This window comes from Ceratotherium simum, chromosome 9 (genome assembly GCF_057802395.1).
Source record: "Ceratotherium simum simum isolate JZ-2026a chromosome 9, ASM5780239v1, whole genome shotgun sequence".
Taxonomy (NCBI): Eukaryota; Metazoa; Chordata; class Mammalia; order Perissodactyla; family Rhinocerotidae; genus Ceratotherium; species Ceratotherium simum.
The window spans coordinates 77,723,108-77,848,547 of NC_141908.1; the positions used below are offsets into that span (position 1 = coordinate 77,723,108).

A 125,440-nucleotide genomic window follows, 5' to 3' on the forward strand; every position below is an offset into this window, starting at 1 on the left:
AATTACTTAGAGCTAGAGATAGTTAGTCTGTGGTGGTTAATCTCCAAGTATAGCCCCCAATGAACAACACCTTCCAAGATTCATGCCCTTATGTAGTCCCCTCCAATACTGAATCAGCACTGAGCCTGACTTGCTTTAACTAACAGAATGCAGTGCAAGTGACCCTGTGCTAGTTTGAAGTGTATGTCTCAAGTGTACCTGAAGCTTCTGTTTTTATATATATTGGAAGCCCCAAGCTGCCACATAAGTTCAGCTACCCTCCTAGAAAGGGCACATAGAGAGACCACATGAAGAGGCCACATGGGAAGGGAGAGGGACATGGGGAAGGAGAGAGAGAGAAAGAAACAGACACATCAAACGGATGTCCATGCACCCAAGTGAGCTAGCCTTACAGCTGCCCATCAAGGTGTAAGAAATATAACTGAGCCATCATGAGTGTTCCAGCCCAATCGAGCTCCAAGACGACTATAGGACCAGTCAACATCAAGTGGAGCAAAACCACTGCCCAGCCAAGCACAGTCACCCACAGAATCTTGAGAGATAATAAAATGCTTATTTTAAGCCACTAAGTTTTGGAGTGGTTTGCTGTGCGACAATAAATAACTCACCTATCAAATGAAAACTGAATATTTTGGCAGTTAGACTCAATAAAGAAATTAAAAGGCAAACTAAAAACTATGAAAATGTATGTGCCATAAATATTCAAGTGATTAATACCCTTATAATAAAAACAGCTCATGACAAAACCTAAACAGCATCACCAAGTACTCAAACAAAACAATGGACAAAGGACATGATCTGTCTACTTGTAGGGAAAATCAAAATGGCTGATAAGCACGAAAAAGCTTTAATCATTATTTAAAAAACCATAACTGCTCAAATACCATTGGTGAGAAGGTAAAGCAGTACAGTCTTTCTAGAGAGCAATTTGTCAACATCCCATTTCTAAGAATATATGATATAATCACAAATCCAAATAAATAGTTAAGTAAAAGGACATTAATTTTAAAATTAATGTCCAACAATATAGAAACTATTTAAAGAATTACTGATTATCCATACTTGAGGGTATTCTGCAACTTGCAATTTTTAAGAAAATTCAGTTAACATGCTTATAATACAATGTCAAGTTTTAAAAAGCATAATATAAAATTATATATATACATATATATAGTTTGATCCACGTTTTTAAAAATAAATAAAAGATGTATGTATATATGCATAACAAAGACTGAAAGGAAATAAAATTGTTAAATGTGGCAGTAGAATTATAACTACTTTTATTTTCTCTTTTATGCTTCTATTTTCTAAATTTTCTATGACTGTATTACTTTCACATTCAGAAAAACCAAGAATATTATTCTTTTCAAGTTACATTGGTCAGGCTATTGATCTAGGTAACTAAGAATAATTCCCCAACCAGAAATATTTAATAAAACTATATCTTTTGGAATTTGGAAAGGAATTTGGAAATGACCAAGTATCATCTACTATTCAATAAATGAGGAAATAGGTCTAGAGATTTAGGTGCCCAAGCCTGTTGAAGTATTTAGAGGCAGAGCCTTACTTAGAACTCAGATTGTTTACCCACTGCCCAGTATACATTTTTACACTGCTTCATGAGCTACCTATAAGAGTGATTCAAATAAGACATAAAGATCGAAGTAGAATAACTGTCATTTTGAGAAAGGCTTTACCTGGTGTACCTTTAAATCTACATTCAGATCGTTCTCATTTTAAACTATAAAATTATTTGTAACAGGAAGAATATATGCTATTTCCTGTAATATAAAAGTTTTATTAAAAATTTCCACTGAAATAACTGCCCATGCTTTTAAATTCCCTTTGAATTTACATCTTGTTATTGTTATTACACTTTCAGCTGAATTTTACACCAACCTATGACTTTTCCTTCAAAGGTTCTTCCCTCCTTACTTGATGAATATAAGTAGGGTAGGAATGTTTAATATACTTAGACGCACTCTCACTTGGAGACATCTGAATGCATTTTCAATTTATTTGTTTTTAATCTGTTTTTTAAATGAATTATTTTGTTTTTCCTAGTCTTATACTTCTAATATGAGGGCCGATACCTTTAGTTCTAGGTCTTCCTTTGGATCTTGGCTTTGAAAACTATCTTTTGATCTTGAGTCTGGGGAGACCAAACTTATGTTCTTCCTTCTAGCTAAGCTTAGATTGTTGCTTTGCCACCTAATTTCTGTTGGAGATGAATCTAAGTTCCTCCTCTTTATTCTACCTGGATTTATACAGATACTTTTCAACTTTACCTCTGATGGAGATGAGTCTGTTCTTAAAAGACTTGGATATCTATCTTTCAATTTTACTTCCGGTGGAAAGAATCCATTTTTCATTGTTCCATCTGGCACAGCTTCCGACTGGTGTTCCTCTAAAGGTGATGTTTTGCCATCTTCTGTTATTGTCAGGTTAGGAATTATGAGCAATGGAGCATCTGTTTGCTTTGTTGATTCATCACTTTCAGGAGCAACGGCATTTGAATTATCTTGATCTGGTTGGTTCAAAGTTGGTAGCATCAGGCCTTTCTCATCATCATTATCCAGTAACTGGAAAATATATCAATAAAACAAGCTACCAATTAATCACTACTCACTGGAAAATATTTGAAATGAGTAAAATTGGACTTAAAATCATTTGTACCCTTATCGTTTATCATAACAAGTTACCATCAATATTTGTAATTATTTTCCTTATTAAAAGAGTTGAGAAATTCTCTACTTGCCTGAAACCATGGACTACAGAATATTATCCATAAAAATGATCATACTACTTTATAAAGCAGTGGTTCTCATATATTAATATTTTATTTATATATTAATATTAATAATATCAAAAAAGACAATTGAGGGCTCTGATATTTTACTGTTATTATACTATCACCAATATATCATAAAATAAAGGAAATTTCACTAGAAAAATAGCTCAAAGAATGGTATCATAAAATAAAGGAAAGCCTGTGAAACTAAATAAATTTAGTTGTATGAAAAATTCTCTATACTGTCTTTTTTCTCTCTCTCCTTGGACTGGGGAAAACAGTATATACTGACTCTGTAAGTGGTATTTGGGAGCCACTGACCCCAGGATGGAAATCATTAAATCCTATATGTCAAGTAGTATAGAAAAATCTTTTATTCTTTATTGGTTTACATAGGAATCCATTGCTTTACAGAAGGAATATCTTCTGTAAAATTAGCTAAAAAGCAAATAATAAATGAACTCTATTTTTTATTTATTTCTATTATAAAATTTAGATTATTATTCCACAGAGAAAGAGTAAAGAATGTGGTTAGGTCTGTGGCATCCATTTCTAAGATCACTGTGCAGAACTTTATGCTTTTTTCTTACTTGTTTCCCCCTGCTCTTTGTCAACACCTTTTGTCTCCTATCTTCGTATGTATTTTTAAATGTTACTATTTTATGCTGAAACTTCTCTTTTAAGAGTGTAATTTAACTTAAATAAATCATGCAACTGTACAGATATTGCCATAACAGAAATAAACATGAAAATCTGAATAACTTCTTCAGTGCTTTTTTTCTTCCATCTATAAATACTTCTCCATTTACAAATACTGCATCCCTTTATAAAATGATGACTATTAGAAGTTCTCTTCCAAGTTCCCTTACCTCACTTGGAATAGTTTCAGCTTCCGCCTTTACAAGAGGGACATCTGTTAAGAAATTAATAGAAGTATTTTATTATACATAAGACAATCAACATTATTTATATGTATATACACTAATAAAATACTATTATAGTTTTTTCTCACCAGAAACAATGAGCAATTTAAATCAAAGCGGCTATTCAAATATAAACATTATTTAGTAAAAACAGGCTGATGAAACAGGCTGATGAATCTCTGGGAAGATGGCGGAGTGGTAAACAAACAAGTGTGGAGACAAAATGAAAATATGTATAAAGTGATAAGATTTCAGATCCATCAACATAAGACACAAAAACAGGTATAGAGTATACTTTGCTAAAAGTCAAGAGAAATAAAATAAATCCTAGATGGTCAGTGATAGAGTTGGGATTAGAAAAAGAGACTAAAATTAAGTTGTTTGTAACCAGAGAATATAGGGCCATTCAAGAGAGGCTGATTGAAGCATTTTTTCAGTTTTCCTAGGAATATAAAGAATATATATTTAGCAAGTAGAAAAGGAAAACCTAAAAGGGAGAGAGAAGGAATAAAGGATTGAGATACAAAAAAATGCATAAGTCTAGTAAAAACCAAAATTTTTTACGGTCACTATTAGCTGCATGGCTGTAGTTAGCTCATTTTTCTGAGCCTTGGTTTTCTCATATGTAAAGTAGGATAACGATAGCTTATCTTATAGGTATGATACAAGTCTATATTAGACATAGGCGGCAATGGGTTAAATGCTTGAGCTCTTCAGTCAAACAGACCCCTATCCTTAATGACCTCTGACTGGTCACCTAATCTGTTTGATCCTCAGTTTTCTCATCTGTAAAAACATGGATAAATAATAATAGCGCCCTCAACTGATTGCTGTGAGGATTGATTTGTATTATCCAAGTAAAGTGCCTAGAACACAGTGGTCAACAAACGTTAGCTGTAACTACAGGAAGCTACAGGAATACAAAAAAGAGAAAGAAGTCATTTGACTTGAAATAACTGTTTGGATAAGTGAAAAAAAGTAAAGAAAAAAAAAGAAACACAGTAACCACCAGTCAGTGAGAGAGGTTAACCTCCAATCTTCAACAGTGATATTGAAAAGGGCACTTGTGATTCTCCTACACTTAAAACTTGAATGTTTCAGCCTAGCTCTGCTAGGCTGGCTGAGCCTCAGAGGTTAGGAAATGAATACATCAAAGCCTGATGCAGCCAGGGAAGCAGAAGCAGAGAAGGAGAGAGGTAACCTTTGGCAAAGTCTTATAACAATAAATCATTATCCCACACTGCAGAATCCAATATTTTAAAGATATAGTATTATGCACGTATTTTAACTTACTTTCTAAATGAATCTTTTCACAGAGAGTTTTTTTAAGACTGCATGAACAGTACTTTTCAATTAAATATCTTACTGATAATTTGTGGTAAGTTCTCAAATTTAATGCTAATTTAATTTCCTGTCGTCCTCTCTCTCTCTCCTCCTCCCTCTTTTTCTCTCTCTCTCTCTCTCTCACACACACACACACCCACACACACACAGACCCCACTCTACATAAAAGAGATGAATAGCTCTACAGTTAACAATGTTTAACAAAAATACCTTTTCACAGATCATGGTTAAGATTTAACTTTTTTCTTGTCCTTAAAGGAGTAAAGGAGCATTAAAAAAATAAAAATAACTCTTAATCGGGTCTAAGTCTCTTCTTTGGAGTGTTATAAAGTAAATACCATATACCAAAACTATAGTGAAATGCACGTTTATTCCCCAACAAAACAATAAAATCCACTTAAAGCAAATTACTAATTTTCTTTTTGTGATACAACCACTCCTGTTTTTAATCATCTTAATAATAAACACAAAAAGTAAATTAGTTTCTTAACCTGATGTTACAGCATCTTCAGGCTTCTCTTCAAGTTGGCTTTCAAGTACCTCACTGGTATTACTTCCCTAGAACCAAAAAAAAAAAAAAAACAAAGAAAATATATCGGAGAAATGTTTAAAGAGCTAAAGCATTTTTCTCTGCCTTCATAACTTCTTTTAACACATTTTTAAAAATTTACAGAAGACAAGAAGGATACAGGTTTGTGAGAAAAGCAATCCAAGCAGTACTATTTTAAAGAGAGGTACACCTCAGCCCAGAGTTTGTGTGCCGGGGAGAGGATAGTTGCGAATTGACAGGGTATTTGAATGACAAACGTGAGAGAAAAAGATTACAAGATAAATGATGCAATACTGTAACTTCAAGGGATATAAAATGATACCCCCAGGAAATAGATTACTTTTTCACTGGAATACATCGCGGTCTATGAGTTGCAAAGTGATGTGGGTCTTTACAAAATTCCAAGAAGAATTATAAGATGGAGTATCACTGGCTCTTATAAAATACCAATCTTTCAATAAGAACCCAAAGTCCATAGTCCCTTTAATGAAGAGCACCCAAAATTTTCCCTAAAATACTAATTCTGTGTAGTAAATGCTAATCAACTTATCCTACAGCAGCACAACTCTGCCCAATTATCACAAAGTCATTGAAAAACATGAATATATCAGTATGTTATGACTACCATTTCAAGGCTCTGACATTAGCTTTATCTATCCACAGAAATCCCTAATTGCCAGGTCAAACTGTAAAGGTTAGATTGTATTTCTAAATATTAAACCTTATTTATATATCTGATAAAGGCCTACTATTCAAAATATATAAAGAACTCTTATAACTCAACAATAAAAATACAAATAACCCAATTAAAAAATTGGCCAAGAACTTGAATAAACATATATCCAAAGAAGATATACAAATGGTCAGTAAACACATGAAAAGATGCTCACATCACTGGTCATTAGAGAAATGCAAATCAAAACCGCAATGACATACCACTTCAAATCCCCTAGGATGGCTATAATTAAAACAAAAAAAAGGAAAATAAGTGTTGGAGAAGACATGGAATGCCTTATACACTGCCCGTTGAATGTAAAGTTGTGCAGCTGTTGTGGAAACAGTTTGGCAGTTCCGAAAAAGTCAAAGAAGGAATTACGGAAGGAATTAGGAAGAAGGAATTATATGATCCAGCAATTTCACTCCTAGGTATACACTCAAGACAATTAAAAACATATGTTCACACAAAAACCTGCATATGAATGTTCACAGCAGCATTCCTCATAATAGCTAAAAAGTGGAAACAACCCAAATGTCCATCAACTGACAAACAGATAAACAAAATGTGGTATATCCATACAATAGAATATTATTTGGCAATAAAAAGAAATGAAGTATTGATACATGCTACAACGGGGAGAACCCTGAAAACACTATGCTAAGTAAAAGAAGCAAGTCACAAAGGACCATATATTATCCAATTCCATTAATATGAAATGTCTAGAACGAGCAAATCTATAGAGACAGAAAGTATATTAGTTATTGCCTAGGCTGGGGGGGTATGCGAGGTTTGCAGGGTATGGGGTGTGGGGTTTCTTTTAGGGGTAATGAGAATGTTCTAAAGTTGACTGTAGTAATGGATGCACAACTCTGTCAATATACTAAAGGCCACTAAAGAATTATACACTTTAAATGGGTGAATTGTATGGTATGTGAATTATATCTCAACAAAGCTGTTAAAAAAACTAAATCTTGGGGCCGGCCCAGTGACTCAAGCAGTTAAGTCCGCGCACTCCACTGTGGCGGCCCAAGGTTCACTGGTTCGGATCCCGGGCGCGCACCGACGCACCGCTTGTTAAGCCATGCTATGGCGGCATCTCATATAAAGTAGAGGAATATGGGCACGGATGTTAGCCCAGGGCTAGTCTTCCTCAGCAAAAAAGAGGAGGATTGGCATTGGATGTTAGCTCAGGGCTGGTCCTCGTCACAAAAAACAAAAACAAAAACAAAAAAAACTAAATCTTATAAATTATCAATATTTATTATCATTATATTATTACTATCAAAATATGAAAGTGCATGAACAATGAATAGTATTTTATACATCGAGAACAAACAAGCAATAACTGATCATAACTTTTAATTTTCATAATATTTTTTAATAAAAAGTATTAAAAGATATATATGGGAGAATGTATTATGTTAATTACCTTGGATTTTTTCCTTTCCAATTTTGGGGTAAGAACTCTTTCTAAGTAGCTGGCTTTTTCTATCCATGTACTCAGATTTCTATATTCTTTTTTCATTTTTTCCAGCCTAAAGAAAGAAATCAGTTATAGATTAAAAAAGCAAGTGACAGAAGAACATATATGGCACGATTCACAGAAGAATACATACAGTATGATCCATTTATAGATAGTTCTAAGAGAGGTAAACCAACAATACATTGTTTAAGGATACAGTCAAAGGAAAAAGAATGATTACAACAAAAATCAGGGTAGCCGTTACCTGGTGAGGGTAGGGGAAAGGGATGAAATCTCATAAGGGCATACAGAACACATTTCTGATATGGTGATGTTGTATTCTTAACCTGAATTGTAAATATTTGGCAATGGTCTTAGTACCTTTATTTAAGCTATACATACATGTTTTAGAAATTATTCAATATATATTGGTCTCGTTATTTAAACTATATATACATATTTTATAAATTATTCAATACATACATGATATCTTCTGCAATAAAACAAATTAAAAAATAAGAATTTAGCTTCTAATCCAAGAAACTTCAAAAGGCTTTAATAATCTAAAGATGTAATTGACAAGAATTAAATGGAAAAAAGGGAATGTTTCCTAATTCATTTCATGAGGACACTATGATCTTGATAATAAACCCTAACAAGGACATTATGAAAAAGGAAAATAGGTCTCATCTCATTCAAGAACATAGACACAAATGTTACAAATAAAATATAATTTTAGTACAAAAAAAATCTAATAGGAGGCATCACAATCCCTGACTTCAAAATATACTACAAAGCTATAGTAATCAACACAGCATGGTACTGGTACAAAAATAGACACACAGATCAGTGGAACAGAACTGAAAGCCCAGAAATAAAACCACACATCTATGGACAGCTCATCTTTGACAAAGGAGCCAAGAACATACAACGGAGAAAGGAAAGTCTCTTCAATAAATGGTATTGGGAAAACCGGACAGCCACATGTAAAAGAATGAAAGTAGACCCTTACCTTACACCATACACAAAAATTAACTCAAAATAGATTAAAGACTTGAGGGTAAGACGTGAAACCATAAAACTCCTAGAAGAAAATATAGGCAGTACATTCTTTGACGTCAGTCTTAGCAGCATCTTTCCGAATACCATATCTACTCAGGCAAAGGAAACAAACAAAAAAATAAACAAATGGGACTACATCAGACTAAAGAGCTTCTGCAAAGCAAAGGAAACCAGGAACAAAACAAAAAGACAACCCACCAACTGGAGAAAATATTTGCAAATTGTATATCTGACAAGGGGTTAATCTCCAAAATATACAAAGAACTCATACAACTCAACAACAAAAAAACAACTAGATCAAAAGATGGGCAGAGGATACAAACAGACATTTTTCCAAAGAAGATATACAGATGGCCAACAGGCACGTGAAAAGATATTCAACATCACTAATCATTAGGGAAATGCAAATCAAAACGACCATGAGATATCACCTTACACCTGTTAGAATGGCTACAATTACCAAGAGAAAAAATAACAAATGTTGGAGAGAATATGGAGAAAAAGGAACCCTCATACACTGCTGGTGGGGATGCAAACTGGTTCAGTCACTATGGAAAACAGTATGGAGATTTCTCAAAAAATTAAAAATAGAAATATGACCCAGCTATCCCGCTACTGGGTATTTATCCAAAGAACCTGAAATCAACAATTCAAAGAGACTTATGCACCCCTATGTTCGTTGCAGCATTATTCACAATAATCAAGATGTGGAAGCAACTCAAGTGCCCATCAACTGATGAATGGATAAAGAAGATGTGGTGTTTATATATATATATATATAAATAATGTGTGTGTGTGTATATACATATATACACACACACACACACACACACACACACACACAATGGAATACTACTCAGGCACAAAAAAAGGCAAAATGGTCCCATTTGCAACAACATGGGCGGACCTTGAGGGTATGATGTTAGGCGAAATAAGCCAGACAGAGAAAGACAAACACCACATGATTTCACTCATACGTGGAAGGTAAACAAACACGTGGACAAAGAGAACAGATTAGTGGTTACCATAGGAGAAGAGGGTTGGGGGGTGGGCATAAGAGGTAAAGGGGCACATATATATGGTGACTGACAAATACTAATGTACACCTAGAATTTTACAATGTTATACACCATTATGACCTCCATAAAATAATAATTAAAAAATCCAATAGTATAGATAAAAGATAATATACTATTAATGAGTTGCATTTATCCCACGAATACAAGGATATTTTGATATTAACTTTAGAAAATATAATTTAAATACTATTTAACTGATTAAAAGAGAAAAAGCACTTAGCAAAATCCAACATCCACTCATGATTAAAAAAAAAAACTCTCTTAGAAAACTAGGAACAGAACAGAATAATTTACTTAACCTGGTATAGGATATCTAGACAAAGAAACCTATATAAATAATGCTCTTAACTACTAAATGCTAGAAGCATTGCCATTAGAGATCCTGAACAAAACAAAGATGTTCACCCTTGTCATCTATATCAGATGTTGACTGGAGCTTCTAGGTAACATAGTAAGACAAGAAAACAAAATTGAAGAGTAAGCATTGGGAATAAAGAAACAAAATTTTTGTTATTTCTAGATGATACAATTGTTCAAATAAATTCTCCCAAATGATACTACAGATAAATTATTATAAATATGAAAATTTAGCAAAAGAGGGAAATTCTGAGAAGATAAGGGCCACAAGGGTAGCATAGTTTTAGAATCTTCTCAAATCTCTACATAAAAATATTCAGAGTATCTAGGTAGCAAACCCAAAAACGTATGCACAACATTTACTACAAAATCATGTGACGAGGTATCCCTAGGAACCCCAAAACATATACATAAAACCTTCATGGTATCTGTGTGCATACGGGAGAAAGCAACAGGTATAAAAGGGGCATCTGATAGACCTGAGAAAAAGAGAACCCCCAAATGGCCAACAGGCGGTTACAGGAGAATACGGTGGGCCAATCTGAGAACAGCAGTTGACACCGGAGGGTTTTGCTCATTCCAACAGTGGGTGAGTACCAAGGATTCATGGTAACAACTAAAGGATTGGAGCAGTCTAACCACTGTGGATGCTCAAAACTGACCAGCCTGGACAAGGCCCAGAAATCTTAGAAAGCAAGTCCTATTTTTTAACCCCAAATAAAAACATAAGTGGAAGCTCTGTGAAGCTGGGAAAGTTTTCTAAACCAAGTCTCCTACAAAAATTCAGGAGAATTAATTCCATATAAAATTGAGCAAAAGAGAACTATCTGGGTGTCTTGACATGAGTACAGCCATGTTTGGCCGCTCCATTGACCTACAGCCACCAGCACAAACAGAAATACCAAGCTGCCTTCTGTGTGGTGGGAACTGGCCCTTCCCCCACAGAGAGAGTTGCAAGTTGTAACATTTCAAGGCTTTTGGAGCCCTCGTAGCACGGGATGGACTGGCCATCTGTGCCGGGCTGGGACGATAACCAAAGAGAACAATGCACGTACACAACTACTGGGCTGGGACGTTAGCCAGGGGGCTCAGTGCACATACGCCACTGATAACCATTTTGTGCATGGAAACACTAAATGCTTGCTCTGCAAACTCTGTAATTGCTTACTCTGAAAATTACTGATGGTATAAAAACTGCTGGAAACTGAGACCCGGTGAGAGTTCCACCTGTGGAAGGGACACCTTGCCCAGGACGTGTGATCCTTGCCCAGCCGCGTCGATTGACAGGACTCTCCCGGCAGTGGGGCGTGGATATTGAGTTTTTGATTTGATGTGAAGTAATTGATTTGATATGAAGTAATTGATCTGATGTGTTCTCTTTTCGGTCAACCTGGTGTTTCTCTTTCCGGTTGATTTGTGTCATTTCTCTTCAGCCGATGTGGGTGTTTTCCCTTTCCAGTCGGGCTGATGTTTTTTCCCTCTTAATATTTGACCTATTTGGATCTGTTTGCAGACTATCGCCTTTACTATCCTCTATATAATAACATATACCTTCAGTCCATTTGTTTGGAGTGCAAAGTGTCTTTTACATCTCCGATCGAATCCCCAAACCTCTCATAACACTGGGTCAATTCCAAGTACTTATAAAAAGAAAGAGAATAAAGAACAGAATAACATCCCTAAATTATGAACACATGTAAGAAAGACACACGTGAGTCAGTGAGCAGAGAGGGAGGTGACTTGCTGGGACTCATTCTGTTAGGAAGAAGGGGGTCAGGTGGTGGTGCTACTCAAGAGGAAGAAGTCACTGTGAGCTGGACAAGTTGAGGTTCTGCAGGTGGAGCTGGAGGAGCCACTTTGTTTGAATGCAGAAGTAGTTATGAGGATCCAGTTGTGTTCTATTAAGCCAAGGCATTCAAGAAATTTTTGGTTTCCAATCCAAGATGGTGGGGAGGCTCCTGAACTCATTTCCTCCCATTGACACACTGAATCTACAGTACATGCACAGCAATTCCCTCTGAAAGAAATCCAGAAACTAGTAACTCCTAGACATCAGGCAAATGAAAAAATACTCACATCAAAACAGGTGGGAAAGGCTGAGACACACTCGCACCATAAACCCCAACCCTGGCACAGCACCATACAATCAGGAGGGAACTCCCAATTCCTAGCATCTCCCTGAGGAAAGGTTTGGACCCCACATCTAGCGCCCCAACTTTCAAGACTCCCACCTGAGGAACAGACAGGTCCCCAAAACACCTAGCTCTGAAAGCTAACACAGCTTGCGGCCATGAGACCCACTAGGCTATAGCAAAAAGAAAGTTCTTAACAGTTTGCTAGGTCTTCTCATGGCTATCTGCCCAGGGCTCAGCACAGAGGGAGCAGGCAAAAAAAGCCCATCTCCCAGTCTTTCCCTGAAAGAGGCTTATTTGCATTCTTTAAAAGCTGCTGTCTGAGGGTCAGGCTCCTCCTTCTCTCTCTAGCCCAATCCAAATCACCAGTATCGCTGTGGAAGAAGCTTGTATACAGGTCTGGTGCTCCAGATTTTGTGGCTGCTGCCCCAGGGACGGGCTCCTGGGTTACCTGGCTGTCAGAGTGAATATGGCTTGCATTCACCAGTCCCACAGGACTCTAACACACAAAGAAGCACTTCTTAATGGGAACAGGAGCACCCCTACTCCTGTAGCTATACACCTAGACCCAGCACAGAGGGAGAAAGCACAAAGCCCATCTCCCAGTTTCTCCCTAGAAGGGCTCTAACTATATACTTTCCTAGCAGCTGACTGAGGGTCCAGCTTCCAATTAGCCTGAATTTAGGTGCTGACTGAGATCCCTCCCTTTGGGACACTGACAAGTCTTTACACACCCTCAACTACTAGGAGCCACTAAGAACAAAGAAGGTGGCTTGGATAATCACAAAGGTTGAGAGACAACAAAGAGGTCAGGCTAGGCTGATTGATAAGGTTCATTTCCTACATGAGACCACTCCATCAAGACTAGGAGAGGTGGCTGTTTTATCTAATGCTCATAAACCAACATAGAGTCAAGGAAAATGAAGAAAAAGAGGAATAAGTTCTAAACAAAAGAACAAGATAAAACTCCAGAAACAGACCTTAATGAAACAAAGATAAGTGATTTACCTGATAAAGAGTTCAAAATAATGGTCATAAAAATGCTCACTGAGGTCAGGAGAAAAATTCATGAATATAGTGAGAATTTCCATAAAGAGACAGAAAATATAAGAATGCACCAAACAGAAATCACAGAGCTGAAGAATATAATAACTGAACTGAAAAATTCAATGGAGCAAGAGCAGACTAGATGAAGTGGAAGAAAGGATCAGCAAACTTGAAGACAGGGTAGTGGAATTCATCCCATCAGAGGAGCAAAAAGAAAAAAGAATGAAAAGGGTGAAAATAGCTTAAGGGACTTATGGGACACCATCAAGTGGACCAATATTTGCATTACAGGGGAACTAGAAGGAGAAAAGAGAGGGAAAGGGGCAGAAAGCTTATTCAAATAATGGCTGAAAACTTCCCTAACCTGGGGGAAAAAACATACACTGAGATCCAGGAAGTCTAGGGAGTTCCAAATAAGATTAATCCAAAATCCAAAAGACCTACACTGAGTCACATTATAACCAAATTGTCAAAAATTAAAGACAAGGAGAGAATCTTAAAAGCAGCAAGAGAAAAACAACTTGTTATATACAAGCGAGCCACCATAAGACTATCAGCAGAAACTTTGCAGGCCAGAAGAAAGTGATATGATATATTCAAAGTGCTGAAAGAAAAAAACTGAACCAACAATACCCTACTGGCAAATTTTTCCTTCACAATTGAAGGAGAGATAAAGAGTTTTTTAGAGAAGCAAAAGCTGCAAAGAGTTCACCACCACTAGACTGGTCTTACAAGAAATGTTAAAAGGACTTCTTCAAGCTGAAAGGAAAGGATACTAATTAGTAACATAAAAACATGAAAGTATAAATCTCACTGATGAAGGTAAATATAGAGTTAAATTCATGTTGTAATGGTGGTGACCGAATCACTTAAGACTCTAGTATGAAGATTAAAAGACAAAAATATTAAAAATAACTATAACTACAATAATATGTTAATGGATACACAAGGTAAAAAGATGTAAATTGTGACATCACAAACATAAAAATTGAGAGGAAGAGTAAAAATGTAGAGCCTTAGTATGCATTCAAAATTAAGTTATCAGCTTAAAAAAGACTGTTATAAATACGTTTTTTGTAAGTCTCATGGTAACCACAAAGAAAAACCTATAGAAAATACACAAAAGAAAAAGAGAAAGGAAACTAAGCATATCATTACAGAAAATCATCAAATAACAAAGGAAGAGAGCCAGAGAAGCAAGAAACAAAGGAATTACAAAACAGCAAGAAAACAATTAACAAAGTAGCAATAGTAAGTCCATACTTTTTAATAATTACTTTAAATGTAAATGGACTCAATTCTCCAATCAAAAGGCAGAGAGGTGCTGAATGGATTAAAAAATACCAAGACCCAACTACATGCTGCCTACAAGAGACACATTTGGCTTTAAGGACACACAGACTGAAAGTGAAGCTATGCAGAAAGACATTCCATGCAAATGGAAAACAAAAGAAAGCAAGGGTAGCTATACTTATACCAGAGAAAACAGACTTTAAGCCAAAGACTGTAACAAGAGACAAAGGTCATTATATAATGATAAAGGGGTCAATCCAACAGGATGTAATATTTGTAAATATTTATGCACCCAACATATGAGCACCTAAATATATAAACCAAATACTAGCAAATCTGAAGGAAGAAACAGACAGCAATACAATATTAGTAATGGACTTTAGTACCCACTTTCAACAACAGATACATCACCCAAATAGAAAATCAGAAAGGAAACATTGGACCTAAACTATATATTAGATCAGATGAACTTAACAAACATTTACAGAACATTCCATCCAATAGCAGCAGAACACACATTCTTCTCAAGCACACGACAAACATTCTCTAGGACAGATCATATGTTGGGACCCAAAACAAGTCTTAATAAATTTAGGAAGACTGAAATCATATCAAGCATCTTTTCCAACCACAATGTATAAAACTAGAAATCAATTCCAAGCGGAAACTGGAAATTTCACAAATATGTGGAGACTAAACAACATGCTACTGAATAACCAATGGGTCAAAGAAGAAGTCAAAAGAAAAAGAAAAAGAAAAACATATCTTGTGACAAATGAAAATACAACATACCTACCTTACACCATACACAAAAATTAACTCAAAATGGATTAAAGACTTGAATGTAAGACCTGAAACCATGAAACTTCGAGAAGAAAACACAGGCAGTACGCTCTTCAACATCAGTCTTAGCAACATATTTCCAAGCACCATGTCTGACTGGGCAAGAAAAACAATAGAAAAATTAAACAAATGGGACTACATCAAACTAAAAAGCTTCTGCACAGCAAAGGAAACCATCAACAAAACGAAAAGATAACCTAACAATTGGGAGAAGATATTTGCAAACCATACATCTGATAAGGGGTTAACAAACTGGACTGCATCAAACTAAAAAGCTTCTGCACAGCAAAGGAAACCATCAAGAAAACGAAAAGACAACCTAACAATCGGGAGAAGATATTTGAAAACCATACATCTGATAAGGGGTTAGTCTCCAAAATATATAAAGAACCCATGCATCTCAACAACAAAAAAACTAACAATCCAATTAAAAACTGGGCAAAAGACCTGAACAGACATTTCTCCAAAGAAGATATACAGATGGCCAACACGCACATGAAAAGACGTTCAACATCATTAACTATCAGGGAAATGCAAATCAAAACCACAATGAGATATCACTTCACGCCCGTCAGAATGCCTATAATTAACAAGACAGGAAACAACAAGTGTTGGAGAGGATGTGGAGAGAAGGGAACTCTCATACACTGCTGGTGGGACTGCAAACTGGTGCAGCCACTGTGGTAAACAGTATGGAGATTCCTCAAAAAATTAAGGATAGAACTACCATATGATCCAGCTATTCCACTGCTGGGTACTTATCCAAAGAACGTGAAAACACCAGTGCGTAAAGATACATGCACCCCTGTGTGCATTGCAGTGTTATTCACAATAGCCAAGACTTGGAAGCAACCTAAGCGCCCATCAAGGGACGAATGGATAAAGAAGATGTGGTATATAGACACAATGGAATACTACTCAGCCATAAGAAATGATGAAATCCAGCCATTTGTGACAACATGGATGGACATTGAGGGTATTATGCAAAATGAAATAAGTCAGAGGGAGAAGGTCAAATACCATATGATCTCACTCATTAAGTAGTAAGTAATAACAACAACAAACAAACATGTAGAGACAGAGATTGGATTGGTGGTTACCAGAGGGGAAGGGGGGAGGGAGGAGGGCGAAAGGGATAATTAGGCACATGTGTGTGGTGATGGATTGTAATTAGTATTTGGGTGGTGAACATGAGAACGTGATGTAATCCATGCAGAAATAGAAGTATAATGATGTACACCTGAAATTTATACAATGTTATAAACCAATGTTACCACAATAAACAACAACAAAAAAAGAAAATACAACATACCAAAACTTATGGGATGCAGCAAAAGCACTTCTAAGTGGGAAGTTTATAGCAATAAACACTTACAATAAGAAAAAGAAAGATCCCAAATAAAAACAACCTAACTTAACAGCTCAAGGAAGTAGGAAAAAAAAAAGAACAAACTAAGTCCAACGTTCATAAAAGCAAAGAAATAACAAAGATCACAGCAGAAATAAATGAAATAGACACTAAAAAGACAACAGAAAACATCAACGAAACTAAGAGCTGGTTTTATTTAAAAAAACAAAATTAATAAATCGTTAGCTAGACTTACCAAGAAAAAGAGGACTCAAATAAATACTTTGTTAAATCACCATTGTATATTTGGTACCCTAGAGTAGGTATTCAATAAATGTTACTGAATGAATAAAACATCATCAGACTAGAGGAAAAAGGCATTCCTTGGTCATTCAACTCAATGTTTATGAATTAATTTATAAATCTGAGTAAAAAATGTATACACATACACACAGTTATTTTTTAAATGTTCAAGAGTTTGGCTTCTGGCAATGATGGACTAGGTTATTTCAGACAAACCATATCACTGCACAACTTAAAAAGCTGAACAAAATATTTTTTAAAATTTTGTTTGAAAGCATCAATCAGTTTAATAAAGGCAGCAATAATTTGCAGATCCAAGATGCCAGGCAGAAAGAAGGTCCAAAGACGTTGAGCTCATCGTTTGGTGCCATTTTTGCTTCAAGACATTTGTAGTTCAGAGTTAAGAAGCTGATCAGAGCTTTGAGATAGATATACATGGATGGGGGAACAAAAAACAGAGTTCAGGCTCTGCTAAGGATGAGAAGCCACGGAAAACATCTAGATTTTCAGTTGGGACCCTAGAGGGCATACCACAAGAGTAAGTGCCTCCTTAAATATTGTGTCCTAGTTGTCTCATACTAGTCCCAGTCCTGATACTAGGAATAAGAGTAAACCAGAAAAAGACTAATCCTCACAGGAACTAAAGTCCAAATCATTTCAATTTCAATCTCAATTAAGGTGATCTGGGATTGCTAGTGTCCCTAGTCTAGCTGGCTGCCAGATGCAAATGTATATTTTCTCTGTAAGAATATACAATTAAGAGCCTCAAATTAATTCTATAGATTTTCAAATATAACGTTTGGCACTTAATAAAAACAACTAGGTATATGAGAATATAAGATGTGACTGAAAACTACAAGAGAAAAAAACAACAGAAACAGACTTACACGAGATCCAGATAATGGAGTTAAGATGAACTTTAAAATAGCAATTATTCATATATTTGAAGACTAATATACTCTTCGACTGTATTAATACAGTCAAAGAGACAGGACTGGGGATTTTTGTAGAGAAGTGGAAACTATAAAACTATAAAACTATAAAATAAAGGAAAATACAGAAATACAGAAAATATAGGAAATACAGAAAAGAGCATGAGACATCTACAGAATACATCATTGAGTAAAGAGAGAGAGCAAGCATTTTACTTTCTCCCTTATAAATGAGTTCTCACCTCTTTTCTTGCTATAGCATTGACTTTTTTAAACAAACACCTATGTACAATAAACGAAACTCAGGAAGAACCTTTGCACCCATGAAATATCAACACAATGAAGGGGGACCAATAGCAAGATCACGTCTCAAAGAAAAAAACTAATAAACAAACAACACATAAATAAGATGAAAAATTTTTTGTTTTGTTTGTTTTTGTTTTTTTACCTTTCCCGAGGTTGTTGTTGAAGTTTTTCAAGTCGCACTACAGATGGCTGGTTGGATTGAGGCACTGCAGCTGGCTTCCCAACAGTAACATTCAGGTCTGGGGATAAGAATGCTGGATATTCTATTGGCTGTGGTATAATAACATTTCTGCAAAAATGGTAATAAAGTTAAATAATGAAATTATACAAAATTTCACTTCTAAAATCAGCGGTAGCTATCACTTGTGAATCATTCTTTTTTGTACTGTAAGCTCACCTACCCACCTTGGACCACAGGAGGACAGTGTTAGAAAAGAAGACAAAAGTCAGAAATCCTGAGAGAAGCGCTCTCTTGAGTACTTTTACTACTAAGATCATGGGCAGCAGGGTTGGTAAAGGAGAGAAGGACCTGAAGTTCTGATGAGAAGTAGAAAGTGAGCCCAGACCTCTCCCCCAATCTCTAGATCCAAATTTCCATTTCATGGCCCAGTAAAGTTGACATACAAAATTAACCATCACAAGTCCACCCCTTGTCAACTTGGCACCCGTAAGCATCTCCTTAAAACACACTTAATCTCCAAATGAAAACAATAATAAGTTCATAATTCCACCTAACAACTATCCTGCATACAACCAAAAACTCAAATTTACTAACCCCTTCCCCAGAAGAAAAGGTGAAGTCCATGAGTGACGTTTACTCATCTCCTTGATATCCCGAAACTTAAATACTATGATGTAAGGTTAAAAATACTTAAATATTATGATATAAAGTCAATATATCTTATGTTACATGGTAAGGAGATAAGAAAGGGAAGACAATAGAGATATTATATACATATATACATTATTATATTTTTTATATATATATATATATAATTTTTTTCCAAGTCACTGGTACTGGGCCAGAGTAGCACAGCCAAGTGAAGAATATGTTGCCTCCAAAATCCAAAGAAACCCACTAGGTGTTTTGCCTCTTTTTTGATTGTAGGAGGGGCCAGATACAACACTTTACCCTTCAACTTAGCAGGAATATCTTGACAAGCCCCACATGACTGGATCACCAAAATTCACTGAGGTAGAAGGCCCCTGAATTTTTGTCAGACTTATTTCCCACCCTCTGACATGCAAATATCTTACTAGTAAGATAAGTAACATCTTACCACTAAGTATAGAGTAGTTGCTACTTCTTGATCACTAGGTCCAATCAGCATAATGTCATCAGTGCAATGGACCAGTGTGATATCTTGTGTAAGGGAAAGGTGATTAAGATTTTCAGAAACTAAATTATGACATGGGGCTGGAGAGCTGATATACCCCTGAGGAAGGACAGTGAAGGTGTACTGTTGGCCTTGCCAGCTGAAAGCAATCTGCTTCTGATGGTCTTTATAAACAAGTACAGAGAAAAAAGCATTTGCCAGACCAATAGTTGCATACCAGGTACCAGTGGATGTGTTAATTTGCTCAAGCAATGAAATCACATCTGTTATAGCAGCTGCAATTGGAGTCACTGCCTGGTTAAGCTTATGATAATCTACTGTCGTTCTCCAAGATCCATCTGTTGGATGGTGAGTTGAATGGGGATGTGATGGTGAGTTGAATGGGGATGTGATGCATCTTGCAAGTTCTCGATGATGGCACTAACCTCTGTAATCCCTCCAGGAATGTGGTACTGCTTTTGGTTTACTATTTCCCTGGGTAGAGGTAGCTCTAATGGTTTCCATTTGGTCTTTCTCATCATAATAACCCTCAGTCCACAGGTCAGAAAACCAATGTAAGGATTCACTAACTGCTGAATATGTCTATTCAAATTATGCATTCTGGAACTGGGGAAATAACCACAGGATGGGTTTGGGGACCCACTGGGCCCACTGTGAAACGGATCAGAGTTAAAACTCATTGATCACCTGACCTCCATAAGCCCCCTACTCCGAATGGTGAACAACAGTGATACTTTGGATCTTCAGGAATTAGTGTCAGTTCAGACTCGGTATTCAGTAGTCTCTGAAAGGTCTGATTATTTCCTTTTCTCTAATGCAGTTACCCTGGTAAAAGGCTGTAGTTCCCTTTGGGGAAAGCTGAGAGAAAGATTAACATTATAAAAATTTTGGCAGTGTACCAGGGTCTCTCCTCAAGGGGACCAGGCTTCCTTTTCATTACGGGGTTCTGGGTCTGTAAACTGGCTCAAATCTGGGAATTGATTGTGGAGCTGTGACTCTCTGTTTTTATGATTCAAGTTAGACTTTTGTTCACTTGACCTAGAACTTTTCTGCTTACACAGATCAAGTAAGGATTTAATAGGCTTCCTATATATTTTATTTCTGGGAACATCATGATTGACTAGCCAATGCCATAGGTCTCTGTGAGTCAGCCTATTCTGATTGCTGCTTTGACTCTACTGTCCATTACAGTAACTGCACCCACCTTGCCTGTGGCAGTTGAGTGCTGCTACTTGGTCCCTGTCACTTCGGGATCAAATTACTCCGAATTCATTTGGGTTTCCCTAAATTTAGTTCAGTGCCTGCAGTTCCCACTGTAAAGTCTGGCCTACAGAGAAGAGCAGTCACAGAGCTCTTGAAGGATGGGGCTCCCCTCACAAATTTATTTCTCATAGTCATGGTGAAAGGTGTGTCTTCTTGACCCTCTCAGGGTGGGTGAGTAGGTCTTAAATGACAAATCCACTCCAACTTTCCAATCTCTCTAAGCCTTTGAATCCCTTCCTCTTCATTAAATCAAAGCAGGTCTGACATTTTCAATTCACTCACAGCGAGCCATCTTTTGGCCCATGTTTCAGCAACCAACCAACCAAACAGCTGGAGTCCTTTGCAACTCCCCAAGCTGCAACATTAAATTAAACAGAATCTCTGCCTCATGAGCTCCTATCAATAAATTTGGTGTGATCCAACTTTATCTTCCTTCCACCATTTTCCACATCCTTAATATCCATTCCCACCCATGTTCCCTGGATTTTTGTCCATACAAATTAGAAAACTCAAGTAGTTCTTTTTGGAGTGTACTGCACCTCCTTGTGAGTCACACTTTGTACCTCACCTTTAGGGGCTTGCTGGGACTTGAGTCTAGTTACAGGCCCAGAAGCAAAGAGGGGTGCTAGCGGTGGGTCCTGAGGAGAATAAACATTGTCTTACATGGCAACGGCCTCAGAGGAAGCCACTACTGTTTCGTCAAGCAATGCAGGGTTAATCCCCTCAGGAGGTTGAAAGGTCACTACCACTGGGAGTGGTGATGTCACTTTTGCTGGGGGTGGAGAGGCCAAGTCTTCCACCAGGGGTTGAGAGGTCACTTCCACTGGCAAAGAAGATATATCAGAATTTAGGGGCTCAATATCCCCAGCTACATCAGGGTCTTCTCCCACATTCCCATTCCACCTTTTAGGATCTCATTTATTTCCAATCAATGCCCTCACTTTAATAGCAGACTCCCTTCAAGGCTGAGAGTTCAACTTGTGTTGTAATTCAGCCAGTTGCAGGATGAAATTCTGGGTTTGACTGTTAGCAATCTTAGTCCTATGGCTACAGGAGATAAAGGTCACCTTCAGAACACACAGAGAAAATTTCAGGTCATGTATGCAATGCTTGAGTTGGGAATTTGAATCCTTAGCTCATCTTTTTCTTTCCGAACTTTGTCAAGCAACATTTGCCGTGCTGAGCCAATCTCATTATATTCATTAGTTTGACCAAAATGTTTAAAAGTATCATATACACAGTCACCCAGATCTTTGCTTCTTATAAACAGTTGATTAGGAGAATCCAAGGGTGATATTTTGCATATCTCTATTGCCAGATCATGCTATGGACTATCAGTGTTCTCTTTACTACTCGAAATGGAGTCATTAGAGTCTTTAAATCTAATCAGATCTGAGAGCCAATTCCAGAAACTCCAGAACTAATTCAGAAAATTCATCCTTAATATTCTGTTCCTCTAGAGCCACTCTTGGTATCAAAATCCATATTAATCAGGGTTGTCCAGAGAAACAGAACCAATAAGATGTATACATGTATATATAGATATACTTTCTTTCAAAATGGTCCATCAAATGGATTAAGTGTTTCAAATGTCACATGATCTGATTGTGTTAATAAGACTTCACTTACGTTATAGGGTCTGTTCTTTCTGGAGGTGGTGCAATATTCATAAACATGGATGGCTCAATAATTTTCTGAAGAGGTTTTAACTGAAGAAAATAAGTATATTTTAACACTTTTCAGTTACAATTACAGTTCACCCTAATACTACTATCCTCCAGGACTATGGAATAGGCCTTAAATGATATATAGAAGGAGAAAAGGAATTGGAGAAGAACTAACATTTATTGAGCACTAAATATCTGCTAAGAATTTTATATCTTTAATACTATTTAATCCTCTCAATAATTGTATGAGGTAGATAACTGTGCCTATTTTACAGATAACACTGAAGATCAGAAGTCTGTTCAAGGTTACCCAGTAGGCATGAGAGCCAGTGCTGGAATGCAGCTTTATCTGCCCCCACCACAGTGCTCTTTTTATAGTATCATGACAGGTAAGTAGGGGACTATATCACTGAGAAGTTCATAGATATAAAATCAAGTTAACTTTTATTACATTTCCCACTCTTTTCCATACAATACCTTTGCTCCTTGTTTTTAGTAGAGTCTATCTTCATAAAACAATACTCGCCCAGTTTTATTTGAAAAGGATCTATCTCCCTAAGAAGGGGACTGTTACATATTATACTTATATTCAAACACAAAACCTACCTCTGAAGTTGGCGCTCATAAACTATGACTGACACAACGAGGACTAAATAAGTAGGAGTCCCTATAAAGCCTACTTCATGATAAGAAAAAAAAGAAAGTAGGCAGAAGGAAAAGAAAGTTAGATAAGAAAAAAGGAAAAAAGCGTGTGCCTCATGCCTTTCATCTGCACGCTACTTACTTCTGATTTGAAATGCATTAAAAATCATTATGATATACCATAGGCAAAATTTTAAAACACATTTTACTGGGATTTCTCAGTTAACATAGCAGTAGACTTATTTACTAAAACTCATGTACCCACTCTTCATTCCTAATTAAAAAATAACCAAGACTATAAAAAATAACAAAAACTGGACATGAAAGATTACATGCAAAGTATAGGGGTCATTTCCCGTATATAACAGCAGCACTAATGGGACTGGATTTATAAATGCCCCAAAGCTGTGATAATACCCAGGGATATCAAGAGTTCTTTCAAACACTTGGTGAGAATATATGTTGGTACAACTTTTCGAGAACAATTCTTTGAAAAGGTCATTGTTTTGGACAATAATTTCCATTCTAGGAATCTAGCATAAGGACATAATTAAAGGAAAGGACACGGGTTAATGTACAAAAATGTTCACTGCAACATGGATATATGTAGTGAATTTAAAGGGGCATGCCACAGCTAGGAAGATATCTTCTCTGGGCAGATTATCTCTTGATGAATCAAGGAGGGTTCAAATAACACCAGATGTTGAAATAACCACAGGGGAAAGGAGCATACGTGATCATAGTACAAAATATCTGAATAACATCAAGGACTCCAATTTTAATAAGTATTTTTAGATATAAAAATCCACGTTTCTTTCTTGAATCCTTAAAATAATTTTGTCTTCAATTACATAAGTATGTGTGTACACACACACAAACATACAAAAGCAAGTTTCATATAAAGACATTTTGAATAAAAGATCATTATTTAAAAATGTATAAGCAAATAATGGTAAAGTTTCATTTTGCTTCAAGCTGGAGAAAAACAGCATTCTTTTAAAAATATTTATTTTAAAGAGTTTCTCAAACTGGAAAGGATGGAGGCTCAGAAGAGGACCATCTGGCTGAAGAGCTGTAGCAGAATAATTTTTTAAAGAGGGAAACTTACCTGATGTGAAAATCCATAACCAAAGTTCCCATAGGAGAACATAAATTCCACCTCCATCCTGCAGATAAGCTAAACATGTGGCAAATTTATTTTATTATTTTACCAGAAAGATATTTTAATGGAGAAGTGACAGCAAGTGATATTTTTACTTCACAAATCTATAAGTTAGAAAAACCAAAGCGTGAATCTCCTGATTTAAAAAAAAACAACAACATTTACAGAAGAAACTCCTATAGAAGAATCTATGGAGTTCCCAAAATGTTAAAAACCTTTATGTTAAAGTTAAGGAATATAATATAATTAAAATGTAGAAAAATACAAATTTACAATTGTTAATAGGATTAAGCTGAGATACATATATATGTGTGTGTGTATATATTCATATACATGTAGGTATATATTTTTTTAAGTATTTGCTCACACTTCTCTCCACTTCCATTTTCAGATAAAATTCTGACTTAGACAAGTGATTTCATCTCTCTGAACCCCAGCTGGTTCACAAGTGAAATGAAGGAGGTGTCAGAGGTTATGACCTCAAATACCCATCATTCTGTTCCTTGGCCCTGCTTTGCCTATTGGCAGCAGAGGCCTCTCTGAATAGAAGATAAATTAATCAAGATAATAATTTTTAAGTACTTAAAAGAAATTCAAGTAAGAACTCTAAACAACTCTTTAGAAACTCCTCAAGGAGAAAAATATTTCCTCAGTTCAACAAGTGAGGACCCTAAGGCTATGCAGAGAAGCAGCTACAAGCATTTTTTTTTTACTCTCTTACCCACTGATTTCTACTTTTCTTCATCACTATTTAGCAGTAAGATAGCAGCATAAAGAAAAGTGGAGATGAAGATTTTGTGAGCAAATATTGTACTTTCTACTTAATACATTTCCATTAATTTAAACAGTGACTGGTAGGGTAACAAAAAGAATAAAAACAATATCAGAGGCTACAAAGAATAAAAAAAATAAAGTTATATAAAATGTTAAGTATGTGCACAAAACTTTGGAAGTTTCAGTAAAGTTCTTACTGTGTTTTTATTCAACATTTGAAATTCTTCAATAAAGCATCCTTTCTAGAAAAAAGAATAAATAATAAAATTCTTAAATACAGAATCACTCAAGTAGTCATTTGTATATTATCTAAACCATTTCATAGATTTTTAAAAATCAGGTAATGATTTTTAATGCACATATTAATTTAATAGCTAAAATACAAATATAATGAATGTTTGGAAGAAAATGAAAATTCCAGGTTGTATCAAAAATAAATGTTAATATTTACATCTATGTTTTTTAGACAAAAATGTTCCTGCTAGGTAGAGCTCCCCTTTTTGGAAGTCTTAGAGGAAGTGCCATGCCTGCACGCTTTGAGGGGTTACTCAAACACAGGTCCACAGGCTAAGCTGCCTCCTGACAGAATGGAGAGCTTCTCTGCTCCCTGGAGGACTCTGGGGTCTCCGTAACCAGGCACACCTTCGGTATTCTTGGTCACCACCTCTGGTCATCTCTGCTGTGCTATCCTCCCACCTAATCCAACAGCCCACGGTTCCTTGTCTTCTCAGCATTTTCCACTGCAGCTCATGAGATGCCCATTCCACAGTCAACAGACAACCTTACATCTTTAACTGCTCCACGAAACACTCCCCCTTTGCTTTACCCGAGACCTGGCTCCCCAACAAGGATGCTGCTTCCCTCACAAACTCCTCAAGTGAAGGCCCACATACTTCAAGGGCAGGAGGTAGAGTTGCATCCTCCACACGCCCTTCTGTTGCTTCCAGATCACATTATTTCATGTAGATAGAAACAGTTTTCCTCTTTTAAGCCTCGTGCTCTCTGGCACATCTTTCAGACATTCTGGTCACTAATTCTCAGTTAGTGAAAACTCTGGCATCTGGTTCGCAGATCCTCTGCATCCCCAAAACATAACGATCCACAAGCACCTATTTAACACCTACCCTCTCAGTTCCTGGTGAGGCATTGTAATGAGGGAAATAACAGCTGGTACAATGCAGACATCACACAGAATTAGCATATCATATATGTTCTTCATGTAAAATCACAAGATTTCTCAGAAAATTCATAAATAACTGAAACTGATTTCCTCAATGATCCTGTCTACCTGCTCTTTATAGCTTCTTGTTCTTGACAGCCTCCCTTTCCCCAAAGTGGGGAGTGGGGAAGCATCTCACTGTTCCAAGACTGCTTTTTCTTCTTCTTCTCTTTAGTAAACTCTACCTCTGCTTTTGATCGAAGAACTCAACCTATTGATTCATCTCCCTCATATATAAGTAAACTTTTAGTCATATTTTTAACTACTGTAAATATCTTTGAGTTATTTCTGGCAGTCCCACTGAGATCTGCCCAACTGAGCCTTCACTGGAGCCAATTAAAATATTCACCCCAAATATGCATCTTGTCCAAATCCACAGAGTCTTAAGGCCTGTCTTCACTCAGCTCCTCGGGTGAGTTTTAATGTGTGGCAATGAGCTATTTGTCTCCCTGTCCTGAATTTGGCTCTGCTCAGCCCAAAGTAAGTTACATGGTTAAGCCTGTGGGGTGGGGGGTGGGGGGGACTGTAGACTCCTCAAAGGTATGAATACAGGGAGGTATGATTACTTAGGGGGCATTACTCTAACAATCTTCCACATCTTTGCATTCTCTGTTGCCTTTCTCAATAATTATAGTGGCTACCAATCTTTCTAACTGTTGAATTTATCACCTAGTCGTAAGCTCATTTGGTATGGATCATATAGCCAAACCAATAAACACAAATGGGACTACAATTCACCCCAAAATTAACGATCACATTCCCTTTTATAATCAATACAGGAACATTATAAACTCTAATATACTTATATGCCTTAACTGGACTCTAGGCCTTAACAATTAGCTGAGGTTTCCGGTTTCTCCCAGAGCCTCAAAGGAACCCAAGATGTATCTGAGATAGGAAGGAACAGGGGATGACTGATAGAAGCTATAGACCAATTATTTTTTTATAAAGCTATGAAAAACCTATAGTGTGATTTGTTTAATTCAACTCAAGGTCTTTGTCCTCCATAATCAAGCCAATTACACTCAGAAAGCAACTAATTGGTAATCATAAACAATACATTTGTGTCTTCTTCATGCCATACCCATGGGGTAATTGTTGTGCAAGCAGATGGCCCTCCCATACTTCTAGACATGATCCATAGTTTGGGCCTGGTCATTAGGTCTTCCTAACTCATCCAAGCACTAAATTCTACCAGTCTACATGAAGACTTCTACCCTGGATAGTAGTTCTAGAACTAAAACAAATGGTCTATAATCTACCCCTGTATGTGACCCAAATAGTAAATAATACAGCTCAAGCTTTAGAGACCAGACAGATCAGCAAAAATTTGTTGACTAGAATCATCCTAGATAATAAAACTGTCCTCGACCTTTTACTGTTCAGTTGTGGTAAAGTCTGTGCAGTAGCCTACGCATCCTGTTGTACCTAGGTAAACCCTTCAGGAAAAGTAAAATAATCAATAATTTAAAAGGCTCTCATGAAAAGATGTTCAACATTATTAGCTATTAGGGAATTGCAAATACCACAATGAGATACCACTACACACCTACCTGAATGGCTAAAATAAAGAATAGTGACAACACCAAATGCTGATGAGGATGCTGAGAAACTGGATCATTCATACATTTCTGGTGGAACGTACATTGGCACTACTCTGGAGAACAGTTTGGCAGTTTCTTTAAAGACTATACATGCAACTACTTTACAATGCAGAAATTTATCTGAGAAATGAACACTTAAGTTCATGCAAAAACCTCTACATGAATGTTTATAGTAGCTTTATTCATAACAACCAAAAACTGGAAACAATCCAGATGTCCTCCAACGGGTGAATGGTTAAACAAACGTGGTACATTCACATCATGGAATACTACTCAACAACAAAAAAGGAATAAACTATTGATACATGCAACACCCTGGATGACTCTCCAGAGAATTATGCTGAGTGAAAAAACCCAACTCTAAAAGGTTACATAGTGTATGATTCCATTTACATAATATCCTTTAAATGAGAAAATCACAGAAATGAAGGACAGATTAGTGGTTGCCAACGGTTAAGGAGTGGGTAGTGGTGGGAGGGAAGTAGGGGTAGCTATAAAAGGGCAACATGAGGAATCCTTGTAGAGATGGAAATGTTCCATATCTTGGTTGTGCTAACTGTGCTATAGTTTTGAAAGATGTTACCATCAGGGAGAAACTGAGCAAAGAATACATAGGATCTCTCTGTATTATTTCTTTCAACTTCATGTAAATCTATAATTATCCGAAAATAAGTTTAAAAAAAAAGGCCACTTAGCTATTTAAGGTGGGCCAAATTCATCCATAGGACTTACTCTCCCATTAGGACTTCTTTGAATAGGACTGGACACAAAGTGGATTCAAAACATTTATCATTATATTTGTGATTGTCTTATAGTTCTTGTCTTCTATTATCTGTTATCCAGATGCTTAAACACTATGATATAGCCATCACCCCAAGCCAACATCCTGCTAATGAAACTGCATCAAAAAGAAAAAGACCAAAGAGACAGCTCTGATGGCCTAGTGGTTAAAGTTCAGTGCTCGCCACTTTGGTTGCCTGGGTTCGCTTCCCGGTCATGGAACGATACCACCCGTCTGCCAGTTGCCATGCTGTGGCAGTGGCTCACACAGAAGAACTAGAAGGACTTACAACTAGGATATACAACCACGCAATGGGGCTTTGGGGAGGAAAAAAGAAAAAAAGAGGAAGACTGGCAACAGATTCAGCTCAAGGCAAATCTTTCCCTGCAAAAAGGAAAAAAAACCCAAAAAGACCAAAGTCTTCACGGTCAACTTTGTACTTCTGGGATCTGAGTTTTGCCCCAAAGGACATTTGGTCCTGTCCAAAACAACCATAAGACATTTAGTCCATAAAACATTTGGCCCACGCCAAAAGGTCCTTAATATCTGGTCATATTTGGTCCTGTTGAAAACGTCCATGGAGATACTGGGTCCAAGTCAAAAGGTCCTTGATATTTGGTCCTGTCCAAAACCATTTGGCATGGACCAAATATGCTCATGGACATTTTGGACAGGACCAAATGCAAGGACCTTTTGGCATGGACCAAATGTCTTATGGACGTTTTGGACAGGACCAGATGTCTGCTAATCAAGTTTTGACCAAACAGGAGTAACTGAAGAATTCTAATAAGGAAAATCATGTAATCCTCTATTAAGGTAGAAGTGGCTATAAAAGAATATTGACACATATAACACAGAGATAGCACATCTTGAACACACCACAGCTAAAATCATAAGGTTTTTTGAAGAAATCCATAAATATCCAAAATTGCTTTCCCTGATGACTCTGTTCAATAAATAATATGGTCTCTCTACCTATGATGTAGAAATTCATCATAGAGACTCATAGAGAGCAATTCCTCATAACACAGAAACTTTTTGCAGGTATGCATTGGAAGATAAGTTCAATAAAATTCACTGCAGCAATGTACATAATAGTCAAAAACTGAAAACAATCCAAATATCCACTAACAAATTTAAAGGCAAACTGAGGAATACTCCCATATGTAATAGTATACAGCAGTGAAAGAATAAGCACTAGCTAATGAAATTAAGTATATTAATCTTAGAAGCATAATATATTTAGAAACACAAATGATACTATTTTTGTAACTATGCATAAGTAGTGAAACTATGAAAAGAGCAAGGGAATATTAAACACAAAGTTTAGGATAATCGTTATCTGTTCTTGAGGGGAAGGGCAGAAGGCAACAGAATCAGGCAGCAGCTTAGGAACTTCAACCCTATTGAGTTAACATTGCACCACTTCAGGGAAAATACACAAATGTTGCAATTTTATAGGTTCTTTAACCCCATCCCCTCCCTATCCTTTATGTACAGTTGTCATATGCATTACATCTACATTATAAACCCACAAGCCAAGGTTTTAGTTTTAGTTTTAAATAGTCAGATATATTTTTAAAGAAATTAGGAGGAAAAGAACAGTCCTTTCCTCTGTCATCTCTATTCTGCTGTTAAGTCCATCAAGTGAATTTTTTATTTCAGATACTGTCTTTTTCAGTTCTAGAATTTGCATTTGGTTCTTTTTATATTTTCTATTTTTCTGCTTATATGTCTAAAAAAGAATTGGAAGGAAATTCTGAGAAATGAAATGCTACATTAGAATTGTAGGATGATGGGTGATATTTTTCATTTAAAAAATTTACCCTCATAAAAATAAATACTGAAATGTTCGCACACACAACTAAAATCCAAAAGTCCCAGCTCCTTCAACAAAATGTGACTAATAAATGTCACATTTTTCTGATGCATAAATTGCCATATCGTAGAAGGCATTTTAGTCATTTCCAAGATCCTCTCCCCAAATTTCTCTGAGACTCTTCAGTTGCTGACTCTTATTCATTAGTCACTATGTTCTCCTCCTTCTTCACAGGATGACTCTTGCTAATATATTGGAAATCTACCCAATTTTCCCCAAGTTCTTATTATAAAAATTTTCAAACATATAAATCAGCCAAAAGACTACAACAATAAATACCAATATACCCTCCACCTAGATTAAACAAGTTCAAGCATTATTTAACCTAACAATTGTTAAAATTGCTTTAACACTTTGCCACGTTTGCTTTATCTGTGTGTAAGTACACATATGTGTTTACTGCGCTATTTACAAGTTGCAGCCATTATGTTACTTCACCCCAAAATGTTAAAACCTCACCATGCATACTGTAAACACACGGATACTCTTCTACATAACCACAATATCAGTATCACACTTGAGCAAATTAACAATTGGGGGCCGGCCAGGGGGCGCAGCAGTTAAGTGCGCGCTCCGCTTTGGTGGTCCAGGGTTCCCAGGTTCCGATCCTGGGCGCGCACCGACGTACTGCTTGTCAAGCCATGCTGTGGCGGCATCCCATATAAAGTAGAGGAAGATAGGCATGGATGTTAGCCCAGGGCCAATCTTCCTCAGCAAAAACAGAGAGGAGGATTGGCATTGGATGTTAGCTCAGGGCTGATCTTCCTCAAAAGAAGAAAAAAAAGAAAACTAACAATAATTTTAGAATTTTATCTAATATTCAGTATATATTCAAATTTTCCTAATTGTCACAATAGTGTCTTTTGTTACTGTCTTTTTCAAATCTATATTCAATCAAACTGGTTGTATTTCTTTTTTTTGTGTGTGTGTGAGGAAGATCAGCCCTGAGCTAACATCCATGCTAATCCTCCTCTTTTCGCTGAGGAAGACTGGCTCTGAGCTAACATCTATTGCCAATCCTCCTCCATTTTTTTTGTTTGTTTGTTTTCCCCCAAAGCCCCAGTAGATAGTTGTATGTCATAGCTGCACATCCTTCTAGTTGCTGTATGTGGGACGTGGCCTCAGCATGACTGGAGAAGCAGTGCAGCGGTGCGCGCCCAGGATCCAAACCCTGGGCCGCCAGTAGCGGAGCGCGCGCACTTAACCACCAAGCCACGGGGCCGGCCCTGGTTGTATTTCTTTTAATCTAGAATAGTTCCCTCCATCTTTTTTTTTTTTTTTAAATGACCTTAACTTTTTAAAAAATCTAAGTTGGTATGTCCTACATTACCTATTTATCTTACCATATCATCATGTTTCACTTTTTCCCTATCCCCTAAATTCCTGTAAGTTAAAACTTAGGTCTAGACTCGGCTTGGTTAGACCTGGGTCAAACATTTTTGATGAGTATTCACAGGTAATACCGTGTACTTCATGTTGTACCACCATAGGAAGTACATGACATTAAGTTGGCCACAATTACTCATGCTAAGTTTAAGCTCTTAGTTAAAGTGGTAACCACCACACCTCTCTACTATAGAGACACATTTTCCCCTTTGCAATAATTAATCTGTGGGCTGTTACTGTGACACCCCGTAAATATCCTATTCCCCAATAACCTTTCAACTAATGTTTTCAGTACCATTGCTAAGTCTTGACTGAATTAATCATTATTCACTATAAAGTGCTGCAAAAATGGTGAATTTGTAATTCTATCATTCTTTCTACATTTATTAACTGGCATTCTTCTGCTTAAAAATGAAAAACCTCCCTGTTTCTTCCCACGCTCTCTTTTGCTTTTCTTTTTTAAAAATCACCAAGGATTCATGAGTTTTTCTCTATTCAGAATTTGTAATGATCTTTTTGATGTTCAAATTACCCTGAAATTGGCCAGTAGGAGCACCTGCAGCCCGGCTCTTGTGTCCTTTGACATAATTCCATTAGTCTTTGAGGGCTTCCTCGCTTTATGTCCTAACAAATATTCCTGAAAATCCTTCAGATTGTTTATTCTTGTTCCCTGATCAATTAGTTCTCTTCCTTTGAGTTCCGAGCAACCATGGCTGCTGGAAAGTGAGGGGAGACTCCTAGAAAGGAGAAAGCAAGAGAGAAGGAACCACAAAGTCTGTGTATAAACTTGGCCCACAACGCTGGCTGACCCCGAAACGACACACCAACAGGCGACTGCCAGCAGCCCAGATAAGGATAAAGAACTGAGCGGAAACCTGTGCTGACAGCTAAGAGACCAGGTTTGTGGTTTCAGTCTTATTTTAAAACATTTCAGAAAACATAATAAAACATGCTTGGCCTTTTTAGGATATATCACTGCCCTTCCAGAAAATAAATTTTTAAAAACATTATGCTGTTACAAACCAACTCATTTTTTTATATCCAGAGGGAGATATTATTCCCTAAGCACATGAGTTTGAAGGCGGATAAAAAATAAAAGGAGTCCATGAGGTATAGATAAATCATAATGACAAACACCAACTGGACAATGTGATACCAAGGGGCCAAACGATTCTGATACACACCTGAATTACTTCATAAAGGTGGACCTGAACACTCCCCAACAAGAGAGGATATTTTTCTGTATTGTCATATTGCATTAGTTCCAAGTAAATATTATTCCGCTCATCGTCTTGACGTCTGGGAACCTTGATACAAAATACATATGAAAAGAAGCATTACATCTTCAGTCTGAATTTCAAATATAATTTCTGAACAAATACCTTCATAAACTATATTATATTATGTGCATACTTAATGATTAGTTTTCGCATGTTACTAGCCTTATAACTTTTCAATCTCACAGTCACATATACCCTAAAGTCAACAAAAATCAGGATCTTGTTTACGTCTAACATCAATGATAGTCTTTTTGAAACACCCACTTCCCACATTCTCTTTTTAACTCTACACAAAAGTTTAGCCTCAACACTCTACTGAAACTACATGATCAAAGGTAATCCAATATCCAATCCAAATAATCTAGGTTATCCAAGCATCCAGTATCAAAACACATCCAACATCCTTTTTGGTCTTTACCTTGCTGATAAAATGTATACCATTGTCTCAACTTGGAACTCTCTCCCAACCTTGAGCTCTGTAACACAATACCATTATTATGTGACCTTTAAAATTCATACACTCTTTTGCTAATTAGAAAAAAATCTCATGCCTCTCCACTCCAAGATTCTAGGTGCCTTTTAAAAAATATTTTTAAATTGAGACATAGTTGACATATAACATTGCATTACTTTTAGGTGTACAACATAATGATGTGATAATTGTATATATTGTGAAATGGTTATAACAATAAGTTAACATCCACCACCATGCAGTTACAATTTTTTTTGTGATGAGAATTTTTAAGATATATTACTTCAAATATTTTCTCCCATTGTGTAGGTTGTATTTTCATTTTATTGATGGTTTCCTTTGCTGTACAGAAGCTTTTAGTTTGATGTAGTCTCACTTGTTTCTTTTCGCATGTGTTGCCTTTGTTTTTGGTGTCAAATCCAAAAAACATTGCTAAGACTGATGTCAAGGAATTATCTCCTATATTTTTTTCTAGGAGTTTTATGGTTTTAAGTCTTACATTCAAGTCTTTAATTCACTTTGAGTTTGTGTATGGTATAAGATAGTGGTCCAGTTTCATTCTTCTGCATGCGGCTGTCCAGTTTTCCCAACAGCATTTATTGAAGAGACTGTCCTTTCCCTACTGCATATTCTTGGCTCTTTTGTCATAAATTAATTGACCATAAATAAATGGATTTATTTCTGGGCTCTCTATTCTGTTCCATTGATCTATGTGTCTCTTTTTATGCCAATACCATACTGTATTGATTACTATAGCTTTGTAATATAGTTCGAAATCAGGAAATGTGACGCCTCTAGCTTTATTTTTCTTTCTCAAGATTGCTTTGGCTATTTGGGGTCTTTTGCTGTTCCATACAAATTTTAGGATTGTTTTTCTATTTCTGTGAAAAATGCCATTGGACTTTTTATAGAGATTGCATTGAAACTATAGATTGCTTAGGGTAATATGGCCATTTTAACAATATTAATTCTTCCAATTCATGAGTATGGAATATCTTTCCATTTATTTGTGTCTTCTTCAAATTCTTTCATCAATGTCTTATAGTTTTCAGTGCACATATCTTTCACTTCCTTGATTATATTTATTTCTAGGTATTTTATTCTTTTTGATGGGATTATAAATGGAACTGTTTCTTAATTTCTCTGACAGTTTGTTTGTAGTGCATGGAAATGCAACTGATTTTTGTTTATTGATTTTTATATCCTGCAACTTTATTAATTCGTTTATTACTTCTGACAGTTTTTTGGTGGAGTCTTTAGGGTTTTCTATATACAATACCATGTCATCTGCAAATGGAGACAAATTTTCTTCTTCTCTTCTGATTTAGATGCCTTGTATTTATTTTTCTTTCCTAATTGCTCTGGCTAGGACTTCCAGTATTATGTTGAATAAAGTGGTGAAAGTGGGTATCCTTGTCTTGTTCCTGATCTTAGAGGAAAAGCTTTCAGTTTTCCACCATTAAGTATGATGTTAACTGTGGGCTTTTCGTATGTGGTCTTCATTATGTTGAGGTACATCCCCTCTATAGCCACTTTGTTGAGAGTTTTTATCATGAATGGATGTTGAATTTTGACAAAATCTTTTTCTGCTTCTGTTGAGATGATCATTTGATTTTTATCCTTTTTGTTAATGTGGTCTATCACATTGATTGATTTGCAGATGTTGAACCATCCTTGCATCCCTGGAACAAATCCTACTTGATCATTGTGTATGATCCTTTTAATGTATTGTTGAATTTAATTTGATAATAATTTGTTGAGTATTTTTGCATCTGTGTTCATTAGGAATATTGGCCTGTAATTTTCTCATAGTGTCCTTGGTCTGGTTTTGGTATCAGGGTAATGCTGGCCTCATAATACGAACTTAGAAGTGCACCCTCCTCTTCTACTTTTTGGAAGAGTTTAAGCAGGATTGGTATTAATTCTTCTTTAAATTTTTGGCCATCTGGTGAAGCCATCTGGTCCTGGGTTTTTGTTTGTTGGGAGGGTTTTGATTACTGATCCGATATCCTTTAGGTGCGTTTTTATGGTGTCTTTCCCCATGGTTGAGGTCACAGAGTCTGTATGAGACTTCTCAAAGTTGTTTATGACCGTCTTCTCCTGAGAAGTGAGAGAAAAGGAATGCAAGCATAACCCTGTGTGCCAGCACAGTGCTTGAAGGGCAGGATCAGTTCTTCAGCTACTGGCCTCTAGATTATTAGAACCAAACTGGCTGCTAGAAAACTATGAATGTTGAACAAAATATTAAAAATATCTTCTTAAAAGCATAAAAAAGTTAATAAAGGGTAAGAAGTAATCTCTAAAACTCTAACCATTGATAGACACTCAGGAGGTAAACTAGACCCTGAAGTTGCATTTCCCAATCAGGTGACGGGGAACTGCAGTTTCCAAGGTCACAGAATAGAAGGCCCAGAATAGAGAAGACAAGACATGGGCATGTAACTGGAGATCCACTCCTACCCTCCTCCCATAAAGCTGAGAACTCAAAGGGCTAGGCCTCAGTGAATGTAGAAACCTTTCTCCCATCCCATCCATAAGAGGCTACAAGGAAAGCTGTACTGCTGAGCAGAATGAGGGGGGGATGTCCTTGAAAAGATATAAACAAAAACCTGTTTAGCAGAATTGCAGCCTAGATTCACATCCACTGGATGGCATAAAAACTCTCAAGCTTGACACCTAAAATGGTTAAAGTGCTAAATTTTACATTACGTATATTTTACCATAATATAAACAAACAAACAAATAAACAAGATAACTTAATTTAAAAAGAAACCTTCCAAGTGTGGAATACAGTTTAAGCTGGTCAAGTGGCCCCAAACCAGCAGCGCCCTAGGTGCCTCAGAAGCAAACACACATCTTCCTTAAAGCTGTTACTTCCATCCTAGCCCCAAATTCCACAAACAATTTTCCAAAGAAAATGAGCATAGCACAGTCAAAAATAACTAAAACAACAAGGAAACAAGGCACCATGAATGAGATCAATAGAAACAGACCACAAAAACGAAAAGTACTGGAATTTTAAGGAGCTATGCTTACTATGTTTAAGGAAATAAAATACAAGCTGAAAATATATTCCTAGCTTAGGAAACTCTCAACATGATTTAGCAAGCTTGAAAAAAGAAGTAATAAAACTCGTAGAAATGAAAACTAAAATAACTGAATAAAAACACTCAGGGCTGGCCGTGGCTTAGCGGTTAAGTGTGTGCGCTCTGCTACTGGCGGCCCGGGTTCGGATCCTGGGTGCGCACCGACGCACTGCTTCTCCGTCCACGCTGAGGCGGCGTCCCACATACAGCAACTAGCAGGATGTGCAACTACGACATACAACTACCTACTCGGGCTTGGGTGGCGGGGCGGAGGAGGAGGATTGGCAATAGACGTTACCTCAGGGCTGGTCTTCCTCAGCAAAAAGAGGAGCATTGGCATGGATGTTAGCTCAGGGTTGATCTTACTAAAAAATAAATAAATAAATAAAAATAAATAAAAACACTCCATGTATAGACTCAACCACAGATTAGCTGCAGCTTAAGAGAATTAGTGAACTGGAATAAAGATCAAAGGAATTATCTAGAATGCAAGACAAAGAGACAAAGTGATGGAAAATAGGAAAAAAAAGTTAAAAGACATGATGATAGTGTAAGACTATCTAACATATGTCAAAGTTCCAGGAAAGAAAATAAAGGATCAAGAAAATGGGACAGTGAGGCAGTATTGAAGAGATAACAATGGCTAAGGATTTTCCATAACTGATGAACATCAACAATCCAGTTTAAGCAGCCCAATAAATCCCAACAGGATGAAAAGAAAGAAATCCAAATACACACATATTAGAGTGAAATAAAAAAACTACATAAAAAGAAACACAAAGAGAAAAAGACATTATTTTCAGAGGTGAGAGACTGACAGGCAACTTCTCTTCAACAAATATGGAAGCCAGGAGGTAGTGGAATGATACTTCAGAAAATAACTGCAGACCTAGAGTTCTATACTCCCTGAAAATATTATTCAAGAATGAGAATGAGGAGCAGGCCCAGTGGCATAGCGGTTAAGTTTGTGCACTTTGCTTCAGCGGCCCAGGGTTCGCAGGTTCAGATCCCAGGCTCAGACTGACGCGCCACTTGTCAAGCCATGCTGTGGCAGTGTCCCATGTAAATTAGAGGAAGATGGGCACGCATGTTAGCCCAGAGCCAATCTTCTTCAAAAAAAGAGGAGGACTAGCCATAGATGTTAGCTCAGGGCTAATCTTGCTCACAAAAAAAAAATGGAAAAAGAGGGGCCAGCCCCGTGGTGTAGTGGTTAAGTGCACACGCTCCACTGCTGGCCGCCCAGGTTTGGATCCTAGGTGCGCACTGATGCACCGCTTGTCAGGCCATGCTGTGGCGGCCTCCCATATAAAGTGGAGGAAGATGGGCACAGATGTTAGCCCAGGGCCAGTCTTCCTCAGCAAAAAAAGAGGAGGATTGGCATTGATGTTAGGTCAGGGCTGATCTTCCTCACCAAAAAAAAAAAAAAAAAGAATGAGAATGAAACAGACATTTTCAAGCAAACAAAAACTGAATCTGTCACCAACTAACTCTCATGGGAAGAAATTTTAAATTAACACTTCAGATGGAAGATAAGTGAACCGAGGAGGAGAATCTGAGCTGTAAGAAAGGTTAAAGCGGCAAATATGTAGGTAAAACTAAACAAATATAGACTAAATTAAATAAATAAAATTTACAGCTAAGGTGATTTAAAAATAAAGAAAAATAATACAATAATAACATATTAGTTGAAAGTAGCAACTGGAATTAAAGCTTCTAAGGTCCTTGTTTTGCCCAGGAGAAGAATGAAGGTATTGTTAAACATGGGATTTGATAAGCATACATAGTATAATTTCTAAAATCACCATTAAAAAAGAAATAGTGTATAATTTCCAATACAAGAGGAGTAAAAATAGAGTAAGATTTTTAAGTGCTCAATCCCAAAGAAGGCAAGAAAGAAGAAAAAGAATCTATGGCTCAGTTGGAACAAATAGCACAAAATAATGTAACAAATTTAAACTTAAATGTATTTATAATTACATGGAATGTAACAGGCTACATAATGTAGTTAAACTACAAAGATTGTCAGACTGTATTTTAAAAATCCAAACATATTCAGTTTATAAAAGATAGATCTAAAACATAATGTAATTTATGTTTTCTAATATAATATTCTATTTCATCTAGATTTTCAAATTTTTAGAATCACATTATATACGGTATTCTCTTACAGTTTTTTAAAACCACTTCCATATTTATACCTATATTCCAAATGTTGCACAATTTTCTTGATGAGACTTACCAGAATTGTGTCTACTGTATTAGTTTTATCAACAACCACCTCTAGTATTTCTTTAATACTTCTACTGTTTATAAGTCATTTATTTCTTTTCTCTGTATTAATTTCTTCCTCCTGCTCTCCTAAGGTTTTACTGTGATTTTCTAAGTTTTCAAACTCAATGCTAATTAAGTTTGCACTTTCTTCTCTCCCTTCCTTCCACCTCTCCTCCCCCCACTTCTCTCTGCTTTCTTCCTTTCTAATACATTTTTGTACTGTTTTTCATGGTTGCTCTAGGGATTATACTATGCATCCTTAATATACCACAGTATATCTTGAATTAAAATTATACCATATCATGCAAAATAATACAATTCCACTTGTACCTCCTCACCTTTTGTGCTATTCTTGTCATATATTCCATTTTTACATATGCTATAAATTCTACCATTCACCATCATTATTTTCTTGTAAATAGTCAAGAGTCTTTTGTAGAACATTTTTAAAACAGGCTTTTTTACGAATATATTCACCATTACCTATCCTCTTCGTTTCTTCCTGCGTACCTGGGCTTGTATCGGGGATCATTTCTCTCCAACTTGGATCTTCCTGACTTTTATTATAATGCAGATCTTCTAGACACAAATTCTCTCAGCTTTTGTCTTGCACCATCTTTTTGAATATTTTTACCGGATTTAGAAATTTAGGTTGACTTTATTTTTTTAGCACTTGAAAGATGGCATTCCCTTGTCCCCTGACCTCCACTGTTTCTGATGGGAAGTCTACCGTTACTGTCGTTCACCTGAATGTGTTTTTCCCCCTCCAGCTACCTTTAAGATTTACTCTTTATTTTTGGTGTTTAGCAGTTTGATTATGATGTACTTAGGTGTGATCATTTTTGTACTTTGCTCGAGATTCACTCAGTTTCTTGAATCTATGGGATTGATGTCTTTCATCAATTTTGGAAAATGTTTAGCAAAAAAACCTCTAAAATACTAATACACTAAATACGTGCCTTCTTTCCTCCTGTGATGCAATTACACATCTGTAAATTGAGAGATATTGCCCTCTGGTCTCTTCTATTTTTTCATTTTTTTTCTCTCTGAGCTTTGATTTGAATGATTTCTATTGACTTGTCTTTCAGTTCACAGATCCTTTCTTTTGCGCTGTCCAGAATGCTTTTAAGCACTTCGAATGAATTCTTCATTTCAATATCATATTTTGCAGATCTAGAATTTCCATTTGGTTCTTTTTAGAGTTTCCATTCCCTTCAAAATTCCCATTCGGATCATTCATTTTGTCTTCCTTTTTCCCTTTGACACATGTATGATAGTTACTATAAAGTTCTAATCTGCTAATTCAAACATTTGGGCCACCTGTGGGTTTACCTCTATTGTCTATTTTTATTTCCCCAGGAGTAGCAATGTTTTATTGTATAATGGGCATTGTAAAGCATACAATGTAGATGTGTAGAGACTCTGGGTTTTTATATCTTTCTCTAAAAAGTACTGAGTTCTTTTTTGAAAGGCAATTAATTACTAGCAGATCATCTTGATCTTATGACAGCCTGGTCTGAGGATGGGTCTATTTCAGTTTTGTCCTCGGTCCTGAGGTTTAACCCTTACTCTTAGGACAGGGTCCTCATTCCTAAGACTTCACCTTTATGGGATCTCAACTGAACACTGGGAATGTTCAGCAAGGTCTCTCCAGCTAGACCCCTCAGACTCCATGACTCTGAATTTGTGACTTCAGAAATCTCCACTCGGCTCTCAGTTCTCCAGCATCTGTTCTCTGTAACTTCTCCTAGAATAAACTCCCCTTGCCCATGCCGACCTTAGGATCCAGTCAAGAACCTAAGTGAATAGCTACACAGATTTCTGGGGTTTCTTATCTGCTGCTCCCTCCTCTCTAGGACCCTGCCTTACAAATTCCAGCCACCTTAGCAGCCCAAAACTCTCATCTGTTTCCTGTGCTTCCTCCACCAAGCAAGACTGCCATTATCTGCTTGGGTTTCACTTTCCTGTGCCAGATGCCCTGCCAGACAGAAAGCTGCTGTAAACGTGGAGCTCACTCTTGCGCTTCCTTTCTCTTAAGGACTACAGCACTCCAATTTCCACTGTAAAATACCAGAACATAGTTCCTTCACATATATTACTCAGTTTATAGTTGTTTAGAGCAGAAGAGTATATCCAATATCAGCTATTCCAACATGGCCAGACCAGAAGTCCACTACCATTCATTCTTCAATATGGGTTTTAACAGAACAATTAAACTGGATTAAATCCACTCACTATTCCTTTTTATTTTTGGTTTGTATGTTTTTGTTTTATTTTTAACCTAGATTTATTTTGTAAGTTTTACCAAATTAAAGTCTTAAAGTATATATAATATAATTGTATTTTATCCTAGGTACATAGTACATAGTTTAAAAGTCAAACATTTCTACAATGGTTAAAACCAAGAAACAGCTTTTTTTCTCACGCCTGTATTAACCTTTTTTTCCTGTATTTTATGATGTTTTGACATCTTAAAAAGCTTGCTGGCCAGAGAGAGACTTTCCCTCCCCAGGTGAGCCAATTCCTAGAGATAGCAAAGGGCTTGGCTAGATGGAAGCACATCTTTCATTTGCAAACTAACCAATCCCAAATCTATAGCCCTAACCACCTCCTTATCTAATTCTCACGTACAGTCAATATTTCCCTGCCCTAAATCGTAGCAGGGCCAGGTACCAGGCAATCCAAAGTCTACCCCTACAACCCAAAGCCTGCTGGATTGTTCAAACTAGCCAAACTGGTGACTCTGCCCTGCACTGCTTTTCTCAAGGAAACCCCAATAAAGGCTTTGGACTTGGCTCTCCCCTCGCTTGTCTTCTGCCTCCTGACGACCCTGATACTTCCCCCGAGGCCCTGTGTGGTGCAGTGTGTCCCTTTTTCTCAGGAAATATAAGTAATAAATTCTCCTTTCAACAGCATTAGCCTCTTCATGTCAGTCATATTTCCATAAATTAAATCCTGGGTATAATTTAAGAACACTACTCTACCCACCTCCTAATTTCCACTCCTCATAAGCCACTCTTCAATGTTTGTAAGGGATTTCTGTTTTTTGCCATGAAATCATGTTTCTAAGTAACATGTTTCTATTATTGTTAATTGATTTTTTAGTTTTAGATACGATCTATTGACGGCTTATTGTGAAAGAAAAATATTAGCTTTCAACACCCTCTCCCTACAATTTTCACATTTCTCTTCCCCTCATTCCTCCAATATATTATATATCATACTTTTTTGTTAGATCAATACTTAACGTTTATATTATTATATATATGTAACTACTTTTCAGAGTTTAACAGTATAGTTACAATGATTATATTTCCTTTCCTGTAACATTTTTTAACTTCCCTGGAGTTAAAATGTGTCTTGCTCTTGTATGTTTCTTTTTCTTGTGCAATTTTCTATGTAATTATTACTAAGTCATTCCCAAACTTTCCATTAGAGGTCCATTAAAACTTTCCTCATAATATGCTAAAACTAATAGTTCCTATTAAAATAAATACAGCAAAAAGATTTTAACCATGCTAATGAAGATAAGCACCTTACTAATTTATATTATTTTCCAGTATTAATTTCAAATTTTATTTAAATGGACATATATCCACATAATTCTTGAAAACTGGGCAATGAAGCTTAAGAAAACTATTTGTAGAGTAAAAGAAATCATATGGACTGCCTTTAGCAAAACTGTGCTCCGTTTTTTTTTTAAACCTACGCTTAAAGAACAATCTTCAATACTCAACACTTAAGCAAAACGAAGTTTGTTTAAAAAAAAAAAATGGAGCATAGAGGAAATGTTTTAGGATTTCATCAAAATTCAACTAACGTAATAAAACTATTAGAAAACAACTGGACTAATCAATGAATCCTTCAGTTACATGAAATAGTATCGCTCATTTTAAAGAAAACTCTGAGATACATTTAAGATTCTAAGAAGCTTAACTGTAAACAGAAGCAAACTCTTAGCATAGCAAGCTCTGGTGTGAGAGGCAGTTTGATGAAGTGTAGTCTGAAGCCAGACTGCCTACATTCCCAGCTCCACCACTTACTAGTTCTACAACTTTAAGGAAGTTCTTTAAACCTTACAGTACCTGTTTCCTCATCTGCAAAATAAGGATGATAATAAGAGTATATATATTTTGGGGATTGTTATAAAGACTGAATAAGTTAATCCATGCAAAAATAATAAGAGTCTATAAAAGAAGAAGGGAGAGAGGGAAGGAGGAGGAGATGAACAAAAGAAAAGGTGTGCTATGGACTGAGCATTTGCGTTCCCTCAAATTCACATGTTGAAGCCTGAATCCTCAACGTGATGGTATTTGTAGGCGGGGTGTTTGAGAGGTAATTAGGTTACAAGAAGAGACACAAGAAAGATGATCTCTCTTTGCTCTCTGCCATGTCACTATACGATGAGAAGACGGCCATTGGCAAACCAGAAAGCAAGCTCTCACCAGACACCAGATCTGCCAGCACCTTGATCTTGAAGTTCCCAGCCTTCAGAAAGGTGAGATAAATGTTTGTTGTATAGGCCACCCAGTCTACAGTAACTTGTTATAGCAGCCCAAACTGACTACAACAGGGTGGAAGAGGGTAGGCGGGAGGGGGAGAGCAAGATGATGAAAAATGGGTGTGTGATAAACATTCAGAATCACAGGGAAGAAGACCACCAAGACTATGCATTTTACAGCAAGCTGTTTATTAAAAAAATACCAGTATAGCCCATAATATAGAAACAGAATAATGTAAAATATCAAATAAAAAGTCACTGTGTTTGTTTCTTTCCTATCCCCTATAAAAGCATAATTAGTGTAGAATATTTGAGACTATAAAGATGCATTCTTATATCTAGAAGAGAACTTTACCTGTACGGAAAAATACTTCACTTCGTTAAACTTAATTATAGTGTTCTTTTCATTGTTTTGGGGTAGCAAGCTACAAAGTTTTGTAGATTTCACAACATTGTTTATAGAGATGCGAATGAAGAAATTATTGTAATGTTGTAAACCAACTGAAAAACAGATATTTAGGAAGCAAATTTTGTTGTAATTGAACAATAACTCATTATAAAACTAATCCATTAAACAATTCATGCCAAAAGCTAAGAATAATCAAATAAATAAATAAGGTAATTGTAGAGCATATTAAACAATAAAAAAAGTCTTTTAAAATAGTATTTTGTCCATCAATGGTAGGCACAATATAAGTAGGAAAAGAAGGATTGATTCTTCCTTAGATCACTTCTCATATTTTTATCCTCACATTTCCACTATAATTCCTTTGCAAATTTTTCTATATATTATTTTTCAAGGTGACTAAATGTTTGCAATATATAGTTGAAATTTTTTTCTAAGCATAATTATGTAGAAATTCAAAAAATATGTCACTTGAGAGTAATTTACTTTTAATTTTAAGACAACAAAATTTAAAGCAGCATTTTACTCTCTAATTCACCTCACTATATCCTTCACTTATACTACTATTTGGGTCTGTACTTTTATCTTTTGTAGCATTCCATGCATTAAAACAACTTTGTTTTTATGACTTAATTATCTTCAAAAATCTCTTTATATAGAATTCTCTTCAATAATTAACTTTACTTAAAAGAGAAAACACCAAGTCTTCATAATGAGACTGGTTTTATGCTTACTAAATCTAATAATAAAGATTCAGCTTGTTTAAAGGCACCAAGATAAATAAATCCTTTAAACAATGTTTAAGAGAAGCACAGTTATTACTTAGAAATAAATTAGTATTATCATCCAAGAAGATATGTATTTTTCCTTTAACTTATATGGTGACTGAGGTGGATTACAGAGGGCTGAAAATCTTTTGTCACTCTCATCAGAAAGTGGAGTGTATTTTCCTCTGCTCTTGAATCTGCCTGGCCCTGTGACGACCTGAACACGCAATGGACATGACCAAGGCTGGGACTAGGTTGGGGGAGAGAGGCACGTGCCAGGGTGCAAAATTTAAGGGACACCAAAAACTTCAGTAATCAAGATAAATAATTTTTAATGTAACATATATTTTTATAAAAATCAAAATTAATGCAGGAAAAAAATGATGAAAGACAAGACCCTGGGACCACATGGAAAGAGAGAAAGGTCCAACCATTTCAGCACCCCAGCTAAGTCCAGTCTCCCAGCCATGCTCACTAAAGCACCAGACACGTAAAAGAGCCATTTTAGACATTCTAGCCCTCCTGAACTGCAGATGACTACAGTCCCAGCTGTGATATACTGAAGCAGAAGTACCACCTAATGAACACACAGATAGTAACTGATAACAAAATAGTTAATGTTTTAAGCAACTAAGTCTTGGAGTGTTTTGTAATGCAGCAACATATAATTGAAACAGTGATATACGACCATAGTACAGTTCTTAAATCAAAAGAAAGGATACTCTTAGGCGTAAAATGTCTGCAGTTCTTTACATGAATAGCCAGGCAGCCAACCTATAACAATCAAAATAAAACACAGTGAATGAATTTTTAAAAATTAACTTTTCTTCCATCTTACTCTACACCAAACTATACTTAAAAAAAAAAACTCCACTTTGTTAGTTTTTCTCATTAAAGATACTGTTTCTCATTAGAAATATCTAGTTAATGAAAACACCAGAAAGCAGAATTACAGAATAAAAATAGGCAGGATTTGTTTAAAGTAAACTTAACACGAACAAGAACACAAAGCAAAAGAATGGTTCATTATTGACGTAAATCCAATCATCACTCTTGGAGTCATTTTTACTTTATATTCAATGACAACTGATAAAATATAGCATCTCGCATATAAGAAATATGTCTTGCTTCAGATAAGCCTTTTTATCCAGTATCCTAAAACTATTTTCTTCATTCAACAACCATTCATTGACTATAATATGCCAAGGGCTGTGAAATATTCATTCTCTCTTGTCCAAAGCGTTTTTAAATGTTAAAGAAAATTGTATCTTGTGTTTAACCATAAAATCAAATACAAAATGAATACAGGAACACTTGAGTATTAGTATGCAGTATTAGCCAAGTATATTTAGCCATGTTTGGTCTTAAAAACCCAGTAAAAATAAAAGCAATATTATTTTAAACACTGTGAGACAAAATAAATGGCCCAATAGTATTTTTAAGTGTAAGTAAATTTAAGGATTTGGTTTTAGAACAATAAAGAAAAATAGGTTAGCGTTCAGTATTTAATTAAAAGACTACTGTATCTGAATGACAAAATCCTAAAGAAGAAAATATTGTGGTCTACTTCTTTAGGAAACATAGGTATAAAATGTTATGTCAAAGGAAAGGTTCTAGGTTTTCAAATTCAAAGGGATTTTAAGGGGTACTGCCACAGGTGATTCCACGAATCATCGGTTGTATGTGAGGAGGGTAAAACGGGAGCATAGCTACAATTCTGTACTGCATAATTCTAAACAATAACACTGATAAATCACTGACTGCCTGCGAAGTATCTCAACATGAAGCCATGGGCATCTACCTTAATTTTCCATATATTTCAATAGCTCTCTATATTTTTATATAATAGATCCATATAACATAGGAAAGAGAATAAATTTCTATTTAAGTACAGAAAAAGATTTAACACTCAAAAACAATGATGACCATTCATAGGCCAGGTATAACTAACGTTGCCACAGATTCTAAGACCCATCTGTGGCCCAAACAATAACCATGTCAATACCTTCACTCCCAAGCACCCTCAAACATGCACTGAAAACAGGAAAGCAACCAGGAAGCTATTCACAAAAGCATTTTATGTGCCCAATTTTAAGAGGCAGCTTTTTCACATTTTTTCTGACAATGGGATGTGACTATCCGAAATAGGAGTAGTGGGTTGTGATGCAGTTCTTCATCATTGCCTACACATGTGCAAATCTTGCCAAACATCCCAGAATAAATCACAGAACTTTCAAAAAGAAAGTGATGTGACTGAATCATGCACTGGGAGGAGCTATCAACCACATGCCAAGCATCTCTCTGTCACATACTTCCAGCAGATCCTCAAGAGCAGCTTTTTAATGTCTAGCAATATGTAATTCAAATAAGGAAAATACAGACTATGAAATTAGGAAGTATAGGTGAAATCAAAATATTCTTCAAAATGTCAGTTCTAAACAGATGCAGAAGTCATATTCAAGAGTGTGGATTATGGAAATTGCTATGTCAACATAATGACATGCATAACAGCTTACAGCCAAAAGTGATTTCAAACAACGTTTTCTAAGTTTAGATTCAGACAGTGAAGGCTTATACTCTAACTTGGTGATATAGGCAAGAAAGTGTTATATAATTATATGGATAAATGCACACCTCAGTCACTTTGTAAAAACAAAAATGTACTCATTAACATAGACTAACTTTTTCCCCAAAAAAGGTGATGTTAAATTCATCATATATTTTTTAATCAAGAAAATGTATTAGTATATGATATGAGCTAGAGAAGAGGGACAAAAGAGATTCTCATTTCACACCCCCTAACTATTCTAATAATGTTCAGAAAAGAAAGCTTAACTGTAATAAAGAATACCACAATATCTGACAGTTCTAAACGTACATAGATCCTCATATCCTATACTCTTTAGCACCCAAAAGAAAAACAGATTTTTCTGATTCTCAGCCTAGACATTGGATCCTACCTGTGTGTTTGTGTGTATGTGTACAACTGCTGAGTGTGTTTACTTTTGTTTCTGGGGTTTATTATTTTTTGGATAAGGGAGAGGTGTGGGGTCAATTTTCAAACTGTAGCTCAAAGGTTCCTAAATCTGACAATAAATACAATCACCTGAAGAGCTCAATACAAATACAGATTTCTAGGCCCCATTCTCAAATTCGAAGTTAGCAGATCTTAGGTGGGGCCCACGAATCAATGTCTTTAAAAAAAGTATCCCAGATGATTCTGATGTAACTAGAGTCTGAGAATCTCTAGTATAGAAAACATTTTTTGTATGTGAATCAAGATGTTTTCCATGATTTCAATGATTTTTAGACTGCTTTTCTGATTCTGTTATCAGAGAGGAGCATTCTCTACACATATTTTTTGCTTACCAAGTAATAAACATTACCAGTCTTCATACGAAATAAGGAGTAATCTGTACAGGTTTACTGAGGATTAGTCATACATACCACATCCCCAAACGGCACCAAAGTGGGTGCCTCAGGTGTTACTTCCAGTTCTTTACTTTCAGACCCTTTAAGCGTTTTTCTCAGCATCTACAATGTAAAGAAATTAATTTAAGACTTTAGAAGGCAAAAAAGAACATAACTAGATAAAAGATTACTTCAATTAAATATTTTATGAGTGTTTGGTAAGACTAAGGTATAGACTAAGGTATTATTCTAGGCAGCAGGACATTAATATGACTAAGAAACTAATCCCTACCCTCAAAAAGTTTATCAATAAGTTATCAGAGAAACAAAAATGTACACAATTAAATATAAAATCATTAAGGAAATAATGAGAGACGAGAGAAACGCACAGTAGCGTGAACGAGTTCTCCTTGCTAACTAAAAGTGACCCTCATGACCACATCACAGACTTAATCTGATTTGGAGGAGGTACTGTATCCCACACCTGGCAGCGATCCTTCAGTTATCAGCCACTGAAGGAACTGGAATTTAATCCTTTAGAACAGCAGGTACACTGGAATGGAGCCATGAACAGATGGCTTTCGGTTCTTAGCTGTGTGATTTCCTCCACAGTAACTTCATTGACTGATATTTGGGGGTTGGTATTTAACTTTGTTCTTAAGGTCACTACACACCACTGTTAGCCTTTAAAAATTACAAGACATTTTAACATAAGTTTTAGAAGTAAATTAAAAAGAAAAGGAGGGGAGGCAACTATAGCGGAGAGGTGAGGGGAACAGGGGAAAATTGCCTATTAAAAATCTAACCTGAAAAGGAGAATTATATTTATCCCCAACCTTTGCTGAACTTGAATCAACATGGGTTTATAAATTTATGAGCATTAACTTCCCAGGAATCTCTGTTGTTATGTGTCTTCCAAGAATCACTTGTTCAATTTTTTAAGTACATAATAAATCCTCAGTTATGCTGAAAATTTTGTTTTAAAGTATATAACACTTTAGTTGTATTGAAAAAATTTGTTTTATGTATCTTGGGTCATTTTGTTATTGTTGCATCTGACGGGTTTAATGTGTTTTATATACATGATTTAATTTGTAGTTTAAGGTAATTGAATGACAATTACTGTATTATCACAAAAATAACAAACTGTGGTACATTATATGTGTATTTAATGCGGAAGCTCATGCTTTCCAACATTTTGCTAACCTTATTATGGAAGTCTACTTTGAATGCACATTTTTTGTGTGTGTGTGAGGAAGATTGGCCCTGAGCTAACAGCTGTTGCCAATCCTCCTCTTTTTGCTGAGGAAGACTGGCCCTGGGCTAACATCTATGCCAATCTTCCTCTACTTTGTATGTGGGATGCTGCCACAGCATGGCTTGACAAGCAGTGCGTAGGTCCGCTCCCGGGATCTGAAACTGCGAACCCCGGGCCACCAAAGCGGAGCGCGTAAACTCAATCACTACACCACTGGGCCAGCCCCTGAATCCCCTTTTTTTTTTGTTTGGTGAGGAACATTACCCTGAGCTAACATCTGTTGCCAATCCTCCTCTTTTTGCTGAGGAAGATTGGCCCTGGGCTAACATCCATACCCATCTCCCTCTGCTTTATATGGGACACCGCCACAGCATGGCATGATGAGTGGTGTGTAGGTCTGCACCTGGGATCCAAACCTGTGAAGCCCAGGCCGCCGAACCAGAGCATGCGAACTCAACCACTACACCACCAGGCCGGCCCCTGCACATTTTAATAAATACAAAATAATTGGGAAAATACTCCTTTTAGAATACTGATGCTCCAGTTATCCTTAACAATCTGGTAAAAATACTGCCCCCACCTTCATTTTACTACCTTTTTATTTTTCCTTCCTCATCTGAGCAGAGCTTTCTTCAATGGCAGCAACATGAGCAAAACAACTCTTTGCCAAAATTCCACTAGAACCTCAAACAAAAGTTCTAAAGACTACTCTCATAAAGCCTTCTGACACCACCTAGAATTACCGAGAATTTTGATCTCAGTTAATTCCACTATGCCTTTCATCCCTGTCACTTTTGGCCCCACCTTTATAGAAGTCTAGCGGCACTTGTATTAAAAAGTCTGGAGAGAGTGATGTCGCAACACAGTGGAGTGAGCTGTTCCCTTAGTCTCTCCCTACAAAGATATAACCAAAAGGACAATGATGAACCAACAGAGGATATCCACATAGCAAAACAGGACATCTGTGAGATCCATGCAGCCATACACCTGAAGGTGGGGGTACTGGATCCCCGGGAAGCAGAGTTGGTGAGCGGATCTCCTCCCCCTCCCCAGCAGCAGCAATCTAGGTCGCAGCTCCACGTGCAGCAGCCAGTGCGCAACTCTGGGAGGAGGCAGAGAAGTGGGAAGGCCTCCACATGAACACTTTTGCTCTCAGGGTTACATCCCGGCCCGTGCGGGCGCTCCACACTGAAGTGGCTTAGCCACCACGTGGGTGCCCCCAGCAAGCCCAGCACCCAGGCAGGGCACTGGTGAGTGAAGAGCAGGCTTCTGTGCATGAAAGAGGGCAGGGCACCCCTGCCCTCCCCTCCTGCCTGGCGCACCAGCTTGGCCAGCTGGCCAGAGCCATAGATCTGCGCCAGAGTGCCTGAGCCTACGTGTGTCACCTGCCAGGCAGTGGTGGCCAGCAGACAGACGCAGATGGGCCCTGCTAGCACAGGTTCCAGCGGACAGTCACAACTTCCAGTGGCGGGTTCAGAAAACACAGCTCCTGCCCTGCCCAGTGGTGGCAGGTGGAATATGCAACCAGATACTACTACTTTGTGCTGGCAAAGGTCCACTTCATCAAACACCATGAAGAAATACATTAACACTCCAGATCAGATGGAAAATGACAAATCTCCAGAAACCAATCCTAAAGTCACAGAAATTTACAATGTAAATGACAGAGAATTCAAAACACTTATCATAAAGAAACTCAATGAGTTACAAGAAAACTCAGAAAGACAGTTCAATGAAATCAGGAATAAAATTAACAAACAGAGGGAATTCTTCACAAAAGAGATTGAAACTAAAAAAAAAATCAGAAATGTTGGAGATGAAAAACAATGAATTAGATAAAGAAAAATCTGGACTCCTTAAATCACACAGCTGATATTATGGAGGAAAGAATTAGTAATTTAGAGGACAGAAATATAGAAATGCTTCAGATGGAGGAGGAGAGAGAACTAAGACGAAAAAGAAATGAAGAAATTCTCTGAGAAATATCCGACTCAATTAGGTAAGGCAACATAACGATTATGGTTATTCCAGAGGGAGAAGAAAGGGAAAAAGGAGCAGAGAGCTTGTTCAAAGAAATAATAGCTGAGAACTTCCCAAACCTGGGGAAGGAGCTGGAATTACATGTAAATGAAGCTAATAGAACTCCTAATTACATCAATGTAAAAAAGACGTTCTCTAATACATATATTAGTAAAGCTGGCAAAAGCCCATGACAAAGAAAAAATATTAAGGGGAGCAAGGCAGAGGAAAATAACTTACAAAGAAACCCCTAGGGCTTTCAGTGGATTTCTCAGCAGAAACTTTACAGGATAGGAGAGAGTGTAATGATATATTCAAAATTCTGAAAGACAAAAACTTTCAGCCAAGAATACTCTATCCAGCAAAAATATCCATATGATGGAGAAATAAAAACCTTCCCAGATAAACAAAAACTGAGGGAGTTCGTTGCCACAAGACCCACTCCTACAAGAAATGATCAAGAAGGCCCTCATACCTAAAAAAAAAAAAAAAAAGAAAGGGTTTACCAAGCCTTGAGCAAGGAGATAAATAGACAAAATCAGAAAACTGCAGCTCTCTATCAGAACAGGTTAGCAAACAATTATAAAGATAAAGGGAAGGAAAACGTCAAAAATAACTGTAATCACTTCATTTTAATCAAAAACTCACAACACAAAACAGAAGAAGTTGTGAAAAAAATAACTTAGATGGGGAAGCAGAAAGGGATGGAACCTGCTTAGACTCAGAAAATACGAGGCTATCAGAAAATAGATTACCTCATCTACGAGGTCTTTTATACTTCATGGTAATCACTAAACAAAAAATCAGAACAGAGACAAAAATGATAAATAAAGAGACAACTGAGAAAACCATCACAGAGAACCACCAAACTGAACTGGCAGTCAGAAATACACGGGACGAGAAACAAGGGAAATACAAAATAACCAGAAAACAAGTGATAAAATGGCAGCATTAAGCCCTCATATCTCAATAATCACTCTAAATGTAAATGCATCGAATTCTGCAATCAAAAGATACAGAGTGGCTGGATGGATTAAAAAACAAGACCCAACAATATGGTGCCTCCAGGAAACACATCTCAGCCCTAAAAGACAAACACAGACTCAGAGGGAAGGGATGGAAGATAATAGTCCAAGCTAATGGCAAACAAAAGAAAGCAGATATTGCCATACTTAACATCAGACAAAGCAGACTTCAAGATAAAGAAGGCAATGAGGGGGCTGGCCTGGCAGCGTAGTGGTTAAGTTCACGTGCTCCACTTTGGCGGCCTGGGGTTTGCCAGTTCGGATCCCGAGCATGGACCTATGCACTGCTCATCAAGCCATGCTGTGGCAGTGTCCCCCATACAAAACAGAGGAAGATAGGCACAGGTGTTAGCTCAGGGCTAATCTTCCTCAGCAAAAAGAGGAGGGCTGGCAATGGATGGTAGCTCAGGGCCTATCTTCCTCAAAAAAAAAAAAAAAGGCAATGAGAGGGGCCAGCCTGGTGGCATAGTGGCTAAGTTCACACATTCTGCTTCAATGGCCCGGGGTTCGCCAGTTCGGATCCTGGGTGTGGACCTACTAACTGCTCATCAAGCCATGCTGAGGCAGCATCCCATATAGAAGAAGTAGAAGGACCTACACCTAGGATATACAACTATGTACTGGGGCTTTGGGGAGAAAAAAGAGGAAGACTGGCAACAGATGTTAGCTCAGGGCCAATCTTCCTCAAAAAAAAACGGGGGGAGAAGTTGCCTTTAAAAAAAAAAAAAGGCAATAAGAGACAAAGAGGGGCAGTATACAAAGATAAAAGGGACACTCCACCAAGAGGACATAACACTTATAAATATATATGCACCTAACACAGGAGCACCAAAGTACATAAAACAACAATTAACAGACCTAAAAGGAGAAATTAACAACAACACAATAATAGTAGGGGACCTCAACACCCCACTTACATCAATGGATAGATCATCCAGACAGAAAGTCAATAAGGAAATAGTGGAAATAAATGAAAAACTAGACCAGATGGACTTAATAGATATATATAGAACACGCCATCCAAAAACAGCAGAATACACATTCTTCGCAAGTGCACAGGGAACATTCCCAAGGATAGACCATGTTGGGAAACAAGGCAAGTCTCAATAAATTTAAGAAGACGGAAATCATATCAAGCATCTTTTCTGACCATAATGCTATGAAACTAGAAATCACTAAAAGAAAAAAGCTAGCAAAGTGACAAATATGTGGAGACTAAACAACATGCTACTAAACAACAAATGGATCAATGAGAAATTAAAGAAGAAATCAAAAAATATCTGGAGACAAATGAAAATGAAAATACACCATACCAACTCATATGGGATGCAGCAAAAGTGGTCCTGAGAGGGAAATTCACAGCAATACAGGCCCATCTTAACAAACAAGAAAAATCTCAAATAAGCAATCTTAAACTACACCTAACAGAACCAGAAAAAGAACAACAAACAAAGCCCAAAGTCAGCAGGAGGGAAATAATAAAAATTAGAGCAGAAATAAATGAAATTGAAACCAAAAAGACAGTAGAAAGGATCAGTGAAACTAAGAGCTGGTTCTTTGAGAAGATAAACAAAATTCACAAACCGTTAGCCACACTCACTAAGTAAAAAAGACAGAAGGCACAAATAAAAAAAATTAGCAATGAAAGAGGAGAGATTACAATGGATACCACAGAAATACAAAGGATTATAAGAGAATACTATAAGCCAACAAACTGGGCAATCTAGAAGAAATGCATAAATTTTTAGATGCATACAACCTCCCAAACATGAATCAAGAAGAAAGAGAGAATCCAAATAGATCAATCACAAGTAAACAGATTGAAATAATCAAAAACCTCCCAAAAAATAAAAGTCCAGGACCAGATGGCTTCTCTGGAGAATTCTACCAAACATTCAAAGAAGATTTAATACCTATCCTTCTCAAACTATTTCAAAAAATTGAAAAAGACGGAACACTTCCTAACACATTCTATGAGGCCAACATCACCCTGATCCCAAAGCCAGACGAGGACAACACAAAGAAGGAAAATTACAGGTCAACATCGCTGATGAACATAGATGCAAAAATCCTGAACAAAATATTAGCAAACCAGGGCCGGCCCCACGGCTTAGCAGTTAAGTGTGCGCGCTCCGCTACTGGCGGCCCGGATTCGGATCCCGGGCACGCACCGACGCACCGCTTCTCTGGCCATGCTGAGGCCGCGTCCCACATACAGCAACTAGAAGGATGTGCAACTATGATGTACAACTACCTACTGGGGCTTTGGTGGAAAAAAAACAAAGGAGGAGGATTGGCAATAGATGTTAGCTCAGAGCCGGTCTTCCTCGGCAAAAAGAGGAGGATTAGCATGGATGTTAGCTCAGGGCTGATCTTCTCACACACACACACAAAAATATTACCAAACCAAAATCAGCAATACATTAAAAGGATCATACACCATGATCAAGTGGGATTTATACCAGGGACACAGGGATGGTTCAACATACACAAATTAATCAATGTGATACACCACATTAACAGAATGAGGAATAAAAATCACATGATGATCTCAATAGATGCAGAGAAAACATCTGACAAGATCCAACATCCCTTTATGATAAAAACTCTCAATAAAATGGATATAGAAGGAAAGTACCTCAACATAAGAAAGGCCATATATGACAAACAGAACTAACAGAAAGAGAAGTCAAGAATACAATCCCATTTACAATTGCAACAAAAAGAATGAAATATCTAGGAATAAATTTAACCAAGGAGGTGAAAGACCTATACAATGAAAAGTATAAGACATTATTGAAAGAAATCGATGATGACAAAGAAATGGAAAGATATTCCATGCTCATGGATTGGAAGAATAAACACAGTTAAAATGTCCATACTACCTAAAGCAATCTACAGATTCAATGCAATCTCAATCAGAATCCCAATGACATTCTTCACGGAAATAGAACAAAGAATACTAAAACTCATATGGGGCAACAAAAGATCCCAAAGAGCTAAAGCAATCCTGAGAAAAAAGAACAAAGCTGGAAGCATCACAATCCCTGACTTCAAAATATACTACAAAGCTATAATAATCAAAACAGTATGGTACTGATACAAAAACAGACACACAGATCAATGGAACAGAAGTGAAAGCCCAGAAATAAAATTACACATCTGTGGACAGCTCATCTTCGACAGAGGAGCCAAGAACATACAATGGAGAAAGGAAAGTCTCTTCAATAAATGGTGTTGGGAAAACTGGACAGCCACATGCAAAGGAATAAAAGAAGACCATTATCTTTCGCCATACACAAAAATTAACTCAAAATATATTAAAGACTTGAGGGTAAGACATGAAACCATAAAACTCCTAAAAGAAAATATAGGGAGTACACACTGACATCGGTCTTAGCAGCATCTTTTCAAATACCATGTCTACTCCCACAAGAGAAACAAAAGAAAAAATAAACAAATGGGACTACATCAGACTAAAGAGCTTCTGCAAGGCAAAGGAAACCAGGAACAAAACAAAAAGACAACCCACCAATTGGGAAAAAATATCATATATCCGACAAGGGGTTAATCCCCAAAATATATAAAGAACTCAACAACAACAAAACAAATAACTAGATCAAAAAATGGGCAGAAGATATGAACAGACATTTTTCCAAAGAAGTTATACAGATGGCCAGCAGGCACATGAAAGGTGTTCAACATCACTAATCCCGAGGGAAATGCAAATCAAAACTACAATGAGATATCACCTTACACCTGTCAGAATGGCTATAATTACCAAGACAAAAAACAAATGTTGGAGAGGATGTGGAGAAAAGGGAACTCTCATACACTGCTGGTGGGAATGGAAACTGGTGCAGCCACTATGGAAAACAGTATGGAGATTTCTCAAAAAATTAAAAGTAGAAATACCATATGACCCAGCTATCCCACTACTGGGTATGCAAAGAACTTGAAATTAACAATTCAAAGAGACATAGGCACCCCTATGTTCCTTGCAGCATTATTCACAATAGCCAAGATGTGGAAGCAACCCAAGTGCCCATCAACTGATGAATGGATAAAGAAGATGTGGTATACATATATACAATGGAATACTATTCAGGCATAAAAAAAGACAAAAGATGTATCATTTGCAACAACAGGGATGGACCTTGAGGGTATTATATTAAACGAAACAAGCCAGACGGGGGAAGAGAAACACCATAAGATTTCACTCATATGTGGAAGATAAACACATGGACAAAGAGAACAGATTAGTGGTTACCAGAGGGGAAGAGAGTTGGGGCTGGGCATAAGGGGTGAAGGGGCACATATATACAGTGACTGACAAATAATAATGTACAACTGAAATTTCACAATGTTATAAATTATTATGACCTCAATAAAATAAAAAAATAAAAAATATGTATTTTGTACAGAAAATGCTAAACATAACTATATAGCTCTTATTATCCTATGATAATCCTCTTTGAAGAAATCATGTGCCATACACAAAAGATGCCAAGAAGATGTAGAAAAGACTACCTGTTGCCCAAATATATAATGTTTCATCTGTGTACTGATGTCAAGACAGCATTTACTTAACTGAAGAGGACTATCCACTCCGTATTCAATGGTCTACATCACATATCTTATAGCAGCTGTTATGATAATTTTAATAACATATAGTTATCACATTACTCTAAGTTTACTGTATAATAAACACCTATGCTACATAAACTCATTCCTCTCGATCTGTGTCAAAATAATTCATTTATGAGGTCATAACTAAATTCAAGTGCATATTTCATTTCCTAAGCTCTTTTTATGGTTTTGTCAAAACATTAAAATATTCTACAGTCAAATAATTTGGGAACCACACTTGGGAAAACAATAGACCTTGCATACAGGTGCACCAATCTTTTTTGAATGTATGTAGATGCTGTCGCATCTACAAGCAAATCCCATTAAAAACACTGCCAATGGTAGCTTTTTGTCATAAAAGATTTTCCCAGTCAGTAGACAGTAAAGAGCCGGTTACTCTTACGTGGAGAGATTTCTTTTTTTACAATAAAAAGAGATCCTCAAAAAAATATTGGAAATCACCATTCTACAGAATAAAGTCCAAATTCCTTAAGATATACAACAAAAACCTACTATGGCCTAGATTTCCAAGCACCTCTCTCTTACACAACCTTTGCAATTTTTCCTAGTATTATCCTATAGCTAAATCCTAATATGCTCTTAATTTATCATAACAACGAGTGAAGAGTAGTCTAAGTTTTTAGAATTAAAAGGGTACTTTAGAGATCAAGTAATTCAACTTCTTAATTTTACAGAGAAGGACATCATCTTTTTGTACCATTTGTTTCCTGATAAATACTTTTATCTATACTATTTTTTAATAACTTATGACCAATAGAGAATGTAACATTTCCTAATAACCCTCTAACAACTTTGAAAAGCTGAGTTTCAATTTGATTCCCCTTTTCCATTTCCTCCATCCTCTGGTGATACCACTAAACGGTAAACTCCAAGAGTTCCACACATTTCAAATATAAATTTATCTTTCTAATTAAGAACTCGAGGCCAATAATTCACTTTGCAGACCTGATGCAGATTTGCTCCCAGAGGTTCATCTCTAAGAACCCCAGGAACTGAAAACAAGGGAACTCAAGTTTCCGGAGCTGAGCCCTCTAACCACATAAAGGAAACCCCAACGCAGAAGACAGCCGCTAACATTTAGTGACTCTTTACTTTGTGCTCTGCACTGTGTTAAGCACTTTACACCATTATCTCCTTTAGTTCCTCAGACAACCCTACAAGGTAGGTAGTACTGTCTTCATTTCACAGTTGATAAAACGGGGCTCTGACAAGTTCAATAACTGTCAAGGTCCCACAAGAAACCCCTCAGGTATGACCACCTCCCAACTTAGGGCAGGTCTCCGTCCCTCCCACCTGCACGCACTGCCCGTGGTCCTTCCTGGCCCCGCAGGTGGCGGGCAGGGGACGGCCTCCGCCCGCCGGGCCCCACTCACGTTCAGGAGCCGGTGTCCCGCGCCCTCCTTGGCCTGGTCCTTGGGCAGGTACGTGGTCTTGCCATGGTCTCTCTCCTGGAAGTTCCGGCCCGAGGAAAACAACGACGCTCTGGAGTGCATGGCTTCCAGGTTGGTGTGGGGCCCCCGCTGCAGTACGGGGGCTGTGTACAGGGTGTGGACCCGCCTGCTGTGGTTATCAGCCGCGTTGGAAACCTTGGCCGTGTCCCGGGGCAGCTCCATCCCTCCATCCTCCGCGGGCCTGTCTGCGCCTAACCGACGGCCGGCTACTGCGCAGGCGCACGCTCTCACCGCCGCCCTCGCGCGTTTCCCCCGCACGCGTGGCCTCCGCGTGACCCGCACGCTCGCCCCGGGCCCCTGCCCCGGGCTCCTGCCCCGGGCTGCCTTCCGGCGCGTGCGGGCTTAGCGAGCTTGGCGGGTCGGCGAGCGCTTGCCAGGCTGTTTTGGTCTCCCATGGAAGGAAGCTGGAGCATGCACATGGACAGCAAGCTTCCTCAGAACGGGATTGAACCCCTTCGTTCAATTTCTTGTCTGCCCCTTAACCCGCCAGAAGCCCCCCTCTCCCCGCACCAGTGCTTTCTGGGAGTTTATAGGATCAATCGCCACTTCCTTACACTATCCCCTGAGCTCCAGAAGTTATATTTCTAACAGTCTTCCTGGACATCTTTACTCGACTGTCCCATAGACTCACAACACAACACGTTAATATTCAACTTCCCTCCCGACCTCTAGTGTGTTCCAAACTCATTTAATGTAGCAATGTCATAGCCACAAAAGCATAAAACTTCAGACATGTTTTTGAATTCTAACCATAAATATTTGAACCCTACTCCTTCTCTCTATGGCACCTGGTTTAGGACATTTTACACATGATTGCCATGGTTTACTAGTGGGTCTTCCCACCTGCTGTCATCCACACTTTCCATGGCCCCAGTATTAATACAGTTTACCTTTAAAAACAAACAAACTCAGTAACTTCAGAACTTCTTTATTGCGCATAAATTTGAATTCCTTAATATAGAACCCAAAGGCCTCCAAAATACACTCTGCTACCTCAGGATCATTATTTATTGCTATTCTATTTGGAGTCTATTTTTCTTTTATTCTAGGGCCAGGTCAAAGTTCAGCTTTCAGTTAAGTTTTATAACCCCATACACATATCCCCAAAGCAGAATTAACTGCCGCCTCCAAGCTACTACTTGGCATATCCCCATCAGGAGGCTCACACTACTAGAATTAGCTGTTATTCTTGAGAGTTCTTTAGGGGCAGGAACCTGCTCCTCACCTCACACTCTTCCAGGCGCATGGCACAATAGCCCGAGGCCCTTGATACATGTTTGTTGTCATTTTGGATCTGGGCTGTGTGGTGGTTAATCCCTGTGCCAACGAGACTTGTTGTCCACCAGCACACTCTGACTTCCTTAGGGTTCATGTGATGCAACATAAAAAATATCTCACCTAGAGATATTTCTAGACCTAACCTCTAGTCTACCAGAAACTCAGGAGACAGAGGAACAAATTGAAAGATGCTGTTAGGAAAAGATCAAACAAATACAAAATGTAGGTGGGACATTCTAAAACAAAACTGGTTTGGATTCTTCAAAAAAAAATGTTATGGGGAAATATAGAATGGTATAGCCACTCTAGAAAACAGTTTGACAGTTTCTTAAAAAATTAAACATATAACTACCATACAACCCAGCAATTGCACTCCTGGGCATTTATCCCAGAGAAATAAAAACTTACATTCACACAAAAACCTGTACACAAGTGTCCATAGCAGCTTTATTCATAATTTCCAAGAAGTGGAATCAGCTCAGATGTCCTTCCACAGGAACATGGTTAAACAAACTGCAGCACATACATACCTCAGAATATGATTTAGCAATAAAAAAGATTGAACTATTGATACACACACAACTTAGATGAATCTCCAGGGAATTGGGCTGAGCAGAAAAAAGCTAATCCCAAGATTATAAACTATATGATTCAATTTATAACGTCCTTGAAATGACAAAATTTTAGAAACAGAAGACAAATTAGTGGTCGTCAGGGGCTAGAGTTAGGGGTGCAGGGGCAGGGATGTGAGAGAGAGAGAAGTGTGGTTATAAAATGGCAACATGAGAGATTCTTGTGGTTTTTGGAACTGCTGAGTATCTTGACTGTAGGTTTGTGTACAAACCTACACAATTGATAAAATTGTATAGAACTTAATACTCACGCATGAGTACAAGTAAAACTGGGGAAATTTGCATAAGATTGGTGGGTTGTATCAATGTCAATATCCTGGTTGTGATATTGTACTATAGTTTTGCAGAATGTTATTATTTGGAGACACTGGCAAAGTGTACATAGGATCTCCCTGTATTATTTCTTAAGTTTGCATGAAACTATATTTATCTCAGCAAAATTTTCAATTAAAAAATGTCACGAGGGAGAAAAGAAAGGTAGGAAGACCATTTTAAATTAAGAGATAAGAGAGATATAACAACCAAATGAAATATGTAATCCTTGACTACATCTTGAGAGACAACTGGGGAAGTTTGAGAATGGACGGGAATTACTATTTTCCAGCTTTTAATGATATTGTGCTATGTAGACAAATGTTCTTATTTTTGGAGGATGCATGCATAAACATTTGGGTGAAGTAACATGATGTAAGCAATTTACTTTCACAAGATTTAGCAAGAAAAAAAGGGCAATGTATAAAGAAAGATATAGCAAATGAGCAAATGTGGCAAAATTTTAACAATTATTAAATCTAGGTCAATCTAGATTACAGTTGCTATTACACTAGTCTTTCAACATTTTTACCTTTGATACTTTCCAAATAAAAAGACCTAGAGCTCACTCCTGAGTATGGCCTTTCCTTGCCCCCATCACCACCAGCAGAAATCCCATCTATCCTACAAAGGACATGCTCACACTCAGCCTTATTCACAATACTTTCCTAGATTCTTCAACTCCTATGCCTCTCTGTGTCTTCTGACTAGATTAGGAGCCTCTGGAAGGCAGGTACCATGTTTTATTCATTTTTTCATTTTTTTGTCCTCTCACAAACCTAGCAATTTGACAAGATCAAGTTATCTATCGCAATCCAAGCTTTATGGTTCATAATAGATTACAAATGGCACCTGTAGGCCAGAGGTCTCAAGTGCTGGCTAGTCTGTTGGCTGCATCACAATTACCTGGGGGATCTTTTTCTAAAAGGTAGTTTTCCAGGCACCACCTCAGACCTAGTGAATCTGAATCTCTGTGGATGGGGGCTAGGAGTCTGTATGTTTTGCTCTGCTTGGGGGAAGTGGGGAGAGACAGGCATTATTACTGAATACTGTATTTTGCACCCAAAAAACCCACTGGAGATCTTGCCTGTTGATACCTCAGAAACTCTAAGTGTATCATTGCTCTACCCACACTTGATGAGAGAGAAAGGTGAGAAAAATGATGATTTTGAGCCAATCATAGAGACATAAATTAGCAATGAACTTCCTCCAAGTTTCCCAATCATCATGGCTAAAGGTTTTTTGATAGACACCACTGGGTTTTCCCTGATGAAAGATTCATACAGGTCCACCAGCTGCTCAGGGATTATGTACTTGCTGGGGTGATGGGGATATTTGAAGTTCCGGTCATACGTCCCAGACCTGAAGAATTCAAAGGCAAGTCGCCCATGCCAGTTACAACATTACCAACATAGCCGGCTTTCCCAATTGCATTCCAGGCGGCACCAGGGCTTCTTTATTCTCTAGGACGTTGGCAGCAAACTCCCTTCAACCTTGTGTTAACTTTCTACTGCTGCCATAACAAATTAGCACAAGCTTCGCAGCTTACACACCACATTTGCTATCTTACAGCTCTGTATGTCAGAGGTCTGACATGGGTCTCACTGGGCTGAAATCAAGGTGTCAACAGGGCTGAATTCCTTTCTGGAGGTTCTAGGGGAGGATGTGTTCCCTTGCTCATTTGGGATGCTAGCAGAATTCAGTTCCTTAAAGATGTGGGACTGGGCCGGCCCGGTGGCGCAAGCAGTTAAGTGCACGCGCTCCACTGCGGCGGCCTGGGGTTCGCAGGTTCGGATCCTGGGCGCGCACCGACACACTGCTTGTCAGGCCATGCTGTGGCGGCGTCCCATATAAAGTGGAGGAAGATGGGCATGGATGTTAGCCCAGGGCCAGTCTTCCTCAGCAAAAAAAAAAAAGAGCAGGATTGGCAGATGTTAGCACAGGGCTGATCCTCCTCACAAAAAAAAATTTAAAAAAAGACATGGGACTGAGCTGACACTCGTTTTCTTGTTGGCTGTCAGCCAATGGCTGTTCTCAGCTTCTGGAGGTCACCCACATTCCTTGGCTTGTGGCCCCCTCCTCCTTCTTCAAAGCCAGCAACATCACAACCCTCTCACCCTTCTCTCATTGTCCTCTCTCTCTCTGACTACAGACAGGAAAGGTTCTCCGCTTGTAAGGACTCACGTGGTTACACTGGGCCCACCAGATGACACAGGATAATCTCCCCATCGCAAGGGTCACAACCTCAATCACATCTGCAAAATCCCTTCTGCCAACGCAAGGTTCCAGGGATGGTACATGGCCATCTTTGGGGACATTATTCAGGCTAACAGTCTCACACTGTGGGATTGGTTTTCTTGTATGTCCTGGATGACATCCCTCAGGTGTGGTAAGCCTCAGCTCCAATGAGCATGGCTTCCCTGAAGCTGGCTGAGAAGGAGGATCATGAACTCCTGCACTGCCAGCCTGTTGCCAGAATGAGAACCATCCCTGATCAGAGTGGAAGCTGGAACTGGCAGGACGACTTCAGAACTGCCAGTGGATTCACAATTCTGTGACAGCAAGGGGAACCCCCTTTTCAGCAGCTCCAGCCTTACAGACAGCAAGATATTCCTAGCAGGGTGCTTGTACCAAATTTAGACCTATTCTCAGAGCCATCCATCTCGATCATCAATTTGTCAATCCTCTTCTGTTCCACAACCTTTAGTTGCTTGCTAATCTGGGCAGGCCCGACAGTTTTGATGTGCTCGAGAGACTTTGAGCCACCTGCTCCCACAGCGAGTCTTATCATTGTCCTGAGCTCTGGGTCTCATACCAGTTCAGGCCCCACTGGATACCACTCTGAAGAGAGCTTTTCCAGGGCAGGGCCTCCTTCAAGAGGGAGATTTCTTCGAGAGCCAAAGATCTCTCTGACAAAGAGCTTGAGAACAGGCATGGTGAATTTCTACTCATATTTCTTGTCATGCAAAAAAAAGAGGCAACGGAAAGGGTTCTGCGGAGGTCAACCAAGTGTTAGCTCAGCAGGCGCACAGGCCTCTCCTTTACTCCCCTGAGCTCTGGGCTGCTCAGCTTCTCATTTGCTACATGTTTTTTTAAAGCTCCCTAAGTGATTCTGACGTGCAACCAGATACGGGAACCACCAAGTTTTAAAGGGAAACGAACTTTTATGGTTATAAAACTTTTCAAACAAAAAGGTACATTTCCTTTTTATTAGCCATGAAGTAAAGCATCTTTCAAGCTAAATTACATTATATTATACTTATTACATGATATACAACCACTAAGCCAGTTTTCAAAAAAGACAAATTTCATATTTCAATTTATTCAGCAAGGAGACATAAAAAATAAATAATGAAGGTCTTTTTTCCCCCTTCTTCTCTATTCCCTAAATTTGTTTAAACCTGATATATGTTTTGTAACACTAAAGTTATGGCTTTTTCTGTGCTAGTGCTTTTTAAGGTAATGATTATAAATGCAACTAATTTGAGAAAACAGGAAATAAACACTTTCACCCACTGGTTTCCAGCTCATTATCTCTTTTCTCATTAAGATGACAGTGCTATAGAGCTTAATGTTTGGGTATAAACTGCATATACAATTTTAACATTTTCCATAATCTGGAGAAATTTTTCAATATTATATACTCAAAAAATCAATTCCAAATACACCTGTACATATCTTACAAAAATACATTTAAAAACAAGAACAGGAAAAATTCTAAACACTGGGCCATCACTACTCTGAAGGTGAGTTGGCATTATGAAGAGGCTTGATTCCTTTATCTTTATCGGGATATTCTTCCACATCAGAGGAGAACATCAACTCTGGGAGAGAAAATGAACAGATCATACTCAAAATGGTTTCCCACTACCTCAAAAAGAGTTTTACAGCTTAGTTATAAAGATTCTCTTAAAATATTGACATAATGAAAATAATAGAAGGCCCTCAAGTACGAGTAAGAATTCTTGATAGTAAAATCTGATTTAAAAGGTGAGCTAGTGACAAACTTACGAGTATTACATTTTAAAATGTTCAAGTTTAAATGTATTGTAAACCCCTGAAAAATAAAACACAAAGACAGTATAATAACTCTTACTAGGAAATTTAAGTCATGTAGAGAAGCCAGGATCATTAAACAGCTGAAAGGTCTAATTCTATAGTGATCGTGATAACCTATTAGGTAGGGGACAGATGTAGAGGAAGGACCTGGAACGAACATCAGGTGTGTGCCAGGATATCTTAAATGTGTTATCCCATTTAGTCACCATAACAACCCAATAAGCTAGGTATTATCACCCTCATTTTATATTTACTTTTTTTTTATCCACATGGAAATAAAATGTCATATGACTCACATAGCCCTAAAAGAGAGCAGGATTCCGGAAATATTTAGTAAGTAATACACACTTGGTGATTTAGACTGAATACTGCACAAGCCAGCTGGATGCAACTTCACTCCCAACCACAGTGCATAATGTTATTAGTTGACATTTCTACATTTAAACTATTACTTAGCAGAGATACATAATTTATTAAAATACCAAGAAATATAGAAAAATAAAACCTCAGGAATCTAGTAAAATAAAGTCCTCTGATGTAAGTATTAGATGAACAACTCCTTGAATGACTAAAAAGTATAGTGAGTGAAAGAAAAACAGCAAAATACATAAATCCTAAGAAGATTTAAAAATATAGTTTAAATACATTAAAAGGAATAAAGCAACAAGATATTCAGTGGAGCAACATGAGAATTACGATGCAAAAAGGTACGTTCATGAATGAAAATACATAAGAAGATTACATTTTTTGTCTTGGTTTTTACAAATGGAAATGCTGGGAAGATTCTCAATTCTAACACTTCTAAGACTGGTAGGCTGTAATTAGTTGATCAAATTGTGGTTAAATGCTCAGGATGTTTAACAAATAAAGAATGAAATAATAACCAAGTCCAGAAAATATCAGAGAGATTCAAGGGTGAACCTGTGGCACACCTGCCCAGGAAATACGACTTCCAATACAAACACCGAGCAGTCCCTAAAGCTGTGCGACGGACAGCCGCCTGCTAACATGATTCCTCCTCTTCAGGTGCTCCAAAAGGGCCTGGGGACTAGAGATTAGGAACTCGCACCTCACAATGGGCACACTACCAGGAGGATTACTACACACTTCATTACACAATGAAGGTAGAGGAGGAGGTAACAATAATTCACTTGAAGATGTGTCTGACAGAGGCTGCACAGGTGAAGCATCATTTATTCCAAATTAAGAGACACTTTGAGAGGTGAAGAGCAGAGACTTCCTATAAAATACTCGAAGGGTTCTGGGAGAAGAAATAGCTCCTAGATATGCACAGGGGGCACAGAAGCCCCTCACCATGCACTTAGAGACTCCAGCTCTCCCACACACTCCTGCTTCTCTGGGCCTTCTGTTTCACCACTTTATTTTCACTCTTCTTGTGTTATTTTATTTACATATGTCTTTGTTATCAGATTATTAAAAGCTATATCCATTAGAAGAAGATTTATAAAATCATTATAGAAGATTTCACGATATTCTTAGACTGTTTTTCTTTAATACCTTCACTGAGATCCATGCCTGGCCTGGAAGACAAAAAAAGCCAAGATAATCCAACCAGAACGGCCACCACCAGATTCACCACAATCCATGGCTGCAGAACCTGCTCCTCAATCCCTTCTGCCCTAAAGATAAAGAAATACTCATTAGAAATGTCTTCATTTGGGTTCATATATCCAAATACAGGCATATCTATTTTATGAACTTAAGAAAAAAATAGCAGTCCTCACCTAGAGAAATAAAGCATGAAATAAAATATAATTTCCCTATAAAATACACCATAAATATATCATGAGAACAAAGATTCAAAGGTTACTGAACTCTAAACAGATCTGCTTTGTATACTGATGTAAATGGAAATTTAGTGTTGCCAAAAAATTTTTCTAAGTTTCCCTTCCAACTACTATGGTGCTACTCTTCAATGAAGTATCTTTCCTTTCACTCTTTACCTCATGCCCCTAGCCACTCTCTCGAAAAGACTGCCCCTCTGAGTTTTGTGAACTGGAATCTCGGCTGTCCTGTCAGCTTCATGGCTGGCCCTGATCTGTGCAGGCTGGCTCTCTCCAGTCTGCTCTTTCTAGCATTGCGTGGTTTTCTGACTCTGTCCCAGCTACCCACTCCCATCACTGTTCTGGAGTATCAAGCTCCTGGATAGGGAGTCTGCAGGGCTCCTCCAGTTCATCATGTAATGACATTTTAAAAACATAACTTAAGAGATTTAAAACAGATTTGTAAAAAGAAGACATTTCTTTTAAAATGCAGGTGTATATAACAATTGCTATCCATCAACCAATGGAATAGGTATTTTCTTGCCATAATTTGTGGAAACAAACCCAGGGCCTTCATTATTGTTTAGAGATGAAAACACATAAAAGAGTGGAAGGATAAGAATAGTACCATTACTCCCATCGTTGCTCTTATTACCATCAACAATTGCTGATGCTACTGTGAATTCTTACCAGAGGCTACCGTTAACAGAAGAAGGTGTGTAAAGGTGGATTCTGTCACTTGTCATTTGCTGACTCAGAGATAGTGTAAGAGCAGTAAAGTACACTGAGAAAAAGACAAATAAAATTACTAATAATATATTTTTAACAACCCAGTTTATTTTGAATTTATAGATTACTTTAAGGTCAAAAATAATCTATATTTTGGGGAATGAGGACACAAAGGAAATTCATTTGATCAATTTCAATAGGCTGGATAGCCTTATATTATTTTTCAAGAATACAGGTGCAGAAAGGTCTTCTGAGATGCTATTTCATCATCAGAACTCACAAGAACCTAGATCTTTTAAGAAATTAAATGACTTACTCAAGGTCCTAAAACTAGTTTTATTAATATTCTCATATTTTAGAACAAAAAGCATTCCAAATTACCAAAAAGATATAAAATAGTATGTTACTGAAATGCCATACCAGCTGAATCTGTTTAATGTCAAACAGAAAATACAAAAGCTAAAAATTAAGTAATACAGAACAAATTAAACTTTTATTTAGATGAAGCTTTATTGAAAAATAATTCTATCAAAATTACGCCCACCGTGTTTTTTTAAATTACAAATTCCACTGAACAGCTGTAAGTAATGTTTATAAACAGCAATAATGTAAAATCTTTTTTTTTTTGTGAGGAAGATCAGCCCTGAGCTAACATCTATGCCAATCCTCCTCTTTTTTGCTGAGGAAGACTGGCTCTGAGCTAACATCTATTGCCAATCCTCCTCCTTTTTATCCCTTTTTCTCCCCAAAGCCCCAGTACATAGTTGTATGTCATAGTTGCACATCCTTCTAGTTGCTGTATGTGGGACGCCACCTCAGCACGGCCGGACAAGTGGTGTGTCGGTGCACGCCTGGGATCCAAACCCAGGCTGCCAGTAGCAGAGAGCGTGCACTTAACCGCTAAGCCACAGGGCCAGCCCCTGTAAAATCTTTGTAAAAATAAAATTATGCTTTTCCTGGTTAAAAATTACAGTGTAACTAAAGTATTACACAGTTATCAAATTTAACTATTTACTCACAGAAAGATGCTAAAGCTGTTGGATCCAGGGCAAGAAAATTTCTGATTGCTACTGATGTTTTAGCCAAGTCGATCCTATAAAACACAAAAGCCTCTTGTACAGTGCAGTTGTAACTTCTTACAAAACTGTGCTCTCTTGACTATAGCTTTTTCCTTCTCTAGTCCAGTGCTATCACATATATTGTCTATTATTAAGCTTTAAGTAGCTATAGTTCATACTTCACACACATGAAGAAGATCTTATTTACAAAGGCCACATAAAACGTTTAACTAGAAGACTATTCCTTTGGAGTTAAGACATTCTGAAGAAACAAATTAAACTTGATCTGCATAATTTCATTAGGTTCTACCTTTATTACCCATATCATTAGGCTGTAAGTTGTTATTTTTCTTTATGGGTTGAATTGTGTTCCCAAAAAGATATGTTGAAATCCTATCCCCTGGTACCTGTAAACGTGACCTTATTTGGAAATAGGCTCTTTGCAGATGTAATCTGCAATGGCGCCATTAGAACGGGCCCTAATCCAATATGACTGATGTCTTTATAAGAAGAGAAGAGGCACAGACACAGAGACACACAGGGAAGACAGCCATGTGACAACAGAGACAGAGATGGGAGTGATGCATCTACAAGTCAAGGAATGCCAGCAACCCCTGGAAGCTGGGGGAGAGGCATGGAACAGACTCTCCCCCAGAGCCCTCCAAGACGGAAACAACCTTGCCAACATCTTGATTACAGACTTCTGGCCTCCAGAACTGTGAGAGAATGAATTTCTGTTGTTTTAAGCCACCCAGTATGTAGTACTTTGTTACAGCAGCCCTAGGACACTAACGCAACCCCCAGAGTCTCACCTATACCTGATTCAGGTCATTTGGAAGATGATATCTGGGACTCTTTGAATTGATTACATTTGGGTGAAATTTTGGACTTAGAGTTGATGCTAGAATGGGTTAAGACTTTGGGGGATGTTTTTGTTCATAGTAGTCCCATCCCCCAAAAAAGAACAGAAACAGACTGGCTTAAAAAAAATCAAAATAATATTAACATCCTAGAATTCTATTTTGGAAACTGTCATAGTCAGTAACACATTTTCTTACCACGTCCTCCCGAAGAAAAGTTAGAGGGATGTGCAGTCACCACAGTCTTACCTGTCAAAAGCTGAAACTGTACTTAGAGCCAAAAGCAAGTAGAGAAGACTCTGGAATGGATATGCTAAGGTCTTGTACTGTTGCAGCAGGTTTGGGAGGTCAGAAAGCCGATCTCCTGCCAGAACATATATCACAACTACATTCCACACAGCACAGCCAGCCAAGAAGCCGTGAGAAAAGAGACCAATCATCCTGAAGGGAAAAGGCTTCAATTCTTATACGTGAATTACGAAAGTAAAAAGCTAAAATATTTCTTAAATCTCTTCACTTATATATAAGAATAAAATTCAACATTTCACAAAAAGTAAAAACAAGCTTTTTCTTTTCACTACAATGATAGGCAGATCATTTAACTCCAATTGAATGTTTAAAAAATATACCTACCCACCCTTTTAAGTTGACGATTTTGTTAACAGTATTGAACGATCAACGCTTTTTTAATTTTTTTTAATTATGGAACATTTGTTTTAAGAAAAGTCCAACAAAAGCAGCCACCTGAAAGCCCGGTGCACCGAAAGTGCGACATCCCTGGTGGTCCAGGAAGGCTTCACGTCCATGGACACGTCGATATTTTCCGTGGTCTTTATCAATTCTGAACGATCAGCTGCCTGAAATCGCCCTAAGGACACATTACACACTTACTAAAAACTAACAGGAGAGAACCTGGCAGTCTTTTTATGATTCCACGCTTACGAACCCTTAGACTGAGACTGAAATTTTGCTGTTTTTCTACCTAAAAATTCTCCCTTATCTATCTCTATTTCAGAAGGCTCTTTTCTTTTGGTTGCTTCAACATACTATTTTTTTATCTTCAGGAAAAATAAACAATGTCCATACCCTTTCTTCTAAACCCAAAACAGATGTTAAAGTAACAGTTTTAGAAATCAATTACATTTAATGAAATATAATAATGAACTTCCAACTCAGAACAAAGTCTAGAAACCTGTAACATGACACAGTCTACAAAATTCTAATTGAGAGACTTTAGAGATATTAAAGTTTAAATGCCAACATTATAAAGGTAAGTCAATATTTTAAAACACTTTAAATTTCTTAGGAAAAGATGCCAATGTGTGTAGCACGGCATTCTGTGATGGCAGAAAAGAAATGGCTTGTTTCACAAACTCTTAGGAAGATTCCTGTGAAAAGCATCAGTTCCAGTGTCAGCACCGCAACACAGGGTGAGCTGAGCTCTGCCTTTCACTGTTCACGAGGAGGCTCCTTCTCATCTCATCCGTCTACCATACGTGAGGGGACCTCAGGAAGCAGGAGAAGTTCCGTTTCCATTATCCTGGCCAAACCTCGCTGCCAGGTATCCCGGAGGATGAAAGACAGAGGTGTGACACCTAATTTTTCCTTAAGAAAAGACAACTTCTGGGCAGACATTTGGTACCTGTTATGGTCAGTCACTCTAGTAGGGAAGTTTCTCTAAGGGGAGCAAGAATAAAAACGAGGATTGAGTGACATTGCTTGAAAATAGACTGAAGCAAATTAAATGGCCACATGGTATACTAGTCAGAGCCCTTGACTAGACACCATGAAACCTCGGTTCGAGTCCCAGTTCTGCACTAACCAACTGTGAGGCCCGGGGCAAGTCGGCCTCTCGGGATCACAGGTTTCTCACTGGCCAACAACTCCAAGATCCCTTAGAAGGGATCTTACGGAATCAGAATTCTACAACAATTTACATAAAATTTAAACTGTAAATTTTTTTTTCCTGAGGAAGATTCGCCCTGAGCTAACGCCTGTGCCAATCTTCCTCTACTTTATACGTGGGCTGCCACCACAGCATGGCTGATGAGTGGAGTAGGTCCGTGGCTGGGATCCAAACCTGTGAACCCAGGGCCACCGAAGCAGACCATGCCAAACTTAACCACTATGCCACGGGGCCAGCCTCTAAACTGTAAATTTTAAGACTAATCTTTCTGGTTCAGATGAGTTCCTTAGGCAGCATATTCACAGCATATCCATGGGAGTAGTATATGGTCATGATCCTGCTTTCGGTGGTTTTTTCTTAAACACTGCAAATGCAGTCTTATAACCAATACATGCTATACAATGTCAGAACTATTTTCCAAAACAATATATAGATATCATGCTGTATTTCTCATTTAATATGGTGGTACCATCATGCATCTTCTCTCATTTATTTTTAATTCTAGAATTTATATCATCACCTGCTCCACCACCACCACCACTACCAATTGCAGAAAACTGGTAAAATACAACAAAGAATAAAGAAATAGGTGGGAGTAGGGGTAGATTTTAAAAATTACCCATAATCCCATAACACAGAAACAACCAGCATTAATATTTTGGCATATTTCCTTCTAGTCTTTTGTCCTACACATTTTTCGATAGTTGAGATCAAACTACATGTGTGTGTATCTTTATTTTTCAATAGAATCTTTCCATGAAATGAAAAATTGTCCCCAAGCATTTTTTCTGGTGCAGAAGATTTTACTGTACAGATGTGCCATAACTGACTGAACTCACTCCCTTCCTGTTTCACATCTAGGTTGTCTCTAGTTTTTCACTCTCATCAGTAATGTGTGATGATTAGCTTTGGGTGTAAATTTTTGTCCATATTTCTGCTTATTTCCTTAATTCAGATTTCCAGAAGTATAATTCCTAGTCAAAGGCTAGCCTTGCATAATTCTTAAAGAGCTCACGTTCCAAAACAAGGAACTACTTACGGCTTTTTTCCACGAACACTTTGCCTACAGGCTGGCTAACGCCAGTGGGTGCAGTGAATACAGACTGCTGTTCTGGACTATTCTGCTCATCGGTAATTATGTCTTCATCTTCCACTCCTAGCTCATCGGCATACTGTAATTCTGCTGGCTGGGTTTTCCTGTAATCAGGGAGAATATAAGAAAAATGAATGGTTATTGAATTTTTACAGACCCACATAAGGAGGTACCTGTGAGTACAATGGAAAGACCCCTGGAGTCAAGAAATTTGGTTTTTACTCAAATGGATAGGTTATTAACTGTAATGTACAGCAAGTCATCTATATTTCTGTGGCCCTCATCTTGCTCATCTGGAAAATGAAGTGACTGAACTAGATTTCTAAGGTTCTTTCCAGCCTTAAAATCATATGAGTCTATGTAGATATTGATCTCTAGTTGTAGAGTCATTTCCAAGTACAAATAGTGTTATATAACTTCCAGTGTACTTCTTTAAAGTATGCCATTCTATTTTATATGAGACTTAATTTCCTATGCTAAAATACACATTTTTATTTATTGCTGAAATAATCATAATTTGAATTAACATAAAAAATAAATCACAATAGCCTGTTTTATTAATATTGCCTTTAGTTTTTAAAATCTTTAATAAGTAATTTTTTGCTACTTATATAAAATCTTCTATTTGTATTCCTCTTTTTTAGAGACAACTCCTAAGATTTTTTATTTAAGTACAATATTTTACTTTTCTCAGTGGTTTACTCTTTTCAAATTTATCATTAGTTTAACTGATATTTTTGTAATAATCTTATCCTAGAGATATACAAGTATTTAATAAGACTTAATCAGAAGCTACCATTTGGGAGCTCTGAATTAAGCATCAGAGTATCCCCGGAGAATGCTTAGAAGGACAAATAAATTCTTACTTTGTCTTCCTTCGAGGTTTTTGAATAACTGGGTCCTCAGCTGGCTCCACACTGAGACCATTTTCATTTCGTAATAAAGATGCACTAGACGCCTTCTTCTGGGTGGATGCAGTTTCCAGCTCTGAAAATAAAGTGGACTAACTTTTCAAATTACTATAATGTAAAAAAGAAAAGTAATATACAAGACTTCTGTAAGACAAGAGAACTTTAAGAATTTTAATTGGGCCAAAATTTTTTTCACCATCTTACAAACTTTAAATTTTTTAAATTTTACATCTCTAAACACTCAACAGAAAATTTAAAATTGCAATGCCAAACAATATGGAAAAAAATTAAGTAATCCAACACCCCTGGTGTGTCAGAGATCTCCAAGATATTTCCTCCAGGTTCTGTGATTCGCTCACAGAACTCATGGGACTCATAAGTCACTCACAGTTACGGTTCATTACAGCAAAAGGACACAGCAAAATCAGCAAAAGGAAAAAGCTCATGGAGTAAAGTCCAGAAGAAACCAGGTCCAAGCTTCCAAGAGTCCTCTATCAATGGAGTCACACAGAATGCGCTAAATCCTCCAGCAACCAGTTGTGACAACACGTGTGTCACTCTCTACCAGGGAAGCTCATTCAAGACTCAGCACCCAAGGTTTTTAATGGGGGCTGATCACATAGGCACCCTCCGCCTGGCACATGCCAAAATTCCAGACTCGCAGAAGGAAAGCAGATGTTCAGCATGAATCCTATTGTGTGCACAAATGCCCAGTGAGCCACCCTTGTAATTCAGGGCAAGTTTTCTATCAGTGTAGGGAACTGTTTCCCGGCCCAGTTCCCAGACGCCAGTCAAGAGGCAACCAGCCTTGCAGGCGGGCCTTTCGAAGGATGACAGTCGCAGGCGGCTGTGTTAACTCTTTTCTGCACACGGGTATTAAGCTGAAGCGAGCCAGTGGAGCTTTCTAATCCACCAGCTCCTCTTCCTATCTGGAAATACTGGCAATGGCTCCCGGGAATGCCCTCAAAGCCCCTAGAATTCTATTTTAAAAAATACTTACAGCCTGGGCTGGAAATATAAGCAGTAGAGCCTACTACAGTCATCCTAAACAAAACAAAACAAAAACCAAACAAAATTAAACACCCAGTTGGAAAGATGGACCTGCACAGTGGGTGTATTCTGGAACGGCAGCAACAGGTGCTTTTTGGCCCAGAACTTACTTGGGTCCTGAATTTTCTAAAAAAGGTCAAGTCATTTCTGTAAATACATTTTTCACAAATTACAAAATTAGGTATTGGTATCTATCTTGATTTTCAAATTTGTACCCTACCTGAATTGCTAAGAGGGTAGTTTTAATTCAACTATATTTACTGCCAGTAACGAAATAAAGTGTAGAGTCGATAAAGCAGTGTGGGGATCCTTTCTGTCTCTTTTTCCCTCGTCCACACCCCTCTTCTCGCCCGGCACTGTGGTACCCACTGCGGCTGGCCTCTCAAAGCCGTGCTCTGTAGTTCCTGCCCCTCTACTCCTGTGATTCTTCCATCCAATCAGGACCTGTGTTTTCTAGGGGACAAGTAATTAGTCAGCGGAACTATTTTGTAATCAATTATTCATAGGGGCTGATGTTAATTGAGCTTACCTCTCAATCTTCATTCCTTCCCTCTGTTTTACTCAAATGAAACCCACTGTCTTTTTTCTAATTATTATAAAAGTCATACATGCTCAATATATGATAAATTAGTAAAATATAAATGAAGAAAGGAAAAAAATAAAAATTCCCCAATTCCTCCTTCTAAAAAACCTACCACTGCTAACGCTTTGCTATATCCTTCCATTCTTTTTACTAGATATGTGTATGTATATACATATGTTCTGGTTGAACTGTCTCCCCAAAAACATATGTTCAAACCCTAACCCCCAAAACCTGTGAATGAGACTTTAGAAATGGGGTCTTTCCCCGAATAGCTAAAGGAATCCTGAGAAAAAAGAACAAAGCTGGAGGTATCACACTCCCTGATATCAAAATATACTACAAAGCTATAGTAACCAAAACAGCATGGTACTGGCACAAAAACAGACACACAGATCAATGGAATAGAATCGAAAGCCCAGAAATAAACCCACACATCTATGGACAGCTAATCTTTGACAAAGGAGCCAAGAACATACAATGGGGAAAAGAAAGTCTCTTCAACAAATGGTGTTGGGAAAACTGGATAGCCATATGCAAAAAAATGAAAGTAGATCCTTACCTTACACCATACACAAAAATTAACTCCAAATGGATTAAAGACTTGAATGTAAGACCTGAAACTGTGAAACTTCTAGAAGAAAACATAGGCAGTACGCTCTTCGACATCGTTCTTAGCAACATCTTTTCAAACACCACATCTGACCGGGCAAGAGAAACAATAGAAAAAATAAACAAATGGGACTACATCAAACTAAAAAGCTTCTGCACAGCAAAGGAAACCATCAACAAAACGAAAAGACAACCTAACAATTGGGAGAAGATATTTGCAAACCATACATCTGATAAGGGCTTAATCTCCAAAATATATAAAGAACTCATGCATCTCAACAACAAAAAAACTACCAACCCAATTAAAAAATGGGCAAAAGACCTGAACAGACATTTCTCCAAAGAAGATATACAGATGGCCAACAGACACATGAAAAGATGTTCAAAATCACTAACTATCAGGGAAATGCAAATCAAAACTACAATGAGATATCACCTCACGCCTGTCAGAATGGCTATAATTAACAAGACAGGAAACAACATGTGTTGGAGAGGATGTGGAGAGAAGGGAACTCTCATACACTGCTGGTGGGAGTGCAAACTGGTGCAGCCACTATGGAAAACAGTATGGAGATTCCTCAAAAAATCAACGATAGAACTACCATATGATCCAGCTATTCCACTGTTGGGTATTTATCCAAAGAACTTGAAAACACCAATTTGCAAAGGTACATGCACCCCTGTGTTCATTGCAGCCTTATTCACAATAGCCAAGACTTGGAAGCAACCTAAGTGCCCATCAAGGGACGAATGGATAAAGAAGCTGTGGTATATATACACAATGGAATACTACTCAGCCATAAGAAATGAGAAATCCAGCCATTTGTGACAACATGGATGGACATTGAGGGTATAATGCAAAGTGAAATAAGTCAGAGGGAGAAGGTCAAATACCGTATGATTTCCTTCATTAAGTAGTAGATAATAACAACAATAAACAAACACATAGGGACAGAGATTGGATTGGTGGTTACCAGAGGGGAAGGGGGGAGGGTGGAGGGTGAAAGGGATAATTCGGTACATGTGTGTGGTGATGGGTTGTAATTAGTATTTTGGTGGTGAACATGATGTAGTCCATGCAGAAATAGAAGTACAATGATGTACACCTGAAATTTTTGCAATGTTATAAACCAATGTTACTGCAATAAAAAAAAAAAAAAAAAGAAATGGGGTCTTTGCAGATGTAATCAAGTTAAGATGAGGTCATGCTGGACTAGAATGGGCCCTAAATCCAATGACCGGTATAAGTTGAATAAAATTTGGACACAAACACAGAGAAAAATGTGACGCCAGATGCACAGAATGGAGGTATGCTGCCACAAGCCAAAGCACGCCAAGGTTGGCCAACAACCGCCAGAAGCTGGAAGAGGAAGGATGGATTCTTGCCTAGAGCCTTCGGAGGGGACGTCACAGCCCTGCAGACACCTGATTTCGAACTTCTATCCTCCACAACTGTCAGAGACTAAATTCCTAGTTTTAAGTTACTCAGTTTGTGGTAATCTGTTACAACAGCCCTAGGAAATTAATACAACATTTTTACAAAAATGGGATCCTTTGACACATAAGACTTTATACGTAGTCTTTGTTTTTGACTCAACAATATACTACTGATGGTTTTCTTTGTCACTATTTCACATTAACCATTCTTTAATGGGTACCTGGTTGCTATTAAATGGACAAAACATGATTTATTTAGCCAGTGTCACATTGTTAATATTTAGTTATTACCAGCTTCTACTTTTATAAATAATGGATGCAGTTAACACCCTTTAATTATCGTAGCTATCGTACTTACTTCTATTCCTAGAAGTTCGGACAGGCTATACCAATTTACACTCCTATCAGCAGTGTACGAGGGTACCCATTTCTCATTAACACTTCTGTATCCAACACTTCTGGATTTTATAATTTTTAAAAGGCACTGCCAATTTGATAGGCAAAATAAATGATATAGTATTATTTACCTTGTGAATGGTGACTGGACACAGCAAGACTCAATAAGTGTTGGCTGTTGCTTCATTACATGACTGTTAATACAGAATCTATCCTTTCCCTACTAATCTCAAATGTCCATTTCATCTTATACACACCAAGATTTAAACTTTTTGTTTTGGTCCTGAATTTGTACCTCTTCCCTCATAATCTATACATATATGATCAAAAGAGACCCTCTAAAGTGTTCTCGACTTAACCCATTAGAGTTACTCTAGGGATAAAAATTTTAATCAAGAAAGAAAAAAATGGGATATGGGTGAGGAAAAATGGGAACAGACAGATTTTTAATCATACTCTCCAAATCACAACCTAACCTTGGTTTCTCTACATACCAAGAGGTGGCCTTGTCTTCTTCTGTCTCCTCTGAACAGGAGCTTCTGGATGTTCTCTGGGGTCTTTAGTTGGCAGCTCACTGCCCTCAGAAGGCCTATGAACAGCAGTTTGAACAAGGCCTTCCAGAGAAGCACTAGCTACAGAAAAACAGAGTGGGAAAAATGAGATAACTTGAGCAGAGATCACTGAGTCTTAAAAAGACAGGAAAAAGGGAACTGGAATGTTTCCTATAGAATAACCCCTTCTCATACAGAACTGATTGTGCCCCAAATCTTGATTTCCTTCCTCCTCACCTGTAACTTTGGGCTTTAAGTTGAGAAAAGAAATAAATGAGGGAATAAGGAAGGCTGAGGAAGAAAAAAGCCAGTGGGCTAGAAAGAAGAACAAAAGAAGAGGAGGAGGAGAAACTGCCTCAGAACTTTCAAAAAGGTGAAAACACAACAGAACCGTCACCATAGAGAACTCTTATTTGTCTCATGCCTTAAGAATTCTCAGCCTCTTAACCGCTATGCCACTGGGCCGGCCCCTAAATGAACAATTTTAATAAAAGCCTAGCAATATATCCCCTTTTTGGTCTGGGGCACTGAATTTTTTTCTCTTTTTTACAAGAAGGATGACTGGTAGCTGGGATAGACTGCACCTCTGCTCCCCCAACGCTGTCTTTACCGCATCCTCCACTTGTGACCTTTCTAGGTCCATATGTGTGTCTATAATTAACTGTGAGTGTATTTTTAGAGCCTAGCATTTCAGTGAGTATCTTTGTGAATCTAAGTCTCTTTGCATCTCTTTTCTTTTTGTTCTGTGTCTATATGTCTTTCTCTCTCTATGCATTCATCTCCATTTCTTTCTTCTTCTCCCCCCACATCTATTCCTCCATTTGTCAGGCAATAAGCCAATGTAAGTTTCTGACCAGGTGGAAGGCATGATCAGCTATGAGCTTTAAGAAGCTCACCCAGCAGTAGTGGGCAGGACCGACCAGAGTGGAGGAAAGCTAGAAGTACAGAGCAATGCTGGAGGCTACCCCAACAGCTCAGGAAGAAGAGAGATCTAAATACCTACAGTTGTGACAGTGGAGATGAAAGGGGGAAAAGAGACATAAAAGATACCACAGAACAAGTCAGCTTGTGAGGCAGCCAGGAGAGTGAAGGGAACAGTTAGAGGGCTGACTTTGAGGTTTCCAGCTTGAATGACTGGGAGAGTGGGGGGGGGGGGGTCCCATTAACAGAAATTCGTAAGTGAGAAGTAAAAATTGATTTATTGTTGAAGGTGAAGATGAATTCTGGACGTGCTGAGTTTGAGTTACTGATAGAACATCCAGGATTACTAGTGCATAACTAAGACTTGCTCATTATTAGAGCTTTACTACCTGCATTATACAGCCCTGCCTTCAGACTCACGCTCTACTGTAGAGATTCTCTGACTGAAATGAGGGATCAGGAACCTTAGGTCTCTAAATCCAGTATCCTGTTCAAGGGTCTGGAACCAATCTCAGCTTGAGATAACTTATGTTATCTAGGGATAAAAGACCTCAAAGAGTCCGAGAATGTTGTGGAAGTAAGAGTTTAGGGGGCACAACCCTTTATTCCATGAATGCTTCTAGACACTCTTCAGACTGCACCCTGCCTTGTCCCTCACTACCACCAGGAATCCCACCGCTTCAAAGTGACCCTGATTCTATCCTCAACACAGCAGGGACTTGATCTGTGATGTTTATCACATGTGAGGTTCTGGAAAAACATGTGACCCCACACAACAAAGAACAACTTCTTACCTAGTGTGGTTTTTGTTCTGGGCTTCTTTTTCTTTGGACGACTAAGGGGAATATCATCTACAAAACAGAAAGAACAACAACAGAAAAGGCTGTCTAAAATTCAATGCAGGGAACAGTCAAAAGTGAACTTTAAGTAGGGAAGAACTTTCCCTCTCTTCCCTGGGTCCAGCCAACTTCTACATATTAGGAGAAGAAGGCAAGAAATTGACAAAGTCAAAGAGAGCCCACAGCGTGGCACCAATAGCTCATTGCTGGTAGTAATGTTAGAAACTGTGACACAGAAAGTGGGCTCACCAAATATTCTCGTCACCCCTCCCCACCCCCGCCCTGCACTTAGGTGTGGCCTATGACTGGTTCTGGCCAATAGGTTTCGAGCAAAAGTGATCTGTGTCATTTTGGGGCCAAAATATTGAAAGAGCCAGTGAGTAACCCTCCAGCTTTCTCTTCCCTTGCTGTGGCAACTGAGGAGGCCTCATGTTAAGATGGCAGAACCACAGGATGGAAGTAGGCTGAATCACCGCATCATCAGTGAAGGGGTAGTGAAAGGCATCTGTCCTGGATTGTTGCTTCAATGGACTCCATATTACCCAGAAATAACCTTGTATGATACTAAGTCCCTGAGACTTGGCAGTTAGTGTAACATAACCCAGTCTCTCCTGGCTCAGTGAGACAAAGGAAGATGCAGTCCCTATTACAGAACTATAAATGGCCAGCAGTTAGATTCCGGGTGACTCCATTAAGGGATGAGTGCTTTTATTTTTGCAAGGTCAAATATCAACCACATAACTAATATTATACATCAACCATCATTAAAAAATGGCAGTCAGAGGAGATTATTATGATAAAAAGATATTGTAGTATTATAAATTATACCATTCAGATTCAAATTTAAGAGAAACATTAAGGAATCAAACTAACTTTTGAACACCAAATACTACATTTAGAAAGTTTTACAGTAACAGTGAACTAACTCACCTTGAATAGCACTTTACATGACACCGACCAAATTTAATCAGGACAAAGACAAAAAAAGAAACTATTAATTAGAAATATATTATATTGTCAGACTGAAATTTGACTTAAATCATTACAAATTAAAAATAAAATTAGCTTTCACACAGTCAGTTAGTTTACAAACTAGCTTATTATTTATAAGTAATAACCTCTTTAATAAGACTGCCAATAAAATAACCCTAATATTTTCTGAACCAACATATACATATTCCCCACTGTCTATTAATAAAGTGGATTAAACAGATTAAGATCTCTTATTTTGTCACTGATTAAAATCAGCTTAAACTCTGGGGAAACTATTCTAGCAAACACAAGAGGATCAGAATTCTGATAAACAAGAGACCTAAACACTCAGAACGGACCCATCATCCTACCACGCTAACAGTCAGGCTCTGAACCAGAACATTAACTATAACTGTTACTTACACTAATGACTCAAGGATTTTTCACCTTTAAACTTTTAGGAAGCCATTCCTAAAATTTTCAAGAAGTCTTTTCTGAATTATTATCATTTTGTAATGGTATAATTTTTTCACTTTATTCATTTTACATTTTTAAAACGCAGTAATAAAATTAAATTATTTTTACCTTGGCACAGGTGGAAGGGCTCGTGGAGGACGCTTTGGGGGAAAAGAAGAAGAAAACTGCTTGTAAGAAAAGCTTTAGAGCATCTCTACTCCATGTATTTCAAATCTTTTGATAACCCTGTTCATCAAGTGAAACCCAGGAGATACTGATGAGAATCAGATGGACAATTTTAAATTTGTTTCACCATTTCTAAATGTCATATAAAATTCCTTCCTTCCTACCTTCCTTTCTATCTAAAGGGCAGGCCCTGTTCTAAGCATTAGGGATACACTAATGAACAAAACAGAGAGATCCCTGCTTTTATGGAATTTACATTCTAGTGGTTAAGTATTAGAAGATAACATTAATATATATTACTATAGTAACATATATGTATTACTATGTATATTACTATAGTAATATATACGTGTGTGTGTATATATAGTAATAAATGAGGGAGGCTGAGGAGTGCCACTTTAGTTAGGAAAAGTCTCTGAGATATTTGAGCTGAGACCTGAATAAGAAAGGAGCCAAAGGGGAGCAAATACAAAGGCGTTTAGGGAAGATTGGGCTTGGAGTATTCCAGATAAAAGAAGGCCAGTAAGGCTGCCAGACAGTTACCAAGGCAGGGACCAGATTAAAATCAGGGTCTTGAAGACCAAGAGAAGGAGTCTAGATTTTCTTTTAATTCAACGGGAAACCACGGAGGTTTTAAGCATTTTATACAGCGTGAAGAATGCATTTTAGGGCAGAAAGAATTTTTTAAAAAATCTTATAAATGCTACTTTACATGAATAGGAAAAGTTGTGTTTGCAGTTCAGAGAAATTACAGTTAAGAAGCATTCTGAAATCTTTCAAAATAAAACACAAACAGAAATGCCTAGAAATCAGTATCTCACTCGGCTTGCAAAAGACACCGATTCAAAAGGGTTAAATTTTAGACACTCTTGTATTCTACAACTGTCCCATTTAGCGATCCATCATTCAAACAGTGTAGCAACACAAATGCTACAAGAGTAGGACACGGCAGGCTGTCTTAATACCGTCCAGTAGTCACAATTCGACTGGAAAGAACGACAGTTCCACGAAAGCGCTATTGTCCCGAAGATGCTAAGGCCGGCGTTCTACCCAGGCGCTCAGTTCACGCCGTTAACTCCACGTTTCAAAAGTCCCGCAAAAATGACGTGTCACCCATCCAGACGCCCAGCCTCTACGCCCCTCAAAAGTAGGACGGCCCAAGCGAACACAAAATCTTCCTAACTCAAAAGTAACTAAGGCTCGCTTACCACCTGCTTCCTCCCCATTCCGTCTCCGGCCGGCTCCCAGGCCGCCGCCCGCTCCCCGGCGCGCGCCCCGCCCCCCGGCCGCGCGCAGGCGCAGTGCGCCATCGGGCTGCGCCCCCAGGCCGCTCGGGCCCGCGGCCTCCTCCGGGCGCGGGGGGAGCGCGGGGCGCGGGGCTGGCCCTCCCGGGCTGCCCCTGCGGAACACGCGGCGGCGGAGTCGGGCCTGCGCGGCCGGGCGTAGAGACGCCGGCGGGCGAGAGGCAGCCATCAAGTGGTTGCGGTGATTTGCTGGCGGGAGGGAGAAAGGGCTAACAGCGCTCTCCTCCCGGCGGCGGACCCTCCGGGGGGAGGCAGTCGGGGGCCTCGCCCGCAGCCCGGGAACCGCAGAGCCCGGGCCGCGAGGAAGGGCCGCGTCGTCATGGCAACGCGCGCCCCGGCCGCCGGCAACCTCCCGCCTGGCTCCGCGAGTTCGGGACCGGCCTCGGGGCGAGCCTCCGGCCCGGGGGCTCCGGGGGGGCGGACGCGCGCTCCGGAGCGGGGCTCTGCCCGGGCCCCAGCGCGTCGGCGTGGGCCCCGCGCGGGGTAGGTGCTGTCAGCGCAGCGCCCTCCGCCCGCCACCGCCCGGCCCGCCGCGCCCTCCCCGCTCACCCGGCCGCCCTCCTCCGGCCCGACCCCCGAGTCGGCCCTCATGGCGCCCTCCCCGCGGGGCTCCTCGGCGCAACCGCCGCGGCCCGAGCCTGCTCCCCGGGAGGCGGGCTTCGCGGCGCCCGGCTCGGCCCCCGCCCCGGGCCAGGTCTCCGCCCGCCGCCGCTCTGCGCAGCCCCGCGTTCCGAGGCGTCGGAGGCGGGCACCGACGCGTTTAGCCGCGGGGCCCCAGGGTTCGGCTCGGTTCGCTTGGGGGGGTGTGTGTGTTGACACAGGCAATTGTCAAATTTTCTCCAGTTGCTTGCCCTCCATCCCACAACTGTGTAAATCAAGTTTGGGAAACCTTTTTCTCAAAGAAGGACAACATAAAATCAAATCTGGGCTCACATAAGCATCATTAAAAATGACAATTTTCTTCGTTTTGTTTGGTTGGGTTTTTCTACAGAGATAATATTCACTTTAAATTTATAAACTACAAATATTTTGAAGCACGCACTCATAGTTAAAGCGAGCGGAGGGATGGTGTGGATATGGAGAAAGTTGGAGAATGATGCAGAAGATAAACACATAACAGGTGCAGGAGAAGCGACTGGAAGTCTCAGACCTAGGGAAGAAAGAAAAACAAGACTACGTGGAATAATATCCTCATCCTGTGGTTTTCTCAGATATTGGTCTCTAGGACTGAAGTCTATTGCCCTTTCCTAGTTTAGGCATAAATGTAGATATTGGCTTTTAGGAAAATTGATGGTTGTTACAGCTCTGATCAGGAGACGGCTTTTTCCTTGTAGCCTGTTGTGTAATGTGCTGAGGGTAGTGCAGTTTCTGTAGGTTTTGATGTTAGGTGTGAACTGTGTATATTCTTTCTTGCTGAGTTAGTCAAGTAAAAGCCATTTTCATAAAACAGAAGTTTCATAAGGTAAAATATAGTTTCTGAAATTAAATACTTATTTTATTTAGGAAAGCTCTTTTATCTAAATTGTACAAAGACCATATGAAATCTATAAAAGGTTCTTATATTCAGTGACTTAACATGGTTCATATTCCTACCAATTGCTGCATATGAGGTAAAGGAAAACATTTTTTTCTAAAAGCCAAATAGGTAACTCTACATAACTATACAATACAAATATATTTTCAAATAAGATTAATTAATAAACTGCAGCACTTTTAAGTTGCACACGTTGTAACAGGGCAAATGCTGCTGTTTTAGGTTGCAGCTGTTAGGCCAGAGCTCTGTAACAGGTGAACGTTGTTAAAACTCCAGCATGAAGCGGAAGGCCTCCTTAAGGCTCAGTATCAGAGGAAACCCACGTTGCTGGTACCCACTGCGGCTCCTCCTGAGCCTTCTGAACTGCAGACAGCAGCTGGGCACATGCATCTTGCAAGTGGTCATTCACAATCACGTGATCAAAAAACTGGCCAAACTGAGTCTCCATTTTTTGGGCTAAATCCTCCATCTCTTGTAGATCTTCATCCTTCAGGGGAAATAGAAACATATGGATAGGGCCGGCCCCGTGGCTTAGCGGTTAAGTGCGTGCTCTCCGCTGCCGGCGGCCCGGGTTCGGATCCCGGGTGCGCACCGAGGCACCACTCCTCCAGCCATGCTGAGGCCGTGTCCCACATACAGCAACTAGAAGGATGTGCAGCTATGACAGACAACTATGTACTGGGGCTTTGGGGGAAAAATAAATAAATAAAATCTTTAAAAAAAAAAAAAAAGAAACATATGGATAGCACAAACGTAACGAGTAATGAGACCAATAGAAATAATATGCAGCTTGTTATGATTACTGTTATGCAGCTGTTACATTTGGTTGTGAAGCTATTTATGAAAAGTTAGGTCAAATAAATGTGCTTTATTCTAAACCACAAAACTTATGTTTCTATCTTTAGACTTACTTAACGTCTCCCTGGGCAAGTTTTCACAAAATTTAGTAACAGTTTGTAGACAGACCAATCCTCTCAACTTCCCATTTGGACTTAAAATATCTTGTTCTATTATCTAAACACTTGAAGCTCTCAAACAATATACAACATAAAACCAAAGAAAATTTACCAGTTAAATTTAAACACAAATTTCAAATGAACATTAATCTGATAAGAATGACATTATTTTGCAATACACAATGACCACTTTCAACATGAGGATGCTCTGACCCAGTTCTATTGAATTAGGCATACTTCAATTACCCTTTCCTTCATGATGACCTAATTCACCCTAATATCGTCTCTTTCTACTATTGTGAGATGTTCATTCAGTGAAGGTCATTTGGCCTTCACTGAGCACTAATGCAGTAAATTCATTGTTCTTATTTTCTTATTTGTCGACAACAATTAAAATAGTACAACTCGTTGCCAATGCATCATAAACACAAATATAAATGCAGGCACTGGAATCTCGTGGCAGTACTGCTTTACAAGGTGACCTTACACATGATCCAGAAACAATTTTGTTCATTTGTTTAGATTACCATAAAAATAAGAACACAATTTTAAATGCCTGTAAGACTCAGAGAATATATCCATGAACTCCACTGTCTAAAATGCAAACTGGAGAGTCAGACCTTGATATAGTAATCATTGAAAACATATGAACATAAAAATAATGAGAGAGAAAGGATAATATAAAGCTATCTTGTGCTCACTTCAGCAGCACATATACTAAAATTGAAATGATACAGAGATTAGCATGGACCCCGTGCAAGGATACATGCAAATTCATGAAGTATTCCATATGTTTAATTTCAGTTTTGCAAGATGAAAAAGTTCTGGAGCTCTGTTTCATGATGTGAATATACTTTACACTACAGAACTATACATTTAAAAATGGTTAAGATGGCAAGTTTTGTGCTTTATGTTATGTGTTTCTTACCACACACACAAAAATATTATGGATGCGATATCTTGATCTAGGTGATGGTTATCACTGAGCTGTACACTTAAGATTTATACACCTTGCTGAGTGTATGCTATGACTTAAAACATTTAAAATGGATTTAATGAAAAATATATATAAAACTGGAAAAAAATTCACCTATTCTAGGAAGAGTTCACTGATTAATCCCATCTGGGTTGGCCCCTCTATTATTACTATCATCATTAATAAACATTTTTCGTGTTTAAATATATATATAAAGAAAACTCATATTACAGATGAGATATATTCACTAGAGCATTTTTAAAGTAAACTCTCAAATGTTTTTGTGAAATAAATAATCCATTTTAAATACAAATACTAGGCTTGTGCACACCCAATTTCTATGTGTCTTTGCAAACTGTGGCTTGAGGGTCTTTTTTTTTTAAGTTAGACCCAAAAAAAGAAGAAAAAATAAGAGTAGCATCATAGCAGTTATTAAACTTTATTTTAGTATCTATAAATGATGTCCAGTAAAAAGGATAAATCATAAGGGCATTATTCATTAGAAACAAAAATTATATTCCTTGACATAGGGATGCTGTGGAAATAATAGTGATTTTTGACTGGGAAAAAAAATACATTCATCCATTGCCTCTGTGTCTTACCTTGAACTTCATGTCCACAAAGTAGTCTGTAATGATCTTGGCATTTTTCCGAGATTGCTTCATACAACTCATGTTAGACGGCTTTATGAATATGACATAGGGCTTCAGTTCATGGGTTCGAGCCACTTGAATACCCTACAGAGAAAAATTAAATGCACATTTAAAAACAGAAGTCTTAATTTTCTAGAGTCAACATGAATGTTCTCAAAATTTCTAAGATCAGAAATTAGCAATTATTTTTAGTTAGAGTAGATTCTCATGTGCCATCAAGTCCTAAACGCTAAAAAACATTTTAATAATTAAGAGATGGGGTTCTAGAATCAAAATTAAGTTCCAATCCTGGCTCTTCCTTTTACCAGCCATGACACCCTTACTGAAATCTGAGAGTAGGACTCTGTACATGATCTCACGGGACAAAGACAAAGACAGACTCTCCAGGCCGAGCAGCTGTTTCACTGTCTTCCCCTTCCTCTTACCATTATCTCACACTGGACACTACTGACACCTTCACACTGACCACCAGCTTTGACCCAAGTAAGAACTCGTAACGCCTGATTCTATTTAGCACACAAGGTGTATTTTTAAATGACTATAGAAAATGCAAAGAAAATACAGGGATCATAAAAAGTGGGCCTACTCACTGTATGTTCTTTATTCTACCTTAACTTGCTCTCTCCTCCTCCGTTCCACATACAGTCTCCGGGAGATAGTTATAGATATGACAACGTAGGAACCTCACCTCCTGTGTAAAGCAACATCTTCTTCCCCTCACAAGAAGTTACCTTTATGCCTTTGTGATCAAGGTCAAAGAAGATTCTAAGTTTTCTTCATGGCCACCCACTCAGTTCTGTTTTTGCGTCTGAGAAACTAGATTTCTTCCCCAACTAAAGACAAGATATTTGCCATTGATACTTCACATAAGATCCTGGCTCTCAGATATGGGAAGTGGTCTTACCCTTAAAAGGCTAACAGAATAAAATGTCTCAGCTGCAACCTACAGCATGTGCACAAATTGGATGACATGCATTCATTGCTTTGGGGAGACAGGAAATATTCCACCACCGACCCACCTGAGGCTCTAAGTCCAATACACAGATCTTTCCTTCATCAAGAACTGCTTGAACAGCATCCACGCTGGTGCCATACAGGTGGCCTTTGTACTCGCCATACTCAAGCATCCTGCAAGGGAGGGACAAAGAAACAAGAACTCTGTCTAGAAGTAAAATACTATTAGTAGTAACATGAAGATAAACTCCAACAGACTAGAATAAACTAAGTGGACTTTGTTAGCACAAAAAGAATTAGTGGATATTCGACAGGAGAAAAAAATATTAGGAGATCTAGGACTTAACTCCTTCAAATTCTCTAAAATTTGCAACTCAATTCTGCTCCCTCTCCAAACCCAGCAAGTTGGTGTACTTATATATCAATTTACATTTCCTTGCTTAATTCTTCAGAAACAAAAAGAGGTTACCTCAGAAGCTTTGGATAATGTATAAAAATAGGGAATCTAATTTGAATGTGAAACAACCAGAGGCGGGGATCAGAGTCCCACTGTCTAGTTTACCTGTGGCTATACACGAGGCTTTCAAATGCTTCCTTTGACACATAGTGGTACTCGCGTCCATTCATTTCATAACTCTTTTGGGAACGAGTAGTATCTATCAAAAAAAGGAAATTTTAAAAAAGGTTTTAGAATCTTCAAAATGTTTTGATTTATTACCAATATGCATTTGGATAAAGATGTCCAATCAATGGGGGCTGGCCAGGCGGCGCAAGCAGTTAAGTGCTCGCGCCCCGCTGCGGCGGCCGGGGTTCACCGGTTCCGATCCTGGCCACGCACCGACGCACCGCTTGGCAAGCCATGCTGTGGCAGCGTCCGGTATAAAAAGTGGAGGAAGACGGGCATGGATGTTAGCCCAGGGCCAGTATTCCTCAGCAAAAAGAGGAGGATTGGCAGATGTTAGCTCAGGGCCCATCTTCCTCACACACGCACAAAAAGATATCCAATCAAAATAAATAAATGAATACATAAACATAGATAAATAAAATGCTAGAACCAAAAAGAGGGAGCCTGAATTGGTGATAAGAAAGTAGAAGTTTTCAGATCAAAATCAGTTCATGCCTAAACCTTTATCACGTGCCCACAGAGTAGACTAGACAAGAATGTATTAGGTATACAGCCAGGACAGGGAGGCCCTGAGGGAACACCTGCTCTTACTTCAAAACAGGCACTAGTGAGTCATGCGTGAGCCCTAAGCTGCCTGAAGGCCCCCAGGTAGCAATCGCAGCAATATCTCATGTTCAGATAGTGCATTTCCCAAGATCTCATTTCATCCCTCACACTCCTAGCTAAGTGGAATGCTATTATCTACAGTTTACTCATAAGTAACTGAAGCTTTAGAAAGTAACTAACTTACATACATAAGACTAATGGAAAGCAAAGTTGAAAACAAGAATTTAGGTGTTTTGACTCCTCCTAGACTAATGTTTTCTACTACACCAGACTGTCTCAGATTTGAAATGGAGACAGTCTGCATTCTTGCCCAGGTGCATTCATATCCGAGAGAGATGGTGATTAGTTTTAGGGATCTCCAGAAGGGAAAGATTGGTGGAGTCTGGATTCAGTCTGATTCTTTGATATGACCACTTTGATTATAGATTCTTCAGCTTAAATAGTACCTGGTATAGAACCCAGCAGTTGATTGAATATCTGAAAGTGATTCATTGTCTGCTCATCCATTTATTCAACTAATGTGTGCTGTGCTTATGTTCCAGCCATCATGTTAGGTTCTTAGAACACAAAGATGAATAAGATACAGTTCCAACTCTGTGTCCTGTATACACATACTACAAAGCTACTAGTCCCTTAATGTGCATTACAACAAATTCTCTTTATTCACCAAAAATTTGTGTATTTGCATTTGACAAAGTTTAAGGATGAAATAGATTAACACCTGATGATATCAACACATGGAAATGACCAAGTAGGAGCTTGAAACAGGCCCTAAATGATAAAAGGTGTTACAGACATTTAAGAGGCTCAAAAAGCAAATGTCATCCCGGGGTCATTTCTGTTTTTTCTTTATTTAAGCCTCACTTCAGATCCTTAGAGATCCTACATCATGTCACTTCTCCTATAGCTTTGTACTGAAAAGAATCCTAGTGAAACACTATAGCTCTCAGGTGACCGTAAATTGTGGTAATATAAACCTAAGATGACTCTTTCTCCTTGGCTTCTATTGGACTGTATTTTATATGGTAGGTTCAAGTCTTGAAATTGGTGAGTAACTCGAGGTATTTGTTTTAAGCTTAAAACTGTTCATTCAATTTAAAAAGGAAAATATTGGCAACATTTTCTCACTTTGAATTATGGCTATCCATATTTGTTACAATTCTTCTATGTTCTGTGGGCATTTTATTTTTATTTTTGAAAAATGGTGATTTCTGGGCCGGCCCGTGGCTTAGCGGTTAAGTGCGCGCGCTCCGCTACTGGCGGCCCGGGTTCGGATCCCGGGTGCGCACCAATGCACCGCTTCTCCGGCCATGCTGAGGCCGTGTCCCACATACAACAACTAGAAGGATGTGCAACTATGACATACAACTATCTACTGGGGCTTTGGGGGAAAAATAAATAAATAAAATTAAAAAAAAAGAAAAATGGTGATTTCTTTTGTAGTTTTTGTTTTTGAGATTAATGGCTATTCTTACACTTGTAAACAGTACTTAGAAAGCACAACATTTGGGGTGTGATCATAAAGCATGTCTCCCATTCTTTATGTCTCCCACTGCCCTTCTGTAAGCAAGACCTACCCCAGGCCCTGGATGAAAATCTAGCAGTTCCCATGAATCTTCTGACTACTCTTAGATTTTTAAAAAAAGTCTACCACCATTCATGCCACAAAACTCAGTCTCAATTTAATAATTAAAATTCTACTCCCACGTAATAATCAAAATTATGAACTTCATTTATATTTTAGGCTTCTCCTCCCCACATCCGGCTCAGACTTGCTGCACCCAGGGAAGCCGGCAGTCAGAGAAGCCAGAACTCAGGAAAGGGAGTATGATTCACTACTTCTCTCCCCTTTCACTGCATTTCTATTGCTCCTCCTCCAGTTTTATAACTCTCCAAGGCTAAGTGTAGAGAGAGAAGAGAGGAAACAGGGCAGGAAAATTCTTACAGGACTGATGCTGATGCTGATGTTGGCTGCTACTGGCTCTTTTTAGACTTGACAGATGTTTAAATCTGGCTCTTTCTCTCCTAGAGAATGTATTGGATTGTTTTGCAAACCCCACCACCACCACCATCATCACCGAGTATCTCACACCCACGTCTATTCCAGCTCATCATTTGTGATTTCCTCCACACTCTGAGGTATCTGGGGGGCCACTTTTGGCCTCCTACTGAGGCTTCCTCTTGGGCAGGAACTAAGACAACCCCAGGTTGACCTTCTCCTAGATTATCCCATCAGATTTGGTCCTTGGGAAACATCACAAATCTTTGGCTGTGATAGACTCTAAAAGGGCAGCTACCTCCCATACTACAGTGATTGGCCACCTCCTCTAAGCTCGCATCCTTCGGATTTTGAGGTATAATTCTGACACCAGTATTCTGTGCCCCCCAAACTGCAGGGAACACATATAAAGATGATCAAGTGGTTTCCCTAAGTTCCTCTTTCTTGCCTTGAGGTGAAGGGGAAGCACCCAGACCCACACACTCTTCCTGCCATGGATGGTACAATCATATGTATAGATTTATATAAAATTATACATGTATATATTAAAATTTTTAAATAAAAAAATAAATAAGATAAGGCATTTAAAGATTCAAGCACAGTCCTGGGAAGATAGTAAGTACTGAACAAATGTTAGCTATTATTGCTAAATATTAGTTTTCCTGAAAGGTCATCTGTATGATTGTTAAGAAATAAAGAAAGACAAAGCCTCCTTTTAAAAGCCTAGATAGCTACATGCAGTAAATCAATTCCCTTTATTAAAACAAATGTAGTTAGAAACATTAAGGACTATCCCTTGTGTCTTAGATTTCTACAACAAAGATGGTGTGATGTAGTTCAGTGAGATCAGTGCATCCACAGAGGCAAAGAAGGTTTTACCAAAACATGAACCTCTAGGAAAGAAGCACTAAACATACGTGGCACAGCACTTTGGAAATGGTTAGGATTAAGTTCAATAAGCTGTCTTCTCAGTTCATTTACTCCAACACCAGAAGGTCCTAAAGACAAAAGTCACATACAGAAATCATTAGATGTGGATAAATACATGTGGTGAAATCATCTTAGTCCTTCTATTGAAGAAACTTGAGAGCAAGTGTTTTTAGGGAAATTACATAGCTTCTCTTCCACAGATTGGAACAACCCCAGAAAACTCTTAGGAATTTTCCTGGTGACCCATGGAGTAACCCATACTTCTTCGACATTTAGAAATGAGGTAGGAAACTGCTGGAACCTGTCACGGCAGCAAACTTCACCTAATTTGGACATTGTGAGAATTCTCTGGCCTCATCTCAGATAATCTGAGACAACCTGCCTTTCCTCTTCAAATGAAGTTCCTACCAGGTCACAACCCAGAAATCAGCCTCCACAGTTATGGGTCCTGTGACTCATAGAATTCAGGGGCACGTTTCCTGACAGCTGGTTGAGTCAACACCCCCATGTCCAACTGGAGGCAGGGCTGACCTCCTGGGCACAGAGCCTGTGCAGTTACACCAGGCCCGTGCTTAGGATGCTGTGCTTGGTTTAGTGCTCTTCTTTGGCCACACTGAAATTCTTAATAATTTTTGAACAAGGGGCCCTTGTATTTTCATTTTGCCCTGGGCCTTGCAAATTTGTGGTCCTGGCTGGAAGGCATGTTGTTCTGCTCTTTAGGGGCCTGCCTTGATCACAAGTGGATACACAGAGAGGATGGCAGTAAGACGTAGGTCACTACTGCCACAAGGACCAGCTTTGCGGAGCTCTTGGTCACAAAAGCAGGTCACCTCAGCTCTACATTTGCCCTGTTCTTTAGCACCAAAGATACAGGATAGAAGATTTTAGACACCTCTCTACAGGAGGTGGCTACAAATTTCTTAGGGAAATGAACCTTATGGACTTTTTTTCCTAATATAGACCAGTGATCCAGTCTGGGAGAACACTTATCTATGCTTATAGGACAAATTCTAAACAGGCAACAAAATCTCAGTTACAACCTCATCCTAATACAACTTGCTACTATACAAATTCATATACACCATGGCATACCACATTCACTGCAGACAAGAAAAGTGTGATACAATGAAGTTTTATTTACAAACACACATATAAAACAGGCTTTATTATTTTTTAAAGTGTTTATATGGGTGTCCATAAAGAGTCCTACCTTCACCACTACTCCCAGCGCACGACTACTGCATCTAGAAGGAAAGCCTCGCTATGGAGGAGGAGAGAGGGGGCGTACCCACGAGCACTACGAGGCGGTGCTTGTCCGACGGGCGGCGCTGGTACCTCACCACCTCCTCGTACGGGGCGCCCCCCGCCCCGCAGCGGCCGCTGGCACAGCACCCCCTGGCGCGCAGCCGGCCGAGGTGCGACTTCCTGCGACAGAGGCGCATGCTGCGGCGGAAACCAGCTGGCGAGGGGGAAACGCGCAGAACGTCAGATCCAGGGCAGGAGGGGTTACTTCCCGCTTCACCTGCGGGCGCACGCAGGGACTGTGACCCGAAAGGGTTAACTACCAGAGCCACGTCTGTCTGAAGTCAGAAGACAGGGAGCAGTATGGAGGAAAAATGACAAAATGCCCCACGTTACCTCTAAGTGGCCTCCAGCCCCCGCTATGCGCCAGGCGTTGTACCAGGCGCTGCGGGTACCGTGGTCAGCTAAACCAAGCCCATTTCCTCGTGAAACTTACATCTGATGGAGGAGCAGAGACAATAAACAACAACAGTGGTGCTGAGAGAGGGGTGAGTGGGTAGAGGGCGACCGGGTGCTTCTTCAGGTAGGCGGCTCAGCCAGGCGTCTCTGAGACGCCGACCCCGAGCAGGAGTCTGGACGAAGGCCTGGAGCCAGCTCTGGAGGCGTGGGGGCGCGGGGCGCCGAGCCGTGCAGGCTGAGGGAACAGAAACCGCAGAGGTGCGGAGAAAGGAGCGCGCTTGGAGCGCTGGAGGAGGAGCTGGAGCCCCAGAAGCTTCGGGGCGGTGACAGCAGGGACAGTGGCGGGGAGTGGGGGTGGACAGGAGGCCGGGCGGTCACAAGGGCCTTGGCCAAGTGTTGGGTTGTGGTCAGAGTGGGACGGGAGGTCATGGGATGGTTGAGAGACAGTGTGACATGATCTATGTTTCTGAAGAATCCCTCTGGTTGCTGTGGGAGGGTGTAAACTGTAGGCACAGTAGGTGTAGCAGCAGTGAGGGCAGCTGGGAGGCTACTGCAGAGTCCAGGGGAGAGAGAATAGTGCTCGGGCCGAGTGGAAACAGGAGCAGGCTTATTACCCACAGACGGATACACTAAGACCCAGACAGGTTAGGTGGTCGCTCACAACTGCGTGATCAGTGGCAGAGTTGGACCTCTTGGTCATGATTTCCGAATTCCTATGATCCTGCTTAATCTGCCTAGCGAATCACAGGGCTTTCTGGTACTTTCAGAGCTGTTCCCAGGTCCTCTCAGAAGATAGAGCTAGGGACTCTATGTGTGTGTATAAATACACGCACACACTTACATCTGTTTGTATCTATATATGTTGAAAACCATGAGTTCACACCAATACCCACAATGCCAATTCAACTACAGGATCCATTCCAGCCGTCCTCCCTTCTATATGTATAACTCCTTTCTCTGACAGTGAGAAACCTGGCTCTTATTATCCTCAATACACTTACTTATCAGATCAATCGAGAGCACCTGTGCAGGTGGGGGACGGTCAGTATCAGCAGCCTGGCAGTGTCAGAGCCCACGCTGGGTGAGGAGGGGGTTTTGCAGAGGCTGTGCGGGATCAGAGCCCTAGTGATGGCAACTGCCCTCCTCACTCACTCTGGCTCTGACAACCCGCCCCAGGCTGCCATCATCCCTGCACAGATGCCCCCCAACTCTGTGCAGGCTCTGATGCCCCACCCCAGACTGCTTCTTCCCCACTTCTGTGCAGATGCCCACCTGCTCAGCCTACCTAATGGCTCTGGAGCTGAATTATTCTGGAAGGGACACAGAAAGGTGGCCCCCTGTTTTTTTCAATCTCTCTTAATGATTCCAATATGCATCTAGGCCTGGGAACCACATTCTGCTTTACAGACCCTGCAGCCCTGCTGTTCTCCCACCGGCTCACGGAAGGAGGAAGCCCAGCGTGGTTTAATGAGTGGTACCTGGTCCTTCAGAAAGCTCCCCCCAGTTGACAGATTATGGAAATATGGCCATAAAACTAAGTTTAGTAGTCAGAGAATTGGTCTCTGGAGTAAGATAAATACATCTTGGAACAGAGTGGAAGTAAACGAAAGATTTGTGTGTTTTCAAATAGAGAGAGATCCAGTGTAAACTAGACCAATTACAATGAATGATCAATAGATCAGAATATTGACCCAAAAAAGAAGATAGAGGGAAACCAGAGGAAGGAACAAGTTTGTAAATGTCCATCAGCAAAAGAAGCTTTCAGAAGAGTGTCAGGCTGGTATGAATATAACTTAGCAAGTGACAAAGACCCAACCTCTTATTAAGCATCACCTACCGATAAAGAACTTCTGCCCATAGCCAACGAATTCCTCCCTGTCTGGAACACAGAGAAAGGCAGGAGCAGCATATGTGGAGGAGGAGGAGAAGTTCACTTAGAACAGGTGCATGAAATCATCTTCAAATCTTCACATGACCCTAAGTCAGTACACGGCAGCCCAGCTGAGAGCACCCTTAAGTGGCTTATTGAGGAACGTCCTGAGCCCTTCCCATCCTCTCACGTGCACTGACTGGGCAGAGACACACTCCAGAATTTCAGCAACACACTGAATACACTCTGTCTAGTGTGACGGGGAACAAAAAGCTATTTCAGGCTTGTTTAAAATTATAAGAAAGATACTGAGTCATAGTAAAAACATATAAAAATTGTGTATATATTTTTAAACATGCGACAAGAAAACTGATTTAAAAAAAGAAACAGAAAAAACGGCTTTGGCCTTAACTTGTAGATAAGGTGTTCTGCAGGTCCTATAATTAATCGTTTTGTTAGAAATGTGTTTTTTTTTCTCCCTCACAAAATGGTTTGTTCTGTATAAAATTAGTGTTTGCTCTCTGGCTGCCAACTGGCCAGGAATCTAAGAGACAAAAGGGAGGGAAACTGTGCCCAGTGGCTATGAACCATATAGGGCTTATTTAAAGTCCTGTCTCTGCTTCCCATTGGGGTCCCAGAAAAATTATTACAAACTCCAGGAAAAAAATATCATTTTCAAATTACTGTTTACTAACGTATGTTCCTTTTCACCTTTACAACTCTGTTCTGATCACTGAAAAAATATATAAAGAGCTTTTGGTCATAGAATTAACTGACATATACAATCTTTTTTTCTTAACTTTTTTTTTTTTAAACACACATTTTAAAATGTAAAGAAAACACACCAATATCAATTTCATCTTCTGGTAAATAAGCATATTTTTCTAACTGAACTACGTCAATAAATTTAAAATGAAATGTTTACTTAGGGATATATTCATAAAGCTTAATTATTTTCATTGTTCATTTTAAAATATTTTCTTACAAATTGAATATTTCATCATTGAAATGAAAAATCATTAAAATATCATATCTTAAAATATCATATCTTAGCTTAAAAGTTACCCTGTCAAGTTTTTACTTTAAGGCACTGAAACATCTTGAATATAGCTCTATTTGGCTAACCCAGGAAATAAAAACAACAATTACCTTCTGAAAGTTCCTCTAGATATTTGGGTAAGTGCAGAAACAGACATTATAAAGTTAGGACTTTGAGAAGATCAAGTTAGTCATCAAGGAAAGACAAACGACAAAAGCAAGGCATTCATGTCACCCTTGGAGAAAGTTGTAACTTATGTGAGGCCTGGCCAATGAGCAGCACACAACTGGGAACTCAGAAACTCATGTGACTCGACTCTGCTGCTCAGAGGACAATAACTTTTTCTGCAAGTTGCATATCTCTATTCTCCTTGAAGGCTTTTAGTCCATGAAGACTCCTCTCTACTTGGTTGGCACAAAATGAGGCTTAATAGGGAGAAATTACAGGAAGGCAACTGATTTGAGCCTCCTCCCCCTCCTCTCCCAGAGGCCGTGTGGCTGCAGTCCTATGAAGAGGAGGAAGTGGGGGAAGGGGCTCTGGGGCAGCCTCTGGCCTGAGCGTCCTCTTTCCTCACCCCTCCCTGGGTCCAGTCACATACTTCCATCTCCAGCTGGCCCCTTGAAGACAGGTGGATCTAACACAAAGGCTCGTTTGCATGTGATAAGAGAAAGAGGGACGTCACTTAATTGAAATAGGGATAATATGCCAAAGCAATTATAGAAGGAGGGAATGGAAAAAAGGAGGGAACCTAAGATTGGAACGTGGAAGTAGGTGAGTAATGTTAGCATGCCCCAAAAGGCTGCCATTTTTCAAAAATACTCTGTGGGATCTGTGTTGTTACTACAGAGGTCAATGTGATTTTGAGGGACTGACACTTGATGATACCATGTGTTATCAATAACAAACTAGTAAAGAAAAAGAAAATAAGTCAGTATAGATACCTCACTCCAGGTTATTTACCATCAGTATGGAGTAGACAGATGTGTGGAATAGATTATTCAGTAATTGCAAAGATATGTCTTTTATTCTGTTCAAATGTCTCTCTCCATAATGATTGTCTTCTAAACCACCAAGCTTTTCATGTTACATTTTGTAAAAACTTACATAACTATTGTGTATTAAAGAACTACTCATTTCTATTTGTAATGAGTTTGCCCAGCAGGACATTCAAAAGATTGTGCAGGACGGTCTCATACACTGCAGGGCGTCTAGCATTCCTGATTCTTGCCAGGGTGAAGGCCAGTAGTGCCCCCAATCAATGTGACAACCAAAAAGTGCCCTCACAGAGTTCCAAAATGCCCCTAATGGGAAGTAGGGGTTAAGGTGAAATTTACAATATCTCACAACTATACTGTTGATGCATTTAAACAATTATTGTATCAAATCCCCAAATAAGTGTTTAAATTATACAAAATTTGGAATATACATTTAAAAATAAGTATGGGGGCCTGCCCCGTGGCTTAGCGGTTAAGTGCGAGCGCTCTGCTACTGGGGGCCTGGGTTCGGATCCCGGGTGTGCACCGACGCACCGCTTCTCCGGCCATGCTGAGGCGGCATCCAACATACAGCAACTAGAAGGATGTGCAACTATGACATACAACTATCTACGGGGGCTTTGGGGGGAAAATAAAAAAATAAAAAAATTCTAAAAATAAGTATGAAATACTCATTTTTTTACTTACCAGATTCAAATGTTTCTTCATCTATGGTTTTCCACGGAGGCAAAAAACCAAAAAGTGTCATTACTTTTCCATCCACACTGAGTCTATATTTTAACAGTCTAATTCTCTGACTCTATGCTTCTGTACATGCACCACCTTGAAACATGTTTTCCTAAATCAAGGCCGAGCCAGTGGTGTCTCTACTGCACATACAAGCCTTGAATGAGATATATGGGATTAAGCAGTTGGGCTGTGATGACAAGCAGGGGTGCAGCAGGAGCTTAAAATAAATAAAACAGTAGAATAGAAGAGAATAAATAAAATAAAAAAGAGGCTCAGAGGGAAGGGGAAGGTGGAGTGTCGTGGGAAACTCCTCAAGATTGTTGGATACCGCACAGCTGTGCTGCCAGAGAGCTTGCCCACATAGGAGGGATGCGCCGTGCCTGAAGATTTGGGGGTCCTGAGCAAGCAAGGTGTAGCAAGGAGAACTAGCCTGGGAGTGGTTTGCTTGGGTAGGCCTGTTCAGGTGATGAGAGATCTGAGATATAAACCAACTTACTCATCAGTTCAAACAATTCTTGTTAGCATTTTGAATTTAAGGATTAGGAAACCAGAATTTATATGGAGAGCAATTTGAACTATACAGCAACATTATCGATGCACACATCCTTGGGTCAGGCTGTGCTGCATGTAAGGTGTACTCACATGTGTGAAACCGTATACTTATAATAAAGGTAGTCATTGTTTATAACAGAAAAGATTGGACATAAACATCTACCAATAAGTGATTATATAAATCACAACTTATTTAACCAATAAGCTCTTTAAAAAAATATGAAGAAGCTCCTTATATACTAAGATGGAATCATCTCCAAGACATAGAATGTTAAGAGCCAGGAACAGAACAGTGTACATAGCATACCATCAAAGCGTACATGAATTCGTGTTTTAAAAAAAGGTGAGAATGAGGGTGGGGGAGAGGAGAAGAAAACATACACCATTGCTTTTATATGCACAGACTATGTCCGGAGGGATAGAGGAGACACCGAGAGCATTTATTGCCCCAGGAAAGAAAACTGAGCAGGGGAACAGGGAGAAAGAGGACCTTTTACTGAATGTACTTTTGTAGTTTTTGAATTTTGAAATATGTGAATGTGTTACTTAATAAAAACTTTAATTAAAATTATAGAAAGGAAATGAATATTACTGCAAGTTAAAAAAATGGAGTGTGTACTTGGTAACATAAATATAGTGTCAGCATTACTCTGTAGTTGTTCTGGAATACGAAATACCCAGTATTTAAAGATTTCATATTGTTCTTTAATTTCTAAAAACTAGATTAACCCATAAAGCGAAGACAAATTCGCCTATCAGACTAAAGACTCTCCAACTAGTCTCTCAACAAAAGCCTAGTGATTCTTGAGCCAACCTTAGTTCTGCCACTAAATCTGGAAAACCTTTTCCCAATTTACAAAAAAATTTAAGAATAGAAATGTAAAAAGTTTTCATATATTTCTCAAAAATTTGGAACCCACTACTGTTTATCTATACTAGGATCTACCAGAAGATGGTATCAGACAATAACAAAATATATGTTTTGCTTTTTAAAAATTTGGTATCTCAATATTTTGTAGTATTTCACAGAGAGCACGGTGGTTTCCAGATATCCCACCTGAGTGCTACTATGTGTTCCTGTGATCATTTCCAAAATACTGCCCTCTAGAGCGCTTCCTAGAAGATTGGTTTGGAGCATGGAGACATTCCTACAGCTGTGCTTCCCTTCCAAGCGCCAGAACCACAGGAAAAGGCTGGCGGGAGGGATTCGGTTTACACATTTCTTCCAGAGGAAAGGCCTGTGGCCCCTTTGGCCGACTCTGCTTCAGAAAATCTATAGCTGAGGGGCTTCGTGTTTCTACTAGTGGTCAATCTACCGAGAGGAAATGCTACCTGCTTCCACACACTTCTCGTCAATCTTCATGTCGTCTTCTGTAAAAGAGCACAGAAAGAGAAAAGTGAACTTAAAATGCATTAGCATCACAAACAACATTCCCTATGCATAGGCTTATGTCAATAAAACTCAGAGCACCCTGTAATAGTTCCTCATACCACTATAGCTCACTGGGAGAGATAAAAAAGGACTCTACTGTACTAATGAAAATGTATGATATGGGAGGCTAACAACAAAACGGTTAGAATATAAAAGCGTAGGCTTTTGAATGCTGGACAAATTGGTTTCCCTCTAAGCCTTGGTTTTCTATCTACAGTGGGGACAGTAATCATACCTACTGCACAGGACAGGAGTAATGGAGACAATGCATGAAGAGCTCAGGCACGTGGTGTGCTCACTAGTGCTAACGAGTTTTCCCTTTAGCTTGCGTACATATAAGAGAATAAAAGAATATAACTTTTAAAACTAATCATCCTAATACTCAAAACCCTTTCATAACATGACCCAAGCCCAACTTGGAAAGCTCTTGTCATCTTCTCTCCTTCACGAGTTTCACACCTGCTCTAGAGCAGACGCTGCTTCTCCCTCTGTGCTTCTGCTCACGCGAGTCCCTTTGCCTGTAATGCTTCAAGGTCCATGTCAAACACCGATCCAAATGAATGCCCCTGCCACGGACTGCAGAGCATTTTCTTCCCACTACCTTCAGTTCTATGACTGCACATCTACTCTGCCTTGTGATATCATCATTGGGTGTTTGCCTCATTCGCCCCTAGACACTCCTTGAAAGTGGGAACTGTCCTGCTAATTTTCACATACTTTACAGAGTGTAGAACGGTGTCTTGCACACAACAGGTACATGAGAAATTATTTATTAAATTGAATTGAATTTTCCTTTTAACATCAAAACAGTTGATTTGAATATATGTTCTGAAAAAATAATTTCTTTCAGCACTGTGCATCATTTTTTTTTTTTTTTTTTTGTGAGGAGATCAGCCCTGTGCTAACATCCGCCAATCCTCCTCTTTTTTTGCTGAGGAAGACGGCCCTGGGCTAACATCTGTGCCCATCTTCCTCCACTTTATATGGGACGCCGCCACAGCATGGCTTGCCAAGCAGTGCGTCGGTGCGCGCCCAGGATCCGAACCAGCGAACCCCGGGCCGCCGCAGCGGAGCGCGCGCACTTAACCGCTTGCGCCACCGGGCCGGCCCCATAACACTGTGCATCTTGTGCCTCACACAGTGCCCAGCACTTCTCAGGTGACCAATAAATAGTAGTTTAATAAATAGGTCTTACACATATTTCAAAAGTGCAAATTATAGCCTGTATAATAATCTGTAATATAATAAACTTGTCACCACCTCCTTAAGGACCACGTCATTAATTAATGTTTTTTAAGTAAAATGTGCAATATGAAAAATTGTATGAAATAACACTGTTTTACAGAGATAGGAACACAGATAAACAAGTCACATGGCTGAGATTTTCAGCAGGCATTCAATTCCTTAGATGCATTTAGAGATTATTTTCCAGATCAGTAATTTGTAACAACAGAGAATTCATTAGTTCCTAGGACATAACTATAGGTTTTGTTTTTTTTTTAAAGCAAACAAAATCTACAATTGTCATTCCTGTTTTACAGAGACCAGGGGTGAGTAACAGCACGAGAAGCCCTGATTTTTCTAATATGTAACTCTGGGTTCTCAGAGAGCCACTGATTTGCTCTCTCAAAATCAACAATTCCACACACTGGGCTAGGGTGAGCACTAAGGACTGAAGTGTATCCTCCCAAAATTCATATGTTGAAGCCCTAGCCCCTAGTATGACTGTATTTGGAGATGGGGCCTTTAAGGAGGTAACTAAGGTTAAATGAGGTCATAAAGTGGGGACCTGAGCCAAAAGGACTGGTGGCCTTATAAGAAGAAAAGACACCAGACTGATTCTCTCTCTCTCTCTCTCTCTCTCTCTTCCTCCCTCTCTCTTCTCCCCACTTCCCCCTGCCCCACATTCACAGGGGGAAGGCCGTGGGAGCACACAGAGAAGGCAGCTGTCTGCAAGCCGGGTAGAAAAGTCTCCCCAGAAACCAACCTTTCCAGAACCTGGATCTTGGACTACTAGCCTCCAGAACTATGATAAATAAGTATCTGTTGTTTAAGCCCCCCATCTGTGGTGTCTCCTTACAGACTGACAGCAGCCTTGTTACCCACCAAGACCACAGAGACCCAGCCCTTTCCAAAGACCTGCCCATGCTCCCTTCCTGCCTTCCCCTTGCCAATTTCAGGGGTGAAATGTGGGTGGGGACCAAGGAGATTGCTCTTCTCTCTTCTCTCACCATCTGCACAAGCAGACAGACAGCATCTTGCTTTCTAGATTTTGTGAGTGAGTGTGTGTGAGTATGTAAGAGTGTGTGTGTGTGAGACATCATTATGAGGTATCTGGGTGTCTGGACCTGGAGAAGGAGAGAGGTAATAACCAGAGGTCCCATTTGCCCCTGGTGCGGGGCCCTTCAGACACACAGAAACTTCAATCCAGACTACACTGCTTGCAACTTCTGACAATGTTCTTACCTTCTCTGAATCTCAATCCTTTCATCCATAAAAGGGGAATAACAATTTCCTTACAGGGTTATTTTTAGACATTGCGTGCAAAGCAGTTGAAATAAAACAGCAGATCAGTTTCACAACTTTTATTGAGTTCTGACCATGTGCTGTGTTAGACTCTGGGCTGCATATAGATATTGGCTCTCTTTTCTTTTATTCCTCTCAGTGTTAGGACAATTACACTGTGTGTGCGTTCTTTTGACTGACATCTTTTATAAATTAGTCTATTAGTGACTAGCATACCATAAGGTACATAGGAAGAGCTTAATAAGTAGCTGAACTAAATTGAAGTGAATTCAGAAAACTACAGGAAATTTCTAGGAGACTTTGGAGATGAGGTTTTTTTCCAAATACTATTTCTTACCTTCTTCCATGGAAATCGCTGGGTACAGATGAATGAAGTAGGGAAAAAAAAGAAAAAAGAAAAAGAAGAGAGAGAGACGGCACAATAGTTTATGCTGTAGTTTCTCAAATGAATTTACTTACAGTAAGGAAAGCAAAGTGCCAAAATTATTCTATAGAAATTCGGTGGAGATTTAGTAACAAAATGATAAGGGAATATCCTATAGAAACGGATACGTTTATGAGCCTTGTTGGGAATGGATCTACTTGCTTCTGGTGAGTCCTACTCCCTTCTATCCCAATAAGATCTATAAGGGTTGCATTCTACTGATTTCTGAATTAACGTGCTTATTCTGCATATTTTATGAACTCAAATCTTGAATGGAAGAAAGGAAAGAAAGAAGAAAGAGAGAGAGAGAAAGAGAGAAAGGAGAGAGAGAGAGAAGGAAGGGAGGAAGGGACAGAAAGAATGATGCCAACTATAAATGCATCTTCTGTAAATAACTTTTTAATAACCATCTGTAAACTAACGTAGGCCTGGAATTTTTCAGTAACTCTTTTTTTTCAATAACTCTCAATTAATAAAATTGCCAATACCTCTTGAGTCAGTAACCTGCTCCTGAGATGTTTTTCCTATGGTAACATTTACGCAGAGCAGAAAGATACAAAATAACATTTATTGCAGCATCATGTACAACAATTAAAACCTAATAGTTTAGAAAATGACTGTGCTCCATCAGAAACATCCCTGTGAGAGGTGACCCTTTAAGTCAGGGGCTCCAACTCTGGGGTTCCCGGACTTAGAGATTTGTAAGGATAATAATATAGGGCTGCAATCTATTTTCATGGACTTTTCCAAAAGTCTCATATAAATAGCACTTAGGCTACAAGAGCAAATTAAATATCAACCAGTGGTCATACTAGTTATCAGATACTGATTAGAAGCTTAATTACCATTTCCATGTGCCTTTGAAAAATGAAATAGGAAAATGAGTTAAAGAAGTACTTCAATCTGATTTGCTAAACAAACTTTTTCAAAACACAGGAGAAATAACTAAAATGTCTCTATGAAGATTATATCATGAGAAATGTTTCTGATAAAATGTTAAGTTAAAAAAAGATAACAAGTGGTATTGCAGCTGTTACTGTCACCATGTAAAATGTGTTTCCATAACTGGAAGGTAGTATGAAAATACTGTCAGTGTGGAGGAATTGTAAGAGTGTTTTCTTTCAGAAATGTCTCTATAGTTGTCATCATATCTTTTGAAGAGAAAAATAAAAGAGAAAATAATTTTCAGCTTAGAGCAGTGAGAGATAAAGTGGGTGAGGACTTGCCATGGCAAATCTGTTGATACTGTTGTCTACGTTAGCGCCCTTCCAGCCTCCTCTACATGCCCCCCCTCTCCCCGAAAGCCACAGCGCCCTTTATGAAGGCAGGAAGCCCGTCACAAGCATTCGCCACCGTGGATGCCTTTCCTAACCATTCCCCCACTGCAATTTGCATAATACTGTCCAGCAAACAAACTACATTCCTTAAGTAGCAATTCAGTCCCATGTTTATTCATCAGAGGCACACACAGCTGTTAACCAGAGCTTCTGAACAGTGTGACATTTAGCCCCGCTAAAGAGAACCCAGATGGTCTGTGTGCAGTACATATACTGCCCTGCTCGCCAGTATATTATAATGTATATGCTAGCTGCAGGGACTGGGAGGACTTCAAGTTGGGGAGCCATCACTGAAAGTGTCTCCAACACGAGAATATTTGCATTTTCATAAACTGAAAACTCTTCTAAATCCAAAGAAACGAACATCTATGGTAGGATTTCAGACAGCTGCCAGGAGGTTATATGGGGCAGTGGGGACATTTAAAGATCCTCTCCAGGGCAGGAAGCCAGCCTGGGAGAGGGAGCAGGCTTCCCCACGAGGCACACGCTGGTCTGAGGTGTCAGCACACTCACATATGCTTGATTTGACTTGGGTGTGAGGCTGGTATGGCTGAGACCACCAGAACTCCCGTTGCTTCCTATGCAAAAAGAAATACACCATGAGAAAAAAAAATCGACTCGGGTTAACCCAGATGAAACAGATCCAGGCCAGAATGTTTCCTAGAATTCTGCTGCCTCCACCCAGGTAAAAAGGGAGATTTCTTCTCCAAACACATTGTCAAATACATTCTCCAAAAACACAAACTTTCTTACCATTTTTTCCTGCCTCACAGGATCTTCTCACAGCATCACTGACTGAGAGTGAAAATCCGGCTCATGACCGCTAGTTCACAAGCCACAGAGCCCCAGTAACGAGCCACGGACCCCCGCCTCTCTGCCTGTCAGCCTGCTCGTGCTGGTCTCAGAATTTCCGTGGCACGCTCCAGTTTCCCTCCCACGCTGTTGATGCTCTGCAGTCTCTTTAGAGCCACAAGAATTTCAGTTCCTTCTACTGTCCTTTATTTGTGCACCAATCCAGTGAACCTGTCATTTCTGTGTGCTCCTTGCAAGACCCCCACCCTAGCCTCCTTGCCACTTTCTGCCCTGACACCGGAAGGACTAATCTCATTAGGCCGCTATCCCTGTTCGCGTCAGCCCCCAAGCTCAGGTCATCCTTCTCCGCTGCACTTTAATCCCTATAAGGCTCTGTCCACCCCGTTCCCTGAAGCCCTCCACACCCCCTCGGGGACTCACGGTAAATCTTCAGCGAATATCTCAGACCTCAGCCTCTTCTCTGAGTGAGCCCTCCACTTTCTTGCCCTAACTAACACCCGGGTCTCCCTGAGGTCACTGCTCCCTTTCAAGGGGTGGCTATCTCTTCTCCCACTCCCAGTGGTGAGCTGGTAAACCAGCTCCAGGGGAAGGGCAGCCCTGATGTGTGGCTTCTGCTGATTTCTCTAGTGTCAGTTTTCTCCTGATGGCTGATGTCAGGTTGCCACCCTGACTCACTGACTGTGGATGTGAGAAGAGGTACCTGTAACGGGCTCTGTTAGCTGGGCCAGCATGGCCTTCACTCCACTGGCCTGGAGCTGGTCTGTGCCCTCGCTTGTCCTCGCCATCTCCAGACCATTCTCCTTCTTCCCTAGAGGCCCTCACTTGGAATATCATTCTCTCACTCTTCTGGTAGCCATCAGATTATTCCTGCTCACCCTCATGCCCTCAACACTGTTCTATCATAAATTTCGATCATTTCATTAGGCATATAAATGCCCCTCCCAACATCCTGGCCTCCTGGGTCCCTGATCTCCTCTCTTCCAGTGACCTTCCCGCATTCTGCCTCAGCCACTGCCTCCCACGACACACCCTAGACCTTCTCAGTACGAGTACAGCAATCTCTCCATAATTTCAATTTACAGCATCCCTCTTTTCTCCCAACACCTCCTGTCTTCCCAACCCCAATAATCTGTTGATGCCATTGGGACCTAGAATCCGTTGATCTTATTTCCTTTCCAATGACCCCTACCCCTCACCTCCCTCCTTCACAAGCTTAAATGCCACGGCCCTTCACTGTAATCAATCCCTTGGCCTTCTCTTGATTTACTGTCAAGTCCAACTCTCTGTCTAATCTGGACCTGCCCCCAGGAAGCTGACCAGAATCGCTTCATATTTATGACTTTTAATTTTAAGAGGACCCTTAATGCCGATCCTACTATATTTACCTAATCCATTTGCTCTGCAGTCCTCATAGAAACTTTTCAAGCTTTTTCCTCTCTCCTTCCCAATCCCTCTGTACCCACCCTCACTCTCAGTTTATGACATTGCTTCTTATTTCGCTGAGGATATGAGTGATTGGAAGAGAACTTCCACAAGCTCCCCCCATATCTCCCACCCTCAACTGTGGCCACATGCTCCAGATTCTCTGCTGTTACTATTACTGTGGGTGAACTGGTTATGATCCTACATAAAGCCTACCCTTTTACTTGTATATTAGATCATATCTCCTTCTGCCAGCTCAAGGACATCGATGACAGCAGTTCTCTTCTTTGCTCCTGAAGCATAACAATTTTCCCTCTCACTGGACCATTCCCACTAGCATTATTTACCCCCTCTAAGAAAGTTGTCTCGACCTGCACTTTCCCCTCTCGCTATTTTTCCACTGCTCTGCTCTGCTTTATACCAAAATGTCTCAAGGAGTTTTCCATGCTCATTGTCATCAGTTTGTTCAGAACCCATTCTACTAAGATTTTGGCTCCACCCCTCCAGTGAAATTGCTTCTATCAAGATCACTGATGAGCTGCATTGAGAAATCCAGTGTCAGTTCTCAGTCCTCTCAGCAGCGGCTGACAGCTGATCAGGACACTATACTGTCTTGATTTTCATCCTGCCTCATTGGTCATTTCTTCTCAATCTCCTTTGCTGGTTTCTTTTCTGCTTCGTGATCTCTTTTTTTTTTTTTTTAAAGATTTTATTTATTCATTTTTCCCCCCAAAGCCCCAGTAGATAGTTGTATGTCATAGGTTCACATCCTTCTAGTTGCTGTACGTGGGACTCGGCCTCCCGTTGGACGGAGAAGTGGTGCCTTGGGGCATGCCCGGGATCCGAACCCGGGCCGCCAGCATCAGAGCGCGCTCACTTAACCGCTAAGCCACGGAGCCGGCCCCGTGATCTCTTAACATTGGCTGAGCCTTGGATCTCTTTCTATCTTCTTTCTATCTTTACTCACTTCCTTGGACTGGACCTCAGTAGCACAAGGGTGAGCGTGGTGGGTTGAGATTCCGTAACTGAGGTTTCAACTCAGCCTTGAAAGATTAACAGAGGGAGTTAGAACCACCTTTTAAAGTTTAATTCAGTTTCCCAAGTACTTTTCTCTCTTTTCTAGCTGATACGAATAATCTGGTCGCCTTGGCATTTAAGATGCTTAGGACATATTGACAAGCTGACATTTGGATTTATAAACCAGTGTGTGTTCGCCCATCTGCTTGTCTCTATTTCCTCTTAACTACAATAACAGAAGCCTGAGAAAACATTTTGTTTCCTGATGACTCAGTCCTGAGTCCCCGAGTGATGACTTTTTTTACCTCTTCAGAAGCTGGTTAGATGGGATTAAGCCAGCACAGGTACCAAGGTCTGAGATTTTCCGGGCTTGCCACCAGAGGGCATCATTCTGGTCCACAATCTGGAGGATGTCCCCCTTCTGGAAAGGCAACCCGGCGTCCATGCAGGGGATGGCGGGGTCCTCCTGGGGCCAGTACTCAGTCATGGCACGAACATACATCTGACAGGAGGTGCACAATGGAACCATCAGAAGAGCCCTTTTCCACTGCTGTCAAGACTTAAAACCATTTCTCCCACTCCTCCACCTCCTGTTCCTGACTTTCCTCTCCAATCTCACCAAAAACAAAAACTTCCCCCTTGAACTGAGTCTCAGAGCCATAAAAAAAAAAAAAAAAAAAAACACGTTCTTTTAGCTCTAAGAAGTTTTTGCTCAAATGTTCACCATTCTTGGTGTTACTCCTTAACTTTTTGGTACCCCATCTCCTCTTGTGGTATTCATTTATTGATTTGCCTCTCATGTTATCAGTATTGAAAAATACGCAATACAGGATTGAACAACTGTTCAACACATTATAGAGGATAGCACTGTGATACAAAGGATTTAGTCACTGTCACTGTTATTTGAGGATTTACTGTGTGTGATATGAAGGCTCAGTAAATTCTTACCATCTTCTGGCAATTAACAGGAGGCTCAGAAACCGGAACCACCTTGAACATGATTGTGCCACGGGACATGGCCTAGAAAACGTCAGAGCGGGAAGAAGGACAAATCAGAGAGTCCACTGGGTTAACAGGGTCTGGCAGATGGAGCTACAACTCAGTGTGTCCAGGTCTAACAGTGGCATCTCCCACAGGGGCGTTTTCAATGGTTCAACTGCTAAATATCACCACCCAGAAGTAGAAATTAGGAAGAAATTTAGCTCTGCCCTGCTGCAGGGTTCCAGGGTCTCTGGTCTGCTAAAACTCACACTGAGGCCTGGTCTCTCCCAGGGACCCTCCATCTCGCTGCCACCAGGACCACCCCACTCAGCAAGGTCTTCTTCCCACAGGCACCGTGGAAGGAGATAAGCTCTTGGTCTGACTTTCCCTCCTCATACCTCCGTCAGCAATTATTTCCTAAACACCTATTTCTGCACCAGGCAGCGCAGTCTGATGGGGAAGATGAGAGGCTCCCAAGTCTTCTAGGGGGACTGACAAGTTTCCAAGCTAATGGTGGGATGGGGGGCCCTCAAATATCTGGAGGAGACAGAGAAGTTCTTAACCTGATGGGGCGGTAAGAATCCCCCTGTCACATACACAGAGATAGGCATTGCAGATCCAGAGATTAGCAAGACCTTGAACTCACTCTTAGGAACTGCACAATCCCACTGTCCTGGCAGCTCCACGGCTGGCACCAAAAGGCTGAGGTAGAGGCGTGTGTGTCTGACGGGCAGTCTTTAAGCTCCCTTTGCAGTATCTTGTATACCACTCAGAATCTTGCAGCAGTGATGTGCAAAATATTTAGATGCTTGGTAGATTCCTTATAATACCACCCCTCATGTCAGTCCCTGAGGCACATCTATGAAAACAGAGAGGTTCCCCCAGGAACCCAGTCTGAGAACCACTAGTCTATACAATATAGTAATCAAGCGTAGACCCCACACTTGGGTGTGCATGGCGGAGATGAGCAGGGCATACCACTCGGCTATTGACAAGTGGACTGTGATTCAGGCCATGGTTTGAAGGGTGAGAATGAGGACCTAAAAGAGACCAAAGGCTCATATAATCAGGTCATAAATCCCCAGTTCCAACCACCAAGGACAGTGGCAGGGCCAGCAAGGATGTCCCCCTCCCCGTATGCTGCCTTCTGATGGCTTCATTCCTACCCCAAAGCTGCCTCAAGGAAGCTGTTAAGTGCATTTTAGCTGCTTAAAAATGTAAGGGGAGCATTTGCTCAGGCTCAGACTCTCCTCCAAAGTCTCACTCTGCCCACCCTGGGCTCAGTTTCCAATGGAGCAACCCAGGTGATGAGGGACCTGTGCTGGGGAACCTGTCAGTCTTCCTGAGGCTGAAAGAGCAGCTTGGGAAGGGAAGGCTCCCAGTAGGGACCAGATCTTCTGGGGGGAACGGGAAGGAAGGGGACAAGCTACACAGAAACAGACAAGGTCTGGGGACCTAGAGAAAGGAAGATGCCGAGAGGGACCAAACCCCCTCATTACAGTGTGCACCGTGGGCTGGACAGGCCCAGTTCAGCCGTGACGTTGCGCTGAGTCATGAAGAAGGCAAAGAGGAGACTGTTACCAGAATGTGGATCACTTGCTCAGGGTCCAATCCCTCGACTGAGACTCCATTCACTTCTACCAGTTTGTCTCCAGCGTATAACAACCCTGAGCCAACAAAAACACAAAACAAAGAAGGGAACACAGAAATTGGCAAAAAATAGAGGTAGTTATCCCAAAGCTATTTCTCAAACTCGCTAACACAGCATGCTCTAACGTTTTAAAATTTATCGTGAAATAATAATAATAAAGCAAACTGGTTATTCCTATTTCTGCCACCATCAAAGTGCAGGAGAATTGCATTTTCCACATTTTTGCCAACACTGGGTGTTAACACTGGGTGATGGTGATATTTTTATTTTTGCTAATCTGATGTAAAATGGAACTGGCACACTGGTAAGACGATAAAAGTAAAGATGTTAGGGCCACGAGTAAATGGTAAACGAAAAGGAAAGGGGAGGGCATTCTTCAAAAGAGAAAATGTGGAGAAATTTGGGGTTAAGGTCAAGCCTTGAGAAATGTGAGAGAAAGAGTGAGCCGTCAGAGAGCGAAGACAAGACACAGAATGACGTCATGGGACAGAAACCAAGGATGATGAAAACTTCGAGAAAGTTCTGGTCAATGACATCAAATGTGCTAGAGAAATAAAAATAAAACTGGGGCCAAAGGAAGGGCCAGCAGACTTAGCACCGAGGAAATCCTTGGGGTAATTACTCTAAGAATGTTGGGGTGCCCCTGGGCCAGGTTCCAGGGTGATGGGCAGTGAGGACACAGGGCAGCAGGTCCAGAACCGCTCGTTTCAGAAGCGCAGCAGGGAAAGGACGGAAATGGGTTCACTGGTAGTAAGGACAAGCAAAGGCTTTTCAAGTTGGGGAAGGGCCGGGCCTTTTTGAAAGCAGAGGACCAAGTGAGGAGTGAAAGTTGGGAATATAGAGTGAGGCCGACCTGGACTCGAACCCTGACTCAAACTGTGACCTCGAGCTAGTTAGTTCTTAATCTCTTTGAGCCTCAGTTTCCTCATCTATAAAATGGCCTAATACTCACCGTATTAGGATGCCACGAGAATGTAAACTAAGAGAACATTAACATAGTGCCCACAATGGGAGGGACTCCGTGGACGAGGGGAACAGGATTTCTCTGGAACATTTATTCCTTCCTTCTTAGTAACCAAGCAGCGGAACTTACTCAAGCCCTGACCTTAGTTAAGAAACAGGGGTTTCCCTGGGAAGAAGACTGAACATTTCCAGAGTTTCCTATTTTTCTGGTGACACTTGTACTCTGCTGCTCCTGCTTACCACTCCTCTCGACCAGCCCGCCGTGGATGACCCTGGCCACCAGGATGTCCCCTGTCATCTCGTGGCGCTTGATTGTGGCTCCCTGGGGAGACAGTACAATGGGATCTCTCTTTTACCCACCATGACCGTTTTTCTGGTGGCTTCCCTCAATGTAGCTCTGGTCTTTCAGACGAGGGTATTCATACCAACCAGGACCATACCATGCCGTGGAACAGGAGAGGCCATTCAACCTTGGCCTCCCAAGGTCTCTATTCAACCACATAGACATAAAAGAATATTTAGATCCTTCCAAAGAGAAAAGAAAGCTCCCACAATTACAACCTAATCAAAGGGACTATTTGTAGAAAATTCTTAGAAAATCAAATTAATGCCTTCCCATTAATAGAGGAAAAAACTTAGGCAAATACATCGGAATTGAGTGAAATATATGTTCATGTCAAAAAACCAAATAATAAAATTAAAAAATATATGTCTTATTTCTCACAGCTCTTTCAAAAAAGAAAAACACTAAGCAGAAATCTTTCCTAGTGAAAATATTACAATAGGTAATGTGTTTGAAAACACAGGTAAAAGTAGTTAAGACGAGTTTAGCCATTATTATCATGGACTCCCCTCACATTTTCTGAATGCGTCAGACTCTATCTGTGACCACAGACAAGACTATTGCCCAAGTAACTACTAGAGATGCCTTAGTTCACAATTAACCATGGTATAATTCTAAATGAAAAGATGAAATGGTTTCCTTACCAGGGGCTGTTGGTTTTTCACCAAACAGACAATCCTCATTGCTTCCTCGCTCTCAGGGATGTTGTCTGGCAGTGGGGGGAGAAGGGGTTCAAAATCTTTCTGAGCCACCGTGTCATGGGCACTGAGCAAGGCCTGCGAGCAGAGAAGGAACAGGAGAACAAGTGTCAGGCAGAGGACACGCCCGTCTGGAAGATGGTGACCCAGTGCTATGTAAGATACACAACCACCACCACCAACACGTCCACGCCAGGCACAGTTCTCAGCATTTCATCTGGATTAACTCAATCTTCACAATACGTGGGAGGCAGGTACATTTACTGTCTCCATTTTACAGACAAAGAAACGAGGCACAGAGAGGCTAAACTACACATAATATATCATTGCATTTCTGCTAAAATGTATTCTGTCGCTTTCTCGTTTCCTAGAAACCCATGGAATCCATGGGGATTCCATATGCTCGAATTACAAAAGAATTTTTGTAACATTTTCCCTAATTAAGGCAGAATGGGAGGCAGTAACCAAAACATGTTGCTGGTCTCGTTTGTCAGTGACTCCCAAGGGCCTGTGTGGAAGAGCACGAGGAAAAGCAGTTCCCTGAGGTAGGGTATGAACCCAGAGTTCCTTCTAATGGCGACTGTGTTAAATTTTCAAGTCATGGGGTGGCAAGTCGTCATTCTACAGCCCCACCTGAGACTGGTGGATAGAACTCTGTTGGAAGCCAGAAAATTCTCCAGGGTTATCTTGTGGAATAAAATTTTTGACTCGTAAATTCCATTGCTCCAAATGCAGACTTTCTCTTGAAGTTCTAATCTGTTGATAAATTGATCTCAAGCTCTATGGGTAGCATGAGATAGGTTTCTGTTCTGCAATCAAGTGTTCTTCATGTACTCCCTCACAGAGCCAATCATCACTGTACAGTATTTCCCAAATACCTTCACACACTTTATCCAAAACTTAAAATATTCCCAAGTTGGAGAGGAACTTGGGAATCAGGCAACCCTGATTGCCTCCCAGAATTTTAGAGGGACAATGGCTTTGCAGGGGAAAACAGGACACCATAGACAGTGCTGGATGCCACCTCATAAATATGGCGAGCTTGGCTCCACGACTGACAACACTGAGCCAGTCACTTCTGAGCCCCACGTCTTTAAATACAATCTGTTGGTCACCCATGTACAATCACACAACATCTGTTCAGAGAGCACATTTTCTATCACATTTCTTTCTTCTTCCCCACTGTCTGTGTGCCAGACGGGGGTATCGTGGCTATTTCAGCAGGCACTTGCCTTAAAGTGTGGAGCCTGGAGGATGTGTCTCAGCTCTTGGATGTCAGGGGAATTAGGAGTTTCACGTAATATCTCCACTACCTGGTTGGTGGAAAAGCATATATTGTGACATCTTTTAGAATCTTCATCAGTTAGTTAACCTCACCCAGGCTGGATCACAGATATTCTGACCATGATATTGACCTAAGAAAGCTATTATTAAAGCCTTCTTTCTCATCTTTCAAGTCAGGGCCTGGGATCCTTCCTTATTCTTTAAACTTTACTACAGCAGGTAGATCCAGACCCCAGTGCCCCAGTCCTGGCACACCACAGGCGTGGAAGAAAAGCTAACATCGTTTTGTACCATCACATGCACCAAGGCAACTCCCCTCCAGCAGCTCTACGACAGCTGTTTGCTGACACGAATCTTGATGGGCGAGGTAAGGGATCTGAGTTCCCCAGGTACAGGCTCGCATACCTGAAGAACTCAGGTAGCTTAATCCCACGGGATGCCCCATTCTTCAACTGGAAAAACAGGAATCACAATTTGCATTTTAGGCCTTCTTATTTGATTAGCAATTTTAATGTTTGTTGCAATAAAAAAGTGCTAAACAGAATAAATTCCGATCTCTCTCCTGTGATTTAGGTGTAGACCTGCTTCCTGACAGGATATAAGACCTTTAATGAGCCCCAAGAATCTTCAGCAGTCAAGCATCATTAATGAAAGCCAGCAGTTTACTATGCTTTACCTCCACTCACTAGGATCACAACTGAATAAAATATCACATGTGTTTTCCTGTAGACGACTGAGAACAATGTGAGTTGTTGATCACTGGAATTGAGGGTACGTTTTCTTCTTCTTTTTTTTCTATTTCTTTTAATATGGTTTGGGCAATAAATAATAATAAAGTGGATTACGTTTATTCATCCATTCAGCAAACATTTATTGAACATCTACCGTGTGCTATGCACTGTTGTGAGTGATGCAAATACAGCAGTGAATAGTTGGACAAAAATCCCCATTCTAGTGAGGAGACACCAACAACAAATAAAATAGGTATGTGAAAGAGATAGTTTTATTTGATGGTGAGAAGAGTTAAAAAGAAAAATAAAGCAGGGCAGGTGGATAGGGAGTGCTCTGGGGGGACTGCAATCTTAGCTGGGGTGACAGGGAAAGCCTCAGGGAGAAGGTGACGTCTGAGAGGAGACGAAGGAGACGAGGAAGCCAGTCATGGGGCTGTACAGACAGGAGCGTTCCTGACGTAGAGAGAGCGAGGGCGAGGGCGGCTGCAGGAGCACACGGACCAGACGTCCCAGGGGTTCATCTGGCTGGAGCAGAGGGAGAAAGTGAGAGCAGAGAGTGCATGCCAGAGAGGTGGTGGGGCCACACTATGTCCGGCTCTGTAAGAACTTTCATGTTTACCCTGAGATGGGACGTCTCTGGCAGGACCTGAGCAGAGAGTGACGTGATTTGACTGGCCTTTAAAGGGGTCTCTCCAGCTGCTGTGCTGGGAATAGACTACAGGGACCGGGGAAGAAGCAGGAGGCCGGGAAGGGGCAGGAGGCTACGCTGCAGCTGTCTGTGCAGGAGGTGGTGGTGGTTCACATCAGGTGCTATAGTGGAGGCGGTGAGATTCTGGATACATTTTGAAACTAGAGCTGACAGATTGGGTGTGAGGTGTGAAAGAAAGAGAAAGTCAAAGCCGACCCCAAAGAGTTTTGGCCTGAGCACTGCAAGAACAAGATGTCATCACCGAGAGAGAAAAGGCTGGGAGAGGAGTGGCTGTCCGTCTGGGACAGCGCAAGTTTGAGGGGCCCACTGAACATCCCTCTAAGTAAGATGGGGAGGAGACAGATGGATATGAGACTCTGGAGTTCAGGGAAAGAGCCCAGCTAGAGATATGAATTCAGGAATCATTAGCATAACAGCATCACCCTGTTTACATAGGGTTCATTCAGTCCAAGATTTGGGAAAAAAGAGAAACAGATATACACCAAAAATGTCATTTTTTTGTTTGTTTTGATTTGGAGAGATAGGCCAATTTTCTTCCTTCCATTAAAGCTCAATTAGAAACACTTATTAAATGCATAATCATTAACCAAACTTCTCCATTAGAGTCTTAATTCATTTAAACTAGCACTGTGAGTAGAACGGCACCACGTTAAAGCTCTACTGTTCTGTGGATCGAAAGTCTCCTTACCTCACAGGATAATGCCTGTGCATGAGGTGTGGCAGGCACGAGCTTCTGTTCCTTAAATTCCTGGAGGCAGTCGTAGACCTGCAGAAGGGCACAGCGGGAACGGCATCATGATGACATGACTGTAGCATTTTGGATTTAAGGCTCTCCAAGGGAAGAAACGGCCGGACAACGGCACCAGCAGCCGAGTAGCACGAGTGTGGTAGCGTTAATAAGTGTGTCTCTAGGTGTCAAAGAGAAATGCACTCAAGTTTGGTGGCCCTAATGCTTCCAAGGCTTAAGTATTGGCTGCCACCAGAAATTGATCTTCCCCAACCAATATCATTGATAAAAAGAAATTCAAACTTTCACTCTTGTTAAACCAAGTAAGAGTGGGGTTTCCGGGAAACCAATAGGGGTTTGGGGCCAGAGACCTGTAAGAACCTCTGTGCTGGGCAGCTGCTCACGGCCGAAGCTGCATGGCTCAGGCTTCACCAAAGGAACTGAATGAGAGGCCAGGCATGCTACATACGCTTGTTTGTACTCTGCTCTTGTCTTTTGTTTCCTTTTCCTCCCTTAATTCTCCAGTAAAAGTTCATTTATAAAAATTCCAACTTTGTCTCTGCTGACTCTTGGGAATTTCCTTCCACACCAGGATCTAGGGCTGGGCTGAGCACACCAGAGCCTGCCCAGCTCCACAGTGCAGCCCTTAGTCTTATTTCAGGAATCTAGCTTCTCTTAACAGATGGAGAAATGAGTCCAAGAGGCCAGCCCAGCCCAGCCCTTCCCCCATCGGATGTGGGATGACGGTGCTTCCCTGCTCTACCTCGGTGCCAACATTCAAGCCTCCCTGGGTGTGATGAAGCTGATGGACTGATGCAGGGAGCACAAAGCACAGACAGCCTCCCAGTGGTGAGTAAACCCCCGCTTTAGCTAATCCCAGGAGGAAAAAGTGCCTGGTAGAAATCAGGTGGTTTTTTCTCCCCCCAGCTTTATTGAGATATAATTGACATATAACATTGTGTAAATTTAAGGTGTACAACATGTTGATTATCAGATAGACGCATACATTGCAAAATGATTACCACAATAAGGTTAGTTAACACCTCCATCACCTCACGTATTTACCATTTTGTGTGTGTATGTTGTCATAACATTTAAGATCTACTCTCTTAGCAACTTTCAAGTACACAATACAAAATTGTTAACTATAGTCACCATGCTGTACATTAGAACCCCAGAACTTATTCATCTTATAGTTGGAGGTTTGTACCCTTTGACCAACATCTCCCCATTTCCCCCATCCCTGAGCGCATGGCCACCACCATTCAACTCTCTGCTTCTATGAGCTCCACTTTTTCAGATCCCACACACAAGTGAGATCATACAGTATTTGTCTTTCTCTGTCTGACTTATTTCACTTAGCATAATGCCCTCAAGCTCCATCCATGTTGTCACAAAAGGGAAGATTTCCTTCTTTTTTAAGGCTGAATAATTTTTTCCATTGTATATCCCACTCCTGGGTATATATCGGAAGGAGATGAAATCACTATCTGGAAGAGATATCTGCGTGCCCACGCTCACTGCACAGTATTCACGATAGCCAAGACACGGAAAAAAACCTGTGGCCAACAACAGATGAATGGAAAGGAAATCAAACATTTTAAAACAAGTTCTGTGAGGAATACTTCTTTGCTCATGCTAAATATGATGCCACTTTTCTCTTATTTTAAAGAATATAATATTAGCACGCATCATAAGGCTGACCACACTTCACACTTAAGTGAAGGAAACACCCACATCCCAAAAAAATAACTTCAAAATGATCTTTCTTAATAATAACATTTGTTCAGAAGAACAAATTAGTCAGATGCTATTGTATAGTGCATACAATTTTAGCCAAATTTAAAAAAAGAAGACATCTTCAGGGTAAAAAAAAAAAACGTAAGATATCTAAACAGAAGTGTAGATATCTCATTTCCCGGGGTTAAAAACCAAAGAGGAATAATTTTTTAAAAGCATTTTTGTTTGTTCTGAGTTGGCCTCAAGGATGAAGGGTTGTAGACCCTTCATCTGCTAAAGGTGCTGCCAATGGCCATTTATGGTGGCTGCTTTGTGGTCTCAGGGGTCTCTGGAGGAAAGGAGTTGGGGGAGAAGAAAGGAGCTACTCTTTTCTGCCTAAGTTAATTCCTTCCTAAGCTAAGAGGTTTGTGTAGCTCTTCTCTGAGGATTGCTTCTAAGAACTTTGTCCAAGTTGAAATTTCTTGCCAACTGACGAGTGACACTGTTGGACAAGTAGATTCTGCCCCCACAGTGAGCAAAGGATTCTGATCACCAGAGTGCTCACCTTTAGCAGAGCCTGCAGCCACGGGGAGTTGAGGAGGTCGTACAGGAGACGCACTCCGTTCACGTCCCGGCTGTAGAACAGATTCAGCTCTTGTAGCACAAGCCTCAGGATTTGGGAGAGACCTAGGCAAGGGAGAGGGCAGAGATGCGAGGTGGAAAGAAAGGCAGGTGAGGATATGAAAGATAACTCAGCTGGGACGTGCCATAGGGGCCTGAGGAGAGGAGATGACACCGGATTTAAGGCCAAAAGATCTGCCTTCAAGCCCTGTTCTGTCACTTACTGTGTGAACTTCAGAAAGTCACCCAACGGTTATTAAACATGCCAGTTTCTTTGTGGCAAAATGAAAACATGCTAGCTTTCCCATGGGGCTGTTGCCAACATGAGATGAAGTAATAGCTCACAGTACACAGACGGAAGACTTGATGAGAGCAATATTGCTTTCCCCTCCCCAGTCTTACTATAAGCTTTTGATTTACTCCAAAATTACCTAGTCGTTTTCTGGATCCTCCTCTAATTCAAACAGAGCGTCATTTGTCTTTACCGTTTCTGAAAATTCTTATTGCAAAACTCTAATTCCCAATAGGTTTTTTTCTTTTTAATTTTTTATTTATTTATTTTTTTCCCCCAAAGCCCCAGTAGATAGTTGTATGTCATAGCTGCACATCCTTCTAGTTGCTCTATGTGGGACGCGGCCTCAGTATGGCCGGAGAAGCGGTGCGTTGGTGTGCGCCCGGGATCTGAAGCTGGGCCGCCAGCAGCGGAGCGCGTGCACTTAACCGCTAAGCCACGGGGCCGGCCCAACCCAATAGGTTTTTAATGCAAATCTCAGGATTCCGCTGATTAAAGGGACTGAACAGATTTTAGTGAATGCTTGACTTTTTTACAAGTGTTTTCATAGAAATCCCATTTGTTGCAGTGATATTATGAATGTGAACAAGTTGTGAAATCCCACGTTCAAAGAAAACATTGTGGGGTAGGAAAAAAAGAGGTTCTGAATCCACTGTGTTAATTTCTTTCCTTCCTTCTTTGAAAGTTGCTTAGACTTAACACTTACAGACGTGGCAGGACAAGCTCCTTAAAGGAATCACAACAAATCCATCGGAATTTCCACCCCTAGATTTGATCACATATTTGGAGCGATAGCATAAGGCCTTTCTGGTCTAGAACAGGAATCCAGACTCCACGTACCATTCTTTGGATTGGTGGCTGTGGAAAGTGTCTTGTCCTTCTTGTCTGGCAGACCTGCTCCTTTATCTGACTGTATCATCCTCCCTGCCCAAGCTTCCAGAAGGAATTCAGAACTAGGGAGCAAATCAACAAACAGCACACAGCTCATTGAACCACACTGGAGTGTATTTTGTATTTTCAACAGCATTTATTGGACAAGTCAGGCACTTGCTACACACTGGGACCCACATTGAATACAACAGTCCTGCCCTGTGGCGCTTCCTCCCTAAATTAACCACGCCAACTGTGAAAGAAAACTACTGTTTCATAAAACACCCCTCCTACTCCCCTCTTGTTTTAACAAGTGATGAGTAATGTTATTTTTGTTTATTTTCCATCTCTTTGCCTAGTTGATTTTACCACCATCCAGAGCTCGGAAGAGCCTTCCCTGGCTGGCTTGCCTCCACTCAGGCACCCGGTTCCCTCTCGCCGTACCTACAGCTCTTCATGGCGCTGATCACAACTGCAAGACTTACGGGTTACTGCTGAGGCGTCCTCTTAGAGTTTATTTTCTATATTGCTTTAGGTAGGTTTAGTTTCAAGAAACAGAAACCCAAAATAACAGTGGCTTAACACGGTAGAAGTTCATATCTTGCTCCTGTAAAGTCCAGAGGCAAAGACAGCCCAGGGCTGCTAGGGCAGCCTTGCTCCATGAAATTCTCAGAGAACAGGTTCCTTTCAGCTCACTGCTCCACCACCCTGGGTGTGGTGTGCGTCTCATCTTCCTGCTCCAAGATGGTGGATGGAGCTCCAGCCATCGCTTCTACATTTCAGCCAGCAGGATGGGGATTAAGAAAACGAGGGGAAAAAAAAAAAGAAAACGAGGGAAAAGGGAACATGCTCACTGCTCTTTGAGGAAGTTTCACAGAAGTTCCTCTACACAATGAGAAATCACCTCATGCCCTGTATAACTTTCAAAGATCCTGCTGGACTTGCAGGTTGCTGAAAAAAAAATGAGTCCAGAACCCAACTTCTTTTTTTAACATTAAACACAAAGCATTTTTGCACAGTTTTAATATACACTGAACTTCCTGGAATGCTACTGCCATAATTGAAAAATGATTTACTTTGTTTTGTGTGCTAAAGCTGTTCATTTCAGAAAATCACGTCATTAACGGTAATGCTGCTCATGGCATTTAGAGCGCCACTACCACGCACCACCATCAGGCTGTATCTGATTCTGTGCTCCAGGCTGCTGCACGCTGGTGGGTTATTTTATACGTGCAAGCATGTGTTACTTCCTCATATCTTTTGGTATAGTGCTATCCCCTATTTACATATTGAAATCTACAATGTCTTATCAACTACATTTATTTAATTACCCCTTTTTATTATTACTAGGGCACTGTATATATGGATTTTTTTTGAAGCTGTAAGCATCTTAGTTTGGGTTCCCCCAGAATCAGACAGAACAAGGATTCTACTGAGATGATTTGTTTGGAAAGTGATCCCAGGAAACTCCCAGCAGGGGAGTGGAGCATTAAGTCAGGGCAAAGGCAAAAAGCCAGTAAAAGGTATATCAAGCAATTAACCACTCTGGGCACTGTGGAGCTTAATTCTATGGGGGACTAGGGACAAGAGAGTATGGGGTTTATACAGCAATGCTGCCAGTCATCGGCAGAGGGCTGTTCTCTGAGAACAGCACCTCGAGCCCTTCCTGTCTGCCGCACGCACGCTCTCACACAGCGAGGGCAGGTGCCGGCCGCTGGGAATTGGCCCAGAGTGCACAAAATGGTAAGGACCAAGGGGCGGTGGTAGGGCCCCGACGGCATTTGTTACAGTAGGATAATAAAGGATAAATCAGGGTTAAAAAAAAAAAAAAGCATTTCCAATTAGTTGTTAAAGACCAGGTTATTGAATCTGACATGGTTGAGAACTGCTATTTAGAACCTGGACAGACTGTGGGACTGAGCCAGGGAGGTTACCAAGAAAAAACAGATCATTATTACGTTGTCTCTAAATTCTAAGGCAGTGAAAAGAGCAACCCGGAAAGCTGCTGTGGAATTTAGACAACTTTCCCTTACACATTCTCTTCTAGTCACACTGAAGGATTCGAGTGCACAAGATTCTACCAAAAGTTGGTATCCTGTGCTTTCGCCTTGCCCACCGCCACCCACCTGTCCATCCCCAGCTGAGTCAGGCTAAACTCTGCCTTTCCCTGTGTTCCAATATTTGAGCCTCTATTGAATGATCTAGCACAACAGTTGCGTATATGACTCATCTTCCTCCCTAGAGGGAAGCACTTCCAGGGGAGGAGATTGAAAAGGCAGACGGAGTGTCTGCCAAGTCAGAGCCAACAGGCAGATCTGACACAGCACCCTCACGTCCAGGCACCCTCCAAAATCTGCTACCCTACTGCTGTCACCAAATCATGGGTCCTCGGTGAGGCAGTTCACATTAAACAAGTCAACTGCTGTCTGTGCACCGTTAAGGTGGCCCACATTTCTTCCCTATTTAATGCCAATGACAGTGTGCTGAACTGGGCCTCCCCATGCAGCAGTCGGTCGCACTGGAGACTACAGATTCCTGAGATGAGCCTCCTGTGAGGGGCTTTACAGACTGTGGCTTCTATGTGAATTTAATTACTAAAATAGTTCCTAATAAATCTATAGCCAACTCCGGGGCTACACAGATAACTAGCTCATATATACTAAAAGGCTCATTTTCTTGGCCATAAAGGCATCAAGACTAATTTTCATCTCCACAACTTAGGTGAATTCTAAAAACTGTGCTTCCCCGTCATCCTCAGGTTTCTGTGACAAATCCGCTACGGACTGAATTGTGTTCTCCCCAAAATCATAGGCAGAAGCCCTAACCCCCAATGAGATGGTATACGGAGATGGGGAATTCAGGAGATAATTAGGTTTAGATGAGGTCAGGAGGATGGGGCCCTCATGATGATATTAGTGCCCTTACAAGAAGAGACACCAGAGAGCTTGCTCTCTCTCTACCATGTGAGGACAAGTGAGAAGGAGGCTGTCTTCAAGACAGGAAGAGGGACCTCACTAGAACCCAACTATGCTGGTACCCTGACTTCCAGACTCCAGAACTCTGAAAATAAATTTCTCTTGTTAAAGCCACCCATTCCCTGGTATTATTTTATGGCAGCCCATGCTAAAACAAAAATTCATAGAAGGGAACTCCAGAAAATTATTTTCCCTCCCTCCCTCCCTCCAGGGGGCTAAGAAAACTGTTGTGATCTATGGTCCTCAGAGCATTTATCATGCTTCTCTTCTGCATTAACCTGCTTACTGTCCCGCTCTGGTGTGGGCCATGTCTGTAGAGGGTCTGGAGAGTGGACAGCATGCTTGTCCTGTTCACTGCCACAGCCTCAGCACCTGTGACAGTGCTTGGGTCATAGAAGCACTCAGTATTCCCAGCTGTTGTTGGGAAGGGGCTGGAAAAAAGGAAGCCAAGACATAGAATAAAAGGGCTGACACCTCCCCAGAGTTCAAGAGCAGCTGGGACGTCAGTCCTGAAGGGGAGGCAGCGGGACTCCAGAGGCCTGTGCCCCAGTTCCCCACTTCAGATATCAACCTCCTTCCCTATTAAACTTTGAAACTGGGGGGTTGACAGAGATCTTGGAGATAATCAAATGCATCCTTCATTTTACAGATAAGGAACCTGACACTCAAAGAGGTACTCAGTAGAGTTAACAAGTAGTAAAATCAGAAGTTTTCCTCTTTTGTTTCCATAATTAGTCTGGAAAGATGCTAGTGCCTGGCAAAGACTGATGTCTCTTTCTTGCCTTCCTTTTCATGACTCCTACACCCACTCTGTCCGTTGAGACTTACCTATTTCTGCTGTTTTGAGAATGAAAATTCTTGACTGAGACTGCAAGGAAGTAAATACCCAACACTCGCAGTTCTGCACTAATTAGTATTGGAAGCATAGCCAATTCTTATCATTAACTTAGAAGCTGCATTAGTGTTACTGATTCCTAAGGAATTTGCGCTACACATTAGTTTAAAAAGCGGTGTTTCCATGAACTTTTAAAAATGTTGTGATACTATTAAACGCTACATTCCCTTCCCCTATTATGCTTGTTTTTCAAAATAATGCTTTCTACTAGACAAAGCCTGAAAAAGCACTTGAAAACTTGATGATGAGAAATGGCTCATACAAAAATGGCTGGCTTCCTGTAGGTCAAAATATTGTTGATTAGGACTAGGACAAATGCTCCATTTTATTCAATCTCCATGACAACTCATTAGTCCATACTTAAGAAATGGCTTCTCAAAGCAAAACCCGCTCTTTTGAAATCATAAAATCCTCCATATAATTTGGGTTACAATGAAAATATTTGTATTAGATTATCCAGAAATATATCTTTAGCTACTAAAACTTGACAGAAAGGCAGACATTTATAGATCTCTTCTGGTAACTGAGGATCACTCAGCAGGGTCTCTTACCTGCAGGACTGCAAACATGCAATGTTGCTCCCATCCAGAGAAAAGCTTTAGTAGAAAATATTAGTGGGCTATTAGCTGCCAAAGTCACCTCACTGTTCTAGATAAAAATCTCTGCACATCCTCTTTGATTTAATCCACAGAAGCCTAACCCAGCTAACCACTAAATTAATCACAAGCCTCCCCCATCACAAATCTTCTTAAGTATTCCTTGCACTGAAGAGTCTAATTTATATCATTTTCAACCTTCACTTTAGTATTTTCTCTCTCAAATTGCCAGCACATAGTTAACACCAAAAAAGATTACTATTTTTGTTGAATATTTCAGGATAACAGATGCCCCAAAACAGAAAATAGCGGTATTTTCCCCCTCCCCAAAGCCCCAGTGCATAGCCATGTATTCTAGTTTTAGGTCCTTCTAGCTCTTCCACGTGAGCCACCGCCACAGCATGGCTACTGAGAGAGGAGTGGTGTGGTTCCACAACTGGGAACCGAACCCGGGCCACTGACGTGGCGAGCAGCGAACTTTAACCACTAGGCCATCAGGGCTGGCTCAGAAAATAGCATTTTTTTATTTGAATGAAAGGAAAACCTGTGGGGATACCAGGAGTAAGCCAACCTATTAACCTTATTCATTTTCTCACATTATGGTGAGAAAACAACGGAAGACACTTCAGCCAATAATAATGAGGCCTATAAAAACCAGTTCCTTCTGGAAAGCTCCCTACCAAGCCACTGTTCTGAACTTAATAGTCCATCACTATCTCATATTGGAGATACTGCTTTATTTGAAAATTTTATATTGCAGGGAGGGGTCAGTGGGAAAAACCAATGGAAGCAGACATCACAGAAAGAAATGAGAGGGCACTCTGACAGCAAGGCCAAGGGTAAAGGTCAAGGGGCAGCTGTCAGAGGTTTATCAGCCCTTTATCTTAAATTAAACCTATGGCTTTCTTTTGCTCTCCACTGTGGATGAAAATACAAGCTGGGACTGTGATACATTGGTGACTGTTTTGAGCAGAGCATCATGTATCAAAGGCACTTAATTTTATTAAAAGTTGTCATTTTCAACTCAATTTTTACTTTAGAAACTTCTAATGCATAATGCAGCCCTGACATGACATCTCTGGCAGCTGTAGTAGGAAAGCACACGGGAATCAGAGAGGGAGTTTCTAGGCTGGAGTCCCAGATCCTACAGTGAGCCCATTACAGCCACTCCTCGTCTATAGAACAGGGATCCTGGGGTTACTACCTGTGAGCACTCATCATGCCTGTGAAGATCTTTGTAAACTGCCGCACGAGTGCTAGGTTTCCTATGTACAGACATTGGCCTGAAGACTTGGGGGTTTTCCCCCAAGAGAATTGAGAATTTATAATTTTAATATGCTATCTGAAAAGTGTAAGTACAATTTGAAGAATCTAAAGTAACTGGACAGTTTCATTCGCCACTCCAAGGATGAATTGTAACATGTTTTTTTCCAGAATTGAGACGGCCTACCATCATTTGAGAATTTCTCAGGATAACTCAAGTTTTTCTCTGTCCTTCTTCACAATTATCCCTGTCTCTCTCTCTCACAAAGTCAAAGACATTCAGTAAATTTGCCTTTTCAAGCCAA

General features: G+C 39.8%; 3 protein-coding genes, 1 non-coding gene and 1 pseudogene across 4 annotated transcripts; 1 reads left to right on the forward strand and 4 right to left on the reverse strand.

Moving 5' to 3' along the window:
* Nucleotides 1-1,240: 1,240 nt before the first annotated feature.
* On the reverse strand, nucleotides 1,241-58,963 carry CATSPERT (catsper channel auxiliary subunit tau). Its single transcript, XM_004426868.3, has 13 exons — nucleotides 58,724-58,963; nucleotides 48,435-48,521; nucleotides 45,710-45,761; nucleotides 44,170-44,315; nucleotides 33,389-33,511; nucleotides 25,533-25,577; nucleotides 24,508-24,576; nucleotides 22,720-22,799; nucleotides 18,633-18,779; nucleotides 7,756-7,861; nucleotides 5,550-5,616; nucleotides 3,661-3,704; nucleotides 1,241-2,582 (listed from the first exon to the last, which is right to left on the reverse strand). Exons 1-13 carry the CDS (start codon nucleotides 58,961-58,963, stop codon nucleotides 2,067-2,069), a joined length of 1,722 nt encoding a protein of 573 aa, XP_004426925.2. The 3' UTR covers nucleotides 1,241-2,066.
* Nucleotides 58,964-62,327: 3,364 nt separating this feature from the next.
* LOC147916350 (alpha-enolase pseudogene) lies at nucleotides 62,328-64,146 on the reverse strand (annotated as a pseudogene).
* A 72-nt stretch (nucleotides 64,147-64,218) lies between these two features.
* Nucleotides 64,219-80,985, reverse strand: TMEM237 (transmembrane protein 237). The gene is made up of 12 exons (XM_087434932.1): nucleotides 80,978-80,985; nucleotides 80,740-80,750; nucleotides 79,765-79,821; nucleotides 77,993-78,130; nucleotides 73,379-73,499; nucleotides 72,459-72,616; nucleotides 70,258-70,381; nucleotides 69,763-69,954; nucleotides 68,615-68,688; nucleotides 67,557-67,650; nucleotides 66,601-66,722; nucleotides 64,219-64,847 (listed from the first exon to the last, which is right to left on the reverse strand). The coding sequence occupies exons 1-12, from the start codon at nucleotides 80,983-80,985 to the stop codon at nucleotides 64,759-64,761; spliced, it is 1,188 nt and encodes a 395-aa protein (XP_087291058.1). The 3' UTR covers nucleotides 64,219-64,758.
* Nucleotides 80,986-84,197: 3,212 nt separating this feature from the next.
* On the reverse strand, nucleotides 84,198-119,460 carry MPP4 (MAGUK p55 scaffold protein 4). The gene is made up of 21 exons (XM_014784740.2): nucleotides 119,377-119,460; nucleotides 118,189-118,310; nucleotides 115,866-115,943; nucleotides 113,686-113,766; nucleotides 112,400-112,531; nucleotides 111,653-111,734; nucleotides 110,380-110,465; nucleotides 108,766-108,837; nucleotides 108,123-108,319; nucleotides 105,079-105,143; nucleotides 103,142-103,159; nucleotides 100,179-100,217; nucleotides 98,253-98,273; nucleotides 96,681-96,695; nucleotides 95,499-95,540; nucleotides 93,249-93,419; nucleotides 91,948-92,028; nucleotides 88,363-88,456; nucleotides 87,866-87,974; nucleotides 86,796-86,930; nucleotides 84,198-84,748 (listed from the first exon to the last, which is right to left on the reverse strand). The coding sequence occupies exons 1-21, from the start codon at nucleotides 119,453-119,455 to the stop codon at nucleotides 84,557-84,559; spliced, it is 1,911 nt and encodes a 636-aa protein (XP_014640226.1). The 5' UTR covers nucleotides 119,456-119,460; the 3' UTR covers nucleotides 84,198-84,556.
* On the forward strand, nucleotides 85,911-86,013 carry LOC147916351 (U6 spliceosomal RNA). The gene has a single exon (XR_015553292.1). It is a non-coding gene; the product is annotated as a U6 spliceosomal RNA (small nuclear RNA).
* Nucleotides 119,461-125,440: the final 5,980 nt, after the last annotated feature.

Excerpts from the sequence above, each read along its gene's own strand:
- CATSPERT (XM_004426868.3), bottom strand. The coding sequence starts at position 58,963 with ATGGAGCTGCCCCGGGACACGGCCAAGGTTTCCAACGCGGCTGATAAC. Across the intron at positions 48,522-58,723 it reads CGGGACACCGGCTCCTGAAC|ATGCTGAGAAAAACGCTTAA; the intron begins GTGAGTGGGGCC and ends TTTACATTGTAG. Across the intron at positions 33,512-44,169 it reads TGAAGTATTTTTCCGTACAG|GTTCCCAGACGTCAAGACGA; the intron begins GTAAAGTTCTCT and ends TTTTGTATCAAG.
- MPP4 (XM_014784740.2), bottom strand. The coding sequence starts at position 119,455 with ATGATACAGTCAGATAAAGGAGCAGGTCTGCCAGACAAGAAGGACAAG. Across the intron at positions 118,311-119,376 it reads AGCCACCAATCCAAAGAATG|GTCTCTCCCAAATCCTGAGG; the intron begins GTACGTGGAGTC and ends TCCCTTGCCTAG. Across the intron at positions 87,975-88,362 it reads AGCCTCGTGTATAGCCACAG|GATGCTTGAGTATGGCGAGT; the intron begins GTAAACTAGACA and ends CCTCCCTTGCAG.
- TMEM237 (XM_087434932.1), bottom strand. Across the intron at positions 66,723-67,556 it reads TCTGTTAACGGTAGCCTCTG|GGCAGAAGGGATTGAGGAGC; the intron begins GTAAGAATTCAC and ends CTTTATCTTTAG. Across the intron at positions 64,848-66,600 it reads AGGCATGGATCTCAGTGAAG|AGTTGATGTTCTCCTCTGAT; the intron begins GTATTAAAGAAA and ends TTTCTCTCCCAG.